Raw genomic sequence first — 144,179 nt, 5'->3', positions numbered from 1 at the left:
TTCTATTCAGCAAGGGTGACTACTCAAGCATAGCTCAAAAACTAGAAGATTATCTGCCCGTGTTTGAGTGCCTTGCTGAAACCGATGGTGTAAACGATTTATGGCTTAAGTTTAGGGATAAGGTGTTAGCCCTTGTGGATAAGCACATACCTGCGATGCAAGCAGGCAAGATAAATAAACGCAAGAAGCCATGGATGACGTCAGGTATTTTGAGAGAAATCAGGAGAAGGCGACGAGTTTTCCGTAAGGTAAAGAAAACTGGAAGCAGTGAGCACGCGAAAGAATTACAAGCATTAACGGAGCAATATAAAGCAAGTGTCGAAAAAGCAAAAGTGAGATATTTTGAAGGGCTCAATAATAAAATGAAAACTAATCCCAAGTCGTTCTGGCATTATATCAAGGAGTGCGGATCTGATAATGTTGGAGTCAGCGAACTGAATTTTAACGATACGGTTATAGTCGATGAGGAAGCTAAAGCCACATGTTTAAATACGTATTTCCAATCCGTGTTTTTGCCTAAGCATGACGCTCCTTCCCAACGGCACCCAAGCACGTTTCCACTGATGCCGCCGGTGGAACTGAGTGTTCGTGGTATCCGCTCTCTTCTTGAAAGCCAAGACGAATCCAAAGCAGTTGGTCCTGATGGAATCTCTCCTCGTGTACTGAAGCGATGTGCTGCGCCCATTTCGCTTTACCTTTACATAATTTACACTAAGTCCCTTTCAACAGGCACTTTACCCGATGATTGGAAAATTTCCCATGTTGTTCCGGTTCATAAGGGTGGCTCAAAAAAGGATGTAACAAATTACCGGCCCATTTCATTAACATCGATATCATGTAAACTCTTTGAACATATCCTATTTAAGCACATATTGACCCATCTTAAAGATAATAATGTTCTGATAAATGAGCAGCACGGTTTTCGCAAAGGATTTTCTTGTACCACGCAACTTATAGAGTTCTTTCATGAGTTGGCTTCCAACGTTGACGAGGGTGGGCAAACAGATTGTGTCTTCTTAGATTTTCGAAAGGCCTTCGACACCGTGTCGCACTCCCTTCTCCTCGTCAAACTGCAGATTCTAAATTTTGACCAGAATGTACTAACTTGGATAACCAATTACCTGTTTGACAGGCGTCAATGCGTGCTTTTAAATGGGAGGTGTTCATCCTATGTTGGTGTAACGTCAGGCGTGCCACAAGGCTCCGTCCTTGGGCCGCTTTTATTCCTCATTTTTGTTAATGATATTTCTGTGGGCATTTCATCGCGCATGCGTTTATTTGCCGACGATTGTGTTTTATATCGGCAGATTAGGGACGCAAGTGATGGCGTTTCTTTGCAGGAGGATTTGGATCGTATTACAAAGTGGTGCCAGAAGTGGCAAATGTCGTTGAACCCGAAAAAGTGTGTGCACATGCGTGTTTCCAAAAAAAAAGAAACCAATTGAGACATCTTACAGCCTGAATATGTATGTCATTGCTACTGAACCGACATGCAAATATCTTGGTGTTGTTTTATCGCATGATTGCTCATGGAATGCTAATATTGATTATGTTGTTGGTAAAGCAGCAAGGGCTCTTAACTTTATCCAACGGAACCTAAGATGGGCACCCCAGAATTTAAAGAACACAGCCTACCTCACCTGTATTAGACCGATTTTAGAGTGCGCATGCCCTGTATGGGACCCGATGCAGGCCAGGTCTATAGATAAACTTGAAAAAATTCAGAATAGAGCTGCGCGGTTTGTTTTAGGGCGGTACAAGCGGATAGATAGCTGTACCGCTATGGAAACGGAATTGGGTTGGGAATCGCTTTCTTTACGCAGAAAAAAACTGCGGTTGAAGTTTTTCTTTTGTATTTTTCATGGTAACACTGGAATTGCTTATAATAACTACTTGTATCAACCCAATTACATATCCAGTAGAAATGATCACCGACACAAAGTGAAAGAGTACCGTGCAAGAACAAATATGTATTACAATTCCTTCTTTGTGATGACCATCAGAGATTGGAACCGGCTGCAAGAGACGCAAGTGTGCTGTATAGATGAAGTGTTCTATTTAAGTCTGTAACCCCCCCCCCCCTGCTGTAACGCCTTACTGGCAAAAGCGGGGAACTCACTGAATAAAAAATAAAGAAAAATAAAGATGCAATAAGGTACAATCTCCACCATCGACAAGTAACCTATGAGCCCGGTGACCAAGTTTGGGTTTGGACACCCATTAGACGGCGAAGCCTCAGTGAGGAACTCCTCAGCAAGTTCTTCGGACCATCCACAGTACTAAGGCGTGTAAGCGACGTGAACTATGAAGTGATTCCAGATGGAGACCTGCCATCGCCGAAGCGCTGTTTACCACGCGCAGAGACTGTACATGTGGTCCGCCTCCAGCCGTATTTTACACGGTGAAGTGTACTAGTGAAAGAACGTTTTTTTTTTTGGCTATCGTCGCGTCTTCCTCCAAAGAACTTTGAACACACTTTTCCGTGTGCATTTCCGTATGTGTGCTAGCGGGTCCCCCCCCCCCCCACACACACACACTTTTTTTGTTTTACGTAATTTGTCTAGTTTTCATGTACGTTTTGTGTTTGAGCATCGAGCTGGGAGGGGGAATCATGCCACCTGGTGTTTTGAGCCAGCGTTGCGTGCCCAGCAAAAACGGTGATTGACGACGACGAAGTCAAGGATCTTGCGCCAGCTGGTGAACCGTCCTCCTTGTGTCTGACATTTTCGTGTCTGGCTGCTGATACTGCTGGTTATTCTTGCCTTAGCGAATGGCAATATATTGTACGGCACCTATACGTCCGCACCGCGGCCAGCGAAGCACGAAAACACCTAATCACGCTTAACAACTTGGCAGTGGTGTAGCTAGGCCGTCTGGCACCCGGAGCCTATAGGTTCACTGGCACTACCCCCCCTTCCCTCCCCCTCCCCGGTGTAGCAAGAAGACGAGAATATCGAAAATTTCTGGGGAGTTGGGGGTGGTGTTTCTGCACCAGCACAGCCGCCTGGACCCTCCCCTTTTCATTTTCGTTCCCAGAGATGCTAACGTAGATGTTATACAGGCTGTTTTATTTTCTGCATCACATAGCACAGGGTGCTGCACTGATAACTTGTGATAGGCGCATTTTAACGTCTGCTGACAGACTGTGAGGCTTGGCAGTCAATACACATAAAGTTTTAATTAGCAATCTCAGAGGTGGTATTGCATTTGCAAAATTGAAGCCCGACAATCATATGTTTCCCAACAACAACTTCATTGTCACTCACAAATCGTTGTTGTAGGTATACTACGGCGTGCAGTATTTTGGCCGTCACCAGCCCTGAACCAAAACGAATATTGATAGCGTGTCCGTGATGCTGATCTCCCCACCCTATCAGAAAACACCACCTGCTTCCTTTGCTGAGCAGGTGCCAATCCTATGACAACCACGAGTTCTCTTCATTCTGATCCATGAAGTTTTTCTTTTTTTGCTGATATTGGCAAACGTGATCATCCGAGCTGTGGTGCCCTCACACGATTGGAAACAGAATAGAGCAGGCTCCACGACGATTCCTGGCGTCACCATGCAAAAAACTAGAAGGCTACCATGGTGCCCGTGCCAGAGAAAGCTTGTACTACTGCTGACCTGCACTGGCATTGGCGACAACTAAGAGATCGATGTTGCTGGCGCACTATTTCATATTTATTTCGGTACTGCCATACTGGGCCGCCCAAAGTGCCAAAGTACTGCATGCTCTAGCACACAAGATGATCTTGTTTAGATAAGTTTTTGTTGAGTTCATGATATGAATTCGGGTCCTCAATTCCCAAATTGGAATGTTTCCTCTCTAATTGCTAATTAATCAGTTATTTAATATGTCTTTATTAATTATCTGCCATATTTTGCACGATACCGAGTTCCTAGTGGTCACAAAGACACATAACGTGATAGAATACAGGGAGATATCCTCACAAAATTCACCTTTCTGTAAAGAAACAGGACACTGTATTTGTCCCATGAAGTCACACAAAAACAACAAGAGGAGGTAGAGGAAGAAAAAGAAGGAACGAAAGGTGCAAAGGAAGGCAAAGCATACACACGTTCAGATTGCCACCCAGAAGGGCAAAGGTTTGTAAGGGAAGAAAAAAGGAGAAGGAGGGAAGGAGGTACTACCAGTGTATGTACGAGCTATATCAATAACTTCGCGACTATAATCAGTCACTGAGGGCAGTCGATTTCATGAAGCGTAGCAGTACCGGCATCACTTTGTGAGCCTGCGACGCGTGTTGCCATGGTCCAAGAATTTTAGTCTCTGAAAATAGTCTGCAATCTAATCAGTTTAATACCATCTGAAGAATGCCGCATTCCATCTCACAGAGATTACAAAAACGCAACACGTGCTTTATCTTCTCTTCACATATGCACAAGTAACAAATTGGTGTGTCGGTCATTCCAATATGGAATGATAGGCTTTCGTAAAAACCACCCCTATCTAGAGGCGGCACAGTAAGGTTGCATCACGGGTGGAAGAAGTTCGATGGAATCTGGAATCCTCAATATAGGATCCAGCCAGTGGAGACGGCAGATGAAATAATCGGGGTGTTCCACAAAGTTTCAGTCTTGGTTCGAGCAAGTAAACGACCCCTCACAGTGTCTCTCGTTGATAAGCGTATAGAAAGTGTCACAGCTTTTTTATGGACTGACAAGACATTATCATAAGCAAGGTCATTTCCGACGATGGCAAATTTCCCCAGATGCCATTGGAAGAAGATGTCATGTCCATTTATGAGGGCTTGATCGAGAATATCTCTGGTCTAAAAAGCCAGTTGCTCATGGGTCTTGCGTCGTAAGGCTGACTGCAGAATCTGAAGGGCTACCTTGGAGTCACAGAAAATCACCCACTTTCAAGGCCTGGCTTGTGCGATGTAATTAACAGTGGCATGTGGAGCAGCAGGTTCTGTTGCCATAGAGGTCATTATATGGGACACTTTCGACGTAATTGTGACTTGTAAGGCCTCGAAGAAGTAGCGCCTGTGGAGCTGATGGCTGAGACAGATCAATCAGTGTAAATCTGCGTTCTTTGTTCATATGTGTCATTCAGTAATGACAGCCCGAATGAACGTAGCGCCACTGTTGATTCACGGGTCTTCTTCATAATTCCCGGAATCGTGAGGCGTGCTTGTGGCTGTCATAGGCACCAGAGAGGTAACAGTGGTTTTGCTGCTGGGTAAAGCCCGACGGAAGGTAGCCTTGATGTGTCGAAACAAGTTTGTAAAATGTGGCTTGATCTCTTTGTACTGGCAAAACAGCATTATAGTGACTAGGTAATGTGTGCTTTAGGGTTGTCAGTCATTATATATGTTGGAACCAAGTAGTCTCTGGTAAGCATGAGTGTTGCACTAGTCGAGGCACATTGTGGTTGTCCAAGACATGTCCGTAGAGCCTGGCCTTGCAAACTTTTGAGGGTACGAATGTTTGTTCTACATGTGTTCGCCAAAACCAGGCAAGCTGTACAGTAAAGAGCCCATAAACAGTGCTCTGGAAAGCTGCAGCGTGGAACATACCGATGTGCCCCTGATTTTTCCGCACAGGAACCTCATTATATGTACAATCAAAATTTGTCTCCGTTTCAGGTAGATGCAGTGGGGGCTCCATGAAAGGTCCCCTTCAATAATCACACCTATGAAGCGGTGATACTTCCTGTATTTGATACCCTGACGATTGAGGGAAACAGGGTAGGGTGCCATGGGTTTGCGCGTAAACGCGATTAATGCACATTTTTCGCCGGACACTCTAAGGCCTTGCTTGCAGAGCTACGAACAAGTTCGGGTGGCTACCCGCTATATTCTTGGGCACACTTGAAGACGAGCCACCGCAGAAGGCCAAATGCAAATACCATCAGCATAAATTGGTGAATTGTCTTCGGTAATATTTCAGCAAGGCTAACCGTAGTTAAGGTGAAGAGAATAGGGCTCAATACCCCGCCCTGTGGGACGCCACCGTGACAACAAAATGACAAGGAGATGGTTCGCTATGACTAGGAGACAGTGTTCTTATTCAATACCGCGAAACTGATACAAAACTAATACAAACGATACAAAACGGATAAATGAAACACTGTATAGATATTGACGGCACACAAACCATGGTGGGACATGAGAGCATCGCACGAGCGCCGCGCACATGAACCGTTCCGTCACCATTTACGCCCAGTCAAGCCGGCATATATTATCGGCATATGTAACACTCCACCTGGCACCTGGCACCCAACGGCCACAGTCCCCCGGCCAGTGTCGTTACTACGCCACTGCAACTTGTTATTTTATTTATTGCATAAGCATTGTCAGTGCACCTAGACATTAAATATTTCTCTAGTATGCTGAAACGAAGGTGATTTTCAATGAACAGTATAATCTTTGCACTGCACAAACACAATTGAGCCATATAGCTGTATTTTAAGACCAATAATGTAATGTTAAATATATGTATACACAAACTATCAGGTTTTGTACACATAATAAATATGCATCTACTATACAATCAACAATTACATATACAAATCCACTGTTCCTTGAGCCTAAGTATTACATGCTCGTTCTCTTTACACACTGCTGAAATGTGTGTCAAAAGAACAGTATACTCTCACTGGAACATCAGATTTGGTTTAGATATGTTCAGTGATGTATGCTGCATACTGTTCATGAATCAAACTCCCGCAAAATCACGAGATAGCCAATTCAGCATGTACGAAAATCTGCACTAACCCTGTTCGAGATAACAATTGTCAAGCACAATGTTCTATAAATCTACGAAGCAAGGAAATACTTTAAATCCACGCTAAGGTACACAGATAAATGAATTTTAATATTTGAACCTAATTGTGTGTGAAATAATGTCACTACTCAAATGTGTCATTAACTCTAATTTAACATGGTCAGCCAGCAGCCACCTATTGTGTGAGAAGGAGTACATCCTTTGCCTCATAATCAGCCGTTACCTACAAAACAATTTTATTGATGTTATTCAGTGCACATGTAGTCTTTAGCTTGCACCATGTTTTCGTGTTACTCTTTAGTGATGTGTAGCAACCATGCAACCCATTCGTCTACTCCAGCAACAGGGCCTCTCCAGGGCAACACTGTAACACCCATCTTGAACCCGCGTACTCAAGAAAATAATCTGAGTTTGCAGATATTTATACCTCATATTTATTGCAGATATTATGCCTCAAGCGTATTTTTGGTTGCTGCTCTTTCGCTGCTTTTCAAGCATTTTTGTACTCAGTTGCTGTACTTGTCTTTCTTTTTAATCGGTTTATATTTTTTTCAAACACGCAGGTGATTGTGTATTTTGCATACTTGTTTTTACACTAATGCTTGGTTTGACTTCGTATTTGCTGTCGTGACAGAAGTGCCGTCGCATGCCACTGCTCACCTGCTGTACGGGGGGTGGGAACTTAGTCAAGCGTCCATCGCCTTTATTCCCATCTCCTCCATCAATATAATGGTGATGGAAATAAATCATTATATCATTATATCATGCACATTACACGTAGTAAACACTGTCAGAAAGACTGGCCATTGTCTTCATGATCGAGTAAAAGAACTATGCAATCGAATAGGCAGATTGTCAGCACATTGAAACATGTGTGTGACTCCATCTGGTAAAGGAATGTACTATTCAGAGCAAACAGGGGGATCTCCTAATGTGAGGATTCACAATACCAAAAAGGTATCACGTTCACTACCTGTCCCTCTCAGCACAGTGTCAATTGCTTTATTAGAAGAATTATCATTTCTTAGACATCAGCGTGATAGTTTGCTTAGGGAACCTGTCTAGTATATTTTACCAAATAATTATACAACAGTGCTGCGTCTCATCACTTCTTTCTGTTCACGTCAGTGTTTTTCATGCTGTACAGCAACTTAGGCCTTATGACTAGCCATGCCAATAGATACCTTGTGGTAGAAAGACTACCCAGGAGTGTTACTAAGAAGTTATGATCTTTGTAGTATACAGCTTCTTTGCATAGTGGACTACCAAAAAAATGCAACATTAAAGCAGCCCACTCTTCTCAGCTTTGTTTTCCTAGCAGCTACTTGCGAACATCCAAGCAACATACCGTGGAACCATGGACCATGGCTAAAGTTTCACAACTGTCTATAGTCTTAGACATCTTACTGAGAAATAGAAAAATCAAGAAAATAACTATTTATGCCTTGCTGCTCAAATTGTTTACATTGCTCTTTAGAGTGCTACTCTACTGCTAAGTTGGCACACTCTTCAAGCTGTTCAGCTACCAGGTAACTGAAGAATCGCATCTTCTAGCTGTACATTTCAATCGTTACGCAATGCCTCAAAACCAAACGAAATGTTCAAAACTAGGGCAAACAGTCTCGTAGAGTTCATTATGCAAAATAAGTTTTACTTGAGTTTTCGGCTTTACCCATACAGGAAGAAAGATAATGCAGATCCCATGCAATGTGAGAATCGATGTAGGCGAAGCTTTGTGTGCATTTTGCTTTGACCAAAGATAATGAGCAGTGATGTTGAAGGCGAGTTGATGTTAAACATTACCTTTCGTGCACCACTGCTGTTTTTCTGCGTAGTACACAAAACATACAAGGGGAGGCGTTTGCTTGAAATGGTGTTTTGCGCCGTACTTCAGGACCTCCGAGAGGAGAGTTGAACATATTCATTGCGTCACATGGCACATAGGATTGTGGCACAACTATTAAACTTTAATTAAATTCGGGGGCTGCACATGCTAAAATTACAATTGGATGATGAGGCACGCCTTAGTGTCGGACTCTGGATTAATTTTGACACCGTGGACTTTCTTTAACGTGTCCATAAATATAAGTGCGCAAGCACGTTTTATTTTCCCGCCGTCGAAATGCAGCTGCCGCGATCAGGATCAAACCCGTGAGCTAAAGCACTGCCATAGCCGCAAAGCTACTGCAGCGGGCACTGAAGTGTTGATTTGACGTGTGACAACTTCCGTAGTGTCGCTTTGACCCTCAAGGTGTCCTTTAATGCGGCTCTGCTTCAGCACACCCCTAGTAAGTAGTCCGCTTGACAAATTTGCATGGTACTTATTTTTCCGAAATAGCAGAAACGTAGCGTACCCTGCCTTGAACTTAAATTTATTTCATTTGCCTCTGACCACTGCCATGTCTACAGCAGCGTTTCCTTGCGTTCTCACGTCGTCTTTTCCCTAACTCCCATTCTCTTGTATAGGAACAGCGAGTGAAGAATCGCAAGGCTTGTTTCGCGACTGCATCGGTTCTTTCTCCTCTGCCACGTTTCTTCCATGTATATGCACACTCTGAATCGCCCCCCGACGCGGTGCGCCAGACAGCAGCAGCTACAGCAGCAGCAGCAATGGGAAAGTCAAAGGAAGAGGCAAAGAAAGATTCAGTTTAAAAAGATAAAAGGCCGATGCAAGTCTCGGCTAATTCTAGGACGAGCGCCTTCAACTTTTACAGCAGCTCTTCCTCTCTACCCGCCTTTTCTCATCTCGGAGCTAACCGCTGCTGCCCCGCACATTGCACCGCACCAAGGAAATGTCAGAGAGTATGGCTAGCTCCCTTAGCTACTGCTATTTGCTCCATACATAAAAACAGGGAAGCCTAAAATGCCACTTGGCTTCCATCACACACTTCCTTAAGCATACTGGAACTTTGAGGCCTCTTCAGTTCTTTCGTTCCTCCATTATCCCAACACAGGGCGTGTATATGCATTTGTTTATGAAACAGCCAATTTCACAAGCTTTTTCGCCATAACGCCGTTGTCAAGCTCTAACCAGCAGTAGTGTCTAAAACAGTAAGTGAATCAAAACTGCTGAAAAACCAAGCATTTCACATTTGTTATTGTCATCGTTTATTCTCACAAAGAGGTATCCCTTTCAGTATACACCAGCGATTATGCAAAAAAGAGCACTGGTGAAGACCAATTCTTACACTCAGAGGCCACTAATCATGGTATATCTATATATATATGGGTCATTCCATCTCAAGTGTACTCGGTGTTTTTTCGACCATCTGGGAGAAGACGAAGAAATGGCTCTTGTGTGGAACCCCGTTTTCTACTGCTCTCATTCTGCGAGTATTTTCGCGTGTTTTCGGGAGGCGCCGCTTCCGAGACCTTCGGCGATGGAAGCGGAGTCAGCTAGACGTCCCGAGGAGACCGACGTCACAGCGTCGAGCGCTCCGAGGAAGTGCAATCACCTGATGAGCGACACAGGCAGCAAGGACACCTTGTTGTACTACTCTGCTTCAGAAGAAGATCTGTCGGATGACGGCTACTACTTGACAGTTGTGAGGCAAAAAGGAAAGAGGAGAATCGTCACTGCCTCCTCGTCTTCAAGAAGGACGACGGTGGCAGCAAAGGCCCATGACACGGCTCATACCATCCTCTTCCTACCCGAGACGCCCACCGACAACCTGAATCGGCTAAACAGGCAAGCCATATTTGTAACACTAGAGGCTCTTGTTCCAAATGAGATGACGGATATGAGAGCCAACACCCGTAAGAACATTCTCGCAGTTGACGTCAAGAACAGGGCATCATTGGATATCTTGAGTACAGTGAAAATGCTGGGCAAGATAAATGTTCGCACGATAATACCACAGGACAGCAATACTATATCAGGTGAGATTTATGATGTCGATGAGTCAATCGACGACAACGATCTGCCTGTTTTGGTCAAACCCGCCACAGCAGATGTATCTATTACTGAAATCCGTCGCCTAGGAGATTCACGCTGTGTGAGTATAACTTTCAAGGGAGGTAGCTTGCCGTCCCACGTGAAAGTTGGATTCTTTCGTCATCCAGTGCGACGGTTCGTTCCAAGACCACTTCAGTGCCGTAATTGTTTGAAGATCAGGCATGTCAGCGGCATATGAAAATTTCGACCGTGTGCGCAAAATGTTCTGAGCAGCACCGCGCTGATGCTTGCCGTGCGACTCATTTCAAGTGTGCCAATTCCTCCGGTCCCCATGAAGCATCGTCGAAAGACTGCCCGAGACACAAGACAGAGCGGAAAGTACTAAAACAAATGGTGAGAGACAACTCAACTCACAGAGAGGCAGCCGCCAAAGTGTGACGGCGTAGTGTCCGCCGTCACCATAGACGATTCTCTTCTACTAGAAATACTGATACAGTCGCAAGACAGACGCCACTTCCTGAGGCTGGTGCTCCCAAGGCGCTCACTCACAGAAACACGGTGTCTGATGACGCAGTGAATACCTCTACTGCAAGCGGCTGGCCTGCGCTTCCGAGATTAAGTCCTCCAGCCCAACAAAGGTCGACGGTGGACGACCGACGAACCAATGGGTGCACAGATCACGTGCGAGGTCAGCACAAGCAAGTAATCGCCATAATAAAATCTCTAATGAAAGTCATTCGCGTGTTGATAAATGTTTTGCAGACGCCATCTGCTCGAGGTGCACTACAAGTGGTGGACAGCCTGGATCCTGCTCTTGCGAGCCTCGAGTAGCAAGCACAATGGCTCTACCGCGTCAGCCGTTCTTCAGACAAGTCAAGGAAGCATCGATTATGCAATGGAATGCCCGTGGCCTGAATTACCGCAGTGATTTTCGCCATTACGTTTTCACCAATCGATTTCCCATTGTTGTCGTCTGTGAACCGAAACTACAGAAACCCGCCCGGATCTCAGGCTATGAATCTCATGTGTCATCGACTTGTACTCACATTAGCAAAGTGATCATCTATATACGGTGTGAACTGACTTACGTTGTTCATCCAGTGCGGCCACATGGCACTAATCAGTATGTTTGTTTGACCGTGAAAAAACAAAAACTTGCGCTTACTTTATTGGGCGCTTAGCTTTCTCCATCAAGCCGTTTCGATAGGCAGAGACTTAGTGACATTATAGATGCGACACCTGGCCCATGGATTGTTGTTGGGGACTTCAACGCGCATCATTCACTTTGGGGAAGCAACAAGGTAAATTCCAAAGGAAGAAAACTCGTGTCCTTTGCTTGCGACCATGAACGTTGTTGTCTAAATGATGGCAGTGCCACGTTTCTGCGCGGCCGGACGTACAGTAGTTGTTTAGACGTAGCATTTGTTTCGCGATGCCTCACTCGCTGCGTCCATTGGTTGACAGATATAGAAACCCACGGAAGTGACCACATTCCTACCTACCTGAAGATAAAAGGTCTCACCAAATCCGTTCCATCAAATTTGAAACAAACAATCGATTGGCCCGTGTTTAAATCACTTAAGGAAGACGCATGCCACGAAGGCATTTCGTCCACACTAGAATTTGAGATCGCCAAGGCTATGCAGGATGCTATGCGCTCATTTCGGCCATTAGAAAAATACACAGATTTTGATTCGGAAATACAGAGCCTCCGTGCAATCCGCCGGCGTGCGGAGCGACGGTACAGACGGACTAAATCATTGTACGACCTTAGAGAGGCCAGACGCATTCAAAAGAAAATTCAGCGTCGCCTTGCTGTACTGCAAAATCAACGCTGGAAATCGTTTTGTGAGTCTCTCGACCCGCGTAAACCTCTGTCGGTTGTCTGGAGGACAATCCGTGGACTTCGATCACCTCCTCAACAGCGTAGTCCATATAAGTCTCTAGCCCTACATCAAGGACGCCGAGAAGTCGAGGTAGCCGAAGATTACTGCGCAAGGATCGCGGGTCTGACGCTCACGTATTCACCTTGCGCACGTATTCCCATTGTGCCCTCTTGCTCCAGAGATCCTCGTATGGACGCTGCTTTCTCCATCGAAGAACTGGAGGCCGCACTTGCTGGGTGCAGGCGATCTCCGTCAGCAGGACACGATGGCATCACATACTCTTCGCTTGCAAACCTTGGTCAAGAGGCCAGAGATGCCCTTCTTGGCCTATACAACGCATCATGGCGTGACGGCCAGGGCCCTACAACGTGGAAATCCAGTCGGCTTGTTCTACTCTTTAAGGCTGGCAAATCCCCGTTGAAATTGTCATCTTACCGTCCAAAACCACTGGCCAGCTGTGTCGGCAAGGTAATGGAGAGAATGATCCTTGCACGGTTAGAATGGTACCTGGAATTTTACAACGTCTATCAAGAGGTAATGGCTGGTTTTCGACGTGGCCGCTCGTCAATAGATAGCGTTATTGACCTGGTAACATACGTGCAACACCAGAAACATCTGAAACGAATCACTGCGGCCCCCCGGACAATGTAGATCGTCATGCAATTCTGGACGCCTTAGAAGCTATAGGGATTGGTGGACGCACCTTTCGCTGGATATGCAACTATTTGAATGGAAGATCTTTCTTTATTTTGCCTGAAAACGGACCGACGCCATCTAGCTATACCAGTCGTGGTGTACCGCAAGGCGGAGTACTCAGCCCTATCCTTTTCAACCTGCTGCTCGTTGGTCTCGCTAATTCGTTACCGCAAACCGTACAGCTCTCCATATATGCAGACGACATTTGCATATGGCCCTCAGGCGTGACACGTGTACAATCCGTGCACGACTTCAGAAAGCCTCAACGGCTGTGTCAAGATACCTAAGAAGACAAAGCCTGGAGCTTTCCGCTGAGAAATGTGCACTCGTTGCTTTTACTCGCAAATCGATGGCCCCGTATGCTTTGCGGATTAATGACCAAATTATACGATATAGACGAACGCACTGATTTCTTGGCGTCATCATTGATAGAGACTTGTCTTGGAGCCCTCACATCTCGTACATGACAAAGCGTTTGGCTGCCGTTGTGGACCTTCTTGCGTTTCTCGGCGGGAAGTCCTGGGGCGCAACAGTACCGTCAATGTTGCAACTATATAAAGCACTCTTTTTGGGCTTCCTGCGGTACAGCTTACCTGTAATAGGAAATGCTTGCACTACGAATATTCGCAAACTCCAGAGCGTGCAAGCCCAAGCACCCAGGACTTGTCTCGGTCTTCCCAAAACTACGTCATCGATTGCGACAGTGGCCATAGCCAGAGACGCTCCTTTGACAGTCTACATTGATACAGATGTCCTCAGAGCGCACATCCGACACCTGACTCGGATTCCCTCACACCATCTTGCTTGCTTGGCAGCAAAATGGCCGCTTTCAACTTTTGCTAAAACTATTGCAAGACATCAGTCGTATTTGCCATCAGAATTTACGCCCGCTACACGATTATCAGATCCATTGTGGTGTCTGCACCGGCCGCAAGTGCAACTGACAATTCCGGCAATAACAAAGAAAGCTGGAGCGCCATTGCAAGCTTTGAAACAAGCAACTTTGGAGCACATTCACAACGTGCACAGATTCCGGAAACATGTATACACTGATGGTTCAGTGAAACTCAACAGCTCTGCTGCTGCAGTCATCATCCCAGCACAATCTGAGGAAATCAAATTAAGAACTTCATGTGCGACCACATCGACGGGTGCAGAACTCGCGGCACTCCGTGCTGCACTTGATTACATTAAGCAGAAGCCACCGCAACAATGGACAGCTTTTAGTGACTCCAAGGCAGCCCTTCAGTGCATACGAAGCCCAATGCGCCACGGACCCAATGAACAACTGGCCTCAGAAATTCGGCACATATGTCATCAAAGCTATGACAAGGGACACAACATAATCTTTCAGTGGCTTCCAGGACATTGTAACATCAGCGGGAATGACCACGCCGACGAAGCCGCCCGATCTGCACATGAAAGTGGTCAACGAGTCTTCATTCCGCTTTCGCGAACAGACGCTGCGGCTGAGCTGCGATTGATGTCCCGTGAGTGTGCTTTGCCCCTGTGGGACTCAAATGTTTTCACCATGTGTAGGTTGCGTTCGTTGTCTCCAGACATACGGATGCACCTCCCACCTGGATTACCACGACGTGAACAGACCATGCTCTACCGTCTGTGGCTAAGCGTTGCCTTTACAAACGACTATGCTTTCCTCATAGGAATGGCCAACAGCCCCACGTGCGACACATGTAACATCGACGAGACGCTCGCACGCATTATCTGTGTCTGCCCGCGATACAGTGCTGAGAGACAAGTGATGTGCAGGGTATTGGACCAGTTGGACAATCGTCCACTTTCTGAACTAAAAGCTCTAGGCCAATGCTCCGAAAGAACATCCGCGTTGAAGGCCCTACTAGCGCTATTAAGGTTCTCGCGGTCTACGGGGCTTCACGACAGACTCTAAGAATGCCGCTCCCTACCGCTCTGTAGTGTACGCGCTTTGTTCGTGCTTGTCTCCCTTTCTTTCTGTCTCCCCCTTGCACTCTGTTTCTTTTTTCATCCCTCTTAACCCTTCCCCCTGTGCAGGGTAGCCAACCGGAACTACCTCTGGTTAACCTCCCTGCCTTTTTTCTGCATTTTCTTCTCTCTCTCTCTTCGACCATCTTCGATTCTGCTGAAAAAATTAATACTGTTATACCTCAATGTGGGAAGTAATTATTCAAGCGATTTTTTAAAAAAGGAAATGTTCTAATGCCATGAGGACGCTTCTAAGGTTGCACACACAAATGAATCTATGCCAGGCAGATAAATTTCTGCAACTTTATTGCTTTGGCCTGCTGCTGCAAATAATGTTTATATAGTCGCCAGACGGTACTCTATCATGTCTACTATAGTTTGTTAATTTTGTTTTAATTTATATAATTTTTAGCCATAAGAAAAAGCTGACAATTGCCCATTGTGTATAATTTTTATTAAAGAAACTAACATCTCCATGAGCAACATATTCACAATATGGGTCTTGTATCTTTGTATACTAGATAATGAAAGTACTCTGGTAAGACATAAAACCTAAACCTTCGCTTAATCTCATCGGAAAAGTGTAAAGAGTTACGTGCTGACTCAATTTGTGGCTTCATTTTCACAATGTAGCGTTCCAAGTAAAAATACGGCTTAGCCATCATTGCGTAGTACGCTTTGCTGCCTATCTATCTAGAAAGATTTAAAGGACTGAATTTTGTTTTAGGCGAGAAACAAATTTTTTAACTGCACAACCACAAGGTTACGCGGAGCATCTCCTTGTTTCGCCTTCACTGCACAGCACGTCGGTTGGCATTTCAGCCTGGCTCACATTACGTGTTTCTTGCTTTTCTTTTTGAAGATAAGGTCTTTTTTGGCGACTTCAGGTTGACTTGAGGTTCCTGCGGACTGAGTTTCTGGCCATCGTCATCTTGTAAAATTATATAACTTTAGGCCTTCTAGTGCACGTAGAAAAAGAAATAGGCGTCCGAATTACGCTTGGAGCGAAAAAAAAACGCACAAAGTTTGCGTACAACTATATACGGAGAAGTTACAACTCGTAATTGTCACAAGATATGAAAAAAATATGTTCAATCCACATGTCCCCGTTCACACAAAGGGCGCCAGAAATTGAACCAGAACTTTGGCTTTCTTCAACAAACAGGTTATTTGTGGCACCCTGCCATACCTAAAACAACGAAAAAGGCCACTGGCCAGCTGGATATCGAGAATATCTGCGAAGCAACTTTATATGTGTGGTTGGAGCACGTCTTCGTATCGTAAACGCGTAAAAATTCCAAAATTTTAGACAGCAATCTCTCCAGGATTGGCCCATATTTTTCGTAGAGCCACACTACCCGTTCTGGTTTTAGGCGCACGGTGTGTGAACGGGCACATGTGCATTTATTTCGCCATTGCGCGTTGTAACTTCTCCGCATATAGTTGTAAGCAAACTTCGTGCGGTTTTTTCGTTCCAAGCGTAACTCGGACGCCTATTTTCTTGTCCTACGTGCATTAGAACGTCTGATATAATCTAATTTTACAAGATGACTATTGCCAGAAACTCAGTCCCCACAAAGCCCAAATAAACCTGAAGTCGCCAAAAAAGACCTGCTCTGCAAAAATAAAAAGAAGAAACACGTAAAATGAACCAGGCTGAAATGCCGACCGATGTGTTGTGCAGTGAAAACGAAACAAAAGATGCTCCACGCAACCTTGTGGCTGTGCAGTTCAAAATTTTTTTTTCTTTCCTAAAACAAAATTTAATCCTTTGAATCTTTCTACATAGATAGGCAGGAAAGCGTACTACGCAATGCTGACTAAGCCATATTTTTACTTGGAACACTACATTGTGAAAATGAAGCCACAAATTGATTCAGAACGTAACTTTTTTTTTCATTTTGCCATGACATAAAGCGAAAGTTTGGGTTTTTTCTTCTGATCAGAGTATATTTAACATCTAGTATACAGAGATACCAAGCCCATATTGCGAATACATTTTTCAAGGGAATGTTAGCTTTTTTATAGGAAATATTAAACAAGGGGCAATCGACAGCTTTTCCTTACGGCTAAAAATTAACTTAAAACAAAAAGTAATAAACGACAATACACATGAAAGAGTACCATCTGGCGACTATATAAAAAATATTCGCAGTAACAGGTCGAGGCAATAAGAATGCAGAAATTTCGCTGCCCGACAGAGTTTCACTTGTGTGTGCAACCTTCGAAGCGTCTTCACGGCATTAGAAAATTAGAAAAAAAATTGCTTGAATATATACTTGCCACGTTGAGATAAAACAGTAGGATTTTCTTTTTTCAGCAGGATCAGAGATGGTTGAAAAAACACCGAGTACGCATGAAACGGAAGGATCCATCAATATATAGGATTCAGGTATTGAGAACCGCTACCATGACAGGACATGTAGGAATCATACAGGTATGCCCTAATCAGAGTCACAGCGAAGTCTATTGCAGAACATCATCATCTGAAACTATTTCCGTGAATGATAAGAGAAAATCGAAATTACATATGAACAAGCTTCACAGCCCATTTATTACCGCAGCAATGCTGAAGAACATAATTCTACACTAATTACTTATAAAATATAAGAAACAATTGTAACTGCAACTGCACAATTTCCAAAACTATTGATTTCAAATACTTGAGTAAAAAGTGGCAAATCAGTTCAGCCCGAATGCAAAAGTCGGAGAACATTCTATAAAAGCAATAAGTCATGCAACTAAGAGTAGCACAAAGCTTAATGCTACTGCTAGGTGGGTGATTTGCCTCTCATTATCCAAAAGGCATGATGTCCCACTAGGTCATGTTATAGTATGGCGAGTGATTTGGTTGGTAATCTAAGCTTGCTGAAAAAGTTATAACATTTGCGTGTAGAGTAGACAAAGATACTAAACACTCATCTCAGAACAGCAAATTTTCTTCTCGATCAATACTTTTCCATCGGGCCAAAGTTAGATTAGCCCTATCAGGATACAAGTGGATAATTCAACTCAAAACAAGGAATTGTGGAATTCTGGGCTTTTATGTGCCAAAATCATGATTCGATTATTAGGCACGCCATAGCGAGGGACTCCACATTAATTTTGACCACCAGGACATCTTTAACGTGCCCCCAATGCACGGGGCCGGGCCCCGTGCATTTTGCCCCCATCGAAATGCAGCTGGCGTGGCCGGGATACAAAACATTGTTCACATCTTTGATGCGCTTTAATTATACATGGTCCTCCTATACGATCTTTGTATTAATGTTGTTCAAAAGACTTCCTAAATAGCATTTTCTTTACGGCTTCTGGCACACTGCACACATCACGCAGTCAACTGCCAAGCCCGATTAGGTTTCTATTGAAGCCATAAATCCACAACCCTGCCAAGCAACATTGGTTTTAGGTAGCCGTTGCGATAGAGACACTGGCAGGCCCTAGTCAGAACGTCGCCTGCACTGCCAGGTGCTTTTATGTTTTGCTCCATGTTCCTAGTGGTCCTCCAATGAAGTTTTACATGTCCACCTACTGCTGCAAGCAATTATGCAGGCAGTGCACTGCCCTCATCAGACAACACAAACACGGAGGCAAGCGGACCGTGTGACCGTCAGCGTGATGAAACAGAACCAGTTGGGATTGAGACGACACTACAGGCGGGCATATGACGCCTGTTGACAGTACAGTAAACTAATTATAATTGAAATGGATATTTCGTACTCTCAGTTGATTCAAGCAAATCTATAATTTTTGGTTGGTTCACTATGTTGCCAATGTACGTAAAGCCAATTAATTCAAACTGCACCATTCGGTCCATACCAGAAGTATGAGCTGCTCTAGTCACTTCTAGCTGAACATTTTCGTTCATATAATAATGGAGCCAACTACCTGCCTACACTTCTAAAAGCGGTAAAAACCACAAACAGGAAAGCGGTCCTTGTTGGAATAGAAAAATTTTTGTTTTAAAGGCGCTTGCTGCAAGAGAGCAGTCACGAATTTACAATTTATTTTCAATATATGAGCAAATGTATATTTCATTACAGTATAAGCTGATGTGTCGCCCTAAGACATATTCACACCTGCATCTGATAATTCAAACAAAATTCTGGGGCCCCCTCGAGTTTGGATTATCGGAAGTCTACTGTATATCTAATCAGTTGTAAGCAACGAACACGGCACCGTCACTACCAGGCCCAGTTTTTCTCAGAAACCGAGGTGCCTCGAAGACGTTGAGGACACAGACCCGCAAGCGGCGGGCTGCATGCCTGCAGCCTCGCTGCCACCTCCGGTTCGACCCCCTTCGCTGACCGCAGGCATCTCTCCTCCGCCTCGAGCCTAGCATCTTACGATCCCGCCAGTCTACAGTAGCCTGTGTCGTACAGAGAGTAATATTACGTTTTAAAAAGAAAGGTTGTGTGTCTCTTGCTCTTCCAAGTTCTCTCGAGGCACCCTTTTTGAGTGGAAGCAACTTGAGGCGAGTGTGCGCAGTGCCTTACTTAGCGTCGCGTGTTTCTGTTCTGCAGTGGCACATTCAAGGGCCGCTGTCGACCAGAGCTCGCTTTTAACTACGTGCGTGGTTAGCTAGCCGAGTCCGCGGTCGAGAACATTTTGCACTCAGAAGTGGGATAATCCCAACAAGCCCGTCCAGATGAGCCGGAATGACGACGTCTTGCTGCACAATCATGCGCTGATGAACAGGTGACGAGCGCCACCGAGCTTCAACGGGACAGCAGGCAACAATATGATCACGCCACACCAGACCAGCTCCAAGAAAAAAGTCGCCCAACTTTCATGACTGCAGGAGGAGATTCAGGAGCCCGGCGGCTCTACTTATGTTCCCTTAACACCGTCATTCCAGCCGGATCCAGGACTCATCTTGGGACGTCATCTTGGGACAGCTCACGGAGGCCTTCTCTGCAATGGCCCGCATGATGGAGAGTATGAATGCGCCATCGACTGCGACAACTGTTCATGCGAGACCGGACCTCTCTACCGCAATCCCAAACTTCACAGGAGGCAACTACCAAATCAGTGCTGTAAACAATCTCGCGCGTTGCCGACGTAGCCAAATGGTCCGAACATCAACGACTAACTACTGTTCTCCTCAAGCTGCAGGGCCCAGATGAGAATATACTGATTTCATCGGCAACAAAGTGTTATTTATGGCAAGGGTTTGTAGCTGCGTTTAAATCAGGTTTTGTGACTGAGGAAAACTGAGAAAACAGGAAAACTGAGGAGAATGGGCGAACTAGTTCAGAGTCGTAACGAGGATTTGACGAAGTACGTCCGAGAAAAGAAAAAAAATTCGCGCCAGCCTGAAGCTAACTCTGCCGGATACCATTGTCAAGATTATCAGATGTCTTTGGTCGACTGAGATGAGTTTTGCATTACGAGACAGAAGCTATAAGTGTGTGGACGAGTTAGTTCATGGTATGAGAACTCATGAAAACCTAATAAAAAGCCGCAAGAGACAATTTCCATTGGCGCAACAGTTCGACTGCCGAAGCCGATGGAGTAGTGGCCACCCGCCTTGTCCTGCGTCAACATACGTAGACGATGCAGTACTCAACAGTACCGTGCAAGAAGGAGGGCGCCGCTTGGATAGGGTGCGTTGATACAACTGCCAACAAACGGGCCACCTGTTGAGTCAGTGTCCTGAGCCTCGGCGCCCACTTTATTGCACGGAATGTAACCGTGATGGGCACGGCACAAAATCGTGTCCGCATCACGGCTGCTCTGGTAATGTGACTTACACTGTACGCACTATGTCTTCAAAAAGGGAGCACAAAAGCATTTGTATTGACGGCGAACGGATGGATAATCGCCCTTCTCGATACGGGCTCCAATGTGAGCTTGATAAAGATGATGCGTGCCGTGCAGCTGAACGGGGAGCTTATGGCGCTTCCCGGAGCGGCCATACGTGGAGTCGGTGGAAAGCAGCCATCCCTCGGCGAACTAGATTTAAACGTCAGCGACGACACCTTTTTTGGATCGGACGTCATCATTGGCACTGACGTAATTGACTTGCCCGATCTGCTTCTGGTCCGCACTGGTGGATGTACCCATGTGCTGAACCAAAGGCAAGCACTAGGCCTGACAGGAATTGTCGTAGTACTCGAAAGAGCGAGAGAAGTCGCCATGTGTAATGAAAGCATTGAGGCTTCCGCGATGACGGTTCTGTCTATATAGGGAACGCCTTCTTTTTAATGGACCTGTTGTTTTCAGCGTCCTGGTTGCGCACTTCAGTAATGTCAAGTTGCACATGAAGCAAGGACACCTCATACTGATGCGTCCACCCACTCCTTGCAACATGTCAGAGCAAGTTTAGGGACCGCCAATGAGTAGGCCCATGTGCTGCAACTGATAAACTGAGACGATAATAATGTAGGCTGGATTATCTATGGCGAGGAGAAAACATAGCCCTGCACGTTGCTTAACAAGCGTAATAATTGCTGCGCACTGCGAATTGAAGAAATGAGGTGCAACGGCATCGCTGAGAAGAAAATCATCGAGCTCCCTCGAAGCAAGCCGGTTTCCCAGCCATCATACCGTAGCTCATACTACCAGAGGCAGGCATGGAGAGAGATTTTTGATGAGTCGATACCATATAGACTAATCTGTAATAGTACTTCCGCGTACAGCAACCCCGTTCTCACGCGGAAGAAAGGACACACGAGGGTGATCGACTACCACCGCCTCCATAACCACAATAGTTCAGGACACAGGACAGCCCACCAAGACCTAAACCTGGACCTAAACCTAAACCTAAACATGGAGGCCCGTACATTCTTACAGAAGTGCTGCCTTCAGACACATACCGCATCTCGAACCTACCAATATCAAAGGGATCGACTTGGCCAGACTACGTCACAAACGCCCATGCAAGCCAGATGAAACAAATAAATTGGCATCGGACAGCAAGTGCCTAAGCAAGTCAGCTTGATGAGACTCTCTCGGGACAAGGTTGCTCAGGATGGCCGAGTGCAAACAACGAACATGGCGCCAACACTATCAGACCCCATTTTTCTCAGAAATCGAGGTGCCACGAAGACATTAAGGAGAAAGTCCCGCAAGAGGCGAGCTGCATGCCTGCGGCCTCACCGCCAACTCCGGTTCGACCCCCTTCGCTGCCGCAGGCATCTCCCCTCCGACTAGAGCCCTGTGTCTTACGACCCCTGTGGTATACAGTAGCCTGTATAATACAGAGAGTAAAATTGCGTTTCAAAGAGAAAGGTTGTGTGTCTGTTTGCTCGCCCAAGTTAGCAAGGCGCCCTTCTTGCATGGGAGCTCCTTGGGGTGAGTGTACGCCTGTGCCTTACTTTACATCGCGTGTTTCTGGTCCAGAGTGGCCCATTCGCGGGCCGCTGTCGACCAGAGCTAGTTTTCTAACCATGTGTGCCGCTATCTAGCCGAGTCCGCGGTCGAGCACTTTTACACAGTTGTCACTTCGTTGACCCAGAGATGGACGGCCAAATCTAATTTCCTCAGCTGTCTCAGCATGCTTGCTTGCCCAAGAGAAATCCCCATAAGTGTTCTATGGGGCTTGCTGAAGGACATATCAGTGGCGTAGTGGTTTAAATATCCTGTGCTCGAGGTCCTCTGATCAAATCTGGCAACTGGAAACTTTCCTATGTATTTATTATTATTAGTAATAATGCAGTAAGTTATATAAAATTATATAAAATACAAAGCAACGATAATGTGTAAAGCGAAAAAGATAATGTTTATACAAATGCGCATAAGCAATCCTTCCCACGCTTGCTAAAGTGCCTTGCTTGCAACTCACGTGTGCCCTAACACTACACTTCTGTCAATTATAGTCTATGGTCACAACAGCCGTTATGCACCAGCGTGGACATACTGACGCAGTATGTTCATACCGCCTCAGCAAGAGACCATACATGAGTTCTAACATTCGTGACTTCTTCAACAAACTACCATGAAGAGGTACATCGGTGGGTGAGTCCTTGAGAACCATTGCGCTGAGATGCGCACATTTTGCCACCGCATCGAAACTGGCAGCTTATTTATCATTACTTGAAGTGGCCAAATTCTGTTCTTGCTGGAATGAAACACAGGTGCCACATCACTGTTGAAGGTCAGTGTGATGTCCCTCCATACCATTTTAGAGCGCAGCTCTTTGGCGTCCGTTCCTGGGTTTCGCGTCGTCGTCGGCGTCGGCCTCGTAACCAGCTCCGCCCCCCTTCGCTGGAGTGGGAGACGAAGGACGCGAGCCGCGAATGGCGGAGACCAATGAGAGCGGCCCCTTCAGTGACGTGCGCGCGCGATGCTGGTGTCATGCGGACCCTCCTTAGGGCTCGATGCGCACTCGTGTCTGGTCTCAGCCGATCCGCTCGTTTCGTACTAGCGTCTGCCCGCGCCACAGCTCTCGCCCGCGCCTGTTTGGTTCTGTTGGGTCGGTCTCGTTCGCGCTTGTTTTGGTTGTTATTTCGACAACAAACGGTTACAAATATCCCTCGAGGCCAGCGCACCTTCCACAACTTAATGCGGTGAGTGTAAGACTCGTATCTCCGCGAATCCCATTCATGCAAGTGCGACGACTGATGCACGGCGGAGGCCAATATGGCATTAAGGGCCCAGTTGTGAACGTCTTTGTGAACGTCTTTGAGAATCAAGCATTGGTGTACCAAGTCGAACATATATCAGTCTATTTCTCCGACCACAAAGCTTCCTTCATGACTGTCAAGAACTGTTAGTGGAGTCTTTGTTAAAGGAATACGTGTGAAAAATAAAAAAAAAATTCTGTGATAGCGCATACATGTGTTGCTCGATTTCTTTGCCTCAATCTATCGAAAAGGTGAAACAGCTTATTTGCTGCGCTCAAATTTCGCATTAGGAAGTAACGTAATCGTCGGTAATTTTTTACCTGCTTTCATACACTACGGTACAAACTTCCATCGCTGATGCCAGAAAAGGCGCCACGCACTAGAGGCCCTGATTACAGCTTCCATAAGTTAGTCTGGATAGGTCTGCCAACTTCTTTTAAGAGTTCAAGGAACTGATGTTGCATCTTATACATCAAAAAGAAACTCCCAGAACTCATTAACTGTTGAAGCCTCTTTTCTACACCGCATGAATCACAGGTGACACTGGGCTTGCTTTCAGCATTGCAAGATAGTCCGAGGTATTTGTGGGAGGCTTTACAATGTAAATGCACCCTCAACGCTTCTTTCTTGCTCTTCCACAGCTTTCTTAGAAAGTAGGTAGTGCATGGCACAACTTTCTCCCCAAGCAGGGCATTGATCAGAGTTAGAAGTCCTAGAACGTGTGCCCATTTCAGTCCTGCAGTGACAATGTATGTAAGCACAAGCAGTAAAGCTTGTGCTTTTGTTGTTACCTGATAAGGTAGGATTTCCTGTCCGAGTTTTCCAAAGTACTTAACGAAATCATCTCCTGTAGCTTCACTCCCACTTCCTTCGGCATCACGCATTTCTGCACTTCCTATGGTCATTGCTGCCCATTTCATCTGTTTATTGAACAGGGTCACTATCAGAACTCAACTCAAATGCAAAATTGAGTTCACTGCCACTGAAGCTTGTTGCACCTTCATCACAAAGAACATCTGTTTCACTTGTAGCTGGGCTAGTTTCCTCTTCTTACACATAACTGGCTCTTGCACTTGTATTCGCACCAGAACATATTCCTGCGAGGCAGGAGCTGTTTTGTCTTGAATCATCACTGTGGTCTTGAGTACAAATGACACAGGTGGCATCCATGTAAGGTGTACAGGTTGGCTGGCATGTTCTGAAGCAACATGGAGCAAATGAAAAATGGAAGATTATCACACTGAGATAATTTGAAACTCAAGTGTTCTTACTGGAAATGGTGCTTGCAGTGAAGCTTTGAGGAATGTTGTCAGAGACTAACTAAATTGTGCAAGGTAAAGCTTATGTATTGCACCATGAATAACACGCGAAGTCGGCTGCGTCCGATTTTTTTTTCTTATTTATATTTGAATCTGAAAACGGGCAGTAGCTACGTATTCAAAGGAATGTCATAAGTCTTCAGCTTCAGGATGTCCTGTGATTAATGGTGAATACCTTCCGCACCTTCAGCGTACCGGCTCAGCGCGTTCCGGCAACGTTAAACAAAATAACTTCTCAGGTTTTTAAGTGTAAATCCTAATATATGATTATCAGGCACGTCACAGTGGGGGTGTAACGTGCACCTAAACTGATACATGGTCATTTCTGCCTTCCGCTTACATTGAAATGCGGCCGCCGTGGTCGAGATCCAACCTCGAGCTCAGCAGTGCAACGCCATTGCCTACCGCTGCGGGTGCCGGTGCCGCGCTCTTGCGTGCTTCACAGGCCAATAAATGGGCTTTAAATAATCGATGGCAGCAGTGGCACAACGCCGAAAATGTTACGTGAGCCACGCGAACTGTTGCTGATAGTCATGCCGGCTCTAAAGACGGCGCTTGGTGTGTAGTTTTGGTAACATATCGCATAGCTATGCTGCTTGTTATCCGCTCTTAGTTTGGTGTTTGTACTCCAATGAATTATAATGAAGTTGATGAAGCTTCCAACGCATACATACATACCTTAGTAGTAACGGCCGCAAGTATCGTTCTTTTTGACGCGTACTTCCGAGTTTGTCTTGGGACTTGGTTGCTCGATCCAGGCTGCAGTTACTGTCGGTAAGGTTTTGGCATTATTTGCGACACTTAATACGCTACTATATTTTTGGTCGAGCTGCCGAACTTGCGTCAGTCACGCAGCGGGAGGCGTCGTTTCTCGCTTGACGCGCAGATAGATGTCACTGTTTCCTAGGTTTCCTACGCGGAGGAATGATAAGTGGATGAATACTATGAGCATTCCCTTTGGAACGGGGTAATTCGTTGCGCCACCAAGCCTTTGTACATAACTACCTGAATATCTATACAAAACTTCGTTTTCTGCACCGTCGTTGCTTGTCGTTTGCCTGATTTTCTTCCACCAATCTTCGTATCGCCTCTTACTAATCTCTATTGCGGACATGTTTACTTTCCCCTTGCTCTCGCTGAACCCGAGCGCTTCAAGAAGAGGAAGAAAAGAACCGGCAAGCGCCCTCGCATGCTGCAGATTAACGAAAGCCTTCAAAGAGGCGTGACCTTTATTCTTGATGTAAATATGCTTGCTACAAATGGCATTTATATGCTCGTTGCAGTGAAAACATCTTAGTGGTATTCTAGAAAAAATGGTATAAATCCTCGATAATGCATGAATATGGATACAAAATATCATTAATAGTTTTTGCGTTATCTGTGCTCGGTACACATCGGCAAACTTTCTTCATGTACATCCTGATATGGCTCCTTTAGGTTATCGTAACACCCTCTATCGCGACTTTCGATTCTACGCGCGCGCATGTGTCAGTTAAGCATTGACTACAGTTAGGAAGTCATATGCATTTTAAAAGAAACATCACATGACAATTTTGTTGGCAACTGTACTTTCTCACACAAGCCATAGGCACCCGCTTGCTTTTAATTGTTTGTTTAAATACATATTTAAACACTTCAATCGCACAGAAGCAAAATTCTTGCAATACACGTCATGTTCCTGCACGACCGCGCAAGCTGCAAGCTTTTGCGCTAAGGTGCTGAACGGCAGACTCCGGATGATCTAGTATTGGGCATGCTGGCGCATTTCCGGCCGTAATACAAGCCACGAGTAAAAAAAGTGGTGCCGTTTAATGCCACCTGCATTCCTCGTTTCATGAGGATGTGCTGGCGGACTAGTTGCAAGGCGGAACAAACAATTTTTTTATGACAACGTAGGACTAACATGCAAACACGAAAAAGAAAGGTTAAAAATGGTCAGAAGGATGAAAAGCACGAGGCAATTAAACGCCCGCGTCTGTCTTGCCCTTTTCGTTACTCATGACTGTGCTGCACGCATGCCTTTCAGTGACATGAATCCCTACCAAATCGCCCGAATTTATTTGAGTGGTGAAAAGCTTTCCTCTTATCTTGCTGAGTGGATGGGGAGCGCGCGTCGTGGTGGATACCGCCATGGTCGCACAAAAACACACTATATAAGAAGCAGTGCTTTGTAATGTGTTCCATTTGTCCCAGCTAGCCCATCATTCTGCCTTACTCTCTGCCTGTGCGGCCTCTCCGATGCACAGAACTAAATCCAGCATATAAATGTAAATAAATAAAGTGGTACATGGCTTGCAGTGGTGTATGGTTACCGCTTTTAAAATACTGGGCTTTTTGGTGTTTTAAGTTTCGTTTATACAGATCAACGACCACTAGAAGCGCGATTGTATTACAATCGCGCTCCTAATGCTTCGGATTTGATTGCTTGCCTGAAGTCGTCGTCATAGCTCGACGCTGTGTTTGTCATGGTGGCTTTGCGCGATGTGCACCATGTGCATTTGTGTTTTGTTTGAATGGTCCTCCTCTGCGCGAACTTCTACAAAGCACATTCGTCACGATCTTGTAGTGTGGTATCCCCGACAAAACGCTGGTGCGTGCAGTACAAGGTCGACTCGACAACTGAGGTTTACCAACTGGGTGCCATAAGAGAGTTTATTCTGACAAGCATTGCCGATTTTGATGACGCCAAATCTTACGAAGCATGGTGGACCGGCGACGACAATGTCTCCGGTGTATACTATAAAGCCAAGGTACTCCACATGGCAGCTAAGCTGTTAGACTAACAGTACTGTGTTGGTGTATAATAGTATTGGGCTGGCGAAAAGGCTAAATAAAAGAAAACATTGAGTCCAATTGGAGTTTTCAATGGGACCTAATTGCACGAAATTTGAGATCACTGCAGGTGTAAGTTCGTACAATTGCAAATCATTCGAGTTTAAAATGTCAATTGGACCGAATTTGAAGTCACTGGATGAGCAACCCCATGAAACAACAAAATTTGATAATCATAAAAGCGTAATTTTAATGTGAGCCTTCAAATTTGGCGAGAAGCATTTAGGCTTTTGGGAAGTTGGAACCTTGGCACTTTACCCTCTTTCAATTACTCGCATCACTTGGTCAACCAAATTTTGCTTAAGTATATAGCATTTGACATAGTGAACCAGTTAATGGTGGATATGTCATCGAAGATAATTGCCATTACTTGTTCATGCATGACTAAGCCTCTCGAATGGAGTTGCGAGTGTACCTGCAACATGTCAAAGTTAACAGCCATCTAGGTATTTTTTTCTTTCACATTTGTGCCAAAAAGTCCAATGCGAGATCAATTGATCGATCTAATTAATGAAGATGTGTTAAAAAGCCATACAACTAGGCCAATTTCAAACATAATCATTAATTATTTTTGACTCGTAAAAATAGGACAGATGTCCATGCATGGCCTGTGAGAGTGCGAATGTTGATGCGGTGCTCTGTGAGGAACTTCTGTGATTTACAGAAGGGTGTTTACAATCTCCGCACTGCCACTGAAGCGAGACAAAAAACAAAAAACAAAAAGAAAGCAATGCCTTAGTTGAGGATGACACCACATATAACTTGGCGGACATTTATTTAGGTTGGTATGGCATTACACGAGTCTGTCTTACACACATGAGCAATGCTTGTTATGTTAATATTCTCTTAAGCAGTTCTAGCAGACAAAAATTGAATCGCCTGCAAATCTTGCCATTGTATATAATTCCAATGCTTGTCAATAGTTGAATGTCAGTCCAAAAGAGAATGGTGAAGACTTAAGTGGCAGCTTTATTGTAATATTACATTTATGTTGCAACATACCAAAAAGTGAAAAAGTTGTAATCTAAACTGTCAGTGTTGTGTATGCATTATGCAATATTATTTCATTTCTGTGCTCAAACGTCACTGCTTTCTGGTGCCGTGCAGAAAGATGGGCGGAAATCGAATTGTTCCTGACCTAGAAAAACAATGAACCGCAATAAGGGCATAGGGATGAAGTGGACAAAAGGAAAGGTATGATTACCCAACACTTATTTTTGGGCACTTATGTAGCTGACTACACTGGGACACTTTTGAGCCCCCTGTTTTCAGCCACATTAGTTTAAGCTGGGGAAAAGAAAACACAAACACAATAATTGTAACAGATAAATAAGATAAAAGGAACCGCCGAAGGTAAAGTTTACTTATGTCTAGGCTTTTCCCTTCCGCGTCTGAGCAAACGCGAAACAGTCGCATGCGAAGCTGCTTTGATTCAGCATCTCTTCCGAGCAACCAGAAACACTGTCGAACGCTGTCGGGCTATTTGGCACCGTAACACATGTGCAGCAGCCTCGCGTCCGTTGCTTTCCCTTTATCGCCACCGAAAGTTGTCCGCGTGTGTACGATCTACAACATGTCCACAATTGGAATTTGCTTTATTGTCACTTTGACAACCAAAAAGTTATTTATTTGCCACGTTGCTTGCGAGGTACTACATTTAATGTCTATTTGCTTGATATCATGTTGAAGATAGTAGACATACTGTTGTTGGCACATTATCATTGCAGACTCATGCCTGCAGTCTCGCAGCAAACCGTATTCTCACAAGAGCTCTGAGAGGAAACCGCAGCTTGTGGGTAAGGAAATGTTTTGTGCGCATATTTGGTTTATAATTTGCTAGCACATTCAAATTAATTTAACTTTGAGAACTGTATCAGTGCTACTATACTTAATCCACATTGGAATAACTAACCCGCGTATTCATAAAGGCGACTTAACTTGAGCTTGACTTGTGATTGACTCAGCACAGTGCAAACGCGTTTCAGAGACCCTCCTTAACTAGAAACGCGTCCTTGCGACGAGCTTGACTCGGTGAAGTCGACGAAAATATCAAGTCTGGTCGAAAGCAGTCTTGAATCGGTCTTCGAAGGCGCAAGCACGGCAGCGTTCCGCAGAGACGCAGCGTACTTCAGGAGACGCGGCCTTATGGAGAGACAATCAGCTTGTCAGTTTGCGTGCAGAACTTGTGTTGCTGTATTCGGGGCTGCGTACGTTTTGCCGTGTGTACCAAGGCCGTCATTGCGCGACAGAAGAAACCCAATGGAATTCTATAAAGACATGTTTTTCGCACGATATCGTTTCACGAAGGGAACAGTCCGACAACTCCTGGCGTTTCTGCCGATTGGAGAGAACCACGACTATAGGGGACTACCGCTGCCACCACTGCTGCAAGTCTTGGCCACCCTGCGGTTTCACTGTGCTGGTACTTTACAAATTGTCGCTGGAGGCTTCGTAAACGTGTCGCAGCCTACAGTTTGTTGCATCGTGAAAAATGTTACTCGGCTTATCGCCAGACATCTGTACAGAGCGGTTGTTCGTTTCCCAGGAGCCTCCCAAATGTCCAGCGTGATGCGGGACTTTTACGAGATTGCTCACTTCCCCGGAGCGACCCGGTGTATTGGTTGCAGACATGTGAGACTCAAAAGCCCCGCTGATGACGATGATGAAGTATACCGCAACCGCAAGGGTGTGTTTTCTGTAAATGTTCAGGTAAGTGCACTGCTTTTTGGCCCAAGTAATTCATTGCAAGAATATAATAGTTTTGTGTCAACTAAACATGCGCTTCACAAGAACAATTGTATTATCGAAGTTTCGTGAGTAGAACGAATGTGCACTACGCAGAAATATAGATGTGGAGGAAGAAGTACAGGAACTGCATTATAGGATATTTTTTCTGCGATATATTCCATCAGCGTTTCCTCCGGCCCTATACTCGGACGCCGTACGTCGAGTGGCCGATAACAGCGATCTCCGCGTTCCAAACGCGTCTGAGCCTGAGCATGATACATATGGTCTTTCGGCGGGGACAATTCTCAGCTTGCTTTGGAGGCGCGATCGAGCAGATAAATTAGCAACGGTGCACGTCCCTCGATCCGGTGACGGTAGCGGCTACCTATGGGCAGCACGCCGCAATTTCGAGACAGAAAAGGTTTTTATCTCCCCTTGGTACATCAGCCGACGCTTCGCGTAAGATACTGAATGATTGAGTGACATGTAGGTCACTGTGGTGAGGGTAGAGCGTGGCGAAAAGGCTATCCGCTTCGACGGAGCAGATAGGGCGACGCGACGCCGCGTGCAGATGCTGTTCTGTGGTTGCTTGTGTTTATCGCGCGTTCGTTGTATGCGCAAGCTCTCGCCTGTATTTTCAAGTTGCGTCGTCCTACCGATAGGTATCCACTGCCGTCACCGGACAGATGGATGCGCACCGTTGCTAATTTATCTGGTCGGCCGCGGCTGGCGGGTATCTTTACCTAAATAGTACAGATATTTAACGGTAGCCATGAGTAAACGTGAAAGGTAGCGATTACATGAATAAAAATTGTTTGCCTAATACGGCCCCTGCTTTCGAAGCGAACATTTTACGCCAAAACTGTTAGTGCGACTACAAGCTTTTAAAAACATTTGATGCCTTTGTCACGGTGCTGTGAAAAAAACGAAAAAAATCATTCGCGAAGCTTACCTTTAGAAGAAATGTAGGACATCGTAGGGGTGATGCGCAGAAAAAATTGTAAGCGTGTGAGTTTAGTAGGGGTCGAACACTATTTGCTAAACACTCGTTATGTGCCTGTTTAGAGGCATTATAGGGAGCACTTGTTCATTTTTTCAGCTTCACTACAAGAACCAAAGGGGTAAAGAAAATTATATGCGAAGCTTACAGAGGTCATATACAGGCAAATATAATTCTCAAACAGCTCTATAGGAACAGCTTTGCTATAAATAGGGCTGTGATTATTCAATGTCGCGCAAAGCTGTTGCCTTTATTTATAAAGCTCCCTATATGCAAGCTGCAACAGAGCACCTGTGCGTTACCTTTGACTTCTGTCCTCGTTTGTTTTGTTAGTGCTACAGTATTATAATAAATAGCTATACCAATTTCTTATGCAAGTTTCCGATTATTTTTGCTCGCTGTAGTTAGTGTGGGAACTGTGAACGATATTGTAAAGTCCTCGTTTGTTTTGTTAGTGCTACAGTATTATAATAAATAGCTATACCAATTTCTTATGCAAGTTTCCGATTATTTTTGCTCACTGTAGTTAGTGTGGGAACTGTGAACGATATTGTAGAGATAGCCTAACTTCAAATATGTTACAATTTGCAACTGTCTATGGTTTTATACATGATTTCATGTTCATTGGTGCATGGTATGTGATGCGGGTGCTTCCAACCGTCAGTGTGTCTTATAATAGCGCAATATTCCTGCAAGTTGTGGGGGGCCCACAGCTACAGTGTTTCAACGTTGTGGCAAGCTGGCCAGGGTCTGTACATGGCAACCGGGTATTTGACAACTCCCGGGTGCGAGTTCTTTATCAAGAACATCGGGTGCCAGGAGATATGGGCTATTCGTGTTTCCCATTCCTAATGACCCCCCTTGCAGACCCAGGTTCAGCCAACAATCCAGAGGGAATGCAAGTAACTAAATCCAAATTTGCCCTAATGCAAAAGCTGCTTTTAAAATTAGAGCACGTTTTTTAACTGAATCAGAAAGCTAATCTACACTGCTATTCCCTGAATATTGACGCAGCAAATACAAACAGAGGTATGCTAATTAGATTGCTGATTGTGTTAAGCACGCACACTGTGCAAGTAGGCATTTGCATTATTTTTGTTATTATACCTACAACAAGGCCCACATCAAGATGCGCAACTCCGTGGAGAGGGCTTTTGGTGTTCGGATACGACGCTTCCCCTGCTTGGACATGAAAGTGCAACACAGGCCCTGCAGTGCTACAAGCATCATTACCGCTTGTGCTGCTCTACATTATTTGGCACTGTCGTGAAGAGAACCCGAGCCAGTCGAACCGCCAGAGCAGCATCCGTCAACCAGCAGATGCAGACGCATGGGACGAAACACCTGTGAAGAACATTTCCCACCTATTGATCGTGTGGCAGCCGATGGGTCCGGAATGCGGGCGCGGCAACTTCTTATAGAGCGAAGCTTTTCTTGAAGTATGGTGCATGCTGTGACGGTTCACAGAAACATGTGTTTAGTGCTAGTATTTTTTGAAAAATTTAGTAAACCTCATAGAGTGCAGGCTAAGTGTGCCGCACATATTCACGTATCAACTAGTCTAGCTTTCCACTCTCGTGCAGCGAAGGGCATACGCTTCACTGTAGCTATTTCCGAACCTCTAGAAGCAAGCTGAGTAACGGTGCGTGGGACTGGATGAGAGAGAGGACGGAAAAACGAAGCATTTCGTTGGTGCTTCTTTCATTCTGTCCCATGCAACGTGTAACAACTGGCAGAAGTCAGAGTACTTTTGCTCGTGAAATCGTCGTATATCACATTTTATCTGTACTGCAGTAAAAGTAAATCGAGAGAATAGGTAGTACACTGTACCATCCGCTAAGGTGCCTCTGGTACAGAAATGTAAGAACACAGTGATCTCCTCCAATAAAAATATAGCATAAGAAGCTTCATTGGCTTCAACAACCCAAACAACTCGGTAATAGCATAACAGCAGGAACCAACGTTCCGACAAGTGGACTTATATTTTTTCAAGGCGACATATGCTATCTTGGCACAGTGCGTATAGTTGTGGTTCTTTTAAAATGGACAGAGGGTAAAGCGTATGGGCAAGTCAACGATCGAAGGTGTCTTAGCGGCGAGTTTGCAGAATTGAAGATAGGTGTGCTACTCAACGTCGGTGAAGGAATGTAAGGTAGCCCCGTGTGTTAGCCGGTTGACATGTCCCTGTAGTTTCCCTTTCCGTGACAGAAGCGTGAACAACGCGGGGGTGATGATGATGATGCGTGGTGTTTTATGGCGCAAGGACCAGGCTTGGCCAAAGAGCGCCATGACAAGTGGTAATGTTGACGATGTATTATGGAAGACGTGACTTGGCTGTAAACTGGCCAAGAAATAGTCGCTGTAAAATGCGTAAAATCTACGTGCTATAAAATTATGACGATGACTAATGACAAATACTATGAACAATAAAATCCATCGTAGAACAACGATGCAAAATAGAAAATATATAAGATGGTAAAATTACTTGGAGCACTGCTGCCTCGCCAGAGCCCTTGAAACACAAGGGCCTAGAGGCATGTGCTGAACGAAAGAGCTATCACAGCGGCATCCTCTGAAGAGAGGACTCGCTACGAACATGTGGGGCTAAAAACATGCAAGAAAACATCTTTCATAAAACTTAGGACTGCGTTGGTGTCAAATAAAGGTTCTGGGCCGAGTAGCATTACGGGATATAGGGGGATGTGCTGCCGGTATGCTAGAGGAAAATGTTTCCTTCTCTCAGATTCGGCTGCCCGACACTCCAGGAGGACGTGGAGGACGGTCGGCCTCTCCCCACATCTACCGCAGGTTGGAGGATGATTTTCAGTGAGTAAAACGTTATGCGTGCCAAATGTGTGTACTAATCTGAGGCGACAGAATAGGACATCTGTTCGCCGTGATTTTGTTACAGAGGGCCAAGAACCTAATTGTGGCTTTATCACGTGCATTTCGTTATTTACTTCTGCATCCCATATACGTTTCCAGTGGTTTCGCAGTTTCCTTCTTAAGAAAGGCTTCAGGTCTGTGACAGGGACCGAAGCAGTAGGATTAACTGCATGCAATGAAATTGATGTGGCCATCTGGTCCACTAGAACGTTACCCTGGATCCTCCTATGGCCAGGCACCCAGAATATAATCACAGGCTGGTTAGATACATATGCTTTACATAAGACGGAATAGAGTTAAATTATAACAGGATTTTTGTGCTTACAGAACGATATCAAAGACTTCACAACACTTAGGGAGTCTGTATATATAAGTGATTTCTTTAGTTTTTATTTCCCTATATGCTTCACGGTCGACAATATTGTGTAGGCCTCAGCCGTAAAGATACTAGTTTCCGGATGCAGTATGTCGGATTCCGAGAAGGATGGACCGACGGCTGCATAGGACACCCCGTCGTGTGACTTCGATGCGTCTGTGTAGAACTCCGTGCAGGAGTGTTTGTGCTGGAGTTCCCGGAAATGCATTAGGATTTCAATCTCTGGAGCGTGTTTTGTAACTTGCATGAAAGATATATCGCATTGTATCAGCTGCCACTCCCAAGGAGGTAGCAGCTTGGCGGGATGCATTAGGCGAAGCTCGAGGAGTGGAACATCCATTTCATGACTAAGCTCCCTCACACGCAGCGAGAAAGGCTGCCTTACGGAGGGGACGATTATGAAAGAGTGTAGCATATGTCATCTCGTTAATGGTATTGTAACATGGATGTTGAGGATTAGACTAGACTTTCAGAAAATATGTTTGGCTGATGTATGTTCTCTGGAGATGAAGTGACCGCTCATTCGATTCTGCATATAAACTTTGTATGGGACTCGTTCTGAAAGTGCCCGTGGCTAAGCGGATACCTAGATGGTGAACAGGGTCGAGCATTTTTAGCACACTCAGGGCGGCAGAATGATAGATCACCGCACCATAATCTAATTGTGAACAAATCACGCTCTTATAGAGATTCATTAAGCACTTCCTGTCACTACCCCACGTAGTCTGGGATAGAAGCTTCATTAGGTTCATTGTTTTCAGACAATTTTCTTTAAGTTGTTTAATGTGGGGGACGAAAGTGAGCCTATACTCAAGTATAACACCTAGAAATTTGTGTTCTTTGTTTAAGGGTATCTGTTGTCCACGTATATCTAAGCAAGAATCTGGGATCAGGCCTCTCTTTCTTGTAAAAAGAGCGCAAGATCTTAAATCCATTTTTTTCTGCCGCATCGACACTTTGTTCAGGCCATGCTGTACCTGTCTCTCGCCGACTGCGAGGTTACAAGATTTGAAAGCTATTTGAATGTCGTCCACGTAGACAGAGTAAAAGATGGCCAGTGGTAATGAAGCACGAAGCGTGTTTATCTTTAGCACGAGCAATCTTTATCTTCACGATAAAGAGCGTGCAGCTGAGCACGCCTCCATGGGGTACACCCGTTTCTTGTGTAAAAGGACGTGAAAGAACATTGCCGACTTTTACCCGGAAGGTACGATTGGACAGATAGCTTTCTATTAGGGTAAGCATATTACCATGGATGCCCATACGTAACACGTCTCCTGGGATTCCGTAACGCCACGTTGTATCATACCCGTTTTCCATATCGAAAAATATCGATAGGAAGAACTGTTTAGGTATAAATGCCTCCCGGATATTTCCTTCAAGACGTACGAGATGATCGGTTGTGGAGCGCCCTTCTCGGAAGCCGCACTGATAAGGATCAAGCGTTTCGCTCATTTAAAAGAAATGGATGAGTCGCCGATTATTCATTTTTTCAAATACCTTACAAAGGCAACTTGTGAGGGCGATTGTGCGGCAACTTGCCACTGAGGGAGGATCTTTGCCTTGTTTCAAAACAGGAACCACAATGGCATCTTTCTATGCAGTTGGAAGGTATCCTACGGCTAAAATGGTGTTGAAAATTGTGAGTAGTGTAACTTGGGTGTCATTGTGAAGGCTTTTGATGATGTCATACATGATTCTGTCAGATCCCGGTGCAGAGCTCTTGCATGAGCTCAACGCAGCTCTCAACTCGGCAATAATGGAAGGGCCGTTGTACGATTCTTTCTGTAGTCATTTCCTTTTGAGTGGCTTACATTCTTCTATTTGTTTATATTTCAGAAACGATTTCGAATAATGTTTTGAACTTGACACTCTCTCAAAGTGCTCCCCAAGTGAGTCTGCCTGATCTTACAGCGTATCACCCTGTGTGTTTACCAGAAGGAGTGAATATGTTTGTCGCCTTCTAATTCTATTTACGCGGTTCCAGACTTTCGCCTCATCTGTAAACTAGTTAATACTCGATAAATACTTCTGCCAACTTTCTCTTCTGGCTTGTCGGCGGGTTCTCCTGCCTTGCGACTTCACTTTTTTGAAGTTGACAAGATTCTCTGCAGTGGGCGAAGCGCGTAGCAACCCCCACGCTTTGTTCTGATTCCTACGTGCGATTCTACATTCATCGTTCCACCACGGTACACGCCGTTTGCATGCCGAGCCACTTACTTCACGTATGCATTTAGATGCGGCATCTATTATTAAGGCTGTAAAATACTCCACAGCCGCATCAATACCTAGCGAGGACATGTCATCCCGTGATGTACTAGTTATGGTTCGGAATTTCTCCCTGTCGGCTGTGTCAATCTGCCACCTAGGAGCCTGTGGTTGATATTCGTTTTCTTTAAGTGTTTTTAATAGTATGGGGAAGTGGTCGCTTCCATAAGGATTGTTCGCAACTTCCCACTCGAGTTCAGGCAGTATAGACGGGGAAACTATGCTGAGATGAATTGAAGAAAAATTTTGTTTGCAAGACAGCATAATGTGGATTTCATCTTATTCAGAAGGCAGGCACCAAAAGAGGAAAGGAACTGTTCAACAAGACGACCTCGCACATCTATACAAGAGTCGCCCCACAGTGAGCTGTGCGCATTGAAATCGTCAAGAACAACATAAAGTTCTGGCAATTGATCTATCTAGGACTGAAAATCATGTTTGTTTAATTTGTAATGTAGGGGTATGTAAAGCGAGCTAATGGTGATGAGTTTGTTTAGGAGAACAGCTCGAACCGCCACTGCTTCAAGAGGCGTTTGTAGCTGTAAAAGTTGACACGCAATGCTTTTGTCAATAACAGTAGCTAAACCTCCCGATGATGCGATAGCATCATCGCGATCTTTGCGAAAAGTTATATGCTGTCGGAGAAAATTTGTGTGTTTTGATTTTAGGTGTGTTTCCTGTAAACACAGCACTTTTGGATTGTGTTTGTGTATGAGTTCTTGCACGTCATCCACGTTTCTAAGAAGACCTCTGACGTTCCATTGAATAAATAATTTGTGTATCCATATTTAAAGTAAATTGGTGCTGTGTGTACAGAAACCGAAGTGATTTCTTAGTATACAGAGCTTTTTCCAGGCCCTGTAACGGGGATTTTATCCTTTTTGGAGCGTTCGAGAGAACCTCGCCGCCCCTTAGGCGCTTGGTGCGCATTGAGGATAGGTTTAGTGTCCATTGCCTCTTGTGAGGCGCCGGACATGTGCTCTTGCGAGCGAGAAATTACCAGAGAGGGTCCCGCCTCGGAGGGCAAGACCCCTGGGCCCTTCAGCCCGGAGGTCGATGGGGCTCCCTGGGGGATTTGCCTGCGCCGGCTGTTGCCAGCGCTGGAAAGGGCCGGGGAGGTTGGGGCAGCCTCGGCTGCGGCCACCTTCGGGGTCGATGGTCCCTCATTCTGGGTCGACGAAGCAGCGCTAGCTGCAACCGCCGTGGGGGCAGATGGTGTAGCTGCCGACTCAATGCTTGTGGGTCGGACAGCCGCCGGAGGCCGTTGTGTCGCTGCCCCCTGACGCGTCACATCAGCAAAACTTTTCTTGGGCAGGTATGAAACCCGCCTACGTGCCTTCTTGAAACTTAAGTTTTCCTTGACTTTGATTGTAACAATTTCTTTTTCTCTTTTCCAAGACGGGCACGACCGGGAGTATGCGGCATGCTCGCCATCATAGTCGACACAATGTGGAGTGTTCTGGCACGTTTTGGAGGAATGTTCATTGTCACTGCACTTGGCACAAGTAAGCCGGCCTCGACAGTTCTGTGAACTGTGGCCGAAACGCTGGCACCTAAAGCATCTGAGAGCATTAAGCAGGTAAGCAGTTTGATATAACCGGCCTCGATGGTCTCGGGAAGGACACCTGAGCCGAAGGTGAGTATCAGGTGTTTCGTCTTGATCTCTTTACCATCTCGTCTCATTTTAATTCGTTTAACATTGATAACGTTCTGGTCACTGAAGCCCTCCAAGAGTTCAGCCTCAGTGAGCTCCATCAAGTCATCGTCGGAGACAGCACCACGGATGGTGTTCATCGTGTGGTGTGGGGTTATAAATATTTGGGTTTCCCCAAATGACACTAGTTTTGACAATTTTTCATATTGTTTGTGATCGCGGAGCTCCAAGAGGATATCACCGCTTGCCATTCTCGATGCCTTACAACGAGGACCAAAGACTTCAGTCAATGACTTGGAAACAAGAAAGGGTGATATTGTTCGTACTGGTTTATCTGGTTTTGCACAAAGAATGACATGGAAACGCGGGAAGGATTCTTTTTGGCGGCCAAAAAACTGGAAAATTCATTGGTGCGCCCTCTTTTCTGAGGGCGATCAGGCAGTTGAGGGAAGGAATTATCCATAGAGGAATCTGTAGTTTTTGGCAATAACGCCAACCACCCACCCTGGAGCCCTACAAGGGGACGCTGCAGGAACTGTAAAAACAGGGCCTGCAAACGGCAGCTGTACGCAATTACTATAACCGAATATGAAATAACCTAGGTTAGCTATCCACACAAGGTTAACCCGTGCTGCCTGGAAAAATTGGAAGTAAGGGGAAGCTAGGAGAAGACAGGAAAGATGAAAAGTGAAAGAAAGACGAAGGCTGGAGGGAGAGAGAGACAGGAAAAGGCAACTACCGATTTGCCCCGAGTCGGTCAGTCCGGGGGTGCCGTCTACGTGAAGCCGAGGCCAAAGGGGTGTGTTGCCGCCGCCGAGGGGCCGTAAAGGTCCAAACGCCCGGCATTGGCTCATCCCCCAGAATCCCCTTTTCCCCAGACACGGCTAAGCCGCGCACGGTTATACGCGGGAGAGTCTAACCCTCGTGTGCTCGGGTACGTGGGGACAATGCGGGGAGTGCGGGATTCTCTGCAGTACACTCCACCTCCCCCCCGCCACTCCTTTGTTAGCTTATTTTCGTTTTGCTCATCGTTTTAAATTTCCACCTACCACGTTCCCCGTGTTTTCGCTGGATTCATTGCACTTCGGCACACGGCCTCGAAAGGAAGAACTGCGGCGCAGGAGCGTAGCTAGCCCAGAGTAATTTCTGTGCGCTTCGCGATCTGGCATGAAAGACGTACGCCAGCACCCGCTTGCTCCCCTCTCCTCCCCAGGTAGCGTGAGTGCACTCCCCCCCCGTATTGCTGGCACGCCACTCGCTTCGCTGCACGTCTATTGCTCGCGTAACACATCACTTTACGCAACTGTGCTTCTTTTTGCGCTGGCAAGATCTCCATTTCTAGTTTATGTTTTTCATTTCTTTTTTTTAATATGTCATCTTGGTCCTCCTGCAAAAGCCTCATTCGGAGTTCATGCTCCTCGCGCATTGACGCGAATGTCATTTTCCTCCGAAAGTGTCTCTGCCAATAGCGCCATTCTGCAATTAGATGGACTTGTAGTAGCAACCGCAACCTGCGCAGCGTCGAGTGGCGGACTGCCTTTTCTGGTGGAGTGTGCACCAGCACTAGAAGGAGCATGGGGTGGCTGGCTCGAGGCATCATTGGCTGCACACGCACCAAGCATTTCATTTGCATCAGGAGGCTGCGGGGTGGTTGTGCCGTCACTTCCTGTTTGCATTACTGAATCTTGCAGCCGACTGTCAGGACTGCGCAGCTCCTCTGTAAAGAAGTGGTAACTAAGCGTAAGGATAAGGCAATAAAAATGAAATGTTCACCAAGCTCCACGTGTTTGAACGCTCGTAATTGTCTCTCTGAAAAATTGCGGCACATAATGATATTGTTACGGTTAATGTTAAACCGGCTTTATTCAAGGGACGAGATGGATGGTAAAGTCAAGATGGCGTCCTGAGGCTGCACCAGCTCACTTCTTCTTCCTCTTCTCCTCGCCCGGCTCATGCCGTAGCAATCCCCGGTTGCCAGACGAAGCCCGCTGGGCAAGTCCAAATCACTCGAAAAGCGTAGGGTGAAACCGCTTAAGACGGGCAACATGTACTAACTGGGTCCGGCTAGACCGACGACCAGTCGACGTCAAGCGTGCCACTACGTACGTCAAGTCACTCAAGCGATCTACAATGACGAATGGGCCCGTGTACTGGGGTAAAAACTTTTCGCATAAGCCACGTTTACGTTGCGGAGTCCACAACCACACAAAGTCTCCTTTGGCGTACGAGACAGACTGGTGTCGGCTGTCATAGCGCTCTTTCGATCGGTCTTGCGATGCCACAGTACGAAGACGAGCGATACGCCGGGCTTCTTCGGCAAGACAAAGCGTCTTGGCAAGAGAGTACTCGCTGTGAAAGTCAAACGGTAGTATAGTGTCAATGCAGCTTAGCGGTGAACGTGCGTAAAGGAGATAAAAAGGACTGTAATCGGTCGTCTCACGCTTTGCAGTATTATACGCATAGGTGATGAAGGGGAGTACGTCATCCCAGTCCTTGTGATCGGAAGATACGTACATGGCCAGCATGTTAGTTAGAGTTCTGTTCGTACGTTCTACAAGCCCATTTGTCTGAGGGTGATAAGGCGTTGAATGACGGAACTGCGAACTGCAGAGACGAAGCACTTCTTCTACGGCGTCCGCAACGAACTGACGACCGCGATCGCTAATGATCACACGGGGGGATTATGTCAAAGAATAATGAATCGAAGCAAAAACGTTGCAACGGACGCAGCTGTTGGAGATGGCACGGCCGCCGTTTCCGCGTAACGGGTCAGATGGTCGACACATACGATCACCCATCGGTTGTCGTTAGATGATCGGGGAAATGGGCCCAGAAGATCGATACCCACTCGTTCAAATTGCAGGCGAGGCGGCGGCAGAGGTTGGAGAAGACCTGGCGGAGCGGTCGTAGGGCGCTTGTAGCGTTGACATTGTTCGCAACTGGCGACGTAGTGCTTGACCGTGTCCCGCATTCTGGGCCAGTAAAAACGCTCCTGCGTCCGGTTTAAATTTCTTATGAATCCTAGATGGCCAGAGGTCACATCGTTGTGCATGGCTCTCAGTATGTCCGTTCGCAGACTCTGCGGCACCACCAGAAGGAAGCGTGCGCCTTTAACCGAATAATTGGTTTTGTATAGCAGGCCGTCACGGACACAAAATCGACCGGTGGCTCCAGGACGCGATGCGGCTACAAATATAGGTTCCAAACCAATATCATTTTCCTGCTCTGCTTTGAAAGGCATCGAGTCTGGGAATGTAGAAGAAATGGGAGCAAAACAGTCATCAAAATTGTCTTCGTCACACTCCGTCGTCGTCAGAGGAAGGCGGGAGAGACAGTCCGCATCTGCGTGGCGACGCGCGGACTTGTAGGAAATAACGAAGTCGTACTCCTGCAGTCGAAGAGCCCTACGTGCCAGTCGTCCACTCGGGTCACGGAGATTCACCAACCAGCACAACGCGTGGTGGTCAGTAATGATAGCGAACGGGCGTCCGTAGATATAAGGTCGAAATTTGTGGACAGCGAAAACAGCTGCCAAGCATTCTTGCTCGGTCACAGTGTAATTGCGTTCCGCCTTAGTCAAAGAGCGACTAGCATAAGCCACAACGTGTTCAGCTCCTTCATGACGTTGCACAAGTACGGCTCCGATGCCGATGCCACTGGCATCAGCGTGCACTTCCGTAGGTGCGGATGCATCGAAGTGACGCAATATGGGCCCTGATGTTAGTAGAAATTTTAGCTGACGGAACGCGTCGTCGCAAGCCGATGTCCAGTTGAAAGGGACGGCTTTTTGGAGAAGACATGCTAGGGGGTACACCACGTCGGTGAATCTTGGGACGAAGCGCCGAAAATACGTGCACAGGCCCAAGAAACTCCTCCACTCCCGCACTGACTTCGGTGTTTCGAAGGAGCTGACTGCCTCAATCTTCAGTGGATCTGGCCTCACACCGTTTTTGTCGACCAGATGCCCAAGTACTAACGTCTCGGTTTCTCCAAAACGACATTTCTTGGAATTTAGGATCAAGCCGGCTTGCTTGACACAATCCAGAACAAGATTGAGACGGCTGTTATGTTCACTCAATGTGCTGCCAAAAATCACCACATCATCGAGGTAGCACAAACAAATTTCCCATTTAAGTCCTCGGAGGATAGTATCCATGAATCGTTCGAATGTTGCTGGCGCGTTACAAAGGCCGAACGGCATAAAGTTAAATTTATAAAGACCGTCTGGTGTCACGAAGGCCGTTTTCTCCTTATCGTCTGGGTGCATGGGTATCTGCCAATACCCTGATCGCAAATCCAGTGATGAAAAGTAGGCAGCGGAATGTAGACAGTCGATGACATCATCAATTATAGGAAGCGGATACATATCCTTGTTGGTGACCGCTTTCAGTTTCCTGTAATCAACGCAAAACCGCCACGATCCATCCTTCTTCTTTACTAAGATTACTGGTGCTGCCCACGGACTAGAAGACTCTTGGACAACACTTTTCCACAGCATGTCTTTCACCTGTTCAGCAATAACTGTCATCTCTGCTGAAGAAACGCGGTAAGGCTTTTGCCGAATGGGGTGCGCAGATCCGGTGTCAATTCTGTGGCGAGCACGAGAACGCGGGAGTGAAGCCTGCTTGTCGCCTTGTGTGAAATCGAACACAGAAAGATGTGCCCACAAAACTTGTGCGAGAGCGCGGCGCTCATGTGAGGGCAGTGCCTTGTTGATCATTCGTAGGATCTGCTCTTCAGAAATGCTTATTTGGGGATCGCTAGTATGAGACTGCTCCTCCTCGCTTAGAACTGTAATGGAGCTGTAAGTAATCTCGTCAATTTCAGCAAGCTTCATATCACGTGGGAGAACGGCAGGGACGCAAGAACAATTGAAAGCCCACAAATTGGAGGCGCCATTCACTACTCTCACGACAGAGCGTGGTACAAGTACATCTTTCTTTGCGCAGCTCGACGTAAGTGGCTGGACATGCGCGTCAAACGATGAAAGGTCGGCAGCAGCGAAGTTGACAGGGATACGTGACAGCGACCAAGGCGGTAGCAGCAAATCGTTCGAAACAACACAATAGTTTTTCACTGGTAAGGATGTGTAGGGCAAGGGTGGCGAGAAGCGCGCTATTCAAAGTAATTTCGCCTGTGCCACAGTTAACGGATGCACCACAATCCTGAAGAAAGTCAATCCCGAGAATCACATCGTGAGTGCATCGCGGTAGTACGAGAAATTCTGTTTTAAGATCTTCTCCTCCGAATAAAACACTTGCAACACAAATACCAAGGGGAACTAGGCACTCTCCGCTGACACCACGAAACGTCACACCATCATTCCACGGGAACATAACTTTCCTACCCAGCCTCTCTTTGAAAGTCACACTCATGACGGAAACGGTAGCACCAGTGTCCACTAATGCTGTTGCAGGTATACTATCAATTAACACACGCACTTTGTTCTTCACCATCATAATAGGCAGAGGAGTATTTCGCAGATACACAGACTGTCCGGCGACCTTACCTCCATCGGCCGCGCCGGCTAGTTTCGCGACGGCGGTTGAGACGTAGCACGTCGCCGTGGTGACGGTGAACGGCGTTGGCGACTGGTTGGGGCGTCAGGCTGCGGTCAGAAGCTGGCGAGCCACTCCTTCTACTATACTGACGGAAGGTATTCCGAGGTGGCGCGCCTGTGGTGTTTGCAGGGTCTATCGGCCAACGGTCGTCATAATTATCACGTCCAAAATTAGTCCAAGTTGGTGGTGGGCCATATGTTGTTGTCTGTCGGCGCCGGCGACAAAAACGAGCAACGTGCCCTGAGGCGCCACAGCTGTAACATACAGGAGATGCGCGACCGACGTTGTATGCCTCGGAGTCAACCCTGGGACGCTGCGAATAATATACGCGATCTTCCGAATTCCGATTCGTGGTGGTAGCTCGATGAGTTCGTTGATTGTGCGTCATGTCGTCGGGAAAGGTACGTCGGTGCTGTCGCAGCTGATCAACTCGACAGTCTGCAACGCCTGGCATGGCAGACAATGCTGACACAGCAGATGCATGTTCTTGAGGTTGGTTGGAAGCGCAACCAAGCTGTTCGACATCCGCCCCTTTGGTGTGTCGTTCAAGTCCTTCACGGACAATTTGCCTTATAGTTGCCGCAAGGTCAAATTGAAAGCTGTAGTTGTCGTTTTCGTCAACGCTTGCCACCGTTGTGACATTTGCTAGCCTGCCAAACTTTGGCGTGATACGGCGCAGCTTCAAGGCCTCAAATGTGCGGCAATGCTTGATGATGTCGGCGACCGAGGCGAGACTCTCCTTTCCGATTAAATAATTGTAAACATCCTCGGCTATGCCTTTGAGAAGGTGTCCAACCTTGTCCTCTTCGGACATTCGAGGATTGACAGTCTTGCAAAGCTTCAGGATCGCCTCTATGTACGTAGTACAGGTCTCACCTGGGACTTGAGCGCGCTGAAGCAATGTCTGCTCCGCCCGCTTCCGTTTCGTGGTGGAATCGCCAAAGCACTCCGTGAGGTGAGTAACGAAGCTGTCCCACGTTGTGAACGTATCTTCATGGTTCTCGAACCACACTAGCGCCGTGTCTGTGAGGAACAGAACCACATTGTCGAGATGAGTCGTGGAGTTGCAGCCGTTGTACTTACTCACACGCTTGTAGTGGGTGAGCCATTCCTCCACGTCCTCGCCGAATTCCCCAGAGAAAGGGCGGGGCTCCATCTGATGCATCCAGGCGCCGGTTGTTCGCACTGGAGCCGCCAGAGAAGGCTGTTCGGGATCGGGATTTTAAGTGGTGTTGGAGGCAGTCGAGCGAGGCGTCGGCTCCGGCGTGGCACTTGCTGCAGCAGCTCCGTCGTCTTGGTCGAAGTACCCCGCACCTCCACCACAAAACTGTTACGGTTAATGTTAAACCGGCTTTATTCAAGGGACGAGATGGATGGTAAAGTCAAGATGGCGTCCTTAGGCTGCACCAGCTCACTTCTTCTTCCTATTCTCCTCGCCCGGCTCATGCCGTAGTAATATGACAAGTACTTGCATTCGAAATACCTAATCAAGAGATTTGCAGTTGATGTAATACTTCTGAAACATTGGGATGCGTACGTAAATACGGTACGAGTACTGGCTTTTTGGTACACAATCTTTTTTAATTGCCAAGCAATTAGAACTATAATACACTGGTCAGATAACAGAAGCAGCGTATGCGATATATGCCCGGCCAAATTGAGTGGATTTCTTTACGCTTCTTGCTCACCGCAACCACCTCATATTGGGCTCAGGAATGTGATGACTCAATATACGTAATGGCACAACGTAGGTATTACTGCACCGTAGTATGGCATAGCAGGCACGTCGTTGCCAGTAACCATCGGCTGTAGCAGCCGGATGACTGGTTCGCTTTGAACCGGCGGCAGGTACACTGCTCCGTCCGAGTCGTCGTCATTTCGTATTCTGGTGCCCATATGACTTGCAACTCCTCCCACCAAAACCGACGGTGTAGTCATACTGGCAGGGGCTGGTCGTCCTCCTGTATATAAACGTGTTCTTTTAGTACAAACACACGCCCATTATGGAATAAATATTTCCATGTTTGTGCGACTAATACACCAACGGCATTGAGTTGCTACGAGGGGATTCTCGCACCTTTCCGAAGTCCTGGTGGCCTGCTATGCACCGTTTTCAATACACACAAGACTTTTCAAAAGCTTCACTATATCCTCTGCGAGGTTTTCGTAACACCTGGGCCCCCTTTTACAAAAGCGAGCCTCTGAGTCCAGGCTTAAATCCGAATCTTGCCTTAGTGTAACCTAAAATAAGACCGGACTTTCCGGCCATCATGAAACGCTTGCATGAACCGGCGAGACTAAATTATAGTCCAGACTTACTGATGACGTTAGGTACTTTTAGTACCTAGGTGGGAAATTTCACTGTCGACAGGGAATGAGATGGGGAATGGGCCGGAAGTTGGTTGCGGCGGCGACAGGCGTTCGCGCTGTCCAGTAGTTGACCGCGATTCGATGTCAACATCCGGCCACACTCCCGCCCTTGTCACCCCTGCAGAAGCAGCCGAGCCACCTACAAACGTTGACGGCACGCACGTGTTTTCAAGCATGTCCTCGCAACCGCCCGCCAAGCGACTCAAAAGCCATCACTGGAGCGAAGACGAAAAATAAATTTGGTGCATATCTTAAGCGAGAAAACCATGACCTTATTTAGTAAGTTCAACTCGGCTTGACAAGTAAAAAGCGTGAGCAAGCTTGGGCAGACGTTACCCAAAAACTAAATTCGCATCGCTCAACGAAGAGGCAAGTAAAGTAGCTGAAAAATCAGTGGCAGAACCTAAAGCAGCAGCTGAAGGTGGCAGTTCAGCGCGTACGTCAGCACGAGAGACACACTGGTAAGTGATCCCTTCTATTTGCAGTAAAACCTGTGTTGTGGTACCGACTGTTACGGGCCATTATGTGCAGGTGCGGACATAAGTAAATGGAGCACGATATTCCGTTCTAAGTGCAATCATGCCTTCCCTATCAAAAATGAAGAAACATCGTTTGTACATGCAAAAGCGCACTATCGTCAACTACCTTCGGGCATACACCACACCCGGCAGTTTCAATTAGGCAACGCGTCATGACTGTTTGAATTCAGCGACGTGCTTAGTTTTGTCCACGGCTGAACAACTCGAACGCCTTACGCGTCCGCGGCGGTAGTAGTACCTGCGTTCAGAACAAGGCTAGCGCTTGGGCACGCGGCTTTCAAACCATCTATTCAGAAAAATATGGTTTTGCGCTATGCTGCAATTTTCACAAAGCTTGTAACGCCTCGTTTCGTCATCGCTCGCGGAGTGAACTTAAGCAGGTATGCTCAATACGACCGCAACCAAGAGAAATATGGCCCGCCTCTATCAGTCTAGCGTAATACATACGAACACCGCCTGGCACAGGAACGCGAGAAAGCGACGCTAAGTACACAACATTTGACTCATGCAGCTGTTCATGGACAACAACGCGACGAGGGCAGAGAAAGCCACATTCTTCCTGTTTAAATTTAAAGTCGTGGATTTCGGTACCTCCAAAATATTGGCCGGTATGTAGCATTCTGTGGGATAATATTCTTCCTTACTTGTTGAGCAGTATTATACTGTGGTCAACATTGAGATCTCAGAATTTATTAGCCGCTTCAATTTACAATTTATTGTAACGAGTTCCGAGTATGCAAAGCGTCTGTCCTTACCACTTCTTCGGAAAAGAAAAAGAATGCCGTTAAGCGTGCCTCATTACAAGTTACTTTTACTGGAAGGGCTGTAACTGTGATGAAAACCGAACCTTGACGATAGAACCGATGCAAGAAAGGAATGTTGGAGAATAAATAGGACTGCACGGGATGAATAGCTTTTCCAAATATAAAAACAAAGATGGCTGTATACATTTAGAGTATATCAAAGAAAATATGTTTGTTTTTCGGCGATTGTTTTTCTGTCTGTGCTGTTCTTTTACTTTCAATGCCTGCTCACTTAGGCTTAATGATGTCTGTCTGGCTGACTTTCACATCCGTGATACAATTGAAGTTCATCAGCAACTGGCAGTCCTGCCACACACTATAATTGGCAAGAACACATGTAGGAGAATACGAGCCAGCATCACTGGTAGCAACATATAAAAAAAGTTTATTTTAAACTCAGGCAAGAAAAACAATAAGGTAATATTTATACACAAAGGTTAAAAAAGAAGTAGGAAGGTGGTACGCACAACACCTCTTGGCTGAATAGTGTTTGCCAGCCATAACAAAGTTCAAGAACACAAAAGTCATTACCATGATCTCTTGGATTAAAAGAATAAAGCAACCAACGTAATGTCACGTCTTGCATCTAAATGCAGTGTACCGTAAACAACCTCTGCTGCTGGGCATGGCTACTGAGTGTGGCATGGTAATGTGACGTTTTCTTTGTGATAAACATTCTAAGACAGTGCAATGGTTATATTAGTTCCTAATGCAACATTTCTTAATGTGTGCAGGTACTGGCAGTAACGAATATGAGCTGCCTGCCTTGCTGGAGGCTGTCAGGGACGTCGTCGGGGCAAATCACCCAATTTTGGAGGCCATACCTGACGCTGTAAATCTAGGAGCGTAAGTATAAATCCTCCCCAAATGCAATGAACTGCAGTCACTATGGTCATCATGTCAACCACTAGAATAAAGTGCTGTGGTATGGAAATATTGCAACCGATATTTTTTGTATTTGCTGCTGAATGAAGATACACTGAATCTAGCACAAGAATTAAAGACTGCGATCACATGCATATGACAAGAATAAATCACTAGATTGCTGTGTGTGCATTCAAAAACATGACTCATAAGTTGCTATCGTGCATAACGGCCCTAATTTGCTTATGAGAAAGCCCTTAAAAGAAAATTTTCACAATTTCAACATTTAGCGAAGACAAAAACACAGTTAACGCAATGCAAGTCCATAATGTTCACCACTTCCTATAGAAATAGGGAACCTCACCAGACTGAAATCAAGGCTCTGCACATAGCTGCCACATTGAAACAAGCAGAAATGCATTTCTGTCAGTGTTTGTCATTCTGCTCACTCCCCTCTTTATACATATTAAGGATCACTAAAGGTGCAAATCGTCCACACAGGCTTCATGATGATGGTGATGACCAGCCTTTGTCAAGCCCTGCTGATGACCGAAGGCAACACGAGCTAAATAACAGCAGTCTGACAGAGGTTTACACGGACTATGAAGCCCCTCTGGATGTAGTCGATGAGGCGATGTTATACTCATCGGATCATACAGAAGCTGAAGGGCGCACTGCTGGCTCAGAAGTTGGCAACCAAGGGAGCCCACCACAACAAGATGACGCAAGTCTTTGCACGATGACACTGTCCTGGAAGCAGTGGTGGTGGGAGCAGCACTAGCCGCCACTCCAGCGCCATCGCCAGCAGCAGGAGGTCAAGCAGCCCTGAACACAAGAGGGCAACAAGCAGCAGCAGTAGCAGTGGCACCTCAAGCTCCACACTCCTCATGGTCAGCCCAGCATAATCATGGCCCTCAGAAGGCCATCCAGCCTAATAGAAGAAATGTTGAGTTGGAATATGCTGTCCCAGAAGGCAAACAAAGAGCTGTTCATATTGAACTGAGTGAAGCAGAAGCTGATGCATCTGCAGCAGCAAAAGTGTCAGAAGCAGCTGAAGGCTGGAAGGCAGTCGGCGATGCTGCTGTTGTCGTCATTAACAAATATGGAGCTATTGCTGATGCAGTTTTAGCAGCAACACAAGCACGAACAAAGACAGAGGCGCGCAAAGCTGAGTTAGAGCTGGAAGTACTTCAGCTAGAACAAGGACGGCATAAGCTCGAGATCTTGAAACTACAGCTTGAACTCAAGGAAAAGACCAATGAGATGGCAAATGGTGGGGAAAGAAACTGAGTGGTCCCAAAATTTTTTTAAAATTTTCAATCAGCTTTTAACCTAAGATTATCTTTTATAAATCATATCTTTCGTAATGACGTTTCTATTGGCACAAAGGTTAAGAATAATTTGAGGTTAAGCTATCTGTAAGGTTTGTGCTGCATATTTGTTATTTGTGGAGCCGCATTGCATTTTGGGGCTTCCCTTTTTTCCCAGCCATGATATGGTTTGATTTATTGGGGCTTAACGTCCCAAAACAACTCAGGCTATCAGAGACGGCGTAGTTTAAGGCTCCAGATAATTACGTCCGCCTGGGATTGCATTTCACAGCACACGTGATATGAATATGTAGTTTTCACTCTGAGGCAAAAGCATATTACTAGGTGATACGTGCCTGGTGTGGTTGCAACCCTTTCTTGAAACAATGTGCAGGTCTCGTGGATGGGTTGTCTCTTCGTTCATGATGTGCTTGGCGTGTCATTTTTTATTTGAACTTCCACTCTTGTGGCAACGTGTCAGCTGCGTCTTATGAGCAATGTTTGCAGATACAATCATCTTGTTTAAGTTTAGAACACCTATATGGTATGCCAGGAAGCAGAAAGCATTCTGGTGTATTCCTTAACAATGCCTAGGTTTATTTTTGTACTCAGTTTTTATGCTTGGGATTTGACATTTAGGATTTTTCTCTGCCCGTGTTTCTATCCACTTTCTATCTATTTCTCCACCGTGATAAAACTATTGCATAATCAAATGGGGAATTGTTGTTGTCCAGGGTAACACAAGTGTATGTCGGGGGCAGTAACCTCAGTGGTAGCATTTTTACTGCGCATTTAGTTTAGAACTGACATCACAAATTATTTTCACGACTGCGATACGCTTGCGCAGTTTTCACATTAACGCAATAGAACATCTTTAGGTGATATCTGTCGTTTTGTGACCACTTTTTGGAGCAGTATTCAATGTCTATATGTATGGGCTTCCCTGCATAAATAATATGGTTTCATGTGCCATGATTCCCTACCTCAACTTGTGCTGTTCTGGCAACATGCACCACTTTAACATAAAGAACAAGATTTAAATACGCACTCATCTTTTGTACTCGAGGTTAATTACATACATGAAATGCTAAGCAGTAAATTTCTTGCTGGACTTTTTGTTAACATTCACGTTTTATTGTGCAATTGTTTTCCCTTTGAATTTTTAGTTTTTTGTTGTGTACACAAACAAAATAAAATGTGTTCCTATTCACTGTCGAACTTTGTCAGCAATCATGACAAAAGCACTGCACATTCAGCAAGGGCTTTCGTGAAGTCCAGGGCACGATATGTTAGAACAGTAACACAGGGAATTATATATTTCCCCATTTCTTATTTTAGAATTACATAAAAAGCTTGATACTTACACTGAGAAAAGTGTCGCTGCACCAGCGCATTTCACACTGTGTTGCCATCATGAGCCATGTCACTGGGAGGAGTTGGCACCTCTGGTGGAAGCAGGCATTCATCATCACTAGTGCATGCGTGGACCTTGGCAATGTTGTGCAGCATACAGCAGGCGACGGTGACAGCTGAGCACCGGTGAGGTGCCATTCGCAGTTCCCCATGCAAACAGTGGAAGCGCCGCTTCAGCTGCCCGATCGACCTACAAAGGCAAGGGGACACTCATAATTGGCACAGTCACACCCAAACATAGTAGTAGCATGCACGTATTGAATAATGTGTCTCCATCACGCTACGTGTCTTTCCGGCTGTTATCTGTAAACTGCATACTGTACATTCACATTCTGAAAGTTACGTTTTCTATTGAGCAGTGCATATTTTCACTTGGCAGAATATCACAACAAAATGTGTGCAGCACAGGGCACTTAAGCGCAATAACAGATGCGCACCTGCCTTCGTGAAATTATTGCTACGCAATATAAATATGCTGCTAATAACCATAGTGCATGGAATAATTAAGGAAGATGTTCACTCAGCCTGTTTTAATGCCTCAATGTCTGAACCGCACAATCAGAATGCAAACAATGAAAATTGATTACTAATGCACACCTATGTTATGTTGTTACGTGGTGGCATGAGAGCTCAATCGCGTACTGCATAGAGCTGTGTGCGTTTTACCTTTTCATGTGTTGCTCACCTCCCTATGCGGTGTATACGAAACCAACTACAGGCACCTGTGTTTGTTTTCGACCGAAGCGTCAAGATTTGCGTCTCCACCATCGCCCTCGTTGTACGGTATGCAGCGTTGTAGCACCTTTTCCCGGGCGTGTTTGTAGTGCGAAAGGGTCAGCCAGGGCTTGCACGGGTAACCACTGCCTCCGAATAGCACGCCGGTGTAAGCACCGCTGCCAAAGCGTTCGGACACACTGCTGTTCGCCAGCATCCGCGCGTCGTCAGTGCCGCCAGCGTGCGACGACATCGATAATGCGGCAGTGGCTGTCAACCACCAGCTGCACGTTTATGGAGTGATAAAAGTGGCGGTTGACGTAGTCTTCTTCATGCTCTCCAGGAGCCTGCATCCGCACATGCGTGCCGTCAATTGCAACCACAACGCGCGAAAAGCCAGCTACAGCGCAGAAGCAGCCTTGGGCTTCCCGCACCTGTCTAGGCGAAGGCCAACTGGGAAGAAAACTTGGGTGGTCACCTTTACATTAACGCCGATGTCACGCGCGGGCTTGCACACAATCACATGCGCACATGTTGAGGGAGGCACACGTATATAGTGTTAATCTCGCGCTGACCATCACACCGCTACGCACGACTTCGACTTGAAAGAACAAAATCACGAACTGCTCGCTTGAGCCTGGAAACGTTATTCACGGAGAGCGACACCTTCGCGGTGCGTGCAATCAGTTAGCTTCGTTGCAGTCGAGTAGGTGCAAACATTTGAGACATCGTACGGACGGCAGCTGATTTTCTGGCAGCGCAGCTTGTTCAAATTTAAAGTTCGACGAAGCGGGAACGCATCTGCGCGTTACATCAGGTTAGCGAGAGAAACAGAGCCTAGTTCGACCGACGGTTTGACGTACTGGCGGACGCGGCCAATGCGCTCCGACGCGCCCGGCGTCTAATGCTCGCCCTCTACACACGTAGGCATTTCGCAGCACTAAAAGCCCCAATTCGACACGCGCTCCTACGTTCCGCAAAGCACTTACGTGCTGCGCACTTATCGTCATGACGCAGTACTAAAACTGTTTAATATAACACAGGGAGTGTAAAATAGATTTATTTATTTATTTATTATACATACTTTCAAGGCCCTAAGGCACTACAGAAAGGAGTGGTACATACAAAGCAATGTAATATGCAGACAATGGTATGCAGGCAACGTTAAGCGATAGCGTGGTACACTGCTGTTTTGAATGAAGTTGCATCTGTGATCTGAACGATGGAAGCAGGAAGGTGGTTCCAGTCGACACTTGTGCGGGGTAAAAAAGAATCATGATACTTGTTCGTTCGGGAGAATGGGACGGCAACTTTATATCTGTGGTCTGAACGGGACGAAGTGTTTGGTTGGAGAAGATGGTTGGAGACATGCTTACCAGATCCAATCTCTGCCGCGAAGGCGGCAGCAACCCGGCGTACCGTGCCGCTTGCTGTCAATTCGTGGGCGCCGATCATAACTCCGGCAGTAATCAGCAAGCAAGCGGAGGCAAACAATTTCAGCGCCAGCATCACCTGCAGCTCAGCGCTCAAAGCACTGCTCCGACACGTCGGGTTCTCGATCTCGGAGCGCAGGAACTCGACAAGAAATGCTATGCCGTCCCGCCCGAAACGTACGCGCCGCTTCAGCTCCTCCTCGCTGAAGCGTCAAGCGGATTTGTCCTGTCGCGAAACACACGTTCGCGGCGCAGCAGGTGCTCGGAGAGCATCTCGAGGCGGGCCAACCACAGGGCAGCCATGTTGGAAAAGACTGAATAAGATTTTGTGGATAAGCCGGCTCGAAGCAGCCTAGATTCCGGTCTCATTTCGCTCTTCATGTTGTGTCTTGTTCCCGTCAAGTCTCTTTCGTTCAAGCGACTTATCGGCTAGGGAATATTAAGCCTGCGATAATATCCGATTGAGCCTGAATATCAGAATAAGACCGGACTAAAGAGTTTTGTGCAAGCGGGCCCTGGAGTGCATACGAAAGTTACAGTAATATACAATGCATGTTCCTACACTGCGTTGGCTCCACCACGCGCTGCGTCCAACTGCGCGTTGCCTACGAACGCCGCCATAGTGCCGCTTCGGGGCTCCGACGCTGAACGCGTTGCTTGCCGGCGTTTCATACCCATAACGAAGTCGCCGTACAAATGCTCTTGTGTATCTCCACTTTAAAAACAAATGCCAGGACTGTGTAGTATATTGCTTTCAGAACGCTTACCTGTCTTCAAAATCTTTCGCTTCTCTTCTGACTTTTCTTACGTCCACTTCTGTTATAAGTTTCCCCAGCACTTCTTGAATTGTTTGAAGTCGCGAGTAGTTATGCCGTGCTGGGCCTTGTACTCCGTGCACAGCAGTTTCCATGCTTGCGTCTTCGCACTCAGAGACGCGACCTCTGTTTTCTTGCATTCTATGACTTTCTTATGCTTATTAACGAAGCTTATCAATTTCAATTTTTCTTCTGCCGTGAATCGCGGCGCCGCTTTTCAAGAGGCATGCAACGCAACGTTGAGTTCTGACTCCATGCTTGCTTTTCTGCTAGGATTCTAGTGTCTACTTGCCCACGTTGGATTATACTTTCTCTGAGGTTATTTCTTTCTTTTCGTTGTTCTGGGTGGTTAAAAGGCGCACTTCAAACGCTTTTTGTTTAGCCTAATTTTCTGCGACTACAGTAAAGATATTCCGTTCGAGTTACTATTGTACTCTCGATCCCAGATGTGCCGTGCCGTGACTTGGCAACGACTTGACAAAGGACGGCAGCTGGAGCGTCTGTGAAACGCAACAAGTCGTGGCCTCACGTAAAGGCGCCTTTATGAATACCGCGGTTATTGTTTGTATGGTCTTCAGGAACCACTGCAGCTCTGGCTTCAGATGACGCTGTGGAAGAGCATGTGCAACAGCAGCTTGATAAGAAATTTTCTGTATGCCACTGCTTGCGTTGTTCTTTTTATAGACGACTTGACATTTACTTTTAGAAAGTTTCCATCTGGAGCTGCTTGCATGGAAATATTTCCCGGAGTTTAAATTTATTGCATCATGATAAGGTAGAACTTCAGTAAAACTTCTTTAGGGGTGAGTTGGTACATGTCCAGTAAAGGAGAATAGCTAAAACCAGGACGACTACAAAATGAGAGGGATACACACAGAATCGCTACTAACATGATTAAAAGACGGCGCCGAACAAAACAACACACGAAGAAGGGGAACACGAGACATCACGTAGGCGCACTAACAACTGAGTGTTTTATTTCTTGGCATAGTAATATATAGCTGCTGTCAAGTATCAAAAAAGTATCTTAAAAGTATCTTAAAGTATCTTAAAAGTAGTATCAAGTATCTTAAAAATGTTATTCTGTATCTTCGCTTCCTTGTGCGATGCAGATGACTGCCCTGTTTATTTCTTGTTGTTTTTATACTTGACAGCAGCTATATATTACTATGTCAAGAAATAAAACACTCAGTTGTTAGTGCGCCTACGTGCTGTCTCGTGTTCCCCTTCTTCGTGTGTTGTTTTGTTCGGCGCCGTCTTTTAATCATGCTCAACCAACTAGCCCACCAGCACATGCTCAGTCGCTACTAACAACTACTTTTATTCAGTGCCACAACACACAAATACAGGGTATCCCATATAACTTGAGCCAAGAAGTTAAAAATGAAAGGCGCGTCGGAAGCGAATTGAACTAAACGCATACTATTCGAACAGCCTAAAGTAACTCTGACAAGTTTTCGTTTTCCCCATTACTCACTAATTATTTAAGTTTAATTGCCCAATTTCTTAATTATTGGCTGAGGACCCCAAGTATGATACGCAGATTTGTAGAGCACCTTCAGTAACCACCGATCGAGTTGTTTTCTTCACGATACGTCTCACGTAGTCCTTTTTTTCCGGGTTGCAAAAAAAAAAAACCCGGCGAAATATGAAGAAAAAGCCACGTGACAGAGCACTTCCGTAGAGATATTCTGCTGCTCTCAAGCATGCGTTCGGCGTATAAGGTCGGCTACATCGTGACTGGCGACGAGGAAGCGGCAGGGAGTTATCTCATCGGCAGCGCTAGGTCAGGAGCATGCATTTTCGCCGTTATCCGACGGGAGCCGACGTTGTTCACCAGACGCACGCTTGGGCGCAGCACGATACCACTGCGCATGAGCTCCGTAACGTGGCTTTTTAACGCGATAGCGTTAAGGAGCTCGTGTCGCAGAAAAGCCGGTGTCGTCGGCGTCGGTGTCGGCGTCAGTGTCGGCGTTTGCGGCGTTGACCGTGAGCGATAAATCACGGCAGGCGCTTCATAAACAAAAAGCAACTTCCAAGATTGGCCCGGTGGGAATCGAACCAGGGTCTCCGGAGTGGGAGACGGAGACGCTACCACTCAGCCACGAGTTCGATGCTTCCAAGCGGTGCAAACGCGCCTCTAGTGAATGCGGTGTTGCCTTCGAAACGAGCCGTGGAAAGTTATACTGCGGTGTATATCGGTAATTATGAACATGTAACGTACAGAAGTCACAATTACACGAGTTGCGAAGTGCGTTTCCGCTGCATTTCTTCTGCGCTTTCCGCACACGCAGAGCCATCTTGCGGCAAACACAGAAGACCCCCTCCTCTCAATGTACGGCGCTGCCCCGACAGGAGGCGCGCCGCGCGCGCATTGGGACCGCTGCCAGGCGCGTCGCGGGACTCCCTCTCCCCTGACGACGCTTCGCCGTGCTCCCGGTTTAGATTACTATCTATCTCTCTGCCCGTGCCGATCACGACGTTTGGCTGGCGTAGATCGTTTCCCCTCCGAGACACCGAGTTCTTTGGTTCGTTCCGTTCGCTCAGGCGCACGTTTCGTTGCCGCGCCAAACGCTGCGTTGCTCGACGCTCACCGCGTGATAGGTGGGCGCTAAGTCCGATGCGGGGCGCATCGTAAGTGATCGCTGTGCCGTAGCGCATTGTCTTATACCCCTTGGCAGGTCGACGGGAACGCTGTCGCGTCCCACTCTTGAAGGCGAAGCTTAAGCGTCCTCCAAATTTTTTTTCATATTTTGTAAGCAGATGACTGACACACTCATCTGCTTTTTTTGTGTGTGATCAGCTTTAGTACTAATCGCGCTTGCTCGCTTATGCTTCGCCCCAGAATCAAGGTCTCATGAAAGCATGGTGCACAATTAAAGAGGGAAGGGTTTTGAAGCTCTATAGATACGTCGACGACTTTTGGTGTCTTAGCGTGTGACTCCTCCTACCTGGATACAGTTAATGAGTTTTTAAGTCTTTTTAATCAATCTTGTCAAGGGCTAAGATTTACCCATGATTTACGCCATGTAATCATTTGCAGTTCCTTGATCTTAGCCTAGAGTGCTGTCAACGGCATGTTTGATGGGTTTGCCTTCTTCGAGCACAAAAGGAATTTTTGTCTTTCAAGTCAGAGCATTCAAGAATTGTCAAAAGAGGTATAACATCCCAATGCATGGAATTAGCTCAGTAAATCGTGTGTGCATAAAATGCAGGCAAGTTTTGATAATCAGGTTCGCCGGCTTTCGGCAGCAGGGTTCCCTGTGAGGCTTTTGACAGCTATAGCCGAAATTCTGTTACAGAGGTTGAAATCAGAAAGCCGAGTACGAGGTCCACGACAGAACGTGAAGCGTTATGACCTGTGGTGGTGCCTTATATACATAAGGTTTCCCACAACATTAAGAAGGTCGCAAGTAGGCACGGCGTCCCACTAGATTTTTCTGCTCTGAATAAGCTCGCAAAACTGGGCCCGGACATTCAGTGATAACAGGCGAGGCTCCTAAATTAGGCATGGGATATCGTACGTTCCCTATGCAATCGGAGTGGTTTCCGCCCTACCTTTATCATGTGCAAAGACGTGCATTAGTCAGACCGGGTGATTTATCAACGAGCGACTGAAGGAACATGCCATAAAAGCAATCAGTAATGCTGACAGAGAGGCACATATTGCATCCGATTTGAATATTTGCCGCTGTTGTGCACCGCGCTTTGATGAGACCTTCATTCTGGGGCGAAGCAAAAGCGAGCAAGCGCGATTAGTGCTAGAAGCTTATCAAATAAAGAAAAAAAAAAGCAGATGACTGTGTCAGTGCCATCCTTATCTCTCTATGCTGCAGAGTGTCGTATTTTAAACTCACATATCTGTTAACAACTGCCTGGCGTACTTGATGCGTTCATTTTGATTACATTTGTGCATTTGTGGCCATGGTGTATATATGTGCGTTGTGGCGCGAGAATAAACGCAGTTGTTAGTAGCGCTTCTGTGTGCGTCCTCATTTTGTGGTCGTCCTGGTTTGCGCGATTCTCTTTTACTGCTTAATAAGGTACTTCAGGCCCGTAAATTGGTGCCGCACTGTGTCCAGGAGTGTCCAAAGTAAGTGTGTAGTTAACATGATACCCGTCGTGGTGGCTTATCGGCTTTGGCATTGTGCTGTTAAGCATGTGGTTGATAGTTCGATTCCTGGGCATGGCAGCTTGATTTTGAAAGGGCGAAATGCAAGCACACCCATGGTGTTTAGATTTAGGTGCACATTAAAGAACTGATGTGGCCAAATTAATCCAGAGTCCTCCACGATGACATCTCTCATAGCTCCAGTGTCGCATTGAGGTGTTGAACCCCATTATTCAACCCATCGGAAGAAGGTCGTGTTGAAAGCGCCAACATGACCGTAGATGCTATGTGTTTTCGTCAGGCATTGCCTGATGCAGTGGCCGGCCAAATTGGGCCTGTAGTACATATTTACACATAAACACATTTTCTCGTCAGTAAATCGCTCACAAGGAGCTCCAGGTTTAGACAATACGAACAAATGTGTACACGTGATGATCATGTCTAGAAAATAGTACATAGGCATGTGCCTAAAGCAGCTGAAAATTCAAGCAAATGTTTGCGCTACACCCAGTTAGCCGTCAGCACAGCTCTTGCTCACCATGGGTTTGTCCGCAGTGCACAAGTTGGCAGAACACCACGGCTTTTCTGTGAAATGCTCCCCAGCAAATTCGGAAATATTTCATGCAGAAGAAAGGGAAGAAGAAGGGGGTGGAGCTTGTAACATTAACATATATGAGCTCTTGGCTCGATTATGGGACAAGGCAGGAGAAGAACTTTGTGAATGCTGTTCAAGGCAATGAGAAAGTTTGCTGTGGAGTGGCTTACTTGTTCAAAGTCCATAAAAAGTTAAGCAGGCATGGCATTGCAAGTTGCTGCATTGACATATTTACTTTGTAATGTATGAAAGTAATATACAAAGACTTGTCGGTCTGTTGTCATTGCAGAGCCTAGTGACAGGTTATCAGGTGTCAATGGTTCCAGAGCTTTGCAGCCTTCGAGTAAGACAATACTTCATATACAGGACCAGTTTTTTCTTGTTTGCCATCCTCGTGTGTGACTGTTGTTCTGTCTCAGTTATTGTTCAAAGTGAAAAAATTGACCTCCACCCTACAGCAGCAGAAAGCTACAAATTTCCTCTGGTGCTTCATGCTACTGTTGGGTGCATGACATTTTTTTACGTTCACGAAGCTTCCTCTAGTTCATTAATTTTCGCAGAACTGATTTGCAATAACATTGCTTGTGCATTATCTTCAGGATGCAGCACTGCTGCTGCGTTCCTTGACAGCGCCACAGTGGTCCTGCCCGACCAGCTTGGTAAGATTTCTCTGACACCATTACTTAGTTTTCAGGAACAGATTGTGAGACACTTGCTCATGCTAACCAATATTTATGTGTGCACTCGCTCATACTTATCGAGTCATTTTCACCAATACTCACCTACATACCTGTAGCACTTTTCAAAGTACATTCTCATACATTTATATATTCACCCCCGTCTGTGTGGAAAACTTTCAGATAAGCACAGTCTTATCCAGATGTGCCTTGACTATTTCCAAGCCAACCCCCTTTTTTTTTCAGGAAGCCATCACCAATCTTTATGCGTAATGCTTATGGATAGCTTTCGTTATTGTAATATCAGCAGTTCATATGACATTTTCTCTTGTATGTCAGTGTTTCTAAGTTGCAGATAGACATTCTCACGGAAACTGTCTATTTGAAGCTTGACATTTCTTGGAATAGAGTTCACACACGACACATTATTTCTGGCACTGTGAATACAGGAAACCACAGAGGTGCCAGCGGCTAAGCATCTTCATTGAGCCACATTCAAGCTGGTGACGCCACCAGAGATTTGTGCTCTTCTTCGTAATCATCGATACTAAGTTGAAGCTCTGAACATGCCTCACTAGAGCTATCCAGGCCTAATCGTTTATTTGAAGTGAGCAAACATCGAAATACACAATGATTTTAGCATTGAAAATGGCGGCGGGTGTCAATAGGGCCGCCTAACTCCACAGTACAATCTCTAAATCCCTGGGGAGGCACATTTCCAATTCATTCCTGCAAACTGCAGCGACAGAAATTTTTTTTTTGGGGGGGGGGGGGGTGAGTGGAGACCTGGTGCCATCTAGTGCACAGCATTCACCCAAAATATGATAAATTGAGCGCCACTCATTTGTGGTGCTCTGTGGATAAAAGAAAGCCTTTGGACGAGCGAGACTCATAGTATTTGTTATAACTTAGTTGATGCATAGTTTCCATAATTAGTGGGACTGTGCGTAAGCAGTTGTTTAAATAGAACTAATCGATTAGAAATTTGCAGAAAATCGAATTGAATTTTTTCCTTTGCCTCAATATGTACTGCCACGCAGCAGCGGTGCGCAGATGGTTCCAGATGAGCTCGGTAGGAAATGTTTTCTTAAGCATGCTCTTTTTATGCATATATATTTTTATGCATCTGTTTTTTTTTCAGAGTACTCGCAATACTGCGCGATCATAAATTGCACATGGCATTTTAACCAATCATCAGCATGCCTCTCTTCGATTTTATTTCCGCCACATAAAGGACACAAAATCACTGTGTCATGATGGTGCTATTGGTGCCGCTCAACAAGATTTTTCGGAAGTTTTGCAGGGCTCCTTTCACGTATCATGTGGATAATTTTAGTCCCTGCTACATGTTAGGGCGCTTTGGAGTTTAATATGCACTTACAGCCTGGCTTGTAATGTTAAAAGCCATCAGTTATTGATCACGCATCCATCCTTTTTTGTTTGAAATCTCTTTCTGTGCACATGTGCAATAGATTTGGCAGGTGCGTTTCGTGTTGCAGAGCACCATTAAGAGTTTGCATCCACCGACTTCCTTTTTTGACTGGAGTTGTGTTGTTCTGCCATTATAATTAATTATTAGAAAATAGCCCGGTTATTAGTTGTTTTGTTAGTTAAGGTAGTGCTGTAGAATGAATTGCTACACATCAGCAACACTATACAGGTTGTAAAAAATAATTGAGATTACATAAATATCATTGTTCACAGCTAGCAGCCTTACAAAATTACGAACATAGTACTAGAACTCTAGTAGTCTGCTACATCACAACTTCCTTTTGCTTTAGTGAAGTCTGATCTCAAACTAATGCGACGCTCCAAGGTTTTACTTATAGGCAGTGCAGGTGGAACCCTCCAGCAATGTGACTCCAATTAGTGCAAAGGAAAAAATACACAGCATGTTGGAAACTGCACAAATAATTGTTTCAGGATTAAGCTAAAGACTGTACACTTTCAATGCATTTATTACTTTGAAAGCTAACGTGGTCAGGCTTTCTAATTGTGTCAAAGCTGTAGTCATTTCTTTTAAGATGTCTGCCAGTGTGGCTCATTTGATTTGCCATGTATACTACATGTCATTTACTTTTGTCGGTGTCCAATTCTTATCCCTATTAAATGCTTCTCATTGTAGGACAACCTTGGAACTCTCAGGAGCTAGAGGACGCTCTCATGAGCGAACTGCCAAAGGGCCTCCAGACTGTGATCAACAGTGAGAGAGATGATGGAAAGGTAATTTCATTAGGCATTGGGCTCTGCCTTTTTCCTTCATAGCAAGATAAGTTATGGTGCAGGAAAACGTATGTTTATGTGCTAGGCCATGCAGCCTGCTATTTAGAGGTACGCATACATTTTTGAAAGCTTTGCATTACAGTCATCTCGTGACTACTCACTTGGCAAAACAGCTCTGGTGATTGTATAATTTTTGTATTAGCAGCCTCAAAGCAGCACCTAAACCGATGAAGCATGCACCTGGGGGTTGATGGCTAAGACACATGTCCATGCATAGGTCCTTCAAGATAATATTGCCGCGACGCCATCAGCGCCCGACCACGTTGACGAAAAAGACGACGACCTCATCTGTGCAAGCGAGGCGCTAGAGAAGAAGAAGCCTGGCCTGAGCGCTTGCCTTAACTCTCTCGAATAAATACCGCTCTCCTTTCTTGTCTCCAGTGAGCCGTGACACTGGTGGACGTGCTGGGTATCGCATCATCACCTAATGATAGGGACGACTCCTGCGAGTAGCCCTGCATCCAGCCCTTCAAGACATCATCCACGCGTCGAGACACCTGTGCACCGCGCAAGCCGCCGCCTGCAAGGTCTGTGCCCGGAATTCGGCCTCTTCCAAGGCACGTTGTCAGCGACCTCACCGACTCAGGAAATGGCGCTTGGAAGTCCAACACAGGTGACTGTTCAAAACAATCTAGTCTCCACTAGCTTCCACGGTGACACGTATGAAGACGCCGAAGACTGGCTGGACCAGTACGAACGCGTAGCTAAGGTCAATCAGTGGCGTCCGGACCAGAAGCTTTCCAATGTGTACTTCGCTCTTGAAGGTAGCGCAAGGACGTGGTTCCAAAACCGCGAGGCACATTTGACAACGTGGGACGAATTTTGCCGTCGGCTACTTGACACCTTCGGAAGCACTGATCGCCGAGATAATGCACAACGCCTTCTCGAGTTGCGCATTCAGAAGCCAAACGAAAGTGTTTCGATGTTTGCCGAGGACATGTCTCGTTTGTTTCGCCGCGCGGATCCCAACATGCCTGATTCCAAGAAGCTGAGCCATCTCATGCGCGGCGTCAAAGAACAGCTATTCGCTGGTCTCGTGCGTAACCCGCCTACAACTGTAGACGAGTTCATTAAGGAAGCCACAGCAATCGAGCGGGCGCTGCAGCAGCGTTGCCGGCAATACGAACGCCTGACTAACGATGCGCCTGCAGGAGCCGCAGTATTGACAGCGACAGACGAGACCTCGCTACGTGAACTAATAAGAGACATTGTGCGCGAGGAGATTGCGAAGCAAACTGCGACACCGAAGGAGTTCACTGTTGCTTCGGTCGCTGAAGTTGTCCGCCAAGAAATCCGGCAAGCATTTGCGTCACCTGAGCCACTCCCTCAACCGTGTCCCGAGCCACGCTTAGAGCCGCGCGCATACAGCTACGCGGACGCTGTTCGACGCCCTCTTTCTACCGGGCCAGTACAGCAGTACCACCAGCGGCCACCTATTGCTGCCTGGATACAGAGGGAGCATTTCAGGCGACCCCAGCTTCGCAGGACCGACGTATGGCGCACTGCTGATCGCCGACCATTGTGTTTTCAATGTGGCGAACCAGGGCACATTTATCGTTTTTGCCCTCATCGCCAAGGTGGCATCCAGGAAATGCCACCTGCCACCCCACGACAGTTTCCTGAGAGACATCGACGCTTCGACGACAGTGCCACTCGGGAACAAGGCAGCTCAGCTAATCTCCGGTCGCGCTCGCCGTCTCCGTTGCGTTATTCTTCGCCGAACCGTCGCAGTTTCGCCGACGTGGTAAGAGGCCGCTCTCCAAGCCCACGGCGGGGAAACTGAAATCGGCGACCTCCGGGGGGAAGGTTGCAAGTCGTCGAACCGCCGAAAGTCCCCCAACATTACAGAGAAACGAGCAGAGCAGCCCGGAGAATCGGAACGCCGACGAATTTGTGAGTTCCGACCTACTTTTAACGATTGATGGGCACGACGTGACAGCTTTAGTTGATACTGGCGCAGACTTTTCGATAATGAGTGAGCAGTTGGCAGACCGGCTTAAGAAAGTCAAAATGCAATGGACGGGCCCTTATATTCGAACTGCCGGGGGCCAGATAATGACACCTACAGGAAAATGTACTGCACGACTCCAGATAGGAAATACAGCTTTTGTCGCCACTTTTATGATCTTAAAGGAGTGCTGCAGATCACTCATCCTTGGAATGGACTTCTTGAGGGAGTACGGTGCCGTCGTTAACATACGGGATGGCGAGATAACCTTGTCAACTAGTACAGAGACGAGCCACGACGAAGAGCGCCAACGTACATCGTTACGTGTCGCCGACGACGACGTCTGCATACCACCACTATCATGCAGTCTTGTCTCCGTCAGTTGCGGAGAACAGTTTGACAAGGACGGCGTAGCCGAACAACTAACTGCACTTCTGTTCCACCAAGGTGTTGCCATCGCTCGCGGTATTGTCAGCCTAATCGGTGGTCGCACAGAGATACTTCTGACAAATTTTACCAATGAACGCCGTCACATCAGTAAAGGCACCGCTGTGGCATACTTTGATGAAATTGACCACGTTCAACACTGCTTTGCTGTAAAGGAAGAATCGACCACCGATACGATGCCACATGCACCCGTCGTCGACGTTGACCCAGGTTTAGCGCCGCAAGAGAAACAAAGTCTCAGGGAACTGCTTGCCGATTTTAAGGACTGCTTCTCTACAACGTCCCGAGTGCGTCAAACACCACTGACGAAACACCGCATCATTACGGAGGAAACAGCAATACCCATCCGACAGCATCCGTATCGCGTGGCTGAGAAAGAGCGTGAAGCAATACAGCGGCAAGTCAAGCAAATGCTAGAAGATGATGTCATCCAGCCGTCAAAAAGCCCTTGGGCATCGCCCGTGGTACTCGTTAAGAAGAAGGATGGTAGCCTGCGGTTTTGTATCGATTATCGCAAGCTCAATCGGATTACAAAAAAAGATGTGTATCCCTTACCACGCATCGACGATTCCCTCGACAGGCTACGGCATGCACGGTACTTCTCATCGATGGACTTAAAAAGTGGATACTGGCAAATAGAGGTCGATGAGCGGGATCGCGAAAAGACTGCATTTGTAACGCCTGATGGGCTCTATGAATTCAAAGTTCTCCCTTTTGGTTTGTGTTCCGCGCCAGCCACGTTCCAAAGACTAATGGATACTGTACTCTCAGACCTTAAGTAGAAGACTTGCTTAGTCTACCTAGATGATGTCATTGTTTATTCTGCCACATTTGATGAACATCTCAGACGGCTACGGTCGGTTCTTCAAGCCATACGGTCCGCTGGGCTTACCTTAAAACCTGAAAAGTGCCACTTTGGATATGAAGAACTACAGTTTTTGGGCCACGTAGTAAGTCACACAGGTGTCAGACCTGATCCTGAGAAAATCGCAGCCGTCGCAAAGTTTTCAAGGCCTACAGACAAAAAGGCAGTCAGACGCTTCCTGGGCCTATGCGCATATTACCGGCGATTTATTGCGGGTTTTGCACGCATCGCCTCACCGCTTACCTGCTTAACCAGAGATGATGTCACGTTTAAGTGGGGCGAGGAGCAGGAGGCGGCATTTAACGAGTTGCGGCACCGTCTACAAACTCCGCCTGTTCTTGCCCACTTTGACGTGGATGCGCCGACAATGATCCACACCGATGCCAGCAACGTAGGTTTAGGCGCCGTCCTTGTTCAACGGCAAGACGGCGCTGAGCGAGTCATCGCTTACGCGAGTAGAACATTGTCACGTGCCGAGTCGAACTACTCCACCACAGAGAAGGAATGCTTGGCTGTAGTATGGGCAGTTACCAAGTTCCGTCCGTACATATACGGCCGCCCATTTCAAGTTATAAGTGACCACCATTCTCTCTGTTGGTTGACCAACATGAAAGATCCATCTGCACGTTTGGCACGCTGGAGCCTACGGCTTCAAGAGTACGACATGACGGTGGTCTATAAATCGGGAAGGCAGCACTTAGACGCTGATTGCCTTTCCAGATCGCCGATCGAGTCGTCCGGCGGAGATGATGACGAATCCACTGGCTTTTTGGGAGTTGTTGATGCGGCCACCATCTCTCAACAACAGCAAGAGGACCAGGAGCTCGCGTCACTAATTGATTTCTTAGAAGGCCGCACCACAAACAAGCCCAGATTGTTCTCGAGGCACCTGTCATCATTCTGCCTACGCAACAGTGTTCTTTTTAGGAGGAACTTCTCTTCAACGGGGAAGAAATATCTACTCGTCGTCCCTAAAACACTCCGCAATGAAATTTTGCAGGCCTGTCACGACGAAGCTACCTCAGGTCACTTAGGCTACACAAGAACATTAGCACGGATCAAAAAGAAGTATTACTGGCCACGGCTCGCAGCACAGGTGAAGCACTACGTTCGAACGTGCCTTGACTGTCAGCGGCGAAAAGTGCCACCTACGAAACCTGCCGGACTATTACATCCCGTTCCAGTGCCTGCAACACCGTTTGCACAAATTGGGATGGACCTTTTGGGCCCATTCCTAATATCTGCTGCCGGAAATAAATGGATCATAGTCGCGACAGATTACCTTACGCGATATGCTGAAACCAAGGCACTTCCTAGCAGCACAGCAGCCGAGGCAGCACAGTTCTTCATCGAAAACGTCGTCCTGAGGCACGGTGCTCCAGCGGTCATCGTAACCGACAGGGGAACCGCGTTCACGGCTGAACTTTTGCGAACTGTACTCACCCTCAGTGGCACGGCACACAGAAGGACGACAGCCTATCACCCGCAAAGCAATGGACTTACGGAGCGCCTCAACAAGACTCTCGCAGACATGCTGTGCATGTATGTCGATGTGGAACACAAGAACTGGGACCAAATATTACCCTACGTAACGTTTGCTTTTAATACGGCTCGGCAAGAAACAACAAGAATGACGCCATTCAGTCTCCTCCACGGTCGAGAAGTGACTACAATGCTGGATGCTATGCTTCCTCATGACTTCAGCGATTCCGAGACTGACGCCGCAGATTTTACAGAGCGCGCTGAAGAAGCAAGACAGCTCGCGCGCGTTCGCATAGCTAGCCAGCAAGACCGTGATGCCCGACGTTACAATGAACACCATCGATGCGTCGTCTACCAGCCCGGGCAAAGAGTGTGGGTTTGGGCTCCAGTACGCCGCCGAGGCCTCGCGGAGAAACTTCTGCGACGATACTTCGGACCGTACAAGGTTTTACGACGCCTTAGCGACGTCAACTATGAAGTCGTTCCTGACAGCCCATCCTGCTCGAGGCGCCGTCAGGACCTGCCTGAGACTGTGCACGTGGTGCGCATGAAACCGTATTTTTCTGAGTGACATGGACACGCTCTGGTTTGCTGGACACCAGATGCTACCCGCCGAGCATCGGGACGATGCTCTTTCTGGAGGAGGGCAAACGCCGCGACGCCATCAGCGCCCGACCACGTTGACGAAAAAGACGACGACCTCATCTGTGCAAGCGAGGCGCTAGAGAAGAAGAAGCCTGGCCTGAGCGCTTGCCTTAACTCTCTCGAATAAATACCGCTCTCCTTTCTTGTCTCCAGTGAGCCGTGACAATATACCGTATCGTGCGCACTGTCTTATCTCGGGGGTCATGCTGGGGAAGTGCTAATGGCGACATTTTCAATTTTAGTATAAACATATGGTTGATCCCTCCTTCGTAGGAATCTGTAGAACAGAAAAGTTAAGTGTCTTCACGGAAGCTCTTCCATGTTTGACTCGTGAACTCATGGTCCACTGCAGGGAAAGGCGCAAGATTTGCAGGTTGGTCACCATGATGCAGGCTTGCTTGGCAAGAGCGTCCTATCGGTGAGCGGAGTCCTGCTGCCGACTCGTTTTGGCGAAGATATGGGCATTTTGGCCCGAGTGCACTCAGCGTCAGGAATACAAGTGGCAGGGTTCGAAGCTTGCGCTGCAAACGTGCGAAGGCGTTCTGTTTCATGCTGGCGTGTCTCTAGCCGGACTAAAGCGAGATTCACCCGTCAATGTCGTTACCTTTCTGAGCCGCTTAGTTCAGCAGTTTTCCTAGTTGGTGCCATCAAGAGCGAAGCAGTAGGCGGTGTGTAAGCACTGACGATGCATCTTGAAGCTGCACTCCATAGGCGACGAGGTTGTCACAGGATAATCGGACAGGAAAGACAAACAATGTGCGGAAGCTGCGTAGTTACCTCAGCCGAAGGCCTATACTGCCTACATCAGGCTGAAGGAAAAAACCAGTCGCAAAACACAATGGACAAGAAGAGAGATTCACACCGCAACGACAGGAATATCAACTGAGCTGTATTTGAAATGGCGAATTCCCAGCAAGACCAGCAGAGCATGCGCAACAGCAGCATCACTAAGCAGAGCATGAAAAGTGAAATTATTGCACCTATCGTAACTGATCTAAAAAGGCAAATTCTTTTTCAAGTAAGCGCCCCGAGGTTGTACTAATGCAGCCGTCACTTAATAAACTGATGTAGTTGGCTTCCAGGATTTCTCGCTCTTCTATGTCCTTGCCCCTACCAAGAATCGTTGCGTTGCTGAACAAAGTGTAACAGCCACATTCATTGCATAGTTGTTTCCCCCAGTGCAAAAAGAACATAAAAGAAATGAGGGGGAGGCCCGCGCCACAATGACGTATAACGGGCTTAGAACGCCAATCAAAATATAAAAGATTGAGGCATCATCACGAATGACAATTCAAAATAAATTTAGATACAAAAGCCAATAAGGTAAAAAAAGTTCGGAGCTGAAGCCAAAGGTATAAGTTAGGATAGTATATGAGTATGGAGTAAGTCATCAAAATTGGCAGCTCGGACACACCAAGTAGCGTGCTCCTGTACGTTTTATTAAGCATTAAGCTCCGGCAGGGATGTGCAGTCGTTGGGATTCTGCAGCTTTATTGCATGAAGATGCGATATTTTAAATTGCGCCGGCCATCTTCCTTCGATTGTCCATCTTCTGGCCAGGGGACAGATCAATGTGCGCACTTCCATGTGCTAGGGTCCGGGTCTATCGCATATCAGCGGGGCAGGAGGCTAGGTCCGTGGTAGGCCAAGAGCGGCATGATCTGGTGATTGACCTGAAAGCTCTAAATCACAAATGCCCGGGATAGTCGCCGAGCAGGCGGAGCTCAATGATGCGTGCCAGCATGAGTCTGAAGGAAGTATGTTATGCAGCAAGAGAGTGATAGAAAGAGAGATATGACACAGTGGATAGGAAGGGAGGTAATGTAGATGGAGCATGCGGTTAGGACCATAAGCAACGGGTTATAGACCCCACCACGGTCGGCATGTACAGTGCTAATGGCACGAACAGACATGCAAAAGTAATATGAAAGCGTGAAAGAGCGAGGTGTGAGACAGAAGCCATGGAAGAGCAAAGGGAGTTATGAGCCGTCCGGAAAAGTGGTAGTGGTGGGTTGCGCAGGCACAGAGCGAACAATGGCATGGGCTAACTGTAATAACAATGCGCGCTGTCGTTTACTTTGCAGCATCGCAAGGTACACTGCTGGCGTCAGATGCTCAATCCGGGAGTCAGCGCACATTTGTGCCACTATCGACGCAGTACCTGGGCACGCAGTAAAATAGTGCTCCGTTCCCTCGCACTCCGCAACGCAGGTACACAGATTCACGGCACTAAGATGAAATCGATGCAAGTAATATGGGAAGTGTCCATGTCCTGTGAAGAGGTGAACGAGTAAGTGTTTTGGATGGAACCAGCCAGGGATTGATTGAACACTGGTCACCCAAGCGTAGAGGCAGGTGCCCCGCCCCTCCCGCTGCCAGTACTAGTGCCGCTGGTTCGTAGCAATCCCAAAAAACCGCTTTTTGATCGATCAAACGGAGTGAGCGGTCGTTCGAACTGCTCCATTAGTGCACGCAGACAAGGCGGCGGTGTCAGCGAGCTCGTTACCCAGCACGCCCGGTGCCGTGGTACATGAAATAACAGGACACAAGGTCAGTTTCTTGCCAAGAAAGGAAGCTCATTCCTGAACCGCCGTATCTGCTCCCCCGCAGCGCGCAACCGCGACAAGGCCACCAACAGCGACAGACAGTCGGTGTACAGGTATACCGTGTGGCGCAGGGTAGCTATATGTGCCAGCGCCTCCTCACGTGCACACAGCTCAGTGCCGAATGCTCCAGAGGCACTGTTTGAACCGCACCGATGGCACCGGCTGTTGGAATCTCAGCGCGGCCACCAGCTGTTGGAACCTCAGTGCTGACGCCCGTTATTGCAACTGGGCCGCAAGCCCCAAGGGTAGCGTTGGCCTGGCGGCCTGGGGCACACTGGAAGCATCCGAAGGTCCCAGCAAAGCATGAGGCGACTGCTAACAGAACAACTTGTTTATTCTAGCATCGCAAAGAGCGGGCGGTCAGGTCGACCGAAGTAGAGAGACGGGAGAGCACGTTACTCAACAGCAGAAATCGGAGCCCTCTCCTGGCGTCCGGGGGCAGCTGCTCTTATACTCTCGGACTTGAGAGCAAGAGGGAAGGTCACGGGACTACACCACGTGACAGCGGCGACGGACGGACGGAAAGACACGTTGGAACAAGGAGGTGACGCATCAGCCGGGCCGGCGCCGGACAGACCTCCTCGCTTCACACTGGGGGAGCTCCTCTCCCCGGCTGCCGCGCTTTGACAAGCGTGGGCACACACACACACACGCACAAAGACACGTGGCACTGATCATGCCGGGACGCGCTCGGCGGGGCGCGCTCGCGGCCGCTCCGAACGGGCCAAAATGTCCGCCGCTTGGAACGAAGCTCCGGCGTACGTTGCATCCGCGCTGGCTTTACCGCGCGTCGTAGGCGAAACGTAACAGACCGCCCCGCCGGGGGAGGGAGATCCCGATGGTCAGGGGACTGCATCCGCTGTCCGGAGGGATGTCGCTCGATGATGCTCATAACCGAAGTCGGTCGTCCCTCGGCGTTTCTTGAGCGCAGCGCACCGAGAAGGCCTCGTTCTCACGTTCAGGTTCACAGAGGACACTGCAAAGTGACTTCGGGAGAGTTTTCATTTTTCTCTCGTTCCCAGCAAGCGTTAGAACTACGCCGAAACTCAGCCGCTCAGTCAGCAAGCACGGCACAACCCTCACTAAGCCATGCCAGGCTCTTTCCCCTTTAATACTACTGCCTAGTTCCTTACAGTAGTCTAGCAGCACTCAGAACGCGTCCACAAATTGGAAAATTGCACTAGAAAGCACATCATCACTTTGAAACACTACACAAAAGCAATATGTTAAAAATCCTGCCTCAGGAAGAAAAACATCAATAACAAGCAATTTTGAGGCTGATTCCCACGTTAGGGGCTTCGACTTAAGCCATCGGCGTTACCGTTGAGACTCCCCTTTTTGTAACGCACCTCAAAGATTGTTGTTGCAAAGCGAGGCTCCAGCGCAGGAGGCGGCCATTTTTGGGAGAGATGGTCTGCAGCCATTGGAGAGGGCAGTGATCCGTCTCAATGATAAACCTCGAGCCGGCTAGATAGCATGACAATTTCTGAACGGCCCACACGAGACACGCACACTCTTTCTCGGTGGCGCTGTACGCCTGCTCACGACTGGTCAGCTTACGACTAGCATACAGGACGGGGTGTTCTACTTCTCCATTTTCCCGTTGGCACAGTACAACGCCCATGCCTCGCTCACTAGCATCGCACTGAACAACGAACCCTTTGGTGTAGTCGGGCGATCGTAGCACAGGCTGGCTTGTTAGGGCACTCTTTAGGGCGTTAAAAGCTCTTTCCTTGGTCTCGTCCCAGACGACTGTTTGCGGCTCTGTCTTTCTTAGAGCATCCGTCAGGGGAGCCGCGATATCAGAGTACCTGGGGATGTACCTCTGATAGTAGCCGGCGACACCTAAGAACGACCGAATATCGGTCTTCGTGCGCGGTTGCGGAAAGTCTCGCACAGCGGCCACCTTTATTTCAGACGGGCGGCGACGACCCCGACCAATCACGTGACCAAGGTAGACAACCTCGGCCTGTGCTAACTGGCACTTGGGAGCCTTGACTGTCAAGCCCGCTTCGCGCAGGCGGGTTAGCACTGCCCGCAAGTGTGCCATATGCTCAGACCAGGATGCGGAGAATATCGCTACGTCGTCTAAATACGGTAAAGCGAATTCTTGCAGTCCCCGCAACACTTTATCCATGAGGCTTGAAAAACAGTATGGCGCGTTCTTCAAACCAAAACTCAACACTTTAGGACGGAATGTTCCCATTGGTGAAATGAACGCCGCATACCTACTAGCCTCTTCTGTAAGTGGAACCTGCCAATAACCCCTGACAAGATCTAGGGTGGAAATAAACTGAGCGCTACTAACTTTCTCAAGTCGCTCCTCGATGTTAGGGATCGGATAAATTTGATCTTTAGTTATGGAATTTAGCCTGCGGTAGTCGACACAAGGACGAGGTTCCTTGCCCGGTACCTCAACTAAAATCAAAGGGGAGGTATAATCACTCTCACCCGCCTCAATAACACCGAGCTGTAGCATCTTCTTTACCTCAGCCTCCATAATATCGTGCTGGCGGGGTGACACCCGGTACGCCTTGGATCGTACTGGCTCTGGGGAGGTAAGTTCTATATCATGGGTAAGGACAGAAGTCCTACCAGGCCTCTCAGAGAACTGACCTTGAAACTCTTGTAAGAGCTGGCGCAGTTCGGTTTTCTGCTCAGGCGACAGCGGTGCTTTACTGATTAAGTCACTAATGACTTGATCGGTGTCTTCCCTGTTCGTCACTGAGCCTAGTCCCGGAAGCTCGACCGGAAGTTCTTCGGGAGCGTTTACCATCATACACACTACTGCTTCCCGTTGCTTATAGGGTTTGAGCAGATTACAGTGGTAAACTTGCTGTGCTTTCCGTTTTCCTGGCAGACTCACCACGTAGTTAACGTCCGACAGTTTTTGAACAATTTGTGCTGGGCCCTCCCACTGCACGTCGAGTTTGTTTTTTAGCGATGTGCGCAATATCATGACCTCATCGCCCACCTCAAAACGACGGGCCCGGGCTGTCCGATCATAATAAACTTTGGCCTTCTGCTGGGCCTTTGCCATTGCTTCACCTGACAACTCCTGTGCCCTTCTTAAGCGTTCGAGGAGCTTAAGCACGTACTCCACCACGACTGGGTCGTCGCCCCTGCCTTCCCACGATTCTCGAAGCATGCGAAGCGGAGACCGAAGCGAGCGACCGTACACCAGCTCAGCTGGCGAAAACCCCGTAGCCGCATGCGGCGCGGTCCGTAATGCAAACATCGCCCCAGGCAGACACAGCTCCCAGTCAGTTTGATGTTCAAAACACAATGCTCTCAACACGCGCTTCATGACGGAGTGGAGCTTCTCAACGGAATTCGACTGGGGGTGGTGCACTGAGCTGTGTAGCAGCTTTACCCCGCACCTTTCGAGAAAGGCCGTCGTCAAAGCGCTAGTAAACACTGTGCCCTGATCTGATTGGATTTCCGCAGGAAAACCAACTCGCGCAAATATGGACAGTAGTGCATTGACTATCTCAACTGAGCTGAGTTCTTTAAGCGGCACTGCTTCAGGGAACTTTGTCGCTGGGCAGATCACAGTCAAAATGTGTCTGTACCCCGTGGCTGTTACCGGCAGAGGTCCCACTGTATCAATAACGAGCCGTCTAAAAGGCTCCGTAATGATAGGTACCAACTTCAACGGCGCCCTCGATTTGTCCCCTGGTTTGCCCACCCGCTGACAGGTGTCGCATGTCTTCACAAAGTGGTCTGCGTCCCGAAAACACCCTGGCCAATAGTACTCTTGCAAGAGACGGTCCTTAGTTTTCTTAACTCCTAGGTGTCCGGACCACGAACCCCCATGCGACAAGCGCAACAGATCCTGACGATAGCACTGAGGCACGATCAGCTGATTGAACTCCACTCCCCTGCGGTCTACATACTTCCGGTACAGGACCCCACCTCTTTCCACAAAGCGAGCATTTTTCTTGGCGGTACCTTCTTTGACAATGCAGCGTATGTTTTCTAGGCTGCCATCCTTCTTTTGCTCGGCTATCAAAGCCGACCGGCTGACTTTTAGCAACCTATTAAGTCCGTCTGACGTAGGCGCGATGAGCAAATCTGCAGATAGCTCTTCTAACTTTCCCGCATCGGGAATTTCCTCTCCAGTATCTGGTGCCTTTAACGCTACAGGCTCAATTTTATTCAGTTCGGGCGTGCTCTGAATATCACCTTGCTGCGCCTCTGACCCTTTTTCATCGTTCGACAACGTCGGCCCCGCAACTACCGCCTTTGCAGCGAGCTCCCGAACCTTCGATCTGGTTAAGGCCTGAACGCTAGCCTCACCAAACAAAAGATCAAAAGAGATCACCTCCTTCTCGCGCAGGAGGTGATCGGACCTGTTCGAAAATAGGTACGGGTACTGGGGGGGCAGCATAGATGACACTGCCGCCTCCGTCTCAAGTGCTCCGAAAGGTCCTTCAATAAGCACTTTTGCTACGGGCAGACACACGCTATGAGCTTCCACGGCTTGCTTGATCCATGCGCACTCGCCCGTGAACATATCGGGTTCTACGTAAGAAGGGTGAACTACATCCATCGTAGCTGCGGAATCGCGAAGCACTCGGCACTCCTTCCCGTTTGCGAGGAGGTCTCGCATGTAAGGCTCGAGAAGCTTCATGTTCTCGTCAGTGCTGCATAATGACAAAAACACGACTTTTGTTTTTGTTTCCGGACACTGCGCCGAAAAGTGACCCGGCTTCTGGCACGTATAACACACGCGCGCTTGCCTCGTCTCGAACCGCTTTCTGCGTTCGGCTTCGGCTGCCGCCGTCTCCTTACGTTCGGTCGGACTGCTTTCACTCGCATCCGCAGTACGTGTGTCCCCCTTTGCTCTCATGGGCGTGAACTTCGGCCTCTCGAACTTAGAGCCAAATTCACCCTTTTGACCGTCCTTAGCTCCGCGAGCCCGACGCGTCACAAACTCTTCGGCTAGCTCAGCGGCTCTAGCCACCGTACTAACGTCTGGCCTATCCAAGACCCAGTAGCGCACGTTCTCAGGTAACCGACTATAAAACTGTTCTAGCCCGAAACACTGCAGAACTTTCTCGTGGTCACCAAACGCTTTCTCTTCTTTGAGCCACTCCTGCATGTTTGACATAAGCCTGTAGGCAAACTCTGTATACGACTCACTTTTGCCTTTCTCATTTTCTCGAAACTTCCGACGGAACGCCTCCGCGGACAGCCTGTACTTTTTTAGCAGACTCGATTTCACTTTGTCGAAATCCTCTGCCTCCTCTCTCTCCAAGCGAGCGACTACGTCGGCCGCCTCGCCGGGTAACAAAGTGAGCAAGCGCTGTGGCCACGTTTCCCGAGAGAACCCCTGCTTCTCGCACGTTCGCTCAAAGTTAACCAGGAACAAACCAATGTCCTTTCCAAGCTTAAACGGCCGCATCAGGTCAGTCATTTTGAACAATACTCGTTCTCCTGCACCGTGTGCCTGACTTCCATTACGAGCGCGTTCCATCTCTACCTCGAGACGCTTCATTTCCAAAGCGTGGTCGCGCTGTTCTTTTTCTTTCTGCTCTTTTCGTTCGCGCTCATCTCTCTCTCTCTGTTCTTTACGTTCAAGCTCATCTTTTTGCTCTTTAAGTTCGCGCTCCTGTCTTTTTGCAGTCTCCCTCTCCTCAATGGTCTCAAGGCATTCCGACAGCTCGTCATCCTCAGCTCCTAACTCAAGAATAACCCTTAGCAGTTCTGGTTTTCTGAGTTTGTCTGAGACATCCAGACCCAACTCTCTTGCAAGCTCCAACAATTTCGGTTTGCGCAACGACTTCAAATCCATGGCTGCTCTGAATGCTGCTTTTTCTACTGCCTACTATTGTCTTGCCGCAAACTAACCCGGCAGCAACGACAACCACAATTACCAGCTATGTTTCTGACACTAACAAAAGCCTGGCAAAACTCAGAAGAAGAAAGTCCCGCACTCACCAAACCTCGCAGCCAAGATTTCAGCGCAGTCGTTCCGCTGCAGGCAACCAGTCATCACACAGGGCTCGTTGCACTGCTCCCGGATGGTCGTTGTGCTGCTCAGCATACAGTCAACCGCATATCTTCGCTGCTGGCCTCCGTTGTCGCGATCCCACCGCTGGCAACCAGATGTTTGAACCGCACCGATGGCACCGGCTGTTGGAATCTCAGCGCGGCCACCAGCTGTTGGAACCTCAGTGCTGACGCCCGTTATTGCAACTGGGCCGCAAGCCCCAAGGGTAGCGTTGGCCTGGCGGCCTGGGGCACACTGGAAGCATCCGAAGGTCCCAGCAAAGCATGAGGCGACTGCTAACAGAACAACTTGTTTATTCTAGCATCGCAAAGAGCGGGCGGTCAGGTCGACCGAAGTAGAGAGACGGGAGAGCACGTTACTCAACAGCAGAAATCGGAGCCCTCTCCTGGCGTCCGGGGGCAGCTGCTCTTATACTCTCGGACTTGAGAGCAAGAGGGAAGGTCACGGGACTACACCACGTGACAGCGGCGACGGACGGACGGAAAGACACGTTGGAACAAGGAGGTGACGCATCAGCCGGGCCGGCGCCGGACAGACCTCCTCGCTTCACACTGGGGGAGCTCCTCTCCCCGGCTGCCGCGCTTTGACAAGCGTGGGCACACACACACACACGCACAAAGACACGTGGCACTGATCATGCCGGGACGCGCTCGGCGGGGCGCGCTCGCGGCCGCTCCGAACGGGCCAAAATGTCCGCCGCTTGGAACGAAGCTCCGGCGTACGTTGCATCCGCGCTGGCTTTACCGCGCGTCGTAGGCGAAACGTAACAGCACTAACAACCCGGTATTTGCTCTCACGCACGACTCGACCACACCGATCCAAGGCTACAAACGCGGCGCCCGCCGCAGTGGTGGTGTAGGCGCCGTCCCTATATACGTGATAAACAGGAGCCCGGGAAAGCATATTAGCCTGTTCAGGGATGAGGCGCGTGAAGGGAAACCGGACGCGCTCACTAGGGTGCTCCGTCCACGGGTCACAGGGGAAGTCGAGTAGGTGGGGATGAAAAGTTTCAACGCCACAATGAGTCACCTGGCGATGTGTAAATAGGAAGAACTCTGCCGTCAATCGATCCAACTCCACAGTAAGGGGAGGACAGTTGGCTAACACATGAAATGCCGACGTGCGCGTCGTGTGGTAGCGCCCGTCATGGCGACAAGAAGGGACCGCTGGGCAGAGAGGACGTGCGTAGTAAGGTGGGCGGAGGGGAAGGGGGGCCACCAAACTGGGGACGCGTACGCAACGGCAGGCAGCAGAACCTGTCGGCATAGTCGGCGAATAATTGCCGGAGGGAGCGTGCGATGTAAACGGATAAAATTTAATAATCGAACAGCCAATACCTCTGATTCAGATTTAATATAGTCAGCCTGGGAAAAGAAGTCAAGTTTATCGTCAAAGACCACACCAAGGAGTTTGATGCGATCCTTGCACTGCAAGAAAGCACCATCCAATCGGATGGACGGCCGCCGCTTTGACGTTCCAAAGTGGCCGTTGCTAAAAAGTGCAAAGAAAGATTTTGTGTGACTGATTTGGACCTTGTTCTGTCGAGACCAATTAGAGACCAATGTAAGGACCGATTCCGCCAAGGCCTGCAGTTGCAAACGCGAAGTGCCAGTAATGAGGAGTATGGTGTCGTCCGCACAGGCCTGCATGTGTACTCCCTTGGGAAGGTCGAGATCTAAGAGCGAATGGATGACTACGTTCCATAATAGCGGGCTGACCAGTGATCCTTGAGGGGTGCCTTGAGGGGTGCCAGTCGACGAGCGTGCAGTCACCTCACCCCCGTGCGAACGAAAGACAACGGTTCGACCCGTCAGAAAGGACTGGAGCAGGTTGTTGAGGTTGACAGGGCAGTGGTGCTTGCGGAAAAACAAGAGAACCGCGTCGTGCCACACGCTGTTGAAGGCCCCTGTAAAATCTAACGAGATGAGGACGGCTGGAGTCTTGGTGAATTTCAGGGCGCACAGCCTCTGACGTAATGCATAGAGCGCCTGAAGGGCACCATGAGCATGTGTAAATCCGAACTGGCGAGGATGAAAAAGATTGTGTGAGTGCAAGAAATAGTATAGCTGGGAATTTAGTAGGCGTTCGAGGACCTTCGCGAAAAGCGAGTTCATGACAAGGGGCCCGTACGCGGATGGAAGGTGAGGGGGATCAAGGCAGAAAGCTGGGATAGTTGGTGTGTCATCATTATTGAAAGGCTATCTGCTAAATTCAAAGCCCAGCGCCCCGCTATATTGCGCTAGCCTTTGAATAATAGTGAGGGGGACGACCAGGCTTCAGTATGAAAATTATTCTGCCAACCTTCCAACAGGAGGGGAAGTGGTCCAGATTGAGAGCACTGTTAAATAAAGACGTTTCGGTGTTCTGGCGCGCTTTTTGAGTTGAAGGTTTCACCATTTTTCCAAGCCGGCGCTCCGCTTTTACGCGACAGTGTATTTGAGTGCAAATTAAGAACCTTTATAGCCACATTTATTTCGGTTTTAGCTTTTTTTTTTTAACCAAAAGGTCTTGTTGCAGGTTTGTAGGAATGGCCATAGAGAAGCGAACGAAATGGTTGGTTCGTATGGTGGTCTTTCAACGGCTTTTGTTCTCGATTGCCGCAAGGCGTTCGTGCGCCGTCTGGACGGGCAACCTGATGCAAGAGGCCGAGATGAGGCATATGTTCGGTTTCCGGGGAGCTCGCGCGTCCCCTTTCGCCTATAGGCATTCCAGCAGAAAGGCAGCTAGGCTGGAGTCATAAACAAGAAAAAAAACAGCAACATGTGCTGCGAACGAGGAGTACCGAGCGCCGTAGAGTCCGCTGTCCGGACCCATATGGGTGACAACACCCGATAAAAAATCAAAGTAAATAAATACATAAACAAAATGACACGTGCAAACAATTTGCCGCATGGATGGTTTGTCGAGAACGACAGGGAGATTGTGGCACAGTGATGGACATAGCAAATTGCCAGCGCGTGTCGTCTGCTAGGAAAGTGTCGTCTGTTAGGAAAACAAGTTGTGGGGCTCGCGCGCCGTCCGCGCGCCTCATTCGCTACGAAGTTGTTGTTCCGTCAACAAGCTCACGTCGCACTCACGTACGCTCTCCTCCGAAGAGAATGCACCGCAACGCAAGACGGCACCTCGTTTTACTGAAGACGAGAAGAGCCTACTGACCGCACTTGTCAATGACTGCAAGCATATTGTAGAATGTAAAAAAAACTGATGTCGCATCATTGCCAAAGAAGAACGAAACATGGAAAGAAATAGCTAAACAGTATAATGCGAACCACGGGATTACGCGGCGTGACCACCTCCAACTGAAGAAATGTTGGAACAATCTCAAGCAAAAGTGGAAAGAGGAAGCTGCAAAAGAAAAGCGAGAGCGCCACAAAACTGGTAAGCGCACATGTTCTGTATGACTGGCTCATTTGGGCTACTTTTTATTATGCTCGCGCACTTCTTTTGCGTTCGGTGGATGAGTGCGTGACAGTTTGGCATGCTGAGCGTAAATACGGTTGTGAGCGCTAATAACTAGTGATGGCATGTGTAATCATTGGAGATGACAAAATACACTCGTAATCACGTTTTCCGCAAGCTGTTGTCTTATCACGAAAATTGCAAGCACATGTAACCTGCCTTACACGTTAAAACAGTCCTCGAGTAGTTTCTTGCGCCAAAGGGACTGCTAGATATGCAAAGACTTTATAGCACAATTCAAAAAGACAGTGCCGTGACAGAGACACAGGACAACGCTAACTTTCAGGTGACCTTTATTGAAACACAGAGACAGATATATAGCGAAGCAGGTATGAAAGATTTGTATCTTTTGCATCTTTCCATACCTGCTTCGCTATATATCTGCCTCTGTGTTTCAATAAAGGTCAGTTTAAAGTTAGCGCTGTCCTGTGTCTCTGTCACGGCGCTGTCGTTTTGAATTGCGCTAAAGGATGCCATTATGAGCAAACCGTACCTACTAGCTCAAGAATCAGCTTTGTTGGGCTGCTAGAGATCTTTGAGCCGGACTTTCACTAAAGCAGCGCATATGAGGTCGGGCAGGCGTGTTCTGCGTATTCCTTCGTTATTATTCTGGTTCCGGTAAACCAGTTTACACTTCAAAGATAAAAAGTGGTGGAGTACAATTATTTATTGAAGCAGCTATTGAAGAGTGCGTTTATTTTGTGCTGAAACTACTTTATTTCTCGTTAGGAGGTGGACCGGCACCTTCGACCATGGCCGCCATCCACCAGTTGGTGGGATCGATTGCTGACCACATAGCAACGCGGGTACACTGTAAAAAAATTTCTTCAGTTTACGCTCAAAGTTGTAGGTAAAACGTTGCCGGACACTTTTCCGTCAAATGAAAAACGGTGTTTCCGTAAAACGGACAGGCCGTAAAAATTATTTCCGTTAAATGGAAAACGGTGTTTCCGTAAAACGGACAGGCCGTAAAATTATTTCCGTTAAATGGAAAACGGTGTTTCCGTAGAACGGACAGGCCGTAAAATTTTTTCCGTTAAATGGAAAACGGTGAGCTCCGTAGTTGTGATAACAGAATCGACCGTATTTTGCAAATAAGAAAAACGGTGAGTTCCGTAAAACGGAAATGCTGTAAATTGAGCCCCGTACTTGTGATTATAGTACATGACCGTACTTTGGTAATGAAGAAACGGGGACTTGAATGCTCGTGTTCTTGAGCCAAATTGTTTCGTTCATTGAAATAAGTGATTTTGGGCAATGAACCACCCAAGTCGTACATTAGAACGTGGATAACTTGCAACATCATTTAAGATATAGCTGGAAATGGGGCAGAAATCACAGCACACAGGAAATACACCAGACAGAACGTGCTGTGTTTGCATGTTTCCTCCTAGTGTAATTGTTTTCTACACCGCTTATTCTTCGTGTCAGTGTTGTCATGTTGCACTTGGGTTCTACACCCAACATGTACACAGCATACATACAGATTTGTGTTCGAGAAACAACAAGCCACTTGAATCTGAAAAAACCTGTGTTTATTCTGCTTTACTGAAAAAAGCAGTGTATGAGACCGGGCTAGTTGGTATTCCATGCTGAAGTGACCATCGCAAGAGTGAACGCAGGACACTAAAAAGGTGACAAGAACAGGTGCGAACTTCCAATTGGTGTTTATTACGAAAAGGCATGTATATATACTCTTGTGCACTTGATCATAATCAGTTACAAGAGCGCACTAAGGCCGCCCCAAGGCCTTAGGCGGCCTCACACATACAGACCCCAGGTATGCAAATTCTTTAATGTCAACGCTAGGGATGGTTTGCTAACGCAGTTGCCTTATGCGATATCTGCCCCCTCAATGATGGGCCTAGTGCTTTCTTGTGCGTTGCTTGCTATTACTTGTTTTTTCAGAGTGCATGACATTTGCATTGGGAGTTGTGTATTCCAAGGAAACCCTCTCTCCCTTTTGTACTTTTGTATTATGTTCCTGTAGTCTCATATTTAGGCACCTTCCCGTTTGTCCCACGTAACGCTGCCCACAGAAAAGAGGTGTGCTATTCACTACTCCCCGTGAGCATTTCAACAAAACCTTTTCTGTGAGCAATGTTGCATGAAATTGATTGTCTGCTGACAGGGCTGGTTTTGGCACATAACTGAGATAACTTGATGGGTGCGGGAAAAACGACCGAAACTCCTGCCCTTTGGCCTATTTTCTTTAATTTATGCAAGATAGCGTAATGTATGGGATGACTGCTAGATTCCTGCGAACAGTATCACATAGGTGTAACTAAAGAAAATAGGCCAAAGGACTGCAGTCTTGGTCATTTCTTCCGCGCCGCGCAAGCTATCCAAGTTATGCGCCAAAACCAGCCCTGTCAGCAGACAATCAAAATCATGCAACATTGTGCACAGAAAGGGTTTCATCAAATGCTCAAGAGGAATAGTGTATAGCATACCTCCTTCCTGCAGGCAGCGTTACGTGGGACAAATGGGAAGTTCCCTAAACTTGAGACTACAGGAACATAATCGGAAAGTACAAAACGGGAAAGGAGGTTTCCTTGGAGTCCATTGCTCCCAATGCAAATATCATCGACTGTTTGAAAAAACAGAAATAATAGTAAGCAGTGTGAAAGAAAACACTAGACTCATCATTGAGGCAGTGGCTATTGCAGAATGCAACAGCGTTAACAAGCCATCCCTATAGCACTGACTGTTAAAGAATCTGAATATCTGGGGTCTGTATGCGGGAAGCCGCCTTAGGCCTTGGTGCGCTTGTTTATTTGTGATGACCATGTTGACTTGCACGATTGTAACAGATTATGATCAAGTGTGCAAGAGTACATATACATACCTTTTTGTAATGAACACCGGTTGGAAGTTTACACCAGTCCTTGTCGCCTTTTTAGTGTCCCGTGTCCAGTTTTGCGCAAGTCCTTTCCGCATAGACACTAGAAATTGGCTGACTAGAGGAAGGATTGGTTGAGACTTGGAATGACTGGCTGCTTGCAGAGGCCTTCGGCTTTGCCTGAAAAGTAAGAAACACCAATCAATTAAGGCTGTTCAATTATTTACCATCATCATCACTACTGTTACTCAGATGAACAATGATTTCGTATTCACAACTGTCACTACAAGTGCTCTTGTCAAAAGAAATGGTTCAGACTCAGCCATGTTGGTATATATTCATTCGTAGCCTTATAGCATAAAAAGCTTCAGATAGAAAGGACCCAAGTCAATTGATGGTTTGCTTGGAACAGCCAAAGATGTCACGTGCACATTATGACATTCGGAGATTACATCTCCCATATTTAGGTAGAGCTGCCATGGCCACATACTGCAGACCATAGTTTTCAACTTTCACTGCTTCATTAAATAACCTTGCAGATTTCCAAAACTTGGATTTGCAGACTGTTTCCCAAAACAATGAAGCACTCTTGAAACAAGCGCAAACCATGCATGTTGTTTACTTCCGACGCAGAACAAGCAAGCCAAAGATATTGTCCAGCTGACAGGCTGGTAGAATAGCGACAATACAAAAAAACCATGCTTGCACCACAACTGTGTCACAACAGCTGTCAGCCCCTTTCGGATATGGTTTGTTGTGTCCCGGAAGAAGTATCAATGTGTAATATTCTTTTTACTCAAGCAGTGAAAATTGAAAGTTACGGTCGTGAATGCATCAACATACCCTTCCCATCTTCATAAAAAGTTATAATATTGCACTGTGTTCACCAAAAAATTTGCCCTTTTTGTAAAGAAGCGTGCAATTATGCCTGGACCCCATACATGGCTCCGGCAGGCAGTACTGTTTATTCTGTTCGTTTCTTGACTTGCAATCCCATAACGAAACAAATAATGCAACATATTTTTCTAGATTGCATTGCTTCTTGCAAATGCGCTTAATTCGGGAAATTTCTAAAATGAATCAAGCCTCTCCTAAAAAATTTTAAAGTAGAGTAATTCATTAACATGCCTGAACATGAGCACTTCCCGTAGATTTTGAGAGCCAATGAGGACAGAGCTATTTGCTCGAATTTCTGCGACTCATGGCAACAGGATGGCCAAATTCCGTGCTGTTAGTAAATGCAAAGAAAAAAAACTGGTATCATTTGTGCAATGTTTCGTTCCAAACTTTTTCTTCTTTATACCGTAGTGGGGATACTCTGTGGTAATTAGTTGAAATTATTGCTATTGGCCTGCAGTCTGGTACAAAATATTTTTAAACCCGCAGCGACAACACTATTTCCTTCGGATCTATCCAAAATGCAGATTCGGTGAAATCCAGGAAAAATGCTTCTAACTAAACAGTTTATTCTATATTGTTTTTTGCAGAGACACCTTTTTTTTTCTTGGAAAACTAAGGTTAATTTCATTGACGCCAGGCTCGGGCAGCAAAATAAACTTTTAAATCAAAATTAAAAGTGATCGCCAGGCATGTTTAGTTGAATTTATCTGAACATGCCCTACTGTCTGCAGTACACATGTTGCCACTTTAAAGGCCTGCAAGAAGGCACCAGTTATATTTTCTAGGGCAAGAAGGCAATGAAGTATGTTACTTAAGGCAGTTAGTTACAGGAGTCCTAGATCAGTAGAAGAAAATTTAAAGACTATAAATTGTTTAGAAGACTTAAGTCACACATTACTGAGTCACCGTCTATAGCTTACCATTAGTCTTAAAAGTACCATCATTGCATTGTGATAAAACTAACCTAAGAGACTGAAACCTGGCATGATAAAAATGGAGCTTGAGAATGAAGGTTTGCTCAACAAGCAACAGAACGACAAAAAAATGATATGCATGATAAATTAAAAAAAGCCGCTGTTGAGGACGGTAGAGAACTAGGCACCATGAAGAAACTTGTAAATATGCAAGCATAGGATGGAGTCAGTTGGCGCAAGCCATATATATTTACAGATTACTAGGAAAGGCCTTCATCCCACAGTGGACATAATGTATGTGAGAGCACTGCGCCCCTTCGATTATGCAGTCCCAGACTGTCCGCAAAGCACCTGCGGCTTCTGGTCTGGCTAGCATTGACAGAAGGGCGCATCACAGTCATGTGATCCCGCTGCCTAGGACTGTCCGAGGTTTTGTTTGAAAGCACCGTGATTGGAGGTCGCTCTCCTGGCTGCTGTTGTCCGCTATTAGCTACTTAAATTATGGGCTTTTACGTGCCAAATCCACTTTCTGATTACGAGGCAAGTTGTAGTGGAGAACTCTGGAAATTTCGACCACCTGGGGTTTGTTAACGTGCACCTAGATCTAAGTACATGGGTGTTTTCATATTTCCCCCATTATTATGCGGCCACCGTGGACGGGATTCAATCCCGTGACCTCATGCTTTTAGCTACTTGTAGATAGCGCCCTACCCAGCAAATTCAGTAGCGTGGTCATCAAAATAATGCAGTCTCAGAGGCCATGTCGCCGGCACAACCATAAAGCTTGCATAATGGAATCGCAGCCTGAGCACATTGAACATGTTAACAAAGCTCAGTTTACATCGTGCTCTCGCTCTTCGGGCCCCTTAACCGCTGTATTTAAGCCAGCTCATTCATTTCCTGTAAAATTTAAGCGTCATTGCCACACAAAAATAAGCAAAAGCACGGTTGTGCCAGATCACTGTTCACCCACAAAGCACAGGCCGATATCCTCAAAGCTCGTGAAACCGTCTACTAAAGGCCGGATGTGTGTCTAGGACAAAGTGCGTCTACACTGTCTACTAATCCTGCACATCCAAAAGCAAAATTTCGAATTTGGGTAACAGAAGGGATCGGTACACATGACAACAGCAATCGGTGAAGCTCTGATTATACAGGTTGTCCCACGTAACTTGAGCCAAACAATAAAAATATGCAAGTGCGACTGAGCTCGACAGAACCAAGGTAATGTTGTTTGCCGTCACTTGGAGATACTCGGATATTTTTTCATTCCACCAAAATAAATATTTCAACTTCGTTAATTAATCAACTTTTCAAATATTATAACTAGATTAGAAGTGTCCATGAGAAAATTGTAGAGCAACATGAAAAGCTCCCCATACAGCTTTGTGTTCGAGACATGCTGCGTAGAAGTGTTTTTTCGAGAAAGAAGCTCGCAAATACACGCAAAGTGCTGCGAATGAACAATCACGCAACAATTTAGTGTGTATTTGCAGGCTTTTTCACGCTAGGAAAAACACTTTTATGTAGCATGTATTAATCATAATATTTGAGAATTTGATTAATTACCGAATACTAATTATTTAATCTGGCAAAATGAAAAAAAAACATGAGTATCTCGAAGCGAGGGCAAACAACATTACCTTGGTTCTGTCCAGTTACGTGGCATTTGCGTATTTTTAATGTTTGGCTCAAGTTACGTGAAACACCCTGTATGCCATGCCAGCTACCAGCATTAAATATCTACATGCAATATGATACGTTTCCTCGTCCACCAGTTCCACTCATCTGAAAAGCGAAATCTACCTGTTTACTTTGCATATAGCAATGAGCATGACAGATTTCACGAAACACATCAAGAAAAGCAAGCATTTGCGCCTGATCACTGTGCTTTGTCTTAAAAAACACAAGGACTAAGGTTGCAGCAATTAGACCACTCATGAAAACCTCGCATTATGGCACACGAAGCATTGATTTAACGGAAACGATAGCCGAGTGCATGATATTTGCTGTCTGGAACGCGCAAAGTACACATAAACACACAGCCTCTTTTAAAACATGGCGTCAAGCCCGCGTGCATCTTTTTAAGACAGCCGCCGTCTGCTAGCTACTTGCATATGTCAGAACAAATATCTGCTGACAGCTCTGAGAGTCCGCAGAGTCTGTGACTTCTGGTAAAACGAATGCGATACTGGCTGCTCTCGGACTGGTGGATGGGGCGTCCGAAGCTGATTGAGAAAATCGATTGCAGGACAGCAGTGCTAAGCAGTCCAGGACTGTCAAGGACTGATAATCGAAGAGGCCCATTAATGCTTTGTGTTCCTATCCTATGTAATCTCTTCATACTGGTCAGCTCAAGCTGCATGGCAAAGAAGCCCCTAGTTAGTGCTCTGAAGACAAGCCTCTTGCCCAAACATTGGCTATAGAGACGACCATCGTTCGGCAACTGTTGATCTGTTCATAGAAGTGAGAATTCCGCGGCAAACTTTCGAATGAAGTAAGCAATATGATGATGAACTTGTTTCATAAAACTTCATAAGTACACCTGACCTTTGACTCACTTTTGCATGTAAGTAAATATTATGAAATTGTCGCTGTGAATAGTTGTCCCCGGCTGCTGTACACTTGTGATAAAAAATTGACCGTATTTGAAATATTGTATAATTAGCCAGGAGTGCCGCACTTGCTGGATGGCTCATCATCTAATTTGGAAAAAAATTCAGCAGTGAGCAGCAATTGTATCACTAATGACCTTGAACATCTTTTATAATTATTAATTTGTAAACACCTGTTGTCGAACAGCCCACTTACTGAAGTTTTGAACACATTGTACACAATTATAGCACGTACTACACGAAATAAGATCTGTAATAGACCTTACCAAATACAATATTAGTGTGGCGGCAGGTCAAATGGCTTCTCAGCAATGCTTGCGTCCTTCCTGGGAGAACAAAAAATGACCTTAGGCTTACACTGACAGCACCAAACCACATAATTTAAGTTGCAAACAAGTGCCCCAGAACATAGGAAGTTCTAATTAGATATGGTCAACCTGCTTACCCATGTCACAGACATTGAATGACAGAATGTACATTTATGGAGCCTCAACTCTATGAAATACATGCTAATACAAACATGCTAGTACACAGAATCAAATTGGATGCATGAAAATTCTCAGTAAACTTTTATTTCCTAGCAATCACAAGTTGCTCTTTGTGAAGTGCAACAAGTGAGTGTCTAACCTACACTAAGAAGGTGGAAAATTCGGGATCCTTTCTGGTGAATAACTAACCATATCTTTACCGGTACCCAGCAATACAAAGGTGAATAGTAAGCATTATATTGATTAAAGAAATAGTTCAGTGCTACCAAGCAAGTACAATAAATAAATTATTTCGAATTGATCTTCATGTCAGGCTAATCAAGTTAATTTTTTTTGGTTCACATGAGAGAATGGTTCGAAAAAAATATTGGAATCTGTCAACAATGCTGAAGCAATTTTATGACGGCCTGCAGATAACAGTTGTTGAAATAAGACCTGGGGCAGGGGGAGAAAAGACAAAGAAGTGTGATAAAACAAAATGGGGCCTGTGCTGTGCAGCTACTAAATGCAGTTTTATTAAAGTATGATGTGCAAAACAGCATATGTAAGAGATGCTAGACCCTCAGCTGGTATTTTGCAATGCTGTTACGGGAAATTGTTTCAAGGAGCATGACTCCTTAACCCTTCTAGGGTCAATGACGTAAATATACCGCACCGCGAAGTACAAAAATGGTCGATGGCGTATATTTACGGCGCTGTCTGTAGGTTTAAAAAGCGTGACAATTTCCTAACCTTTTCTTTTCTGTCATGTGCAGCCACTATGTGGAAATACAGGGAATTTCTCTTGCACGCCTCACTCTCTCAGTTTTTGTTGCATGGTTTGTTTTAGCGCTAGTTTGCTCCTGCGCGTCTATGTACTACCACTTGCGCATTGGCGTGCGCGTGGGCGGGTGACGGTTTGGGTTTTGTTTTCGCGGGCGGTTTTGGCTTCTTGCGCTTGCAAAACTGATGGCTATCTCGTTACTAATCGCTCAGAAGGCTACTGCTTGTTTCGCGCTAATTTAGTGCTCGCAGGGATGCGCATAGGAAGGATGCTGCCGTGCATGCGCTTCTGTTGCTCCTTTTCTTTTTTTTTTTGAGATTCGCGAAAACTAATTGCATCTGGCTGGCGATAAGATGAAGATTAGCGGAAGTTTGTACACGTTTTGCTTTTTTGATGGGCACACACCCGCACAGTTTTCTTGAGTGCGTGCACCTACACAGTTCGATTATGCTATGGATGTACTATCATAAGCAATATGAAAGGGAACACAGGAACGTGTGGCAAACAGACTCGGAGCGATACGCGGATGGCGCTGTGAAAAACGAAGGGGGAAAGGAGAGCGCTCTTCCACTAAATGTTGGCACTCCCACCACGCTGGCATTTCTACAAAGGAGCAGCTTACGTCATGGATCGTCCGACAGCCGATAAGACGGTGAGATCGTCGCCAGTGACTTACACCGATTCTCTTTCTTTTCTTTCATTCTCTTTTTTTCTTCGTGCAACCGCTTGATAGTACTCTGAGAAAGAGTTTGCGCTGTATTTCAAACCGATTCTTTATTTGAATAGACGCACTCAGTTGTCAGTGGCACCTCGAACAGTGGCGACGCTCGAACCAATGACGACAGAGGAATAGAATACAGAAAATTTTTTTAAAAAGAACATTGACAAGCTGCCTCTCGTGCGACTTTCTTGCACGAAGTGCGTTCAGAAAAATTCACGTCGCACACTGCAGTGGCCCACGCAGAGCAGTCAACTCTGAATTTGTAACCTCAAGATGCCTCAAGTGCCTTTTAAAGAACGGGAAGACATAATAGAGGGGGGGGAAAGAGATAAGAAGAAGGTAGGGAGGTTAACCAGAATCACGTCCGGTTGGCTACCCTACACCGGGGGAACGGGAAAGGGGGAAAACAAAGATAACAGGGAGAGAGTGGAGGGAAGGAAAGAAGGAAATTGCAGTGAGTTCGCTGATGTGTGTGGCCTTACAGAAATTGCAATTAGAGTCACAAATGGTCGCACAAGCCCGTCGTCCTTAAGAAGCACAAAAGTGCCTTCACCGCTTTTTCGGCCGACGGGCGATGGGGGCGGTGTTCCAGCAGCACCTGCACAGAAAGCGGCCGATTGTCCAGTTTTTGAAAAGCTTTGGCAAGTTCTTGTCTCTCAGGGGTGTATCGTGGACAGCGGCACAGCAGGTGGTCGATGTTTTCTTCCGTGCCACAGACCTCGCATGCTCCACTGTCAGTCACTCCAATCAATGTAGAGTATGCCTTTGTGAACGCAACTCCTAACCAAAGGCGACAGAGAAGCGTAGCTTCACGTCGAGGAAGTCCGAGTGGAGGCCGGAGTTGCAGGGAGGGGTTTAGTCGATGCAGTCGTGTAAGTCGTAAGTTTGGCGAGTTCCACTCGGTCAGTGTGAGACTGCGTGCCAAGTGTTGAAGCTGCCTAGCGGCGTCTGTCCTCGAAAGCGGAATCGGAACGCTCTGCTCTTCATGATGTGCTGTACGAGCAGCGTTATCGGCGGAATCATTGCCACTGATTCCACAATGGCCAGGTACCCATTGAAAAATGACCTTGTGACCTTTTTGTTGGACATCATGGTAAAGTTTCGCGATTTCGTATGTCAGTTGGTCATGGCATCCGTGTCGAAGAACTGACTGCGTGCACTGTAATGCCGGTTTGGAATCACAGAACACAGCCCTTTTTCTAGCTCTTTCAGATTCAATGAATTCCAGTGCTCGACGCAGGGCCGTTAGTTCTGCTGCCGTTGAGGTCGTGACATGCGATGTCTTGAAGCGCAGTGTCATTCCTCGCGTTGGTACCAGCACGGCACCACCGGAACTGCACGACGTATAGATATACGACGTATAGTAGAGGTATAGATGTGGACGTGGTTTCTGTACTTTTCATGCAGAAGTAAGCTCAGCTGTTTTAGAGCAGGGGCCGGTAGATCTGTCTTCTTCTGTAGTCCTGAAATCATTAGATGCACTTGTGGACGGCTCAAACAGCACAGAGGAAACGCTGGCTTGGCCGCAGGTGCGTACCCTGAAGTAAACGACGCACGATGTGCACTGACAATGCCGCTAAATGTCGAGCAGGGCCTTGCAGCAGTGAGGCTTGCCAAGTGGTGGGAAGGGGTCCTAGCATAATGCCTGAGATGCATACGCATTGTCTCAACGGTAATGTACGTCTTGATTGGGTAATCCTGCGCAAGGGCAATGGTTTCAGCCATTATAGAAATGTCTAAAAGAGGTTATACACAGCGCAATATTGCTGTCGTGACAAGCCGCCCATTGAAAACGGTCAACCGGATTATCCAGGCTTACCGAGACGAAGGACGCATAAACGATGCGCCGCACCGCACACGACCTCGATCGACAACGAACGACCAAGACCTTTGCATCGTGGCTGCCGTCAGCGACAAACCATTTCAAAGTGCAAAGGACGTTCGAGGCGCTCTTGGCTTGAACAACTTTAGCGACAGCATGGTACGATGAAGGCTTAGAGAAGCAGGACTGCGAAGTCGTATCGTTGCACAGGAACCTCTGCTCACCGCAACCAACAAAGCGGCTCGTCTAAGGTTCGCTACTGAACACCGCAGCTGGAGCGAGAGTGGGTAGAAGTATGTAGTTTTCTCTGATGAGTCCACGTTCTCGAGCCGCTGGGACCAACGAAAGAGAGTGTGGTGGACCACAAACACACGCTTTAGTCTGCAGAATATCCAGGAGGTGGCCACCAGTGGACGCGTGTCTGTGAACATCTGGGGGGCGATTTCCCACGCAGGCCTAGGCCCACTGGCGAGAATTGATGGGAGGTTCACCAGTGCTGCGTATTGCACTCTGCTCGAGCACCAGATGATCCCTTATGTGTTGAACAGGCCACACCCAGATGGGTGTTATTTTTTCCAGCAGGACTTGTCTCCCGTTCACACATCGAAGGACGTGGCGCGCCTTTTGGAAGAGCGAGGGGTAATGCAACTTCAGTGGTGCGCGAAGGGTGCCGACATGAACATTATAGAGCACGTTTGGGGCCGTATGAAAGTGAACCTTTCGAAGAGCTCACTACAATTGGCGAACTCCGACCAACTATGGGAAGCAATAGAACATGAGTGGAAGCGCCTTCAGCATGATACCGCATTCATCGAGGCTCTCTACGCGTCTTTGCCTCAAAGAATGGAGGCCATCGTTCAAGTCGACGGTGGCATGACGCATTATTAGGCCACCAACGAACAAAACAAAGGACGAGGATAAGCTGCGATAACGCTATTGCCTTATTTCATTTGCTTCAATATTTTTTTAATATTCGGCAAGTGCCAATAAACTAACTTGGAACTCGCCCTTAAAGACCATATTTTCCCGGTTTAGAAGATTTACCATAAATCAATATCGAAGTCTGGAACAGTGCTATCTTTTGTAACGATTCAACGCAAAAGGTTACCAGTGACGCAATATCGAACAGTGTTCTGGCGATGCGAAATTCCACACTTTGCAGACACATGGCGGGAGTGCGAACATCTGTTAGAACAGCGTCCCCCTTTCCACTTTGTTTCCGATGGTGGCCGCTGCGTATCACCCATACAGCTGGGTCTGAGGGTGTTTTCTACGCGTTCCTTCGTTCCTTTTCATATTGCTCATAATAGTACATATTAGTGTAAGAGCAGGAACATTTGAGTCTTGCAAGGTATTCTCGTGTGCACATTTTCAAAGCTTTGAACTATAACAACGTATCAAATTTCTTACTCTTATAGGTTTATTTCCTTTTTTATTATTGTTATTCATGAATACAGAGTACATATGTACCAACACAAAATAATTTTTTTCTTGCTTTACGGACACCCTAGAAAAATTATGGTCAATTTTTTTCGAAATAAGTCCCTAAGAATTCGAATCTGAAATAAAAAAATCGAACCTGGGCGGTCGACGATGGTGAAAAAGATCGACCCTCAAAGGGTTAATTACATTCATGTAATCTTTAGAAACGGATGGCGTAAAGGACATACTTGTTGACAGTTTCATAGCGAGTCATGAACACGATGCACGCGGGAGTTAAGGAAGCATCTTTAAAAAATGCTCCAGAAACTTGTAAAAAGCAAGTTGAAAGCAAGTTTCTATAACCTCTCACAACACCGAGCTTCACCTACAAGTGTTGTAACATTTCCTTGCAACGTGCAGCACTGTTTTCACAGACATAGTTTGAATCACTGTGTCACAAGCTCTGGAAACAAAAGTGCATAAGTGCTAAACAAGCACATATGATGCCCTACCCCTACTGCACAGACACATTTATCTACACCAACCCATGTAGATGGATTATGTCATTCATTTGGTAGCTTCTGATCGTGTTCCAAAGCATGAGTCTCATAACTGCAAATTCTATAAGAATGTGACACCGACTGATTACTTGGGGACAACACGAACAGACGGGAGAAGGCCAAACAACACGAGCGCAGGCCAAGACTTTTGGTTAATTGCGCGCGCGCGCGCGCGCGCGCGCACACACACACACACACACACACACACACACACACACACACACACACACACACACACACACACACACACACACACACACACACACACACACACGCAAGCACGCACACTCACTCAAATAAATATTAGGCCTATTTGTCCTGCCTAGTTGCAGCTGCAGGACAGCGGGATGTTGTAAACAACCACACACTTGAACTGCTGCATGTGCCTCTTGCTACACTTTGCGTCAAGGCCTGGTCTGATTCACCTTTTTGAACCCAGATTGCTTGACGTGACAAATAAATGTTCTAGCTCTCCCAACAGTCTTTTTGAGACTATGGCTGACCTTCTGAATGTGATCTAAAAGTGGTCACACCACTGTAGGCCAATGTTAGACCTGGGTATAGAAGTTCTCCTCGACTTGTTGAGGATGCTATTTCGTGCTTCTGTGACAGAGCTTCACAGCCGAACAGTGCGCTGATGCGAAAGGCAGAATTCCCTCCTTAAAAGATGGGGCATAGATGCAGTGCACATGACACTCACCAAAGAAAACAATGAGGTCAAGAAATGGGAGATCATTGTCTAGTGGTAGTTTTCCAGTAGAACACGTTGTGGGGCTACTTGGTGCAGAGCTTTCAGAAGATGAAGCGCCAGCAGAGACAACAAAGTAAGAAAGAACAAAGACAGGACAAGGCGCTACTTGCAACTGTTTATTGAGGTCAAAAGCAGCTGAATATGTAGCCATGGGGAGAAGGGGAAGAAAAAAACAGAAGCATTGCTTGTGTGAAGGCACACGCGCGAGAACACAGAAGATGAAGGGAATCATAAGATTAGCCAAAATCTAAAACTTCTCTGAAAACATGCATTCACTTGTGTAAATATTCAGACACAGGCACGCTGACACAGGCATCCCCTCTATTCTTAACCTGGTTGGCCTCCAACAGTTCATGTGCCACAGTGTATTTGCTTTTAAGCACGATCGTTGTATCATGAAGCCTTGCTTCACATACTTGCTTATTCTCATTCTTGCAGGCCTTGCAATGAAGTGTAAAGTTTGAGCCATAACTATTTTTCAGCGAAAGCTTGTGCTCCCACAGGTGTTCACTAATACATCGGCCAGTTTGCCCGATATACTCTTTCCCACACTTCCACAGTATACGACCGCTTCTTCACAGTTCACAAAAGGATTTGTATGTTTCATAGAACACTCTACATTTAGAGTCATGAGATCCAATCAGGCGGCACAAAGTAGCAAGCTTTCGGGGCGCAGCAAAAACCACAGGAATTTTATATATTGCGGCGACGTGTTTAAGATTACGCGCCACTTCGTGAGAATACGGTATCGCCACTGGATACGGCAGAACTACCTTGCGTGCACGAGGTCGGTATACCGACCCTGCAATTAATTGTTGCAGTATAAGTCTATGCACTCCAAGACTGTTAAACGTGCGCTTGCCACTATGTGCCTTGAATTTACCCTTAAAGAATTGTGCTGTCATAAGGCACACAAAACCTTTGACGAACAGATTTTGAAGCTGAAGAAAGCTGGCTTTCCTTGTTTGGTTTTGAGCAAAGTTTCGGAGGCGTTGTTGAAGAAGGTGCATAAAGAAAGAAACTGAAGCAGTGAAGAAGGTCAAACATTGGAAAAGAAAGCTAAAGCAGTGGTGATATCGTATTCTCACAAAGCAGCGCATAATGTTACACATGTCATCGTGAAATACAAAATTCCTTTGGTTTCTTCCGAGCCCCAAAAACTTGCTACTTTGTGCCGTCTGATTGGATATGATGACTAAGAAAGTAGAGTGTTCTAATAAACACACAAACCCTTTTGTGAAGTACGGAGAAGGGGTCGTATACTGCATACCGCTGAAGTGTGGGAAGGAGTAAAGCGGACAAACTGGCCAATGTATTAATAAACGCCTGCAGGAGCACAAGCTTTCACTCAAAAATGGTTATGGCTCAAACTTGCTGCTTCATTGCAAGGCATGTGAGAATGAGAATAAGCAAGTACGTGAAGCAAGGCTTCCTGATACAACAATCATGTTTAAAAGCAATGACACTGTGGCACGTGAACTTTTGGAGGCCAACCAGACTAAGAAAAGAGGGGACGCCTGTGTCGACACCCCGTCTCCGACTATGTACAGATATGAACGCATGTTTTTAGATAAATTTTTGATTTTGGTTAATCTTATGATTCCCTTCATATACATCTTCCATATTTTTGCACATGCGCATTCACATAATCAGTGCTTATTTTTTTTTCTTCTCCCTCTCCCCATGGCTATATATTCAGTGCTTTTGACCTCAATAAACAGTTGCAAGTAGCACCTTGTCCTGTCTTTGTTCTTTCTGACTGTGCTGTCTCTGTTGGCACTTCATCCATTGAAATGTAGTTTTCCCCCTTCCATGAGCTCATCTAGCACTGCAGAGAAGACAGAAAACAAATCACTCAACCCATTTAGTAGGCTGACTTCACGTCATATAGGGTAGAAAGTTTCCAATGAAGCAGAATACCTTTACTACGCTGGTTCTTACAGCAGCTAGTGTTTTACGTCTAGCTGACAGTGTTCTGGGCAATGAAAAGTCGCAATTAAAGTGGTTGAGCAACTTTTTAATGTTTCCTACAAAGTGCCACGCATGTTCAAGTAAACAAAACTACTACTAAAAGGCAAGCTCCACTATCTGGGCCTGAAGATTTTCTGTGGTGAGCATCGAGCTGGAGCTATTCCCTGCACTCAAAGGTGTTTCTACCTTTTCTATTGGTGCACCTGAACACTGAAGCATGTTGTTGCTGCAGGAACACCGGAGAGCACATTTAACACTTCGTACCACCCCGACGTGGAGGGGAGCCTCCGTAACCAAGTACGTTTGCTTTCAACAGTGCGTTCGCACTGCCTTTTAGCATGCATTGCCAAGAAGCATTTAATGGAGTTGAATGTAGCTGATGTCTCAGGTCAGACAACTTCGAGAAAGCCAAGACCTATGACTGCTATGCAATTTGTACGCAAAGGCAACCATCAATTCAAGCAAATTACTCGGAGAGTTGAAACTACCTTTTTACTTTCAGTGCCAAGCAATCTGGGCACGTACAAAATGCTAACCGGACCAGGGCAACACGTGAAGTTTACATCAAAAAGTATGTGCTGGAGTTCATAGGTACTACGGTTGGTGCTGTTTACAATATCCCACTGTCCTGCAGCCACAATCATGTAGGACAAACCGGCCGACGACTCAAGGATTATCTTACAAAACATGCACAGACCCTTGACACAACATGGGGGAGCAACATAGGTATTGATGCCGCTTTGTGCAGTTGTACACCAAATTTTTAGTAGTGAAGTATCTTCATGACACATTTTCATAGCAGACATAACTTTCAGAATAGCTCCCACTATGCTAGCGTGTCATCACTTAACCTGCTTGGCAAATTGAAATATTCAGATCAACCTGCCAGAGCGGTCTGAATCGGGCTGCTTGTTGGTGCATGTTTAGAAGGGAACCGAACAGGGCTACAGACAGGACAAAGGGAATACGTTGCTGTGTACAACGCTGTCACTTCGTACTGGCAGTAGCACTGTTCGTTCCCTTTTAAATTTTCATATCTTTTGGTCGCCTGACCACGCAACGTAGCTGCGAGCTCAGGCTATAATTGTACATTGTTACGTTGCCTTCCAATGTTGCACTTAATTACATCATCGCATACTCACCTGTTATAGTTACCTCAACACTAGCTCACAGTGAGCTTATTCGTGGCTAATCTTAGTTACCATGGAGCCATGACAGTGCTAACGATCAGTGTGCAGTGTTGTTGCATACTCATTAAGCCAACACTAGACAAACAGTTATTTTATTGGTGCGTGTTTTATCTGTTGCCTCAAGTCTTGAACTCTGGCACTATAAGTGTTTTTTAAACACCACTCATATGTGCAACCAAGTCAGGTATGAAACAATATCCCTTTCAAGTTGACGTGCTCATACTGAACCAATTTGTTGCCACAGGAAAACAAATTATCAATTAACCTTTGAATGCACCTGCAAAAATTACTCTACTTGCATAGGCCTCGTCATTCCACCAACATTTGCAATCACTGTCTAATAAGACTGCATATGCAAGACAGATATACAATAGAATGGCACAGCTTACCAGAACAAAGAGCACCACTACACAGACTGCTGTGGCACAGTTTCTCAGGCCCGCTGGCTGAGAAATTGTGCACAAACCGGCACACAGACATCCTTCACTGGTGCAATAGCTGCAATTGAAGCAAATAATATCAGGTATTTTCAGACCGGTCGTCCACAGTAAAGCAAAAACATTTTCATATACAAATACTCTTGCACATAAGCTTGTCACCGAATTACCGATTGCTGTGGTATCGTTTGGTGTCTTCAATTGTATCGTTCAACTCATTTAAAGAAAGGACTTCATGAAGCACCTTCTATTCGGCAAAACAGCAGACATTTTGCTCTACATAACTCACAACATGTATTTTAGAATAATTATTGTATTGATGCCTATATGCTGAAAATTAGTCTACGCAATTAGAGACAGTCAGTATTAGAACCAGCCTTTAACATCAGTGTTGACACATCTTTTGGTTTTTTTTATACCAGTTTGGAACATTTGTAACTTTGGATGTCCATTACACACTTTTGGGCACCGCTATTCTGTGTCAAGGTTACGTTAAAAATTACTTATCACATGCACTTGCTTTACAATTACGGCCGCAGATGGGCAAAATTTACGTGGCAATCCACTCCCAGATTACGTTAAATGCTAACGTATTGCGTCAGAACGTTGATAGTCAGCCTGGTAGCTGTATGAAGTAAAAACAAAACAAAAACAAAAATTCGCGAAACATCTGATGCCGATTACCAGCTAGCAAAATATTCAATTTCTTCTCCAGCGATCCTTAATGGGTATCACGCGGACACTTTCAAGTGCGATCGCGCACGATTGCTCGGGCTCGATCCCAAAGTGTTCCAAGGCACCGTGTTACACCAGTGTTACCTAACACTGCAGACCGCACGAGGTTACGGCAGCAAGCACGCTACACCGTCCATTCACTGTGATGTAGGGGCATCGCATGCAACATGCTCCATGAGGTCTTCATACACAAGCAGACTTTCAATTCCAGAAGCAGTCTTTCAATTACGGATATGAACACAGCGATTATGCACGCCAAGCACACTGCGTCCTAAGCTTAAGGAAAAATAGAATTCCGCTGTGATGCAATGCGTCGCCGAATACGGCTAACATAGTGTTACAACGCGCCGTGAGAGATTGCTAAGGAGAACAGTAACTTCACTTTATTTTGGAATGCCAAGAACACATCACAACACATTGCAAAACTGGAATGCCAACGTCAGTAAACCAACTGCCCCATACAGCCGATAACGAACTGCTACAGACGACATCGTCGCTGATGTTGCCTACGCGTCTCAATGTACTCTATATGAAATCAGCACAACACACGCTACACCATTTATCACAGACTCGCAATGCCGCGGCTTTATCAATCCTTACGGCCAAGAGGGAATGTCGTTACAGGGCATTGACAGGGCATGCTCACACAACACAGTTGAGCCCGTCAGCGGCCACCGCGGTGCATTTCGCACGCGCGACGTGCACCAACAACAAAAAGGACACTTAAATCACTTACTTGCGTAGCAGTCCATCGTCGATTCCTTCTTATTCTCTCAGTGAAATCCCAAATGCAACAGGTCTACCACCACAACACACCGCCATTTCCAGCCACTGTCCACTCTGTACTGTTGCGGCGGAGAAATGCAACCCGTCGTGTAGAAGCGATGAAGGGTGGTAAGCAGCGCCACCACTGAAACCTCTTCCGTTTGTGTGTGCGTACTTACTATCGCCTACGAATAATGTTCAAGCAGCGTTACCTATGGTGATATTATGTATCAGCTGGTAAACGTGGGCCGTGTCTTTTCTTTATATTCGTTGCGTTGTGATTTTTCGCTCTTAACATGCTCAGTTGCCCTCCACATGAAATTACGGACGGTTCTCCGTATTTCAAAAACAGAGCTCACGTCCGTTTTTTGACGTAGAATTCCGCCGTTTTTCATGAAACTGAACGGTCTACGTAATTTTTACGGCAGGTTTGACCGTAAAATTACGGAAATTTTTTACAGTGTAGATAACCCTTTCGATTCAGATGGGACCCAATACCAGCCTCCCGTCGAAAGTCTACCTGTGGTGAGGCTACTCCAACGAATGGTCGATGGGCCAAATGAGCTGGACTTTGACTTTCAAGGTAGGGTGCTTTGCATGTGAAATGCACTTGGGTCATAAGAAAGGGATTTTCTTTGCTGCGGAATGTGATTTCTACGTAGACATAGAGCGATGTACGCTGCATTTTGAGCGGGCACTTAACCCCAAGGTGACAGGAAACACTACTGTAAAGAGGCACTGTAGATACAGTTGTGTGACTATGAAACTATAGAATGACTGCATTGGTGGGATGTCAGAAGGGTGACCTACCTCAAGCTGTTTCTGTACTGGGTAGCACATTGCACATGTTTGTTTTTTCAACCGACATGCGTGCATTTGGCTTGAAGTTGTTTCGTAGCAGAAGGCATGGGCAAAGCTCTTGTGAGGTGGTAGTGAGCGGTAAAGAATGATGTACAGTTCAAGATCGTCAGAAGGATACAAGAAAAGACAGATCGCTAACTTCAAACAACCTTTATTTAAAAAAACAACCGTTCATGTACATTTAGGCGACATCACGTGACAGCGCAAATCACCTTTTTAGGAAGTCATTCTCTTTATTAGTCAGAAGCAATGACGGAGTTCACACAGTTTCGGCCAAGACCTAAAATCACATTGGCTTCCATAATTTAAGGTTTCAACAGTTTGCGATCCTTACAGACAACAGTACATGCGTCAAATGAAGTCTTGAATCAACAGCTTGTAGAGTTAATCACCAGCCAGCCATCACGATTATTTTTCACCCGATTTGCATACTCACGAACGCGATCGTTAAGGCAGTGGCCCATCTTATCTATATACAGCTTACGATATGAAATCGAAGCCTTGTAAACCGCATTGTAGATACAACTGGCAAACTCCACTCTGCCTTTTTAATTACACCTACTCATACAATCAACACTATATCGTAAACGACACAAATTACTTTGTTTGCATGGAGCAAAGAAGTTAGCTTTGGAATGGTTACCCAGCTTTCTGAAATTATGGAAGAAATTGTGAAGGTGAGGAATCACTGCTACATCGGCACATGTGTTCACAGCCCTAGGGCTCCTCGGAAACCAGTTGGGAATCCTAGGAATCATTACCATTTTAAGTGCACATGCTCTGATATTCTCATCTAATTGGTGATTGTTTTTTCATGTTTTAAGCACTCTCAACTTTATAAATTTTCCAGCTGTGAACATTTTCAATATGTAGTTCCCAGAAATGTATAACTCTTCTCTGCATGCAGTGATGGACTTCATTGCCTGCGTCATATAGTGCTCCCTAATTAACGTTGCACCACATTTGTTTATTACAGATGATCAGTGGGATGCCGCGAGCCTTGCTGAGCAGTCACAGCCACCAGCAGGTACTGAAGGAAATGAGGACAACACCTCCTCTTCGATCGTGCAGCCCAACACCGAGCAAAACGCTCCTGCAGCAGGCCACACCGACAGCTCCAGTGCTTTTGGAGCTGCTGTTAGCTGCAGTTTTGCTGCAGCAACTGCCACTGGGGACGTCTGCAGGACTCCAAGGGGGCGGTTGGCCCTTTTGGAAAAGACGTTGAACGCTGAAAACGACGTCCGTTCAGAGCTCCTGAGGGAGGAGCATGCTGTCCGTGTGCGGCTGCTTCAGGAGAACCACGCCGCCTTTCTGCAAGAACGAGCAGAAAAGAGGGCATTTGAAAAACAAGTAGAAGAGCTTGAGGTTATGAAGCAAAAAAATGAGCTGGAGAAACAAAAGCTGGCCATAGAGATTCTTCAAATAGAAAAAGAAATTAAAAACGAACAGCTCCGCAGGCTGCTGTGTACTGAGACACATGAAAAATAAAAGAATCTGTCAGCAAAAATGTGATGTGCTGAAACCACGCAACAGTACGTTTGGATGCGTCCATTGTTCAAAAGTGCATGGCCGGGTGTAGCAGTCCTGAGAAGCTTTTGCATGCCTGTCAAGCAATCAATTGGACCACTGATAGACACGGTGATCAGGCAGCATGTTTTGGAACAGTAAAGATCAGGGAAAATGTGGTGCAGCTTCGGTAGCCACAGCAGCAACAGAGAATGGCGGCAGCAAATATTTCCTCAATAGCATTCACTTTCTGGAAGATCAATACAGCATTCTCGAAGAATTTAATCAAAGCGAACGTAATAACAAATGCAGCAGCTTGAACTTGATCATTTTAAAGGAAAAGCAGCTCTGTGAGGTGCAACTGGTTTGTGATTCATCAGCCTCCCAAACTTCGGAGAAAATAAAACACGTTCTAAAACATTATAGGATATCGGTAGTCGTACACCTAGGTGCACTTCGCATTTATGCTTGAGCTCAGATGTATGGCACACTGTGGAGAAATCTGCAGTCTTTACCTAAGTGAAGCTCTTCTGGATAAGTAGCTGCCGTGCTTGCATTTCTGAAAAGTTGTCAGTGAGGCGATCAACTGGTGGCAATGCAGTGTTCGATTTGCCGTTGTCGTGCTGGAGGGGCTTGCGGGAACTCTGTGAACAGGAGGCTGCGGCTCCTTCAGCAGACAACCCAAGTTGTGCAGTGCTGCACAGGCTGTTATAATGAGGACGATGTTTGCCTCCTTATGCTGCAGCCCCATATCCATGCAAGGAAAGCGGCGCTTCCAGACGCCGAACGCCCTTTCAACAATGTTGCGTGTCCTTATGTGGGCTTTCTGGTACCTGTTTGTATAAAGGTTTATTGCACGTTATCCCACAAGCACTACGATTCGATGCCACACCTCAATAACGTGGTCCATGTTTCCGTCATGCAACGTCACCGACATGTTAAATTACCTTCCTTGTGGTGTGTGTGCTGGGCCAGGATCTGAGAGCGGTGTCAGCAAGAATGGCTGACATGCATACCCCGCATCTCCCAGCAACACTCCAGGCACCCTGCTCTCCTCGTAGAGCACCCGCAAGCGGAAATTGTCAAAAATTCGGCTATCGTGCACCGAACCTGGCCAGCTGGCAACGATGTGAAAAAATTGCAAGTGTGGTCCGGCGACAGCCTGCATCAAAGCAGCAACATATCATTCATCAATATTAAGGCGCATTTACTTCATGAGTTCGGGATAAACTACCCGTGTCGTACGGATGCATGTTGTTGCACACAATCACTGTCGATAAAGTCTTTCGATCACAAACCGCAGACAGTAGTCCTTCTTTAAGAACCCCGGCGAAACTCGCATTAATGGGCACGCAGAAAACGAAAAAAAAGAAAGAAAATTAAGTGTTACTATGTTCTAGTCATACACATCATAGGAAACGAAGGTAGATTCTAATACAATCACTGGGTTTAAAATAAAATGACGGACCTCGAGCGCAGCAAAACATGCGACGAAGGTACAAGCTCCGAGCCCCTACATATTAGCTGCATTAATATACTCCGCCAGCGCTCGATACAAGCGAGCTATGAATGTACGTCCCGCAAGAATAATAAAAAAGAAAGAAAAGCACAGCACATGCAGTACGCGAAATACAGGCGAGCTAAACTGTTCAGAGTGTTTCAATTTTCATTGCTTACCTGCACGCTGACGGAGAAAAAGCCCTTGCGGTTACGGAAGACCTCCGCGTCGTCACCGCCGGGGCTTTTAATGCGCACGTGTGTGCAGTCAACGCATCCGGTTACGCCAGGAAATTCAGCCACTTCATAAAAATCCCGCATCACTTTGGGAAGTCTGGCCGACTGCGGGAAGCGCACCAGCATCGGGCGCAGGTGCTTCGCGATGAGCAGAGTCATCTTTCCAACTGCACGGCACACTGTTGACTGAGGAATGCGCAACAGATCCCCGGTGACTGTTTGAAACGTGCCAGCACCGTAAAACCTCAGAGCCATCAGCAACTGCAGCATGGGAGGCACAGGCTGTCGTCTGTTGTCTCCGCTTTCCCGGATAGGCAACATAGCGAGAAGCTGTCGCACGGCGTTCTTCGTGAATCTGTGGCGACCGAGGAATTGTTGGTCGTCGTACAGCTCCATCGGATTCCCTCGGTCACGTAGGGCGGGTCGCGGAATTCTTGGCAAGGAATGCGCCTCTAGAAATGCTGTATCCATGGCGTGGCAAGCAAACTCGAAAGCAGCTAACCTCCGCGCGACATTCGTTCGGGCCGCTGCCATGTTGGAATACCGCACGAAGTCAGTTTCAAGCTAGCCCGGGAGCAGACTTGAAACGCGGGCGGACTTCGACCCAGCCAAGTCGTTCGCAAGTCGTCAGCAAGATCGAGAACGATTTAAGACTCGCAGCGAAGCTGTCTTGAGACTGCCAGAAGTCAAGTTCAAGCCAAGTTAGATCTCTGCGTTCGGGGGTTACTATAGAAGTGCAGAGAAGTCAGCTTAAGCTACAGCTTGCACTAGACTGCTACTGAACACTATCGAAGAGAGACAAGAGTAAAATGAATAATGTAGGTTCAAATAATCTGGTTCGAATTACAAAGACTGTCACTGAAAGGAATCCTTTATTACGTATTTTGAATATGTCCCGTGTACGCGCTAGAACAACAAAAGCTTGTTTCTTCCATCGCACACATTTGTAATGGACGGCTATCTGACAAGCTTGTTTTAGGGCCTCGACTGACGCCTACAGTGGAGCTGCAGTTGTGAGCGCAGAAAGCCTTTCTACAAGCCACAGTGCTAGACGCACAGCTTTAGAGTAGCCACAACGTGATGCAATGGTGATACGCACGTACTTCTCGTATTAACAAAGCAGCTTGAGGAGTTAAAGCCCGCGCGACGACCCATAAAAGAAAAAAAATGTAATGCATATCTTTAACAGACAGTAAGTCACATGTGTGCATTACGAAACAAGCGGGGGTCAGTCGATACTCTAGTTGACATCAAGAACAAAAGATCCGTGGCTGCCTAAGCAGAGATGAGTTCTGAATGCGAAAGCATTCATGTTCAATTGAACGCCAATGAGCGGTCCTTCCACTGTTGTGCAGCGATTAATGTACCATAGCGGTACGCACTGCCCAAGCCAACAAGCAGCAGCAGCAGTAGCCATCACCGCATACTACCGTGGTCTTGCTTGACGAGAGACCGATGAAGGAGCAGCGGCCACCGAGGCCGGCAGGCTGGCGCAGCAGCTAAGCCCAGTGGGCGTGAAGGAGATACGGACTGCGCGCCGGCATGCGAGAACGACACGAAGGCACCCGCACACGAGCGTCTGCTAGGCAGGCACATACGGGCAAGTTCAGAACCGCGTTTTGCAGGACGCGGCAACGACGCTTGGCGTCCTGGGTTGTCCGGTTCCATTCGGAACTTCTAGTGAAAACGCGCGCTCCGTTCAACGGATTTCGTCTTTCATCGGAGGTGTTTGCGTTTATTTGCGCCAGGGCCGGTCACGCTCAGCATATCGGATACCGACAAGGAACTAGCAACTGGTGACTGTGAACATGAGAATACTAATGTGTTCTTGTGCGACGCCTACGTGCCGGAAAGTGGGCGGTACGGTTTTGGGTCCGCCGATCTGAGATACAGCGACACTGAGGGCGAAACACACACTCTATTTCCCCGCCTGCGCCTGAGAGATGAAATCTACTTGAGAGAGTAAGTGAGGATAATTATCTCTTCAAATTAGTGCCTGCCACCTGACGGTTATCGAGGCTCACAAAACATTGTGCCGTTTCTCGTAGCCACCTGCGAATGCCGCCTAATGTCTTCGACACTTTGATCGGTCTCGTGCGGCCCCTGATTGACCGGCAGATGACACCATTCCGGGATACCATTTCCGGTCATGTTGCACGAGCACTGATGATACGGTAAAAGCTATTTCAATCATGTATTTTTCTGTAGCCAAGCAATGCTCAATCTATATGGTACGCTTGTACTCATATTCAAGATAAATTTTATTTACGCGCGGAAAGCTTACCGCACAGCCCATGGTTGCATTGGGACATCAACGCACAAAAAGGTCTGTATACGGTTCTTTGGTGCACGCTCAATAATCCTAGGCGATCGACAATTAACCCTGGCCTCTTTCTCAACACACACACCTAACACCTACCAATGGTGTGCTTTCGTACGTGAAGTCCGAGTTCATTTTATTTAGTATTTTCGGCTGTGCAAAAATGAACATGCGAGTCAGCGATTATTTACTTAACTGATTATGCTATTACTGCAATTCTATTTGTGTTATTGTGGAATACCAAGCGAATATTCTGTGCGTTACAATATTGGCTGGTAATGTGTGAATAAAAAAATATAGGATTTTTTACGGATTCTTCGCAAAGTGAGACACCTTAAGGAGTCTATCCTACAATTTCCTAACAAGGAGGTCAACATCATGTGAAATTGTCGAGAAAACAACTGCCACACTTTGGGACGCTCTTCAGTCAATGCATTTAAGATTTCCCGCAACTTCACAGGAGTGACTAAGGGTAAGCATAGAAGCTCTGATTCTTATGTTGTGTGAAATCTGAGGAATCAAGGCATTTTAGTGGTTCTTGAGGATACCGTGCTGTAGTTCAATATTAAATCCGTTCTGTTACACAGCCTTGCACTTGTCAAGTACGTATTTGTGTGACAGGTTTGGAAGGAGTACTGAGCGCAAAGACACTGGGAACATCATTTTATGCAATAAACAATGATGCACATCAATACGCAAGTTTCCTGTTATGGTTCGGACATTGGACGTGCAACGTTGATTCACTTATATGCTTTCAAGTTCGTGCCACATTGCTGCCTGGAAACAAACTTTGTTATGTTAGTATTTTTTGGCGTGTATGACTGCTGTTTCTTGGTTGAATATTTAGTGCTTGAGCTGTCATGATTTTTCATGCTTACGTTCACATACGTTTTGACGCCCTCTTCATTTCACTCTTTTCCTCCCAGTAGACGCGTTGGCCAGATTAGTGACCCCGAAATAGGAATCTGTCAGTCTATTGAAGTCAGTGATGCCACTTGATGATGTCTTCTGATAACAATGATTATTACTTCCACAGCTAACCTACGCATTTACATGAGGATCTATTGACTACAACATCAAGACGATTAACGAATAAAACCAATTGATGACCTGTACTGTAACTACGCCATCTTAAGATTGCAGAAAGCACGGGAGAATTTCGGAACTTTCCTAACTGCGTACGAAGCATCGGTGGCAAACACGTGCACGAACACCACTGAGGATCAAGGAAATCTAAATTATCAGAAAACATACAGTGTTGTCCTCCTAGCTTTGTGCGATGCACATTAGAAATAAGTCAATTCTTTGACTGCGTGGAATTTTACTCTGTTGTTCTCCTTAGCCTGCACTCAAGTGCTTTCCTGGCGCCGCAGACAGCATAGCTGTCGGTGTGCTCCAATTTACAATGCGCGCATTCACAAACTGTGCGTTTGTGTGAGCCCAGCATAACAAATTCAGCAGCCAAGGTTACCACTGCGGAATAAATTTATTGTGTACGGGGGTGTGTTCTTCACTTATTGTCCTAATGTGTGTCGGCTTCTAGGTTCACTTATTTAGACACTGGCCATTACGGCGAAGACGACAGTGGGATCTTGCATCGATCACCACTGCTGGAAGTGCTGGAAAACGGTGTGTTCGCGATTCCTCATCCAAAGAGCGTTGGCTCAATAGGTCCCATTTCATACCACATGACTGGCGATAAAGCTTTTCCACTGAAGCCATTCATGATGAGGTCTTATCCACGACGAGGTCAATTGGAAATTATTTCTACTTCATATATCTGCATTTACTGCACTATGTATGCTGCCTTGCTATTACAATATGGTGTTTTGTTGCCTTCATTTAAAATGCTAACTAAAGCTATATCAAAGTCTGCATGTAGACTGCGAAGCTTTCAATTGCCATACATCAGTGAGATAAGCCTGCACGGTAGATAAGAACAACACTGATTTAGTCACTTGGCACGTTTAGCAAAATGTAGAATTGCTGTTGATATACCGTTTCTCTATTCCTCAGATCTGCAAAAGTTCACGAATGGCCCAGCTCATTGGCAAGAGTATTTCAAAAGGGCAACATTCAACTATCGTCTGAACCGTGCAAGACGGTTGATTGAAAATGTTTTCGGAATCATGTAAAGCAGATGAATAATTTTGCGGCGACCATTTAGAGCGTCAGAGCAAACGACCGTAAATACTGTAAAGTCTTGTATTGTACGGCGCAACTTTCTGCTGTGTTATTCACCGAAGTAGCCATCTGCACACAGCCCTTGAGCTTTCACTGATCATGAGGACTGGGATGGAAAAATTACCGACGATTACGTTACTTCCTAATGCGAAATTTGAGCGCAGCAAATAAGCTGTTTCACCTTTTCGATAGATTGAGGCAAAGAAATCGAGCAACACATGTATGCGCTATCACAGAATTTTTTGTTTATTTTTCACACGTATTCCTTTAACAAAGACTCCACTAACAGTTCTTGACAGTCATGAAGGAAGCTTTGTGGTCGGAGAAATAGACTGATATATGTTCGACTTGGTACACCAATGCTTGATTCTCAAAGACGAGATCTATACAAGTGCCTCGCGAGGTTGTCACAGCCGTGGGACGCGTTACGAGCGAGAGGAACGGGATGTTCTCCCGCATAAGTGTTAGGAAATTGCTGTTTGTCTTTATGTCAACATTAAAGTCCCCCACTACTAACATCGGTTTGGATCGATGGACGGTTAATGCGAGTTGCAGGAAGTGCACGACGTCTTTCGTGAGTGCGGTAGCGGACTCACGAAAGCGGTATCAGTCGGTCGCTGCTAGCGCTGGGGGGATGAAAGGGGGGCGGAGCTGGTTACGAGGCCGACGACAACGCCGACGACGACGCGAAACCCAGGAACGGACGCCAAAGAGCCATTTGTGTAGCCAGCCCTCCTCCACAGTCTCTCCACCTCCCTTCCATCATCCTCCCTCACCCGGAGAGCCGACAGCGCGCATGCGCGGCGGCGGAGCAGGTTACGAGGCCGACGACAACGCCGACGACGACGCGAAACCCAGGAACGGACGCCAAAGAGCCATTTGTGTAGCCAGCCCTCCTCCACAGTCTCTCCTCCTCCCTTCCATCATCCTCCCTCGCCCGGAGAGCCGACAGCGCGCATGCGCGGCGGCGGAGCAGGTTACGAGGCCGACGACAACGCCGACGCGAAACCCAGGAACGGACGCCAAAGAGCTGCGCTCTAAAATTGTCGATGAATCTTTGAGAGATGCCAGTGACAGCCTGCCAGGCATGGGGGATGTCAGTATGTCTAGATATCATTCAGCAAAGTTAAACTATCTTGCAAGTGAAAGCACACACAATGAAAATTAGCTTCTTGGGATTCTGATGGTACTGCATTTTGTTGCCTTTGCAGGGCAGCTATTGATTTGTGCAACCACTTGGCAACCTATTTCATGAATGAAGGACGGGTGCCATGGCAGGAGGGGATAGTGACCCGTGCAGGAATAGAGGTAATGACACATAGTTTTTGAATGATTTGCTCAAAACCAGTGTTGCAGATTCATAAAGTCACAATAAAATGCATTCCTTAGTGCACGGATGTAAATGGGCGTACACAGCAAATCTTCGTTAAGGTAGTTCCAGCTCAGCTTTCAAAATAGGCGAATGAATTTTACTGATTATTTCAGCGCGTTTTCTTGTTGGTAGCTTTCGCAGCTTTGTGGTCATCCATTTGAGAACCTCCTGGCATTCATCTGTTGGACCTCTGGCACTGAGTACTTCGAGCTCCTTTGCTCTCTGAATTTCGCTTAGCGTACTGCTGCAGCTTTCCAGGAATTCTTGCATTAGTTCCTCGAACGGGTCATTATTTATTTACTGTAATAACAGTGCCGCACTTTTATTAGAGAGGTACACAGGCGGGAAATGTTTTGCAGAAGAAGGAACAGCAGAACTACCGAAACTGTGGTTCCTCTGAGAGTCGTGCTTGGGAAGGCTGTGCGGATGACTGAGCTCATGGCTGGGCTACTGACTACACTCTGCTTGTACCACTTTTGGACCTTGGTTGCGCATGAAAAAGAAATATATTCTGCGAAGGGTTGCAACTTGGCCTGTCTTGAGACATGGTCAGCCGCGATACGCTGCACGATCAATGTAGGTCGAAGTGAACAAGCTGGGTATAGAGACAGTGTAATTCGATGCGACAACAGCACATAAAAGATATACATGTGGTGCACAGCGTTTAATTGCCAGCATGACAACTTACACAATACATTATTTTCCATGTTTATAAGTAATAAGCTGTGTCACTGAGCAAATAGTTCAGGCACCTGTGAATTTATGTGTAGTATGATCAGTATTTCTTTCAACACCATATATACACTACACAGGGAAGGGAAAGCGAGGAGCAGGATGACCAGTGCCACGGGAAGGGGCACAACACCTGCATACTCTTCGAAAAGGAGGATAGACTAGCATAGAAATGGAAAGTAGAAAGATGGAGAGGGAAAACGAAAGAAATATTGATAATGCATAATAAATAGTGAAGCGCCCACCCACATTTCTTCGTCCTCAGGGTGAAACATCAGTGTTCTTCCTGGGTATCTGCATTGACATCAATGTTATAATAATAAAAACTGCACAGATGTCATACTGATCGGTCGTGGTTGGGGTGTAGGCTCGACCGTGATCCTAGCCGTATTGCCACTCCTAAGTTCCTCTACTCCTCTCATAAGGCTGTGAATCACGGTCCGTATATGCACGTTTTCGATTTCTAGCTTAGCCAGCCTGTCATTGCTCACATGCCCCGTTGTCGCGCTCCCGGCTACCTTGTTTGAGCTGTCAGCCCTCAAGTGGTCGGCCCGCGTTGTGCCGGTTGCCGTCGGTCTGCCTCCTGGGTGGTGGTCCTCCAGGAACTGCGCCCGGCTCGTCCCGATGCCTCTGGGTCCTGAAGTCGGGCGCCCCCTGGATTGGGAGCGCCCTCTCAGTCGGGTTCTGCCTTGGGACCTGGAAGGCCCCCTGGACCTAGAGCCCACCCTGGACACGGAGTGCCCCCTGGTTCTGGAGCGTCCCCGGGATGGTGGCTGGCCCTCGGCTATAGTGTGCCCGGCACGCTGGTCCTCCAATATATCCAGGCCTCGATGGTCTTTGGACCCGGGGTGGGCGTGGGGTTCGCAGATTATGAAGTCGATAGCGATGTGCCCACCAAACGCAGGGTTCACAATGGCTAACTAGAATCGACGACGGCTGGGCGCGCTCGCTCCGAGATCCGCGAGATGCTGTGTTCGCTCACAGACAGTGTCAAGCAGCTAACGGAGTCGGTAACCAGCACGCGATCCAATGTCGCTCGTCAGGAAACAAACATAGTCAACCTACACAGTAACACACATCAAGAGTCTCCAAACCAACGTGACGGATATGGACGAAAGATACAACCAACGCTGCAAAAAGATTGAGGCGTTCCTAGACAATGCGGTGGCCCCTGCACTACGACCCCGAGCAGCGAGCTGCCCCGGGATGGCGACCAGTCAACCAACAGACCGAGTAATGCCAGGCAGTCACGCCAGCATGCATAGAACTCCTCATGATGGCAGGGTACACTAGCGACATCATAGTATGGCAGTCGAACTGTCGAGGACTGAGGGCAAGGCAAAAACGCTACAGTAGTACCTCAGCACAGATGAAACGAAACATCGCGTGATCCTGCTGCAGGAGACGCTCACCGAGCACATTAAAATTCAGGGCTATCGTGCCCTGGCCATACATGCCGACGCTAGCGGGGTCAAAATTCTGGTACGGAACAAGCTCAGTTTTGTTCAGCATGGCTTCCACATGCCGTCTAATAGCATCGGATATCTGATGGTAGAAATAGCAGGCAAGGGGAAACGTAGCAAGCCAATGCTCATCCTCAACGCATACAGCAGCCCAAAACAGCACAGGCAGACGTTTGGAGCTTTACCAACCAAGGCCACACACCTGGCAGGCATTAGCCCCCTGCTCGTGGCTCGAGACTTTAATGTCCCGCAACCCACATGGGGATACGTGTAGAGTACACGTAAGAGCGAAGATCTATAGGAAGAGAGCGTCGAGGCACGCCTCGAGCTCATAACCGACCCGACACAACTACAAGACGGGAAACCTCCACCAGCAGAGACACCATGCGCGACCTTGCCTTCACCAAGAACATTACTCGAGCGTCGTGGGCTAACATAGGGGTGGCTCTGGGCAGCGACCACTACATCACACCGATGACGGTGGGATAACACAGGAGCGAGAAAATGATATTCAAGCTAGTGGACCGGGGCAAGTGCAGAGAGCTGAGGACCCGTAGGTCCGCGGAGGGCGCGGACGCATCCCTACACGGGTGGACGATGCAACTCCAGACGGATTTCGAGGCAGAAACGTGAACGGTCGCCACCAAACTGGAAACTGAGATAGTTGACTCGCCCACATGCTAGAAGTCAGCAATCGGTACTGCAAAGATGGAAAGGGCAACACCTGAAGTGTAAGCTGCGGAGGAAGATTGCGGAGCTAAACCGAAGCATCGAACACCAATGCTCCACATTAGCTACGCGGCAATGGGACGAGATCTGCAACATGACTGACGGGCAGGTATGCAGAGATGGCTCTTGAAACATTCTGGAAACACCTCTTCGACGGCGCGAGCACCAAGACCTCGCAGACGAACGCGATGAAGAACAAACTGCTATACCAGCCATGCAAGACCGAAACACCGGACGAGCTCATAGCAAGACTGACGGCCAAGTGCCTCCCCGTGGCGGATGCGGCAGCTTCCGAGGACGTGACCTCCCAATATAGGGGTCGACCTAATGCGGAGCTTCATGCCGACTTCACCACAGAAAATATCATACCCGCCGATCCGCACCGGCGCTGGATAACATCACCAACAAGGCCCTCCACAAACTAGACGAGGGCGGCGCGGAGCAGCCCACGTCATATCATATCCAGCTTTTCTGGACACGTACCAACTAGCGCCCCTAGTGGGCCCGGCACGAAGCTAGCGCGTTTTCAATGGAACGAGCGGGTTTTTTGCGAATAACAAAAGCTGCAGGCCGGTTATTGAAAAACGCAGGTGACAAACGTGTTCTGGAAGACAGTCCACACTAGCCAAATGCAGTGATCACTCTATGGCACGTAAAAATTTTGTTCCCACAGCAGTTAAAGTTTTAGCAATGGAAGCCTATGGAAACGACGAAAATTTGTGCTCGATTTTTGAGGCAAGAACGATGACTGTAATAAAACTATCCCGTCTATCGTAATACGCAGTGGAGCGTATGTAGTCCGGAGACTCAGCTTTCAATTGATGCCTCTCTCGACTCTCCACATATGGCGTAAGACTGTTCCCGAAAGCGATTTTTGTAACACTGTCGTGAAAATTGCTGTGGTATCTATAAAAGCATAAGCGTACCCCTTGGCGAAGCCTCGGTAGCCGTGGCCGAGTGGTAGAATAGCGAGCACCTTTCGTCCCGCATGACGGCGGCCGTGGTTCGATTCCCCCTTCACAGCGTTTTTTTTTTTTTTTTAAGCAGCATAGGACCTAGTTTTGTAGTCTTTCACTAGATGGCAGAATCACAAAACCCAAGATTTGCTTTCGGTTTTGGTTTTTCAGCAGCGCATTTTTTGAAAGCCGCATAGGGCTTATAGTCTCCTACCAAATGGCATAAACACAAAACTCAAGAATTGTTTTCGGTTCTGGTTTTCCAGTGGTGCTCTTGAAATATTATGCTTTCTGTTTTTCCTTCATAAAACGTAGCAGTATCGTGTTCATTTGTTAAGTCATCGCTTTTATGAAGGTTTTATTCATTGGACAAAATAACTAGAAGCTTGCGCATGGCTTTGGGTTATGAAAAAAAAAAAACTTTCGTGCTTTCTAGCGTAGAACCTGCAAAAACAAGATGGCTATTCTTATTGCGTTCTTCTGGAAGGTCCGTTTTCTTCGACTTTCGGCTGTCCTAATGGCACACACTCCGAGCGAATGACGTCCAGCAGTGCCACAATGTTACCCGGTGGCAAGTGCCATTCCTATGCAACATTCGTGTGGAACAAAGGGTCTGCTAGGCTGAGTCGCTGCCCGAACGTTAATTATTTCTAAATATTCATCCAAATAAGAAATGCACCAACTAGGAGATGTGCAGTGTCTGGATGAGTAGCTACTGTTAATGTGTTCCCTACAGCCAAGTGGTATCAATCCGTAGGTGTGGCCGTAAAAAACCATTTGAATAAATGTCCTTCGTTCGGTGCATTTGCTTTTAATGCGCAGCATTCTTTGTCGAGTACCCCAGCAATTTGGTAGCAAAATCGTGCAATATCGTACCTGTAACGCCAAAAGCTTGACGCATTTCCCATATAAATATATAGGTCTTCATAAAAAGGGTTTGGGTGACCAACTTGAAATTGGAAGTGGCATCAGCATAAATTTGGGCCAAGGTGAATTTAGCAGTGATATGGGAGTGGCCCTACATAATTTTGGGGTGAAATGGTAGTGAGCCAAGCTGAATTTGAGGTGATATAGGGGTGGGTAAGCCTAAGTTTGGGAGAATATGGGGGTGGGCCAGCCTGGATTTGGGGATGATATGGGGGTGGGAGAACCTAAATTTGGGGGTGATATGGGGGGTGGGCCACCCTAACCATGGGCGTGATATGGGGCTGGGCCAAGCTGAATCGAGGGGGGGGGGTAGGGGGGCCATCCTAAATTTGAGGTGATAGACGGGTGGGCCAGGCTAAGTTTGGGGCTGATATGGGGGTGGGCCAACCTGGATTTGAGGATGATATGGGGGTGGGCCAACCTAAATTTGAAGGTAACATGGGGACGCGCTAACCTAACCATGGGGGTGATGTTTGGCTGGGCCAAGCTGAATTGGGGGGGGGGGGGAAGGTGATGGGTGGACTAACCTATATTGGGGTATGATTTGCGGTGGGCCATCCTAAATTTGAGGTGATCGAGGGGTGGGCCAGCATTAGTTTGGGGCTGCTATGGGGGTGGGTCAACCTCGATTTCCAGGTGGTATTGGAGTGGGCCAATATAAATTTGGCGGTGTTGTGGAGGCGGACCAATCTGTATCTGGGGGTGATATGGGGTTGGTCCTACATAAATGTGGGGGCAATCTCGGGGTCGGTAAATCTGAACTTGGGGGCAATATGGGGGTGGGCCAAACTAAATTTTGGGGTGCGTCGACTGGAATTTCGGGGGACGATTTATGAAAATTCGTGGGTGGACCAACTTGAAAATTAGTGGTGGCCCAATTGAAATTGGGGATGGGCCAACTCCAAGTTTAAGGCTGGGCGAAAAACAAATCGGGTGTGGCAGACTTAAAATTGGGGGGTGGGCCAATTTTAATTTGAGGGTGTGCCAACTTGAAATTTGGGGGTGGGCCTATCTAATGTTTGGGGCTGGGTTAATTGAAATTTGGAGGGCCCGTTTACGAATAGTTAGACAACACCAGTGGTGTTTCTGCCTCTTTTTCATCATCGCAAAGTATGTATATTAATAATTTTTACTTAATACTCCTCAAGGTGAGCTACCACTCGAGCCTTCCCAGCCCACTGGGCTGATAATGTCACAGAAGTACTCTCATCGTGACAACTGCGACGTTCAATGCGGAGATCATATGAACAAATCGCAGACTGAGCTGACCATTTTCACACCAATGTCATTGCTCACACTACTCGCTCGTGCTAGAGGCAACACAAGCTGACAACTATCATAATTCAACTTTCACTCGCACGCTAGTCGACACGCTCTCAGCGCACTATTTCGCCAATCATTGGATAGAGCCTTGCTGGATGTTTTACTGTCATGTTGCGTCGTTTTTCGCGAAGGCCGTCTCCCGAAAAGAGAATAGATTTTTGAGATTGACGAGGCAAGCTAGTATATAACTCATACGAAGCAAATGTATAAACGGTTATAGTGATTTTTCAAAAATGAATATAAGTAAATAAGATTTCAGATGGTATTGTTTCGACCGGGCATGACAACGAGTTTTTCCCGCCTGTCACAGTGCTTTGACCGAAAACCTAATCATTTTGCTCAAACGTGTTGCCCAATACTACATGTGCTAAATGTAGAAAAGTGCGGTGCGTGGTCACAGCTTCAAAGCCAGTCTATTTTGTGTACGGTTGTTGATATAGTAGTAATGTGGAGTTTTCTTCTTTATAAGAGCACAAAAAGAAAAATATAACAGATGGTAGCTAAGCGCAAAGTAAATTGGAAGATTTGAAACCAGCAATTATTTTTAATTTGTGGATTGGTCTTCTCCGCCGGTAGATCGCTGTCGCATTACTTCAAAGAATTTTGTTTGTGTGCAACTGCAGCAAAAACGAAAATACTACCATTTCATTGCCAGGACCTTTATGCCCTCCACACACACAAGAAGGACACCAGATAATTGGCAATATCTGTTTATAAACTGACACTGTTTTGCTAATTTCAGTGTAGCGTGGTGCCTGCGGACGGAGTATTTCCTTAGTATCAGTCCAGTGTTAGCAGTGAGAAGCAGTTCGGTCTACCATTCCCATGAGGGCATACTAGCCATTGTAGCGCTTTACTGTAGGACAAATTAAGTGCTAAAAACTTGGTGTGGTTTCTCCTTTCCGCAGGTCGTCCATCCATTCTGTTATGGTGACGATCAACATTGTGTCCGTCAGGCCTCCTCCTCATTTTTAGCTTCACCATCGCGAGAGTGGACAGAGAAAGGAAGCTTTCTTCACAATCAGCCCCAGCGGGATTCCACCACTCGTAACTGCTGCAATTTGCATTCAGTGACTGGGCATGCTAAGCACATCCTTAGTTTCACAATGACTAGAGTACGCAGAAAAAGTAGAGCTTTGGTCGCTATCACTACCACGAACCCATGACAATGCAGATATAAGTACTTGCAGGGGCTGAGTATGCTAATCTCTCCGCTACCACCTGCTTCCACCACCTTAGATTTTCCAGGCATACCTGCTTCTTGTTTTCATCGCAGACGCATGCAGGATAAACGCGGATAACTAAAAAATCTCAGTGCCCTTCCACTCTGTGAAGAAACATGACCTGCAAAGCTGTGTATGTGGGTCCCTTAATGGTGAACTGCACCTCCACCGTATGTCGGCCCCGCATTGCACTGTCTTCGGGATCGGCCCACGTATGGGGAAAGCTTAACGCCTGCTTCACCTCCGCCGCGGGTCTTCCCGGCATGGCGTTACATTCGGGATCAGCCCACATATGGGGAACGCTGAACGCATGCTTCACCACCGCTGCGGGTCGGGCCGGTATTACGCTACCTTCAGGATTTGGCTCTACACGCGGACGCGATCGTGGAGAAAGTAGCCCTTAAGAGGAAGCTTTAGCTCTGGTGGTCCTATCTAAATAAATGTAAAAGGAGAATTCGTTTTTCTCGACAGCCACTGCATCTAATTTGACAAGGTTTGTTGCATTTAAAACAAGAACTGAAAATCTAGTGTCTGTTGGTTTCGAATTCTTGAATTAGGTCATCATTTGTTTATTCAAAATTGTGCAAAATTACAAATTTTAAGAAAACGAAACCATCGAGTTTACAACTCTCTTTCGGCAAAGAAAACTGATATCAAAATTATGTACATTGCACCTAACAGCACATCTAAAGCAGACAAAATTCATATATTACGCATGAATCTTAAAAAATTTAGTAATATGGAAATACAGCTTTTCCACAACCCTTGTTCACAACGTAACGACTTCACGTAAGATATAAATCGGCATATTGGGATTGTCTAATGGATGCTGTTTACAGAACCGCGATATCAGTTCTTGATCTCGAGTTAATAATTTGTAAACTTCGTGCTTGTGTACTTTTCGCACTTTCGAATTGTTGAATATCTTTTACTAAAATTCAGGCCCTAAATAGAAATTCCGCTTCCAATAGTCACTAGAATTTACCTTTTTCTCCCGAATCCAACAAATTTCATTAAAATCGGTCCAGGGGTTATCAAAGAAAAGCGTTTCGGCGTTTTACATCTATTTGAATAGGCCGAGTCGGAGAAGGGCCCATGTTAAAGCTTCCTCTTAACGACTTCGCTGTAAAAAAAAGAATAAAAGAATAAAAGAGAACAAAAACGCTGCATCCATCAATATCGCCGGCTCAGATTTCGTCATGATGGCACCGTCCCCATCGGCACGGCTCCGTGAGCAGCTACCAAGCTGTTCACTTTCGTTATCTTCCTTCCCTCGGCGGCCGCGCATTGTCTTGATGCCAGCGGTGCGCTAAATCTGCACCATCATTCAGTCATGCATCGCTTCTGCGACCAAGCAAGCTTTCGGCGGCACACGTACACTGTCGCATTGACACCAAAACTTTAAACTGCTTGCTTTCGAGAAAACAGCATGAATAAAAATGGAATGCGACTATAAGGCCACGTGGAATATGTTCGCAGGGCCATACTATTGATGACAGCATCCCGAAAGGCTAGATGTGGTCAGGTTGGCTTTACAGGTTTGGAAGGAATGACTGACGGTCTAGCTGCTTCATTATCACATAAACAGCGCTTGAAGTTGTTAGCGCAGTTTGTGTGTGGTTCCTCCTTTGTGTCCCGTCGTGAACTGTTGTTCTTTCTGTGGCTTTACAGATGTTCCTTCTCTGCGTCAGTTACGCCTTCCAAGAGTGTTTACTTGGAAACTTTTTGTTTGCATGGCTCTTACAGAAGCATGTTTAGTCGAAAGTTTTCGATTGGCTGCATAATCTCAAGCACGGGCTCTAAACTTCTCATTTTCTTTAGCCACGTAAGAACCATTACTGAAAATTTAATTAACGTAGCTTTGTTAATTACGCAAACAACTTCTCAACTTACTCCGCATCTAGAGATTACCAATCTGAACACTCGAATGATAAAATTATGTTAACATTGTTTGTATCATTTCAATAGTTTTGTTTCGTGCAGTTAAAAGCAGCCGGCATATTGATGGTGTTGTAGACTTCTTATAAAGTAAGTGTGAAAGCTTGGACAGGTTATCTTGGCACAAATCAACTTCATGAGCTTAAGCAGATGTGCCCAACCTTGCACGACTGCCTTTACAACCGATTCTTATATATTATACAAGAAGCACCTCAGCGCTACGGTACATCCCACAAGGTGTGCGAGAACATTGTGCGCGCTCCCGATTAAGTGCCTGAGCGTTGGTGGCATCAGGCTCGGTTTCCTGGCATCATAAGGAATAAAAACTGCTGCCTGGAGGAAAGCATTGGGTACATTTTCAGTACTTTGTAACATATGGATCAGCACGGATGTGCACGTTAGAACGAAAAGTACTGAAATATTAAGATGAGGCTTTCGCTGGATGTATTTTAGCTGTCTAATGATAAGATCTAAAGAAAAAATACTGTGATTTTGTGACAAATAATACTGACATGAAATATGAGCTCCGACACAGTAGCCGTGGTGGAACTGGCCCCTGGACTATTGGGATACATTGAACCACGATACGCTGGTTTGATAGTTCGCGCTTGAATTTCCTGCTGTCGGCGCCGCCGTGCAGTGTTGGAGGCCCTTTTTAAACGACAAGCACTATTTTTCAGCTAATATTGAAAGCAACTGTATTCCTTTTTTTAGGGGGAGGGGGACCTTTTTTTTTAGCGTCTAACCACAGTTCCAAAGTTATCAGTTAGCTCAAGATGCGCCTGCATGTGTTTCTAATATCCAGTATGTTGTCACGGATTCAATAGCGAAAGAGCGTTATCTTATCAGATTGCGCGCGTGAAGCGAATACTGGCCTACATTTGCCGTCACATTTGAGGACCCGAGATTGCGCTGCAATGTACGAGCATTTCAGTCTGACGAACTGACGCCTTGATCCGTAGATCGGAATCAGAGGAAGCACTTTGCGCGCAGCCATCGTTGCGCTTTGAGCGTTTTCTTTTCCAGCGCAAGCTCACCTTATAATGAGATATATTCGTGACTCACTCTTTGGAAGTGTTGTGTTCTTGACATCCCTACAATGTGAGAGTATAGAGGCGCTCCATCTTCATTGAGTGAATACTTGGAAACAGACTAGGCCTTTTCTTGCGTCTGCGTTTACACACTTACTGCATCAATTTATTTTTTATAACCTAATTTAGGAGGCTGTAAAACACAGCAACCTTTTATTAACAGGACGTTTTAATAACACAGAAAATATAAATGCTTATTAGTCGGCTTTCACCTCATGGTAAGGAATTTCAATAAAGATATCTACATGATAATTAAAAGCCTATCCTCTTGACAACGTTTAATCTGAGTTCCTCTTTGCAAGCTAATACAGACTTGCAGGTGGCTCGTATCGGGGGGCCCTCAACATATGTCTAACCGTCAAACAAAGAGTTATTCCAAATGTTTAATTTCAGGAAGGCATGTTACCCTCCTGTCTTTCATTCCCGTTCGCAAACACGCATAAGACGAAAGTGCTGCATGAAGAGCGTCGTTAGTCAAAACCAACGAACTAGCGTAACTCACCTCGCTTATATCGCTGTCATTTAGGCTTATATAAGAAATATATATATCTTATATCGACGCATCACGAATCGAAAAAGAGCTGTCCGTGACCAGCCCAGCTTGGTTTCTTTCATTTCGTACTTCGTAGTAGCGGCTAATAGTAGCTCACGAAGAAGAGCACTGAGTGTGGATATTGCAGAGAAGGTGTTCTATATAATGTCTCGTCACCCACCGAAAATTGCTCGCCGTGCTACTGGCCATTCACAGAAAATTGTATATGTGACGCCCAGCCATTTGCAACACCGCAACTTTGTTTTGCGATTAGAGAGTCCAGGTGAGAGAGAGGGTGGTTATGTAGATAAAGGCACGCTATTTTCTGCAGTAACATAGGAATGCATGAATGAATGCCTTCATTTATTGAAAAAAAAAAGAAGAGCAAGCATCAGTGGAAGCACGTCTCAGCAGATTGGGAAAGAAGCGGGGGACAAAGAGGAAAAGCTGGAGGTCGGGTGGCAGGCAAAGTCGCAGCTTAGGGGCGAGAGAATATAAGCAAGAGTTGGTGAAACCAGTTGAATTCTAGTGTAGATCTGTGATGTGGCGAGTAAATGATTGGAGTCACCGCCAAGCATCCGTCATTTACGGTAGTATATATAAGCACCCGCCGTTCTTGGTAACAAACGTTTACTGAAAAACAATCTTCGCAATTAATTATTCATCAGCCATACCTCACCACGTATTTTTTAGTGGCAGGGTCAGTGGATTTCAACTACGCTGTCGCGACAAGTTACGACTATAACGTGACGCTTGCGGTTACGGTTGCCATACTCGTGACTCTTACTATTGCGCGAATACTATAAACATGGGTTTACTGCACAAGTTAGTGAACAGACATTTTACAACCGCGTTTCTCGCCTTACATACGCTCAACGCAAGCACCATTGCAATATGTTACGGTGCGCGTCCCTTCAAGACAGAGACGAAAACAAAAGAACGCGTTAGAAGACAGGGTACGGACTTGGGCCTCGTGCCAAACATATCCAAGCCAACAATATTTATTTTATTTCAATGACCTAAAGGCCCAATGCGGGCGTTACGTAGGGGGGGATTCATCAAAGAAAACTTGACAATATACAACACAGAATATGAACGGCTGAAGCCAGGAATAAACAAGTTAATAAGCCAGGTACAAGTTGACAGGGGAAAGAATGGCTAGGAACAGGTACTGAAATAATGCACATGTAGCAAAGCCCACAAAACAAAACAAAAATCGCACCTTCAGAAGTTACAAAACATGTATCTAATATTCCACGGAACGTTACGGCCCACGCGCGCACAATGAAAAAAAGAAACCGCATATCATTCTACAGTGGAATTTTCTAAGCATGACCAAAGAGCTGTTTGAAATTATGATGTTCCAGCGATAGCCGCAATGCTAGAAGGAAGCGAATTCCACTCTTCAATAGCCAGGACCAAAAGTGAGTATTTGTATCGTTCTGTCCGAGCGAAAATGGGTTAGTCTTCTTCATGTTATCTACACAAGCCGGTGTGTGCGGCACCGGGAGAAGATGTGAACTTGCGGATGGTGTGTTGCTGTGGTAGAGAGTATGGAAAAAAGATAAACGGCTGTGTTTTCTGCGCGTGACAAGAGGCGGGAGACGGAGCGATATTTTCAGTATTGTTACACTTTGATACCGAGAGTAACGGAAACGGATGAATCGAGCAACCTTGTTTTGTATAGATTTCAGCATGTTAATAAAATAGGTATAATGACGGTTTCAGATCACGGATGCGTATTCTATCACACGCCCGATTAGCATGTTGAATGCATGTAGTTTTGTGTCCTGGTTGGCTTGGTGTAGTCGGCGTCTAAGAAGACCAAGTTTTTTCAAGTGTTTGGTAGTAATCAGTTCAATATGAGTGCTCCAGGATAAATACGAGCTAAAATTTATACCGCGGTATATTTCACCGACGCTGAAGTTTCAATGATAGTATTATTAAATGTGTGGGCATTAGGAATCGCCTTAGCAGCGGAAGTAAACTTGAGATGTATAGTTGTGTCTGCGTTAATTACCATCTGCCCTACCACACCAATGAGTTAGCTCATCAAGATCAGTCTGGAGAGCAATGGTGTTAACAATCATGCCGTCGTTTCTATGCAAAGAGGTTATGTATTTAAACTTCTGGAGTGACAGTCCAATCCGCCACCTACGGGAGCGCTTGAAGCCGCCGGCGGCCATATTGTTAGAGGAAAAGGAGCACGGTTACAGTACGTGGCTGCAAGCACGCGCGACGCAACTGTGCTTGCGCTTCTGCGATGAAAAATGAAATGAGACCCCTTTAGGATGTATATCAGTCCGGCATTGTGCGTCGCTGTTGTCAAAAAAAAAAAGAATGTCATGGTGGTGGGTGCCTTGTGTTCTGTGTACAATATGTTGCGAGAACTGAAAAACAGTCGTTTCCTGTTTTCTTCATTCAGTAACCTGCCGCGTGCACCGGCACTGTGATGCCCTTTCGTCGATACGTGGTGCCGGGCCGTATTGGCAAAACATGACCTTGAAATATAGTATCCTTATGCCATTTCTTAACAAAATCACTATTTGTGTTAATGAGCGTTTTTGATTTAAACCTAGAAAACAAGAAAAATGTTCAACGGTAGGTCTCATTTTTGTCCGGCGTTTCAGTTCTAGCTGAAAAGAGTTGGTGAAAGCAAATTTACAATAAAGCTAAGGCGACCCACCATCTGCACGAAGCCGCAAGCCTACATGCGCTCCAATGAGGGTAACCTGACAAAGTTAAAGTCATGCGTCACTGGCTGCTCAAGCAATCTTTACTTTTTTTTTTCGTTTCTGCATCCGTTCTTCCTGCGTCTGCGGCAAAAACGAGAAGTGGGAAGGCAGATAAACGGAAATTGGTGGAGGCAGGTGGTAGCGTAATGGTTAGAGTGCCCATCTCCCAAATGCAAGATGCTGCATTTGGGAGATGGGCTCGAATCCCGGTGGTTTGTTTGGGAAGACAGCTTTCTGCGCACTCTGGTGACTGCGACGCTCAGAATTAGGTGGCAGCCTGACGACAACGGTCGCCGTCAACGTAACAGAATAAGCGGGCGTGCAAGGTCCCACTTAAAGCCGAAAGTACATTCAGAGGTGATACGCTATACTCTTGTCGGCAAAAAAAAAAGTGATGAGTAACGAGCGGTGTTGTTGAGCGACGCTGTAGACCAATAATGTCACCATAGACAGGACCATGCTCCAATCCCGGTGCTCAGCGGAAATATACGTCGACAGCATTTCAACTAGCGCGTTATTGATACTTCATTAAGGTCGTTGCGTGTTTGTGTTGTGTCTTGCAGGAGCGAGTATTATAGAAGATGACATTGGAGAGAATGCGGTGAGCGAAGTCCGCGAAAAGTAATTGAGGATAGCCATATTGAACGTCGACGCCGTGTTGAAGAAAGCCTGCGACTTCAGTTGCTCAGCCGACAGAAAGGCTTGAGTGGTAGCATACCGCTGGGCGTATTTGGTAACCACAGCGATAGACACACACTTTGAGGAAGTAAACAGAGGAAAGGCACGTAGTGAGTTGGCCGCCCTTTTCAAGCTCTGGTATAGCTTGAAAAATGAATGTGGAGAAGTATGACGCACCAAATAGTATATGCCAACCCAAATGAACCAGCGCGGTCATACTTGCGCGACATGCCATGGTGGCCTGCCACCAGGACATCATAAAGTTGCAGCGATTACAGTTTTCATTGGGTACTTGAGAATAAAAACGAGCACATCAGAGACGTCCGAGGGATGTTCTACGGTATAAGAACACATCGCCTTCGCCCCCCCCCCCCCAAATAACCAAATCACGAATGTAAGCTTACAAACAGGGGCATCGTAAGATCGAGCACTAGGGCGCTTGTTGATCTTGTTCAGGATGACGTCAGCGTTTCATTCAGCGTTTATTTCTAAGAAAATGAGTTCGAGTTACGTTTATTTGCATCACAATGGCGGGCGTAATCAGGCAAACATTGACAGCATTTCATTAGAGGGTGCCTGACTACTCTGTGGAGATTACGTTTAACAATGACAACAAACACAGAAAGCTTTGCTTACATCGATTCGCACATGCGTGGGATACGCATAATTTTGTGACTATCAATTTAGATGCTTCAGAATGGCGCTCATTAGCCCAACATTTCCATCCACAGTGAGCAAAAGCGGCTGTCGCATCCACAGTAGAATTGATTTAAATGGCTTTAATCCCATGGACATATCGTCGCCAAGTTCCGTGGGAATGGAGTCGTCAAAATTGAATACAGGTGACAGGGAAATCAGGAGGTTGATGAACGGCAAGAAGGCGGAAGCTTGCACAAGACCTCAGGGATATAAAATGACTTTTTGAGCAGCTTGGTCAGGGGGCCATGCAATGGTTTCCACGTCTATTAAATATCCTCCAAAATATTAACAGAGGCCGACAAAAAGGCGCGAATTTTGGGAAAGGTGAAACCGCTGGAAATTTCACGACAGCCTTAGCCTAGATATAAAAGATGACTTAAAAATAAGAAACCATAACGTTGACAGGGTGGCCAAATTCTGGCACAAATAAATCGGCTGTTGAAGCAGTTCAGGTGAAACGCAATGGTGCGAAATAGGACGAGAATGTCGGCAAGTGTTGAAGAAAGGTCAAGTAGGTCCTGTGGCGGACGCCAGCGCTCGGCAGCTGTCAAATGACTGCACGTATTAGCGAGATGCCTGGTCGTCAGCAATTACAGTATGATTCGGGTCTGAAATATTGGACGCGGATTCCACCACATTGAATACAGTGCATTCTTGGACAGATGGTACCCATTCTCTCGCAATGAAGATGAGAACAAATTGTCTCACGTGCCGGCTTTCACCTTCCTCCTATTGCCAACATTCCTTTCCCTCCGTAGTTGCTTAGCTTTTATTGGGTTCGGCTGCTAATCACGAGGTCTCAGGATCGAATCCCAACCACGGCAGCCGTATTTCAATGGGTGTGAAATGCGAAAACCCGCATACTTAGGGTTAGGCGCACGTTAAAAATCCCAAGTGGTCTAAATTATTCCCGAATCGTCCACTACGGCATGCCTCATAATGAAATCGTGGTTTTGGCAAGTAAATCCTCACAATGCGTTATGTAACATTCGTTAAGGATGTCCTGGGCAGTCGCACAACTCTTGAATACAATTAAGTGTCAGGAGTTGCGCGCGAGGTCTTTGGATATGTCATCATCATCATCATCATCATCATCATCATCATCATCATCAGCCTGGTTACGCCCACTGCAGGGCAAAGACCTCTCCCATACTTCTCCAACAACCCCGGTCATCTACTAATTGTGGCCCTGTCGTCCCTGCAAACTTCTTAATCTCATCCGCCCACCTAACTTTCTGCCGCCCCCTGCTACGCTTCCCTTCCCTTGGAATCCAGTCCGTGTATACTAGCTGTGTCTTACCAGTACTCACCTACGGGGCAGAAACTTGGAGGCTTACGAAAAGGATTCTACTTAAATTATGGACGAGGCAACGAGCTATTGAAAGAAGAATGATGGGTGTAACGTTAAGGGATAAGAAAAGAGCAGATTGGGTGAGGGAACAAACGCGAGTTAATGACATCTTAGTTGAAATCAAGAAAAAGAAATTGGCATGGGCAGGACATGTAATGAGGAGGGAAGATAACCAATGGTCATTAAGGGTTGAATATCTGGATAGCCTTTATGGCGATCGATAGCTGCTAGTCTACATTGCGGCTATATAATAAAGGCGGAACGGCAACATGGTAGCGAATGTGGAGAACATAAAAATCCCGCATATATTACTGCACAATAATTTTAAATAGCGTTCTTGCTTCACGCACTTGGATAACCGCCGTAGGAGACTACTTTGGAAGCTAATTGCAAGTACTGTATATGTCGTACCCAAGCGTGTACCTGGCCTGGTGGCCAGTAAATGTGACGTAATATTGCGAGCAGCTTCGGCCATAGCATGCTAACGGATGACGACATGAAGTGCAAGAGTGGACAGGGGACACTAAAGACGCTACAAGGACAAGCGCCCAGTTGGAAGCTTGCGCTTATCCTTTCGCCTCTTTAGTGTCCCGTGTCAACTCTTGCGCTAGTCACTTTAGCATGGAATACCAACTAGCCCCCTCTCACACCCTGCGACGACACAGGGACAGTTTGCTCAACTCTTGTTTCCTGACTTTTGTGTCAAGGTGAAAAACCGACATATCCATGTATATGTCTTAATACTTAAGCACATCTAGATTTGCAGCTGCAGCGATAGCCCATGAGTGCGCATTGCAAAGTCGCTAGTGAAATAATTGTGTGCACCTTAACGAATTCGATAAGGAAAAATCAAAATCCATCCACAACGGCGTCTCTAGTAGGCGCGGTGCGATGTTCGGACGTTAACAATGTATGCCGATTGAAGAAAGGCTGCCCCGAAGTGCTTCTGACGGTTAGGCTAGCTTCTTTACTCCGTCGAATGAAAAAAAAAAGAAAAAGAAAGGGAAAAGAGAGAAAAAAAAGAACCGAATCAAAAGCCCAGAATCAACAATTGCTGGTCGCGAGTAAACGCTGGATGACAACCAATTTCCAGGCGACGAGCGAATACGCTTGATCAAGAACACTGATAACGCCGGCGGGACAACTATTGTGGCGAAGTTCAATGCGCAGGGATAGCTTTTACTTTTTTTATTTTTGTTTGGTTGACGTCATCACGCGTCACCGCGGGAAGTTTGAAAAGTTTAAGGTGAGTACGCCACGTGGTGGCATTCACGCGAACTAAACCCTTGTGTCCAGAAAAGCTGGATACGTCTCTCTGCTAAGCCCCGGTAGCACAGGACATGCCCGCTTTTTAGCACTGTATATGCTTCTTTTGGCCTCCTAACTTCACTGAGCCCTATTATATCCCATTTACTGCCCTCTAATTCCTCCAATAGCACTGCTAGACTCGCCTCACTAGATAACGTTCTAGCGTTAAACGTTGCCAGGTTCATATTCCAATGGCGGCCTGTCCGGAGCCAGTGATTCTTAGCACCCTCTGCAGCGTCGCAGGTCTGACCGCCGCCGTGATCAGTTGCTTCGCAGCTGCTGGGGACTGAGGGGGCCGGGGTTTGATTGTGTTGTTCATATAGGAGGTTGTGGCCATGTACTGCACCAGGGTGGCCAATCCTGCTCTGGTGAGGGAGTGCGTTACCGGTTCTGGTCACCGGGATCAGGCCACACTCCAGGCCTGTTTATGCAATTTTATCAACACGCGGATTTTTTTTTTAATCCGGTGAAAAATTGCCGGCACCGGGATTCGAACCACGGACCTCTTGCACGCGAGGCGGGTGTTCTACCTCTAGGCCACCGCTGCACCCAGCCTATTATACATGTACACATACTATACATTATACACATATTATATATATATATATATATATATATATATATATATATATATATATATATATATATATATATATATATACACACACACATGCCGCGGCGTCGAGGTGGGAGGCACGTAGAGAATCGGACTTGGCGTAGAGAATCTTATGATGCCCCTATTCGTAAGCTTATATTCATGATTTAGTTATTTGGGGGGGGGGGGTAGGGCGAGAGCGATGTCTTCTTAAACCGTAGAAACATCCCTCGGACGTCCCTGATGTGCTCGTTCTAATTCTCAAGTACCCAATGCAAACTGTAATCGATGCAACTTCATGATGTCCTGGTGGCAGGCCACCATGGCATGTCGCGCAAGCATGAGCGCGCTGATTCATTTGGGTTGGCATATACTATTTGGTGCGTCATACTTCGCCACATGCATTTTTCAAGCAGAGCTTGAAAAGGGCGGCCAACTCACTACGTCCCTTTCCTCTGTTTACTTCCGCAAAGTGTGTGTCTATCGCTGTGGTTACCAAATACGCCCAGTGGTATGCTACTACTCAAGCCTTCTGTCGGCTGAGCAACTGAAGTCGCAGGCTTTCTTCAACACGGCGTCGACGTTCAATATGGCTATCCTCAATTACTTTTCGCGGACTTCGCTCACCGCCTTCTCTCCAATGAAATCTCCTATACCACTCGCTCCTGCTAGACACAACACAAACACGCAACGACCTTAATGAAGTATCTATAACACGCTAGTTGACATGCTGTCGACGTATATTTCCGCTGAGCACCGGTATTGGAGCGTGGTCATGTCTATGGTGACATTATCGGTCTACAGCTTCGCTCAACAACACCGCTCGTTACTCATCAGTTTTTTTTTTTTTTTTTTTTTTGCCGACAAGAGTTAGCGTATCTCCTCTGAATGTACTTTCGGCTTTAAGTGGGACCTTGCACGCCCGCTTATTATGTCACGTTGACGGCGACCGTTGTCGTCAGGCTGCCGCCTAATTCTGAGCGTCGCAGTCACCAGAGTGCACAGAAAGCTGTCTTCCCAAACAAACCACCGGGATTCGAGCCCATCTCCCAAATGCAGCATCTTGCATTTGGGAGATGGGCACTCTAACCATTACGCTACCACCTGCCTCCACCAATTTCCGTTTATCTGCCTTCCCACTTCTCGTTTTTGCCGCAGACGCAGGAAGAACGGATGCAGAAACGAAAAAAAAGTAAAGATTGCTTGAGCCGCCAGTGACGCATGACTTTAACTTTGGCAGGTTACCCTCATTGGAGCGCATGTAGGCTTGCGGCTTCGTGCAGATGGTGGGTCGCCTTAGCTTTATTGTAAATTTGCTTTCACCAACTCTTTTCAGCTAGAACTGAAACGCCAGACAAAAATGAAACCTACTGTTGAATATTGTTCTTGTTTTCTAGGTTTAAAGCAAAAATGCTCATTAACACAAATAGTGATTTTTTTTAAGAAATGGCATAAGGATACTATATTTCAAGGTCATGTTTTGTCAATACGGCCCGGCACCACGTATCGACGAAAGGGCATCACAGTGCCGATGCACGCGGCAGGTTACTGAATGAAGAAAACAGGAAACGACTGTTTTTCAGTTCTCGCAACATATTGTACACAGAACACAAGGCACCCACCCCCATGACATTCTTTTTTTTTTACAACAGCGACACACAATGCCGGACTGATATACTTCCTAAAGGGGTCTCATTTGATTTTTCATCGCAGAACCGCAAGCACAGTTGCGTCGCGCGTGCTTGCAGCCACGTACTGTAGCCGTGCTCCTTTTCCTCTAACAATATGGCCGCCGGCGGCTTCAAGCGCTCCCGTAGGTGGCGGATTGGACTGTCACTCGAGAAGTTTAAGTACATAATCTCTTTGCATAGAAACGACGGCATGATTGTTAACATCGTTGCTCTCCAGACTGATCTTGACGAGCTAACTCATTGGTGCGGTAGGGCAGATGGTAATTAACGTAGACACAACTATACATCTCAAGTTTACTTCCGCTGCTAAGACGATTCCTAATGCCCACACAGTTAATAATACTATCATTCAAACTTCAGCGTCGGTAAAATACCTCGGTGTAAATTTTAGCTCTTATTTATCCTGGAGCACTCATATTGAACTGATTACTACCAAAGACTCAAAAAAACTTGGTCTTCTTAAACGCGGACTATGCCAAGCCAACCAGGATACAAAACTACACGCATTCAACGCGCTAATCAAGCCTGTGATAGAATACGCACCCGTGATCTGAAACCCTCATTATACCTATCTTGTTAACATGTTGGAATGTATACAAAACAAGGCTGCTCTATTCATCCTTTTTCGTTACTCTCGGTATCAAAGTGTAACAGTACTGAAAATATCGCTCCGTCTCCCGCCTCTGGTCATGCGCAGAAAACTCAGCCGTTTATCTTTTTTCCATACTCTCTACCACAGCAACACACCATTCGCAAGTTCACATCTTCTCCCGGTGCCGCACACACCGGCTCGTGTAGATCACATGAAGAAGACTAAACCCATTTTCGCTCGGACAGAACGATACAAATACTCACCTCTGGTCCTGGCTATTGAAGTGTGGGATTCGCTTCCTTCTAGCATTGCGGCTATCGCTGGAACATCATCATTTCAAACAGCTCTTTGGTCCCCCCCCCCCCATACTTAGAAAATTCCACTAGAATGATGTGCGTTTTTTTCCGTTTTTTTTTCAGTGTGTGCGTGTGGGCCGTAACGTTCTGTGGAATGTTAGATGACATGTTTTGTAACTTCTGAAGGTGCGATTTTTGTTTTGTGGGATTTGCTACATGTGCATTTTTTCAGTACCTGTTCCTAGCATTTCTTCCCCTGTCAACTTGTACCCGGCTTATTAACTTGTTTATTCCTGTCTTCAGCCGTTTATATTCTGTGTTGTATATTGTTAAGTTTTCTTTGATGAATCCCCCCCTACGTAACGCCCGCAATGGGCCTTTAGGGTATTGAAATAAAATAAATATTGTTGGCTTGGATATGTTTGGCACGAGGCCCAAGTCGGTACCCTGTCTTCTAACGCGTTCTTTTGTTTTCCTCTCTGTCTTGAAAGGACGCGCACCGTAACATGCTGCAATGGTGATTGCGTTGCGCGTATGTAAGGTGAGAAACGCGGTTCTAAAATGTCTGTTCACTAACTTGTGCAGTTAGCCCGTGTTTATAGTATTCGCGCAATAGTAAGAGTCACGAGTATGGCAACCGTAACCGCAAGCGCCACGTTATAGTCGTAACTTGTCGCGACAGCGTAGTTGAAATCCACTGACCCTGCCACTAAGAAATACCTGGCGAGGTATGGCTGATGAATAATTAATTGCGAAGATTGGTTTTCAGTAAACGTTTGTTACCAAGAACGGCGGGTGCTCATACTACCGCAAATGACGGATGCTTGGCGGTGACTCCAATCATTTACTCGCCACATCACAGATCTACACTTGAATTCAACTGGTTTCACCAACTCTTGCTAATATTCTCTCGCCCTTAAACTGCGCCTTCGCCTGCCACCCGGCCTCCAGCTTTTCCTCTTTGTCCCCCGCTTCTTTCCCAATCTGCTGAGACGTGCTTCCACTGATGCTTGGTCTTCTTTTTTCTCAATAAATGAAGGCATTCATTCATGTTTTCCTATGTTACTGCAGAAAATAGCGTGCCTTTATCTACATAACCACCCTGTCTCTCACCTGGACTCTCCAATCGCAGAACAAAGTTGCGGTGTTGCAAATGACTGGGCGTCACATATACAATTTTCTAGGAATGGCCAGTAGCACGGCGGGCAATTTTTGGTGGGTGACGAGACAGTATATAGAACACCTTCTCTGCAACATCCCCACTCAGTGCTCTGCTTCGTGAGCTACTATTAGCCGCTACTACGAAGTACGAAATGAAAGAAACCTAGCTGGGCTGGTCACGGACAGGTCTTTTTGGATTCGTGATGCGTCGATATAAAATATATATATTTCGTATATAAGCCTAAATGACAGCGATATAAGCGAGGTGAGTAACGCTAGCACGTTGGTTTTGACTAACGATGCTCTTCATGCAGCACTTTCGTCTTATGCGTGTTTGCGAACGGGAATGAAAGACAGGAGGGTAACACGCCATCCTGAAATTAAACATTCGGAATAACTCTTTGTTGGACGGTTAGACATATGTTGAGGGCCCCCGATACGAACCACCTGCAAGTCTGTATCAGCTTGCAAAGAGGAACTCAGATTAAACGTTGCCATGAGGATAGGCTTTTAATTATCATAAAGATATCTTTATTGAAATTCCTTACCATGAGGTGAAAGCCGACTAATAAGCATTTATATTTTCTGTGTTATTAAAACGTCCTGTTAATAAAAGGTTGCTGTGCTTTACAGCCTCCTAAATTAGGTTATAAAAAATAAATTGATGCGGTAAGTGTGTAAACGCAGACGCAAGAAAAGGCCTAGTCCGTTTCCAAGTGTTCACTCAATGAAGATTGAGCGCCTCTATACTCTCACATTGTAGGGATGTCAAGAACAAAACACTTCCAAAGAGTGAGTCATGAATATAACTCATTATAAAGTGAGCTTGCTCTGGAAAAGAAAACGCTCAAAGCGCAACGATGGCTGCGTGCAAAGTGCTTCCTCTGATTCCGATCTACGGATCAAGGCGTCAGTTCGTCATACTGAAATGGTCGTACATTGCAGCGCAATCTCGGGTCCTCAAATGTGACGGCGAATTTAGGCCAGTATTCGCTTCACGCGCCCAATCTGATAAGATAACGCTCTTTCGCTATTGAATCCGTGACAACATACTGGATATTAGAAACACATGCAGGAGCATCTTGAGCTAACTGATAACTCTGGAACTGCGATTAGACGCTAAAAAGAAGCCTCCCCCCTAAAAAAAGAATACAGTTGCTTTCAATATTAGCTGAAAAATAGTGCTTGTCGTTTAAAAAGGGCCTCCAACACTGCACAGCGGAGCCGACATATAGGAAATTCAAGCGCGAACTATCAATCCAGCGTATCGTGGTTCAATGTATCCCAATAGTCCAGGGGCCAGTTCCACCACGGCTACTGTGTCGGAGCTCGTATTTCATGTCAGCATTATTTGTCACAAAATCACAGTATTTTTTCTTTAGATCTTATAGACAGCTAAAATACATCCAGCGAAAGCCTCATCTTAATATTTCAGTACTTTTCGTTCTGCTTTCCTCCAGGCAGCAGTTTTTATTCCTTATGGTGCCAGGAAACCGAGCCTGATGCCACCAACGCTCAGGCACTTAATCGGGAGCGCACACAATGTTATCGCACACCTTGTGAGATGTACCGTAGCGCTGAGGTGTATAATATATCAGAATCGGTTGTAAAGGCAGTCGTGCAAGTTTGCGCACATGTGCTTAAGCTCATGAAGTTGATTTGTGCCAAGATAACCTGTCCAAGCTTTCACACTTACTTTATAAGAAGTCTACAACACCATCAATATGCCGGCTGCTTTTAACTGCACGAAACAAAACTATTGAAATGATACAAACAATGTTAACATCATTTTATCATTCGAGTGTTCAGATTGGTAATCTCTAGATGCGGAGTAAGTTGAGAAGTTGTTTGCGTAATCAACAAAGCTCCGTTAATTAAATTTTCAGTAATGGTTCTTAAGTGGCTAAAGAAAATGAGAAGTTTGGAGCCCGTCCTCGAGATTATGCAGCCAATCGAAAAACTTTCGACTAAAACATGCTTCTGTAAGAGCCATGCAAACAAACATTTTCCAAGTAAACACTCTTGGAAGGCATAACTGACGCAGAAAAGGAACCTCTGTAAAGCCACAGAAAGAACAGCAGTTCACGACGGGACACAAAGGAGGAACAACACACAAACTGCGCTAACAACTTCAAGCGCTGTTTATGTGATAATGAAGCAGCTAGACCGTCAGTCGTTCCTTCCAAACCTGTAAAGTCAACCTGACCACATCTAGCCTTTCGGGATGCTGTCATCAATAGTATGGCCCCGCGAACATATTCCCCGTGGCCTTATAGTCGCCTTCCATTTTTATTCATGCTGTTTTCTCGAAAGCAAGCAGTTTACAGTTTTGGTGTCAACGCGGCAGTGTACGCGTGCCGCCGAAAGCTTGCTTGGTCGCAGAAGCGATGCATGACGGAATGATGGTGCAGATTTCGCGCGCCGCTGGCATCAAGACAATGCGCGGCCGCCGAGGGAAGGAAGATAACGAAAGTGAACAGCTTGGTAGCTGCTCACGGAGCCGTGCCGATGGGGACTTCAGTTCACTTTATTTCCTTAAAGACCCTCATGTGAGGGTATTACATAAGGGGTGGGACACATATAGGTTAACAAAGTAAACAGAAAAATGTTGAACGAGTTATACAAACAAAAATAATTATTGTGATGCAAGCGCACGCGTAATTTGGTTAAGGAACATAGATGGGCATGTGATGGCAGCAAGTTCTTGGGGAAGGTCGTTCCAGTCGCAAGCAGTCCGGGGGAAGAATGACGAAGCAAAAGTTTTTGTGTGTGCTCGTGGTCGAGACACCTGCTGCTGATGTCCGGTGCGAAGAGAGAAACGTGGTGGGGGAGGGCAGATGTAGGGTTCCTGTGATAGCTCGGAATAAAAGAATTTATGAAATAAGCTCAAACTAGAAATGTGGCGACGAAGTGCAAGAGTAGGTAGGTTGGACTGCGATTTCAGAGATGATATGCTGATATCAAAAGAGTACGAGGAATGAATGAATCTAGTTGCCCTGTTTTGAACTGATTCAAGTGAATTAGCAAGGTATACTTGTTTCGGGGACCAGATGGGCGATGCGTATTCTAATTTTGATCGAACTAGTGATTTGTATGCGAGTAGCTTAACATGCAGGGGGGCAGAGTGGAGATGACGCTTTAGGAAGCCAAGCGTTTTGTTAGCAGATGAAATAATATTCGCGATATGGCTATTCCACGTAAGATCCTGGCTAAGATGAACACCGAGATATTTATATGATTGGACAGGGTCGATAGGAACGTTAGAGATAGTGTAAGGAAACAGGAGAGGATTACTGTGACGGTGGAAAGATATATATTTGCATTTGTTTATATTAAGTGTCATTAGCCAGTCGTTGCACCAGTTTTCTACCAGATTTAGGTTATTTTGTAGGGATTGTTGGTTAAAGGTGTCAGTAACTGTTTTGTAAATAACGCAATCGTCGGCAAACATCCGAATATGGCAATCTAATTTCTGAGGTAGGTCGTTAATATAAATTAAAAACAAAAGAGGCCCAAGGACGGATCCTTGGGGTACCCCTGAGGAAACTGGTAGTAAGCTAGACATTTGTTTATTGATGATGACTGATTGGGAGCGGTGAGTCAAGAATTCCTTTATCCATGCTAGTATGTCACAATGCAAGTTTAGGCTGGAAAGTTTCAGAAATAGGCGGTTATGGGGTACCTTGTCAAATGCCTTAGCAAAGTCGAGGAAGATTGCGTCGGTTTGGAGATTAGCGTCAAGGTTGGCATGCAGGTCGTGAACGAAAATGGCTAGTTGAGTCTCACAGGAGTAACCTTTACGAAATCCATGCTGTGATGAGTGAAAGAAATTATTTGAGTCCAGAAACTGCATTGTTAAAGAGTAAATGACGTGTTCCATGAGCTTGCAGGGTATGCTGGTAAGTGATATGGGGCGGTAGTTAAGTGGTGAATCTTTTTTACCCGACTTGTGGACTGGGACGACCTTCCCCACTTTCCAGTCGTGGGGTATGATACCTGTAGAAATGGACTGCGAAAATAGCAAGCATAAAAACTTGGTAGACGTGTGGCGAGTGTTTTTTAAGACTTTTGTGTTGATTTCATCAATGCCGGTAGATGAAGAAAGTTTTAACTTATCTATAAGAAGGGATATGCCGGTTTCTGAGAATGTAATGGCTGGCATTGCAATTGTGAGGTCACTGGCTGTCATGAGGGGTGGTGGTTTTTGTTCGTTAGTAAATACAGATGCGAAGGCAGAATTAAATATGTTAGCGCACTCAACGTCTGAAATAACACGTCCAGAATCGTCAGTCAGGGTAACAACGCGCGAAGATTGGGGGTTTAAAAGTTGCCAGAATTTAGTCGGGTTATCTGTAAGTAGGTTTGGCAAATCGATGTGGTAAAAGGAATGTTTAGCGTTTTTTACTGCGACCAAATACGCCTCTTCAGCAGCGTAATATTTTTCCCATGCGCAGTCTGTTCTGCTCAGTTTAGCACTACGGAAAAGGCGTTTCTTTTTATTTTCTAATCTTCCCAGTGTCTTGGTGAACCATGGCTTGTGGTGGTTAGCGCGGAAGCTGCATTTGGGAATATATTTATTAGTCAGTTCATTCATTTTATGTTTAAACATTGACCAATTTGTGTGGATATCTTGTTCGTCAAATGACCCCTGATATGATGGAAAAAAGGCCTCCAATTCCGCGTTGAAGGCCTCATAGTTTCCTTTGTTGTAGAGAGAAATTGTTTTTTGGCAAGTTGCTTTTGTTATTGGGGTGAAGTTAAAGCATGCATGAATGACTTTATGATCGCTGATTTCACGGAGATAAGTAATAGTGTTCAGGCTGTCGGGGTGGCTAGATAGTATGAGGTCAAGAATGTTAGCAGTATCTCCGGCGATGCGTGTAGGCTGGGTTACTAGTTGGGCTAGGTTAAAAGTTAAGCAGACATCCATAAATTCACGGCATTCATCCTGTCTAAAAATAGGATAATTAGGGGCACACCAATCTATGCCAGGATAGTTAAAATCCCCAAAAAGAAGAATGTGTGCCTTAGGGTGTCTAGTTTTAAGTTCGTTTAAAATGTTGTGAAGTTTACGGGGGAATTCGGGGCTATTGTGAGGGGGTCTATAACAAACACCAATTAATATAGATACTGGTGTGGCGCGACAAAGGAGCCATAATATTTCAAGGTCTGAAGAGATGTTCATGCGGGGACACTGTAGCTTATTGCTTGTAGCAATAAGGACGCCACCCCCTCGAGAGTTTGTGCGATCAGTGCGGAAAAGATTAAAGTTAGGTAGGTTACAAAGAACTTCAGCGTCACTTATGTTATCAGTTAGCCAGGTCTCTGTCAAGATGAGCAGGTTGCTGCCCGTTGAAGACACGAGGCTGGACACAAGATCGCTCTTTGGAAGCAGGCTGCGTATGTTGGTGTAGATAACCGAGAGGCAAATATTCTCTCGAGGGGCGGTATCGCACAGATTAGGTTTGTGACGATGGCGAGGTAAGCGCTATGCTATTTCCGTAACCGTTTCTGTGGCGGCATTGAAGGTGTAGCGTTTCTTTCCGAGAAACAAAGTCTTGTATCGCAGGGAGAACGGTCCGGTTTTTGCTTTTGCAAATGCGACAAGGTGTTTGCGTGCTTTACGAACTGGAAGGGAAAAGTCTTCTCCAATGCTAAAATTGGTGCCCTTTAACTTGGGCCCATTTGAGAGGACAGTTTCTTTTGTTTTATAGGACAAAAATTTAACTATAATCGGCCGCTGACGGCCATCTTCGTAGCGGCCCAGACGATGTGCACGCTCAATTTGACATGGGTCCAAGGTTATGCGTAATTTGTCACGACAATGGCGGATTAGCAATTCTTCCGATTCTACGAAGGTTTCGCGCGAATTAGAATCCAAAAGGCCATAAAATATCAAATTGTTGCGGCGTGACCTATTTTCGGCGTCATCTAACCGAGCTTCAAGGTTAGTAACAAGAGCAGCAGTCTTAGCGGATACAGATTGGGCAGACTGCAGATCAATTTTGAGAGTTGAAATACCCTGGAAAACATTTTCTAGATCTGCTACGCGCTTGCTCAAATCAGAAATAGTTGTGTCAATAGAACGCATCTGATGTTTAAGGTCCTGTACATCGGTTATTATTTGGTCCTGGCTGGTTGACAACGTCTCCAGCTTAGCAAGAACACGGTCCAATTTGTCAGGACCAGGGTTCGTCTCTATATCGCCCGACAAGAGCAGGAGGGATTTCATAACACCAAAACATTCACCAGCGACACAAATGCAACACTGACGAAATCCTGACGACAGTGCCACCCTGACGAAATCTGAGCCGGCGATATTGATAGATGCAGCGTTTTTGTTTTCTTTAATTCTTTTATTCTTTTTTTTTTACAGCGAAGTCGTTAAGAGGAAGCTTTAACATGGGCCCTACTCCGACTCTGCCTATTCAAATAGATGTAAAACGCCGAAACGCTTTTCTTAGATAACCCCTGGACCGATTTTAACGAAATTTGTTGGATTCGGGAGAGAAAGGTAAATTCTAGTGACTATTGGAAGCGGAATTTCTATTTAGGGCCTGAATTTTGGTAAAAGATATTCAACAATTCGAAAGTGCGAAAAGTACACAAGCACGAAGTTTACAAATTAATAACTCCAGATCAAGAACTGATATCGCGGTTCTGTAAACAGCATCCATTAGACAATTCCAATATGCCGACTTATATGTTACGTGAAGTCGTTACGTTGTGAACAAGGGTTGTAGAAAAGCTGTATTTCTGTATTACTAAATTTTTTTAAGATTCGTGCGTAATATATCAATTTTGTCTGCTTTAGATGTGCTGTTAGATGCAATGTACATAATTTTGATATCAGTTTTCTTTGCCGAAAGAGAGTTGTAAACTTGATGGTTTCGTTTTTTTAAAATTTGCAATTTTGAACAATTTTGAATAAACAAATGATGACCTAATTCAAGCATTCGAAACCAACAGACACTAGATTTTGAGTTCTTGTTTTAAATGCAACAAACCTTGTCAAATTAGATGCAGTGGCTGTCGAGAAAAACGAATTGTCCTTTTACATTTATATAGATAGGACCACCAGAGCTAAAGCTTCCTCTTAAGGGCTACTTTCTCCACTATCGCGTCCGCGTGTAGAGCCAAATCCTGAAGGTAGCGTAATACCGGCCCGACCCGCAGCGGTGGTGAAGCATGCGTTCAGCGCTCCCCATATGTGGGCTGATCCCGAATGTAATGCCATGACGGGGAGACCAGCGGCGGAGATGAAGCAGGTGTTAAGCACTCCTCATATGTGGGCCGATCTCGAAGACAGTGCAATGCGGGGCCGACATACGGTGGAGGTGCAGTTCACCATTAAGGGACCCACATACACAGCTTTGCAGGTCATGTTTCTTCACAGAGTGGAAGGGCACTGAGATTTTTTAGTTATCCGCGTTTATCCTGCATGCGTCTGCGATGAAAACAAGAAGCAGGTATGCCTGGAAAATCTAAGGTGGTGGAAGCAGGTGGCAACGGAGAGGTTAGCATACTCAGCCCCTGCACGTACTTATATCTGCATTGACATGGGTTCGTGGTAGTGATAGCGACCAAAGCTCTACTTTTTCTGCGTACTCTAGTCATTGTGAAACTAAGGATGTGCTTAGCATGCCCAGTCACTGAATGCTAATTGCAGCAGCTACGAGTGGTGGAATCCCGCTGGGGCTGATTGTGAAGAAAGCTTCCTTTCTCTGTCCACTCTCGCGATGGTGAAGCTAAAAATGAGGAGGAGGCCTGACGGACACAACGTTGATCGTCACCATAACAAAATGGATGGACGACCTGCGGAAAGGACAAGGCACACCAAGTTTTTAGCACTTAATTTGTCCTACAGTAAAGCGCTACAATGGCTAGTATGCCCTCATGGGAATGGTAGACCGAACTGCTTCTCACTGCTAACACTGGACTGATGCTAAGAAAATACTCCGTCCGCAGGCACTACGCTACACTCAAATGAGCAAAACAATGTCAGTTTATAAACTGATATTGCCAATTATCTGGTGTCCTTCTTGTGTGTGTGGAGGGCATAAAGGTCCTGGCAATGAAATGGTAGTATTTTCGTTTTTGCTGCAGTTGCACACAAACAAAATTCTTTGAATTAATGCGACAGCGATCTACCGGCGGAGAAGACCAATCCACAATATAAAAATAATTGCTGGTTTCAGATCTTCCAATTTACTTTGCGCTTAGCTACCATCTGTTATATTTTTCTTTTTGTGCTCTTATAAAGAAGAAAACTCCACATTACTACAATATCAAAACCGTACACAAAATAGACTGGCTTTGAAGCTGTGACCACGCACCGCACTTTTCTTCATTTAGCACATGTAGTATTGGGCAACACGTTTGAGCTAAATGATTAGGTTTTCAGTCAAAGCACTGTGACAGGCGGGAAAAACTCGTTGTCATGCCCGGTCGAAACAATACCATCTGAAATCTTATTTACTTATATTCATTTTTGAAAAATCACTATAACCGTTTATACATTTGCTTCGTATGAGTTATATACTAGCTTGCCTCGTCAATCTCAAAAATCTATTCTCTTTTCGGGAGACGTCCTTCGTGAAAAACGACGCAACATGACAGTAAAACATCCAGCAAGGCTCTATCCAATGATTGACGAAATAGTGCACTGAGAGCGTGTCGACTAGCGTGCGAGTGAAAGTTGAATTATGATAGTTGTCAGCTTGTTTTGCCTCTAGCACGAGCGAGTAGTGTTAGCAATGACATTGGTGCGAAAATGGTCAGCTCAGTCTGCGATTTGTTCATGTGATCTCCGCATTGAACGTCGCAGTTGTCACGATGAGAGTACTTCTGTCACATTATCAGCCCAGTAGGCTGGGAAGGCTCGATGGTAGCTCACCTTGAGGAGTATTAGGTAACAATTATTAATATACATACTTTGCGATGATGAAAAAGATGCAGAAACACCACTGGTGTTGTCTAACTATTCGTAAACAGGCCCCCAAAATTTCAATTGGCCCACCCCCAAACATTAGATAGGCCCACCCCCAAATTTCAAGTTGGCACACCCTCAAATTAAAATTGGCCCACCCCCCGATTTTAAGTCGGCCACGCCCGATTTTTTTTCGCCCAGCCTTAAACTTGGAGTTGGCCCATCCCCAATTTCAATTGGGCCACCCCTAATTTTCAAGTTGGTTCATCCACGAATTTTCATAAATCGTTCCCCAAAATTCCAGTCGACGCACCCCAAAATTTAGGTTGGCCCACCCACATATCGCCCCCAAGTTTAGATTGACCGACCCCGAGATTGCCCCCAGATTTAGGTAGGACCAACCCCATATCACCCCCAAATACAGATTGGCCCGCCTCCACAACACCGCGAAATTTATATTGGCCCACTCCAATTCCACCTGCAAATCGAGGTTGACCCACCCCCATATCAGCCCCAAACTAATGCTGGCCCACCCCTCGATCACCTCAAATTTAGGATGGCCCACCGCAAATCATACCCCAATATAGGTTAGTCCACCCATCACCTACCCCCCCCCCCCCCAATTCAGCTTGGCCCAGCCAAACATCACCCCCATGGTTAGGTTAGCGCGTCCCCATGTTACCTTCAAATTTAGGTTCGCCAACCCCCATATCATTCTCAAATCCAGGTTGGCCCACCCCCTTATCAACCCCAAACGTAGCCTGGCCCACCCATCTATCACCTCAAATTTAGGATGGCCCACCGCAAATCACTCCCAAATTTAGGTTAGCCCCCCTACCCCCCCCCCCCCTCCATTCAGCTTGGCCCAGCCCCATATCACGCCCATGGTTAGGGTGGCCCACCCCCCATATCACCGCCAAATTTAGGTTCTCCCACCCCCATATCATTCCCAAATCCAGGCTGACCCACCTCCATATTCCCCCAAACTTAGGCTTACCCACCCCTATATCACCTCAAACTTAGGTTGGGCCACCCCCATATCAGCCTCAAATTCAGCTTGGCTTACTACCATTTCACCCCAAATTTAGGTAGGGCCACTCCCATATCACTGCTAAATTCACCTTGGCACAAATTTATGCTGATGCCACTTCCAATTTCAAGTTGGTCACCCCAACACTTTTTATGAAGACTTATATATTTATATGGGAAATGCGTCAAGCTTTTGGCGTTACAGGCACGATATTGCACGATTTTGCTACCAAATTGCAGGGGTACTCGACAAAGAATGCTGCCCATTAAAAGCAAATGCACCGAACGAAGGACATTTACTCAAATTGTTTTTTACGGCCACACCTACAGATTGATACCACTTGGCTGTAGGGAACACATTGACAGTAGCTACTAATCCAGACGCTGCACATCTCCTAGTTGGTGCATTTCTTATTTGGATGAATATTTAGAAATAATTAACGTTCGGGCAGCGACTCAGCCTAGCAGACCCTTTGTTCCACACGAATGTTGCATAGGAATGGCACTGGCGACCGGGTAACATTGTGGCACAGCTGGAGGTCATTCGCTCGGAGTGTGTGCCATTAAGGACAGCCGAAAGTCGAAGAAAACGGACCTTCCAGAAGAACGCAATAAGAATAGCCATCTTGTTCTTGCAGGTTCCACGCTACAAAGCACGAAAGTTCTTTTCTTTTTTTTTTTCGTAACACAAAGCCATGCGCAAGCTTCTAGTTATGTTGTCCAATGAATAAAACCTTCATAAAAGCGATGGCTTAACAAATGAATACGATATTGCTACGTTTTATGAAGGAAAAACTGAAAGCATAATATTTCAAGAGCACCACTGGAAAACCAGAACCGAAAGCAATTCTTGAGTTGTGTGTTTATGCCATTTGGTAGGAGACTATCAGCCCTATGCGGCTTTCAAAAAATGCACTGCTGAGAAACCAAAACCGAAAGCAAATCTTGGGTTTCGTGATTCTGCCATCTAGTGAGAGACTACAAAACTAGGTCCTATGCTGCTTAAAAAAAAAAAAAGAAACCGCTGTGAAGGGGGAATCGAACCGCGGCCGCCGTGATGCGGGACGAAAGGTGCTCGGTATTCTACCACTCGGCCACGGCTACCGAGGCTTCGCCGAGGGGTACGCTCATGTTGTTATAGATACCACGGCAATTTTCACGACAGTTTTACAAAAATCGCTTTCGGGAACAGTCTTACGCCATATGTGGAGAGTCGAGAGAGGCATCAATCGAAAGCTGAGTCTCCGGACTACTTACGCTGCACTGCGTATTACGATAGACTGGATAGTTTTATTACAGTCATCATTCTTGCCTCAAAAACCGAGCACAAATTTTTGTCGTTTCCATAGGCTTCCATTGCTAAAACTTTAACTGCTGTGGGAACAAAATTTTTACGTGCCATAGAGTGATCACTGCATTTGGCTCGTGTGGACTGTCTTCCAGAACACGTTTGTCACCTGCGTTTTTCAATAATCGGCCTGCAGCTTTTGTTATTCGCGAAAAACCCGCTCGTTCCATTGAAAACGCGCTAGCTTCGTGCCGGGCCCGCATGGGGCGCTAGTTGGTACGTGTCCAGAAAAGCTGGATACGTTAATAAGATGTGGCGTTCAGGCAAAGTTCCCATAGATTGGAAGAGACGGCCAAAACAGCCTTAAAGGGAAGCTGAAAGGTTTTCCAGAAAAAATGAGTGAAGAGCAGTACGCCGTGGTTTTCAACCCTCTCAATACGAATATCGCATCGAAATTGAGTGAAAGAAAGCGCAAACATATTTTATTTCCACGAAAAGTGTAGCAGCATACACGCCCAGCTCGCGCGCCTTGTTTCCGCCTGTGATTGGTCGGGCGCCTCGTGACGTCAACAATGGTTCGGCTTGCAGACGACGAGTGAACGCGACAGCCATCGCCTCGCTTGCAGCGCTGTCACTGTCGCGTGCAAGATCACTTGTAAGGGGTTTATACTTGTACATACTACACGTACGTGCATACTTGTACATACTACATGTACGAGCCGATTGCGAAGAGCCGGCCTCTCCAAGAAGCAAAAAATGCTGGTGCATGCACTGCTTTCCACGCGAACAACGGCGAAGTGTTAGTATCTCCTTGTGTTGGAAATGTTCTTTGGCGAGTATGTTTTTTGCTAAGCTGCATGCAGCGTTCCAGTGAGTACGTTTCCGGGCAAGCAACTGTAGTGTTATGTTCCTGCATGCCTCCTCGTAGAGCGTAAGCGGTGTTGCGATCTTCAGCATTTGTGCGCTGCCCCAAAGCTGTCGGCAATATACACAGACGGTTTAAACGCGGGAAAAGTTTACAGGCTGTTGTAGCACGTGTAGTATAGAACCTTCATCAGCGCGCCATCCGCACGCTACTTGTAACCGGCGAATTCCGTCGGCTACGTGAGATGGTCGGTTTTTTTATGTGTGCGAGAGAAGGGCGAGTGCAGCGTCTTGGCATGAGCAGGCTTTCCAACACATGCAAACTTTACGCTTGCACTGCGGTATGGTAGCTGCATGCAGGCTGTTTCACAACACGTGCGAATAGAAAATTCGCGGCGCTTGGCAATGAAACCTGCGTCAAGGGTGGCCGATAAACATGCACCTTCCGGTCAGCGTGCTAACAATATTTTTAGGAGAACCCAAAGCACGCATTATTGATAAACTCCGGTAGTAATCGTCACGGAAGTGGTTAGAGAACAAGACTTGTTCTTGAGCGCTTGAATTTGTTTCGCTTCACAGCAGCCTCCCACTTAGCTGAAAGCTTCTTGTCTTGCAGGAACTAATGGAACATAGGAACAACGTCACGTCTGCTGGTGTACGTGCAAGCGTAGGCTGCACAGAACGCCGGCATGATCGGCGTACAAGTTCAATTGATGCTGCGCACGTCAACTACAACTCCTATATACACACAAATAAAGGAGTGTAGGTTCGAGCGAAGCAGATTAGGACGGCACGCACGCAGAAATAAGCCCGGTCAGGCACGGTCGCGGAGACTGCGAAGGAGCGGAACACCAGTGTTGACGTCACTAAGCCGCGGTTTCCAGTCTCCGCTCGCATCGTCAGCGTCAGCAGCAGCGCGCCGCGCTCGACGCGGGGCGGAGCTACAGCGCAATTTTAACTAACGATTGCGTCGCTCCTAAATGAAAAATCCCCCCCAAAATTTTACCTTCATGGTTTATAAGGTTCCCGCATCCGTACATGAGCGTCTTATTTAATTCGACAGACTCTTCAGCTTCCCTTTATTACCGAAAACAGGAAAACCTCTCAGCATCTACAATATGCGTCCGATCTCGGTTACGTCGCGTGCGGATAAGACCATGAACCATGTGGTGCTCAAGCGTATGAAGCCTTACCTGTAAGACGAGATATATCCTCAGAGCATCATTGACTTTCTTCAGGCGCTGGCGACACAAGACGCTGTGAAGCTGGTCAAAAGCCAGACACTAGAGATCACAACAATAGGCGTCAAGAACATCCTAGGCCTATACCTAGGAAAGGCCTTTGATAACATACGGCACTTCTTCATTCTACAACAAATCTCAACACTCGCACTTAGTC

General features: G+C 46.4%; 1 protein-coding gene, 1 long non-coding RNA gene and 2 pseudogenes across 2 annotated transcripts; 2 read left to right on the top strand and 2 right to left on the bottom strand.

Moving 5' to 3' along the window:
- Nucleotides 1-48,460: 48,460 nt before the first annotated feature.
- On the bottom strand, nucleotides 48,461-54,132 carry LOC135914113 (putative nuclease HARBI1; annotated as a pseudogene).
- Nucleotides 54,133-59,294: 5,162 nt separating this feature from the next.
- LOC139051879 (uncharacterized) lies at nucleotides 59,295-79,119 on the top strand. Its single transcript, XM_070528913.1, has 5 exons — nucleotides 59,295-59,298; nucleotides 59,950-60,009; nucleotides 62,153-62,250; nucleotides 68,050-68,115; nucleotides 78,837-79,119. Exons 1-5 carry the CDS (start codon nucleotides 59,295-59,297, stop codon nucleotides 79,020-79,022), a joined length of 414 nt encoding a protein of 137 aa, XP_070385014.1. The 3' UTR covers nucleotides 79,023-79,119.
- A 1,373-nt stretch (nucleotides 79,120-80,492) lies between these two features.
- LOC139051855 (uncharacterized) lies at nucleotides 80,493-101,346 on the top strand. Its single transcript, XR_011509583.1, has 3 exons — nucleotides 80,493-80,584; nucleotides 99,159-99,257; nucleotides 100,512-101,346. It is a non-coding gene; the product is annotated as an uncharacterized lncRNA (long non-coding RNA).
- Nucleotides 101,347-101,556: 210 nt separating this feature from the next.
- Nucleotides 101,557-103,045, bottom strand: LOC135914134 (putative nuclease HARBI1; annotated as a pseudogene).
- Between the last annotated feature and the right edge of the window lie 41,134 nt (nucleotides 103,046-144,179).

This window comes from Dermacentor albipictus, unplaced genomic scaffold, assembly GCF_038994185.2.
Source record: "Dermacentor albipictus isolate Rhodes 1998 colony unplaced genomic scaffold, USDA_Dalb.pri_finalv2 scaffold_15, whole genome shotgun sequence".
Classification (NCBI taxonomy): Eukaryota; Metazoa; Arthropoda; class Arachnida; order Ixodida; family Ixodidae; genus Dermacentor; species Dermacentor albipictus.
This window is presented reverse-complemented; position numbering and strand designations above follow the sequence as displayed.

Bases quoted from the DNA above. Each gene is read 5' to 3' on its own strand.
- LOC139051879 (XM_070528913.1), top strand. The intron at 60,010-62,152 runs GTAAGATTTCTC...TTCTCATTGTAG, and splicing joins GGTCCTGCCCGACCAGCTTG to GACAACCTTGGAACTCTCAG. The intron at 68,116-78,836 runs GTGAGCGGAGTC...GTCTTGTTGCAG, and splicing joins TTGGCAAGAGCGTCCTATCG to GTTTGTAGGAATGGCCATAG.